Here is a 144,179-nt window from a genome sequence, read left to right on the forward strand (position 1 = left end):
TTGCCCCTTCCTATGTCCATAGTGCCCCCAGTGCGTCCTTCCTCACCTCACCCCCCTTCCGATGCCCGCCTGCCTCCCATTCCCCTTCCATTGAACACCCCTCCATGCCATCCTGCCTGCCTGCCTTCCATTAAACCCCCCCACACTATCCTCCGATGCCAGCCTGCCTGCCTCCCATCCCCCTTCCACTGAAACACCCCCCCCCCATGCCAGTCTGGGCCGCCCTGTCCTGACGGATCCACATTTTGCCTCTCTCCCCGCGGGGCTGTGCTTTGCCCAGCTATTTCCGGACTGACGTCTTTCCCTCCCCGATCCTCCTCCCAGGGTGAGAAAAAGAAAGGGAGAAGCCAAGTCGGCGCCCCATTGTGGCTGGAGCCGGTTCCGATCCCGAAGCGTAGAATTTCTCCTTATTATTGGTTCAGTGTTTTAGTGTTCACTGTTTTTAGAATAGTGTAATTTTAATTTTGCTAACAATTTGAATGTAGGCCCCTCTTGATTTGAGGCCCTAGGCTGAAGCCTAGTTAGCCTATAGGAAAATCCGGCCCTGGTTATAGTCATTCGTGCTTATTTATTTAATAATTAGGATTTTATTTGCCTCTTTTTTGAATAAAAGGCTGCGTAATTAAGAATAAGTCAAATATTGGCAAGAGGCAATTACAGCAGTAAAAATATCCAAATAACAGTACAAAAACATGACCTAGTATGCTACATTCCAATGTCAACACAATACATCATAAAACATAGGGTGTAAGTGAAGGTGGGGCACAGGTAGATAAAATAGAGGACAGCAATTTAAAGAAAGTTGCACCTGAAGTCAGAAAGGTGCATGAACATAATCTCAGGTGGGTAAAAGTGGATAAGCAAGTCCTACCCAGTATATTCAGCCAGTGTCACTCCTTTTGTGCATGTGTAATTAGGGTTACCAGATTTTCTGTTTGGAAAATCCGGACCCCCCTAGACCATGCAGAGGGTGGTGGATGCTTGGAATGCCCTCCCTACAGAGGTGATTGAGGCAAAAACACTGACGGAGTTCAAAAATGTGTGGAATAGACATAAAGGATCCCCAAATAGAAAGAGGGTAGTATCGACACAAAACTCAGATCATCAGATCAACAACTATAATTTCCTTTAAGAAACCCAGATAGTGTGACCGATGCTGAATGGACTTCTACAATCTTTGTCCTATATATGGCATGACGGATCAGGAGCAAATATGTGTATTTTATAGCACAATTATTTAGTCCACGTACAGGTCTGGCTTATTTTGGTGGGGATCGGAGGACAGTTTATAGAGGAACTTAGGGGGTCCTCTTATCAAGCTGCGTTAGCAGGGTTAGTGCGTCGGACATTTCATCATGCGCTAACCCCTGCGGCAAGCAAAAAAACTAATGCCTGGTCAATGGAGCCGTTAGCGACTAGCGCGGCAGGCGGTTTAACGCAGGGTATTCCAAGCGTTAAACCCCTACCACGCCTTGATAAAAGGACCCCTTAGTAAATGAAATGAATAATTACTAGATGATGAGTATCCCTCCCTCCTGCCTCCTTATATGGTGTTTAGGCCCTTCCTGGTGCATCCCAGGATGCACCAGGCAGAGGCAGGACACTGCCATTTTGAAGAAGCGGGCCCAGAGGCTGCTTCCTCCTGCCACTTCAGAAAAGGTACTAAAGGAGGGAAGGGAGTGCTTAGTTTGGGTCCTGGCCAGCCGGCCCACCCGTCTACCCACCATTGGGGGGAGGAGGAGTGGGACAGAAGCAGGAACAAGGAGGGCTGTTGAGCTGGGGGGGGGGGGTCTGGCCTGGTCCAGCCTGGCCACTGGACCACCAGTGATAATGTGTTTGGATTTGAGGTGGGGTCAGAGGGTCCACTGGACCACCAGAGATATTATTTTTATGGCTGGGGCAGTTGGGTTGGCTGGTGAGGTGGTCCACTGGAACACTGTTTGGTTTGTTTTTTTAGTCAGGGAAGAGCAGGAGCAAGGAGAGCTGTCAAGCTAGGGGACCCAGCCTGGAGGTTTCAGGAGGAGGGGCTTTTTAAGTAAGGTTGTTTTGGGAGGGGTCTGCTGGACCCCCAGGGATTTTTTTGCAAGTCAGGGTTATGTGATTCCTGACTTTCCTGTCAGTGCCTGAGCCAATCAACACTCAGGCACTGACAGGAGAATAAGGCTACAAGAGCTCAGGCTTGCTGGAAAATTTGAATACTAAAAGGAAGGCTTTCCTTGCAGTGTATTACACAGAGAGCTCATTTTAATACTAATGAGCTCCTTGTAATGCATTTGCATAGGCTTCTCGGTAGCTGATACCATGAATGTTAAAAGCCACCAGAACCTTTTAATGCATCGGAGGCTGAACTAACATGCAAGCTAGACTGCCTAAAACCAGTTTTGGACAGTAAGGGCTCCTTTTACGAAGCCGCGTTAGCGGCTTTATTGCACGCGCTAACCCCCGTGCTAGCCGAAAAACTACCTCCTGTTCAAGAGGAGGCGGTAGTGGCTAGAGCAGCCGGCAAATTAGCATGCGCTATTACGCGCGTTAAACTGCTAACGCGGCTTCGTAAAAGGAGCCCTAAGTTTTGAGCATCTGCCCCCTTGAATATTGAATGCAGTTATGGGTGCTCTGTCTCCCCCCCCCAAAAAAAAAAAAATATGGTGGAATTAGAAAAGGTTTGAAGAAGGGTGACCAAAGTGATAAAGGGGATGGAACTCTTCTCAAGGAAGGGGTAAAACACGGACCTTACGGACCTCGTGGATCTAAAACCGCACGTCCTTAAAAATCCGAGGTCCCTGCCACTTTTAGTCTTTGGCTCTGACAGAGCTCTATGGCAATTTAACTCTGACTGATCCTAGCATAGGGAGGGAAAAGCATTAGGATCCGTCAGAGTTAAATTGTCATAAAGTTCTGATAGATCCAGAGACTAAAAGTGGCAGGGACCTCTAAAGTGGCGCGGACCTCGGATTTTTAAGGACGTGCGGTTTTAGATCCGTAAGGTCCGTGAGGTCCACGTTTTACCCCTTCCCCTCTTCTCATATAAGGAAAGACTCGAGAGGTTAGGGCTCTTTAACCTGGAAATGAGACAGTTGAGGGGAAATGCGATGGAGGTCTACAAAATCCTGAGTGGTGTAAAATAGGTCAAAATTAATTGATTTTTCACTCTTTCAAAAAGAACAAAGAGGAGGGGGACACTCGGTGAAGTTACATGGAAATACTTTTAAAACCAATAGGAGGAAATATTTTTTTCACTGAACAAAAATTAGCATAGCTGAGTTTAAAAGAGGGTTGGACAAATTCCTGGAGAAAAAGTCCCTAGTGTGCTATTGAGACAGATGTGGGAGAAGCCACTGCTTGCCCTGGATCGATAGCATTGAATGACGCGACTATCTGGGTTTCTGCCAGGTACTGCGACCAGGATTGGCCACTGTCAGAAGCGGGATTCCATATTTATAGTTATGCTGACAAATCTCACTGTCATGATACTGATTATTTCATCTTTAGCACAAATAACTAGTCTTAGTCAGGTTTCTTTAAAAACGATAGAAGTATGGCTGATTGAATATAAATTAAAACCCAATACAGATAAGACCAAATTTCCTTTATTAGGTAGCAAGCCAGACACACTGTTAATTGGACAAACTAATTACATGTTGTCGCCAGTTTTTAAAATCCTGGGTCTGTACATTGATCAAACTTTGTCACTGGAACCACAACTAAATACATTATTTAAAAGTTCTTTCCTTTTTAGGGGGGAATTTGAGCAGAAATGTTTCGAATTAGATCAAATGCAAATGCAAGCAGTGTCTCACTTCCGGTTCACCACACAATTGTTTCCCACGTACTCACCTTTATAGGACCCCCAGGGACCCCTGAAGAAGACTTTTTGTCGAAACGTGGACCGTGTTGGGTCCTGTATCCCTAGCGGACTAGGTCCTTTAAGGCTCTTATGTGGATGATTTATTTTTATGTGGATGGAATTATTTTTTTTTTTTTTTTTTTTGAAATAATGTTTATTAACAGATGCAACACAGAAAGTACAGAAATCCAACAGTACTAGGACACACAGTCCAAATAGAGAAAATACAACTCAAACTGTAAACCGAGACTGCAAGCACAGAAAAGAAAGTCGAGCCGGACAAGCTCTGCACCCTCCAGTCGCCATCTGCGAAAATTTTTTTTATGAAAAGAGAAAACAAACTCAACCCCCCCAATCATACCACATATGCACTAACACCATACGTACCATACTATCCACAACAACCACACCACATACACCCCTCCCATTCACACCAGCCCACACCTTTCAAGGCAGTCTACACCAAAGCCCCATACAAGAAGGAAGAGAGAAAATAGAACAGAACGAGGAGAGAAAGAGAAAAAGAAAAGAAAAGAAAAGAAAAGAAGACAGAAGGAATAGTGGCCCTAGGACTGGGTAACCAGCTGCGCCACCGATTCTCCAGGACAGAGCATCAAGGCCGCCTTCCAGAACCCCACATAGCATCGAAGCTCAATCCCCCCCCCCCCTTGGAAGAACGATGAATTTCAAAGTGGGCCACCAGAGCAAGCCGATGTAGCCAATGAGTAAAGGAAGCCACCTGCTCAGACACCCAATACTGCAAAAGAAGTTTTTTCACCAAGAGGATGGCTATATAAAGGAATTTCCGCTGAGGAAACGAGAAACCAGCCTCCTCCAACACTCTCTGATCTCCCAATAAGAGCATGCCATAGTCACGTGGAATGGGACGGTGCACAATCTGCTCCAAAAAAGGGAGTACCCTCGACCACAAATCAGTGGATGGGCACTCTAAAAAATGATGAACCAAGGTTCCAGCCGAGCGGTTGCACCTGATACATACAGCCCCCTCCCAGAGGCCCATAAGAGCCCCGCGGTGCCTAGAAATATATGCCCTGTGCATTATCTTAAACTGCATTTCCTGGAGATCGGATGAGCCCCCCAACAGTCTGAGATGGCCAAACAGAGCAAGAAACTCGCTCCGATCTCCCAGAAACCCCAGCTCCCTCCTCCACACAGAGGCTACTCCATCAAGGGCCTCCTCAGACAGATTCGCCCGTAGCAGACGTCCCCAAGTAGAGAGTTTATTCTGGGCTGCAGGAAGCAAGAAGAAGAGTGCATCCAGAGGACCACAGAGCCAAGCATCCCCCCATTTCCGAGCCAGCGTAGTATAGTAGTGGCGGATCTGAAGATACACCCAGAAATGATTCCCGGGCACATCCCAGCGCCGCTGAATCTGGGCAAAGGAAGGGAATGCATCCCCACTACCCCCATCCCACACATCCCTCAAGGTCCTACACCCCCGCTGCTCCCACACCCGAAGTCGAGAAGGTCCCATCCCCGGAACAAAAGCAAGGTTACCACACAGAGGCAGTAGTGCCGAAGCAGCAGGCGTTTTCTGTTGATGGCGCCTCCACCACCGCCACGCCATCCTAAGTGGCTGAAGAAAATTCATGGTCGAGGAACCCCCGGGAACCACGGAAGGCGCCACATGGAGAAGGGCCAGGAAAGAATGCGGCGCGCACCAGGAGGATAGCCATTCCCCAGAAGCATATTTGTACTGTCCAGTCCATCCCTCATGAATGAAGCGAAGCAACGCTGCTACGTTATAATGTCTTACGTCCGGAAGATTCAAGCCCCCCTGAGATCGGTCCAGCATCAATTTAGCATAGCTAATGCGTGCCCTTTTGCGTCTCCAAATAAAAGAAGAAATGGTAGACCGAAAAGCCCGTACATCCCGGGCGGCGAGCCACACAGGGATAGTCTGAATAGGATACAAGATCTTTGGCAGGAGAACCATTTTTGTGAGAGCCACTCTCCCCCACAATCCCAACGGCAACTCCCTCCAGCGATCACACTGGGCCGCGATTTGCTCGAGGGGGCGACGAATGTTATGCTGGTACAAGAGGGATAAATCGGGTGTCAGATACACACCTAGGTAACGCAACGGCCCATCTACTGGCGGTATAGAAAGAGCGGAGTGCCAGGGCTCCTTGTGAGTAGAATCCAAAGGCAACAGCTCAGACTTGGCACAATTAACCCTCAGCCCAGAAAAATTTCCATAAGTGCGAACCACCCCAAGTGCTTTCTCCAGATCTTCTGTGGGATTATCGAGATAGAGGAGGATGTCATCCGCGAAAAGGTTAATCCTACTCTCCCTATCTCCTATCCGAATTCCCCGAATGGAAGGATCTGTGCGCAGCTTTACCGCCAAGGGTTCTAGGGCTAACACGAAGAGAAGGGGGGAAAGAGGACATCCCTGCCGGGTACCCCTGCCCAAAAGAAAAGGAGCAGTAAGACCCCCGTTCACCATCAAGCGCGCCTGCGGACAAAGGTACAAACTACGAATCCATTCGGGAAAACGGCCAACCAGGCCGTATTGCTGCAGAACCCAGAATAAAAAATGCCATGAAATGCTGTCAAAGGCCTTTTCCATGTCTAACCCCACGATAGCCGATTTACTCCCTGTCCCTCTTCTCGAATGCAAGGCCATTAACGCCCGAAACAGATTCATGGAGGCGTACCGGCCCGGAACGAAGCCCACCTGGTCTTCATGAATCAACAAAGGGAGAACAGCATTCAGGCGGCGGGCCAATATCGCCGCCAACAACTTTACGTCTTGATTAAGCAGCGAGATCGGGCGGTATGACCCCACTTGGGCAAGATCCTTCCCTGGTTTGGGTAACAAGACCACATGGGCCATATTGCGCGGTCCTAGACCCTTTCCTGCATGCAACTCATTAAACGCATCCCCCAAAGCTGAAGGAATCAAATCAGCCATGATCTTATAGTATTCGGGCCCAAACCCATCTGGGCCTGGCGCTTTCGTGAGTTTCAATGCTTTGATACCCAGCTGGATCTCCGCCGCCGTGACCGGAGCATTCAGAAGGTCAAGCTGGGCAGCAGTCACCTGAGGCAAAACCAGACCCCGGAAAAATTCCGTGCGGTCAGGTTCGGAAGAGTCGCGGTGGGAGTATAGAGTCTCATAGAATTGCACAAACTGAGACTGAATGTCATCCGCCCCGGTATAAAGGCGACCCGCACCATCTTTAATAGACAGGATGACCTGTTGTTTGCGAGGAGGGCGCACCAAATTGGCCAGAAGCCGTCCGGCCTTCCCCCCCCATCTATGCAAACGATAACGTTGGAAATAGATATCCCTATTGGCCCGCTGCGTCAGAAGGACCTCCAACTGTGATCGTTCCTCCCCCAGCCGGCTTTTGTCCTCCACGGAAAGCGAAGCGACATGGCGCCGTCTCAAAGCCTGCAGTTCTCCAGATAGCCGCAAAAGATCAGCCTCCTGGCGCCGCCGTGCCCTAGATACATAAGCAATAATATATCCCCGGAGGACAACCTTAGATGCCTCCCAAAATGTCACCGGATCAACATCCGGGGAAGCGTTATGGTGACAATACTCCTGCCATTGTTCCCGGAGATATCTATGAAACTCCAGATCTTTATACAGATAGCTTGGAAACCGCCACCCCCTGCGCGGAGTATCATTCGTAAGCCTGACCGACAATATTAGCGGGGAATGGTCCGATAAGGGAACCTCCTCAATAGAGACATGGTCTACCTGCGGGAGCAGCGAGGGCGACGCCAGAAAGTAGTCCAGACGAGCATAAACATCATGAGGGTGCGAGTAAAAAGTATATGTAAGCTCAGTAGGATGCAAAGTCCGCCACAGATCCATTAAATGCAACTGGTCCATCAAAAAATTTACCCCCTTGGCTCCATGGTCCCCCGAACACGCCCTTGCCGGCCTACAGTCCATGGAGGGATCAGCCGTGATATTAAAGTCCCCTCCCACCAGAAGTTGATAATCGGAATACTGAGCTATCTGGGCCAAAAGCCCAGAAAAAAATCGGTGACTATACACATTAGGGGCATAGAGATTACAAAACATCCATTTCTGGCCCCACAATTCCCCCAAAACTATTACATATCGCCCCTCCTTATCCTGCAGAGTTTTATGGATATGTATAGGTAATTGTTTGTGAAACAAAATCGCAACCCCCCGCTGTCTGGAATTAAAAGAAGAGGAGCATACCTCCCCCACCCACTCCCGACGCAACTTGGCATGCTCAGCCCCCGATAGGTGGGTCTCCTGCAGGTAAGCAATATCTATGTGATTTTTCTTGAACCAATTCAGCAGCTTTTTTCTCTTTACAGGAGAATGGATACCATCTACATTATATGTGGAAATGCGAAGGTTAACCATTATCAAATAGAAACCTAAAGAACAAGACAGGAAATACTAATAGTAGTGTCAAGAGGAGAGGGCCCTCCCAGCTAAGACCCTCCCCTCGCTGCCGGCAGGGCATGAAAACAACCGCCCCCACGTGCTTCCGGCCCCGTCCGGAAGCCGCGGGCCCCAAGATAGTATAGAAAGGTGTCAGTCCCACACACACACCCCTAACCCGCCCCGAACCACACTGCCATTCAGCCTTCCAAACATCCCACAAACCACTACCAAACATCCCAACAAGCACACACCCCCACCCCCCCTCCCCAATCCCAAAGAATTTGCCCCCAGGACTCTCCCCAAATCCCCCACAGACCCAACAAAACCAGTACAGGAAAACAAAATCCCATAAGGGAAATCTAAGAATAGGGGTTAGTGAGCTGGGCAACCCACGAACCAGTACTAGCTAGAAGTGACAGCTTCTAGAGCAATATACCCTGTTAACAGAAAACAAGAACATAATCACCAGCTCCGGACAGAAACAGTCTCCGGACGGAGACAAGGCATCCAATTCCCCAACAGGGTGGCCCTGCACACCAGCCGCACCTGCCACGGTAAAGGCAGGGGCCAGCCGCGTCCTCCCCTGCGGAGCCACCACAAGTCCCCTCGCAATCTCCAGGAAGGTCCAGGTCAAAGATACACAGGACAGAACAGAACCAAACGGCATCAAATCAGAAGATCATGCAGTCCCAGAAGAGGACCACCGGGACCAACAGGGGATTCTCGTCTACGCCGAACAGGCCACCCCGTCAGATCTTCAGCTGCCCGGGACTCCTCCGCCCTCTCCAGAAGGATCAGCGGCGTTGATGGTATCCAAGAAGCGCTGCGCCTCCCCCTTGGTCAGCAGAGTATGCACCTTGCCTTCTCTCCAGATCCGCAAGCTTGCAGGGTATACCAGAGCAAAGCGTACCCCCTTGCGATGCAGGGTGGTACAGATGGGCGCCATTTCCCTCCGCCGAGAGGACACACCCGCAGAATAGTCATTAAAGAGGAGCAACCGCTGTCCCTCATACTGCAGACCACCAGCCAGACGATACGCCTTCAAGATTTGTTCCTTCTCCTTCCAGTTCACATACCGGGCAATAGCCGCTCTGGGCTTCGAGTTAGCTCCTGACGTGGTTCCCAGCCTGTGTGCTCTTTCACACACAAAAGACATGGCCGAGGTCTCCAAGCCAAGATGTTCTGGCAGCCAGGAATGGAAAAACTGGTACAGTGCATCCGCGCCCTGCAGCTCCGGAAGCCCCACAACCCTCAGGTTATTTCTTCTCTGGCGGTTCTCCGTGTCCTCAAGTTTTTCCGTGAGGGCAGCCACCTGTGATTGCAGGCTATCCACCCGCCGCTGTGTCTGAAGGGCCTCATCCTCCCCAGCTGAAACACGGTTCTCCACCTCTGTGAGCCGTTGAGCCTGGGTCTCAAATTTTTCATTGATCCCATCCACCGCCGATTGCAATTTATTTAGGCGGTCCTCCAGGGCAGTGGTCACCAGGCGAGAGATCTCGAGAGCCCAGTCGCCCAGCTCCAGCGGCGGCGAGGCGGGAGCCGACGCCATTTTTGGCTCCAGCGTGCTGTTTTTACTCTTCGGGGTTTTTGCTGTTTTTATGGGCATACCGGGGCTTCTTCCGCACGGAAAAACACACCGCCGAACCTCCCGGTCCCGACGCTCCGTGCCTGCCGGTCCAGCGCACCCCCCGCAGCTGCCAAGTAGGATATTTATCAGGGTTTTTGGTGATCGGTTCGCGGAGCCCAGCAACGCACGTCCGTTTACTTCGTGCGCATCACGTGACCCCCGATGGAATTATTTTATGTGGATGATTTTAGTGTACTTTTGGAACTTTGATACTTTCAAATAAAGTCCATTTGGGAACATCGTCACTCCACAGAGTTTTTTTGGTTTTCTCTCGAATTAGATCAATTCAGATTATTGGTGCAATGGTAAAGATTATTGCAATCTGTGCTACATCGGTCTTTCTAACCAATCTCTACAAAAGTTACAGACAAACCAAATACTGCTGTACAACTGATCTTCTCCCTACACGAATGTGATAGGATAGCATGATATTATATTGATTTACGTTGGCTGCCTATTGAAGCGAGAATTCTGTTTGGTTTTGTATATTGTTTAAAATATTAAATGGTGATTGTCCAGGCTACATGTATTCACATTTTGAATTTTTTTTTAATCCCAAAAGAATAAAAGGATATGTAATTGTCCATTTGGAAAAATGCTTGAGTACCTGAGCAAATTCATGTAAACCGTTCTCAGCTCCCCTGAGAGAATGGTATAGAATATTGAATACATAAAGAATTGCCATACTGGGACGGACCGAAAGGCCCAGTATCCTGCTTCCAACAGTGACCAACCCAGGTCCCAAGCACCTAGCTAGATCCCAAGAAGTAAAATAGATTTTATGCTGCTTATCCCAGGAATAAACAGTGGATTTCTCCAATGGTCTATGGACTTCTCTTTTAGGAAATTATCCAAACCCTTTTTAAACCTTGCTAAACTAGCTGATTAGAGAATTGGAGGCTTTAAGTATGAATGTCAATTAGAGCTCCTAAAATGTGGCAGGCCTTGGATTTAAGTCTGAATAGTTCCGATTCTTACTTTGGTTTTAGGAAACATTCATTTAGAAAAACACTTTAATGAGTGTGATATTTTATATGTAAACTGTTATTGTAATTTCCAAGGGAATGTCTTGGCGCTTTTTTTTTTTTTTTAATTATTGTAAACCTTGTGGTAATGGCAGTATGTATCATATCATATTTTATCATTGGTCTGAGCTAGTGTGGCTATTCTTATGTTCTCTCATTTATATAAGACTGTACTGAGCCGGATTTGTGCTCATTGTAATGCAAGCCCTGGTGCCCCTGCTCTGCCCACAGCCCCATAGCCAAGAAGAGGACAAAATGGACAGGGAACAATTTGGTCCCTCTCCATCCCATGTGCACAGCTCCGAGTATGATCTTGAATTTATAGAAACATGATGGTAGATAAAGGCCAAATGGCCCATCTTGTCTGCCCATCCACAGTACCATTATCTCTTCTTCTCCCTATTGGCTAAGGCTCTTAACATTTGCATCTCTTCCTATAGACTAAGGGGCTCATAATCGAAAGAGAAAAATGTCCAAAACCGGCCTAAGTCAGCATTTGGACGAACATTTCTCAAAAAGTGCTGATAATAAAAATGGGTTTTGGACGTATTTCTAAATGACCTAGGACTTCATAGTGCCGCTGAATGACCAAACCTAAACGGGGCATTTCAGGAGGCGTGTCAAGGGTGGGAGCTGGGCGGGAGGTGGGCTGGCTTAGATTTAGTCGTACAGCATGAAAGTTTTAGAACAGAGCCTAGATGGAACTTGGACGTTGTGACTTAGACCATGTAAAACATGTCCTAAGTCACAAAAAAAACACCTAAAATCACCAGATAAGCACTGCAAACACATAAAACAGACCCCCACACACTACACCAGTGACCCCCCCCTAAAAATTTTAATCCTAACTTTAAAATTCAGCCTCCAGACCATCATCACCTGGCCGCCTGGCATAGGAAAGCCTAGTCATCCAGCCCAGAGGCAGCTTAAGTCATTTTGGGGGTGGGTTAAGGACTTATGGAAAGGAGGACCAGTGGCGTACCTAGCATATGTGACACCCGGGGCCCATCATTTTTTGACACCCTCCCCATCTATATGAAAAATATGATTTTTAGTAACAATCTACATATCTCACAAGAGTGTACCTAGGAAAAGGCAGCATCTTAAACACTGCAGTGAGCACTAGAACACCAACAAATACATTGTAAAACTAAACAAACCAGGTCCTGCACAGTCAATTGATCCTGTACAGTCGATGCTATCAGAAAGCCATGTCCCTTTCATACACACAGACAGATACACCCTCGCCCAATATGGAATAATCACAAACTAAAAATAGAAATATGTAGACAAAAGTTAAACTGAACTGCCAAGAAACCAGACTCTGCATACAATGCAACACCACAACACCACAAAAACAGTAATACATATCCTCTAATACTGTGCAAAATATAAAGACAGTAGATGTAAATTTGACAAAACTGATACATAACAATCACAACTTTACAAATTAACAAATAAAAATAAAACAAATAATGAGAAATAAGAAAATACCATTTTATTGGACTAATCCCCGTAAACTCGGCCCTCAACCCCACAAACCACCTGATTCCATCCACACAAGCCTTGAATTGTTTTATATTGATCTTATTATATTAAAGTATAAAAAGAAACAATATTGGCCCATCCAGTCTGGCCATCCGCAGTAACCATTATCACTTCCTCTCCCTAAGACATCCTACGTGCCTATCCTAGGCTTTTTTTTAATTCAATCACAGTCTCTGTCTCCACCACCTCTACCGGAGGGGGGGGGGGGGTCTGTTCCATGCATCTACCACCTCCCGCCTTTCTTTCAAAGTACTGTACATGTATTGGACCCAATATTTAGCTAATGGCGATCAGCGTTTTGCCCTCTGCTTCCAGCATTAAACATAAAAATACTAAAAGGTTTCGACAAAATAGAGCAAGAAACTTCATTATTCACATTGTCAAAAGTGACTAGAACAAGAGGTCATGGACTAAAACTAAAGGGCGGCAGACTCAGGACTAATGTCAGGAAGTTCTGTTTCACACAGCGAGTGGTGGACGTTTGGAATGCTCTCCCGGAGGAGGTGGTGACAGAGACCACCATTCTGGGATTCAAGGGCAAGTTGAATGCACACCTTCTCGCAAATCACGTTGAGGAATACGGGTGATCAAGATGTCCATTTGGGAACACCTGGCTTGGCCTCCGCATGTGCGGGTCGCCGGACCGGATGGACCTTGGGTCTGATCCGGTGAAGGCATTTCTTATGTTCTTATGTTCAATGCCAGGCTATGTCTGGGCACCAGCATTGAATTTCCAGTTGTCTGGAGCTGACTAACAGCTGGTAAAGAGTGATAGAAACATAGAAACATAGAAAGATGACGGCAGAAAAGGGCCACAGCCCATCAAGTCTGCCCACTCTATTGACCCACCCCATTAAGTCTGAATGCTAATGACCTAGTTCCTTAACTCGACCCTCGTAGGGATCCCACGTGGATATCCCATTTATTCCCACGTGGATATCCCATTTATTCATCACTTCACCGGCTGTGAGTTACTGCATAAAGAAAGGATTTTATGCAATCCTATATCAGCATTAAATGGTCAAGTGATGACTCTGCCCCCACAACACTCCCAAAATACCTGGTTTTTCAGTTCGACACTAACTGGTTCTTTTCAGCGGTACTAACTAGTTAAAGTGCCTCTTAAAATTGGCAGTTAGCCTCAAAGAGGATATTTTAAAGTTCATGTGGAAGGAAGGCCTTTGTGTTCAGGTAATCAGACATTACTTAAGAACATAAGAACATAAGCAATGCCTCTGCTGGGTCAGACCTGAGGTCCATCGTGCCCAGCAGTCCGCTTACACGGCGGCACAACAGGTCTAGGTCTTGTGCAGTAATCCTCTATCTATACCCTTTATCCCCTTTTCCAGCAGGAAATTGTCCAATCCTTTCTTGAACCCCAGTACCGTACTCTGCCCTATAACGTCCTCTGGAAGCGCATTCCAGGTGTCCACCACACTTTGGGTAAAGAAGAACTTCCTAGCATTCGTTTTGAATCTGTCCCCTTTCAACTTTTCTGAATGCCCTCTTGTTCTTTTATTTTTTGAAAGTTTGAAGAATCTGTGTTTCTCTACTCTCTCTATGCCCTTCATGATCTTGTAAGTCTCTATCATATCCTCTCTAAGTCTCCTCTTCTCCAGGGAAAAGAGTCCCAGTTTCTCCAATCTCTCAGCATATGAAAGGTTTTCCATACCTTTTATCAGACGTGTCACTCTCCTCTGAACCCTCTCGAGTAACGCCATATCCTTTTTAAGGTACGGCGACCAATATTGGATGCAGTACTCCGGATGCGGATGCACCATCGCCCGATACAACGGCAGGATAATTTCTTTTGTTCTGGTAGTAATACCCTTCTTGATTATACCTAGCATTCTATTCGCTCTCTTAGCGGCCGCTGCACAATGTGCTGTTGGCTTCATTGTCGTGTCCACCATTACCCCCAAGTTCCTTTCTTGGGTACTCTCCTTCAGTAACACCCCTCCCCCCATTTCCCTTTGTGTCCCTGTCTCTATGCTCCCATCCATCTCCCTTCTTTTCATATATCTCTCTTGACATTCCAGATTCCAAGCAAATAAGACTTGAGATGTATAGAGATTCAATTTTATGGTACTAGGATCTCAGTTATGGAACACACTTTAAAGAACTTAAGATTGACTGAGTCTTTGAATGATTTTAGAAAATCTTTAAAAACATATTTATTTTCCCTGGTGTTTCAATGATATTAAATTGTTCCAGAAGATTGATGTGAATCACTGACTTTGTATTTATATGTTTTAAGAAATGTGATGTATTAGTGTCAACATAGAATTTTAACTCCCCTGCCTAAGGCCTATAGATTGCAAAGAAATATTAATGTACAGTGGTGCCTCGCATAACGGACGCCTCGCACAGCGAACGCTGCGCATAACGAACTTTTTGTCTTGCTCCCTATAACGAACTTCGTTTCACACAACGAAGTCGCCCGAGGGGCCCGGGGGGGGGGGGCGGAACTACTCTCGCCGCTTCCTAATGTGAGCCGGGAACAGCAGCACCCTCCTGTCTGAATGCAGTGTTCCATCATCTCCCTCCACCTTACCTTAGATGCCGAGTTTTCCGGCTTTCTTTTTCGGCCAGCCACACACTTTCAAAGAGCAGCACATGCGCGCATGCTCTGTTGTTCAATCTTCTCCTCTGACGCAACCGGAAACCGGAAGTTGCAGGAGAGGAGAACATTGATCAACTCCAGCAGCTGCGCGTGCACAGCTTTTTGAAAGCGTGCGGCTGGGTGAAAAAGAAAGCTGGCAAACTCTGCATATAAGGTGAGGTGGAGGGAGGGAAATGTAGGGCTGCAGAACGAATTATTTTGTTTTACATGTATTCTTATGGGAAAACAGGGCTGCAGAACGAATTATTTTGTTTTACATGTATTCTTATGGGAAAACGCGTTTCACACAACGAACTTTTCGCATAACAAACTTGCTCCTGGAACGAATTAAGTTCGTTGTGTGAGGCACTACTGTATATCGATATGTGTCACATTAGGATAAAAGCTTATACTGATAAATCTTTCTATGTAACTATGTCAAATGTATCCTGTAAACTGCATATTATGGGGCTCAAAATTGAAACAGAAATACGTCTAAAAACCCGCCCAAGTCAAAAACAGGTCATCCAAGTGCTGATAATCGAAATGGGTTTTTAGACTTATCCAGGGATTTTTTTAGGCCTCTGAATTCTGCTGTGTGCCCAGAGCTGAAAGGGGCATTTTTGAAGGAGTGGTTAGGGCGGGATGTGGGCCGACCTAGACTTAGTCGTATTGCAGGGATAATCGAAAGTTTTACGAGGCTGCCTGGGCAGAACTTATACATTATGACTTAGGCGATTTAAAACCAGGTATAAGTGCCCAGAAGGTATCCAAAGTGACCAGATAACCACTGCAGGGACAAAGTATAGACCCACACACACTCCCCCAGTGATGACTGACCCCCTCACACCGCCATAAAAATTGAAATTACATACCTGCATCCAGAACATCAGCACCTGGTATAGGAAAGCCTGGTAGAGCTGCACAGAGGTGGCTTAAGTAGTCTGGGGGTGAGTTAGTGAACTATAGCAAGGAGGACCCAGGCCCATAAGCCACTCTAACCACTACATTTATGGTGGAAAATGTGAGGCCCCCAAAATTCTACTGTACTGATATATAGGTGCTCCCCGCAGCCATAAGGGCTATTGGGGTTGTAGACTGGTGGGTATAGCGGGTTTTGGGGGAGAGAGATGTTTATGTGGCACCCTTTTTCTTAAGTTCATAGCAGTGACCTGTAAGGTGCCCCATTGCTGTGTCTGGATGGCCAGTCCATCACTTTGCTGGCCTCTCCCACATCCCAAAGATCTTGTTCTAGTTGTTTGGGATTTGGACAGTTTTTTGGATGAGAATGTGGTATAAACAGCCGCTTAGATGTAACTTGATTAGCGGAATATCAAATAATAATAAACTTGATGTACTAGCGGTCTTGGCAATCAGACGGCTGGATGTAGAAGTAGACAATTTCCTAAAAAAAATATTTTGGATGTACTTTTCAAGAATGGAGATTCTTCCGCTGCCGACTTTGGGCGACTAGCACCCTATGTCTAAATCAGACTTAGACATTTCTTTTGATTATGGCCCTCCAAATATATTGATATTAGATCCCTAGAATATGTCAAATTAGGATAAAAAAAACTTGTACTGTAACTATGGCAAATTGTAATTTGTTAACTGTACATTATGTATGTCAACCTGTAACCCATCCTGAGCTCTTTGGGGAGAACAGGATTGAAAATGAATTAAATAAATACCTTCTTTAAATTAAATTTAAATTAACCACTCGGATTGAATATCAACCCCATTGAGATCTGTTAATCTTTCCCCATACGCTTTATGATGAAGATCACTGACCATTTTAATAGCTACCATCGGAATCAAATCCATCCTGTTTATACAGGTATATCTTTGAACATAGTAACATAGTAGATGACAGCAGATAAAGACCCGAATGGTCCATCCAGTCTGCCCAACCTGATTCAATTTAAATTTTTTAATTTTTTTCTTAGCTATTTCTGGGCAAGAATCCAAAGCTCTACTCGGTAAGATGCGGTCTCCAGAATTGTACACCACTGGTAACACCACTATCCTTATTTGTCCAATAACCAGTTCCTAGTAAACCAGTTGAATGAGATTTTCAGAGTAGTTTGCTAAGGTGATAAAGTGAATAGTCAGGCTTCTTCGGTTGGGGTGGAGCACATGACCCATTCCTACTTCCTCTGAGTAGAGATAATGATTAGTGTCTGTAAGGGAATTATACAGCTCTTCAGCAGGAACCTGAGTCATGTATTGGCAAATCTAAAGACCCAGAGCTATAATAGAAACATAGAAACATAGAAGATGACGGCAGAAAAGAGCTACAGCCCATCAAGTCTGCCCACTCTGCTTACCCACCCCCTGCTATGCCCTAATGATCACCTGCACTGGAAGCTTGTTCCAATGATCAACCACTCTCTCTGTGAAGAAATACTTTCTGGTGTCGCCATGAAATTTTGCACCCCTGAGTTTGAGCGGGTGCCCTCTTGTGGCCGAGGGTCCCTTGAGAAAGAAAATATCATCTTCCACTTCGACACGTCCCGTGAGGTACTTAAATGTTTCGATCATGTCTCTCCTCTCCCTACGTTCCTCAAGAGTGTAGAGCTGCAATTTATTCAGTCTCTCTTCGTACGAGAGACCCTTGAGCCCCGAGATCATCCTGGTGGCCGTCCGCTGAACCGATTCAATTCTACGCACATCTTTACTGTAATGTGGCCTCCAGAATTGCGCACAGTACTCCAGATGAGGTCTCACCATGGCCCTGTACAACGGCATTATGACTTCAGGCTTTCGGCTGACGAAACTTCTATTGATACAGCCTTAGATGAAGCCTTCTCCAGTTGATTGGCAGTTTTCATGTCTGCACTGATGATTACTCCTAAATCTCGTTCTGCTGAAGTCCTACTTAAAGTTTCTCCGTTCAATAGGAGTCCATAATCGGAGCCAGCAGTAGGGAAAATGCTACCCTTGCTCTTCATGGTACATTCCTCATGATGAAAGAAGTAGGGATGTGTCAACAGGGAGGGGGGACACATTGCTGCCTGGTGTTTTTCATTGGCATGCTCTTGGGGCAGGTTGGGTCGTCCTGTTTCACATAGATGCTCAGGATCCCACTGGCACCCTAAAGTTGATCCTCTCTCTCAAGTACAGCAAAGGTCCCTTACCTGAAAAGAAGTCAAACTTGATTCACAGAAATCTCCTCTTTCAACTTTTCTTCAGTTAGTAGGGATTGCTGTTTCTCATCCCTGCAGAAAAAAGTTCTACTAAACCAGAGACTCTTCCTGCTAATATTTCTATCATATGTATCATCTGAGAAATTTCCTATATTTGAATGAGACAAAGAATAGCTACAAATGCTCAGGGATCCTCAGACTACCACCGCGTAATTTAACTTCAAGTGGTCTAAATCCTCATCAATCCTGGCGAGATTGTTCTTAGCTTTATTTATTTTTCATTACTTTTTTATATATTTCTTTTCATTCTTTATAGTGGTACTTAACTTTAATATGCATTCTTCCCTCCTGCTGACACATTTCACATGCCTTTTTCAAGGAGGGGAGGTACGCAAAAGAGATAAACTAGGTGTTCACTGCTGCAAAAGGCTTGTGAAATGCATCGGCAGGAGGAAAAATACATATTAAAGCTAAGTACTATTATAAACAATGAAAAGAAACATAAAAAAAAGTAATGAAAAATAAGTAAAGCTAAGAACAATCTCGCCGGGATCGATGAAGATTTAAACCACTTGAAGTTATATATATATATATACACTTAGAACCTAATGGATGTAGCGGTATATAAGAAATAAATTACATTACATTACATTACATATTACGCAGTGGTGGTCTGATGATCCCTGTTCAATATGCAAGATTGTAATTCCTGAATTGAACAGTGTTTGACCTGAGAAATACCATGAAAGAAGAAAGGGAGAGTTTTGGAATATCTAAGGCCATGTTTGTACTGTCAGGTCATACACCTGGACTGAGGCAGAAAGGAAGTGAAGGGAACAGGCTGAACCCAGGAGGTGCTACAAGTATGAAGCCATTCCTGGTATTCTGAGATAATAATAATAATAATAATAATAATAACTTTATTCTTCTATACCGCCATAGTCAGATGACTTCTAGGCAGTTCACACTGAAGAGAGCTGGACAATCAGCGAATTACAAAATGCAAATAGTGAAAGTACAACATATTACACAAGAAATAGACAGAAGGAAAATATAAATTTAGTGTGGTTTCTGTTTACAAGAAAAATCTGTCAATCAGTACGGTTTTAATTTCTTTCCGAAAGGCGCCGTAAGTCAGTCTAGCTCCATTGATGTAGTTACCTATCCAAGACCTATCCAAAAAGGACTTATATTTACAGCCAGTGATCCTTGGGTATGCAAATAAGTTACAGTTTCTGGTTGTCCGTATGGGGCTGTATAGTGCGAAATGAGGTAGGAGCTAGGAAGGAACTAGTCCCCAGGCCTGCGTAAACATTATTCGTGCTTCCATTGGAACCAGTGCAACAGTGAGACTAATATGGGACTAATATGGTCGCTTTTCTTCAATCCAAATATCAAGCGAATAGCCGTGTTCTGTACCATTCTTAATTTTCTCACTGTTTTCTGGTGAGAGGGACTTTCAGCAGGTCTACGGAAATAGTGATGCAGAATATTTCCTCTCACCAGCTCAGCACTATGGGAGCAATTCTATAAGCGGGCATGTACTTTTTAGCAAGCGTCTAGAGAGCGTAGAGAACAAGAGGGCACTTGCTAAAGTTAGAAGGGAAAAGATTCCGTACAAACGTAAGGAAGTTCTTCTTCACCCAGAAAGTGCTGGAGGTCTGGAACGCTCTCCCGGAAGCTGTTATAGGGGAAAGTACCCTTCAGGGATTCAAGACAAGGTTGGATAAGTTCATACTGGAACAGAACATACACAAGTAAGGCTAGACTCAAATAGAGCACTGGTCTTTGACCAATGGGCCGCCACATGAGCACGATGGACCACTGGTCTGACCCAGCAGCGGCAAATCTTATGTTCTTATGTATTCTATTATGATATGTTATTCTCTTTTTGTCAAGGTTTCTTTGAGTTTAACCCACCCAGAATCTTGTGGAACAAGGTGCAGAATATAAGAAATTGAATATCCCACGATCCCTTTATCCCTCAGGAATCCGTCCAATCCCTGTTTGAATCCCTGCAGAGTACGGTACAGGGATTCAAACAGGGATTGGACGGATTCTTGAGGGATAAAGGGATCGTGGGATACTGAGGGAGGAGCTGGGATGTAACACAAGTATAGAAAGCTAACCAGGTAATAAGTATAGAAACCCAACCAGGGCGTGCATGTGCAAGACCGGAGGGTTAGGACTTTGATGGGAAGATAGGACTTCAATGAGAAACCAAGGTGGCAAGAGAGCCCCTTCTGGTGATTCAGACAGGTCGTGACCTGTTTGGGCCGCCGCGGGAGCGGACTGCCAGGCAGGATGGACCTATGGTCTGACCCGGCAGAGGCACTGCTTATGTTCTTATGAATAGAATTACCAGGCTTTTAGAAGATTGTTAAAAACTTATCTGTTTGATAAAGATGTATAATCTAGATAAGTTAATAATTTCTTGTTATATTTTATATATAATGTACTGTGCTTTGTGGTGTAAATTCGCTGTGTTTTTACAGTTCTTACCTCTTATTGTAAACCGCACTGAACCGTGAGGTGTTGCAGTATATAAATAAATGTATTATTATTATTATTATAAGTATATCCAGTATTGGCTTGACTTACATGTACATGCCCCAGTTATATCAGCTATAGATTTGGTGTAACTGCAGATTAGAGAATGACACGGGGACACATTTTCCCCGTCCCCGCAAGAACTCATTTTCCTGTCCCGTCCCAGCGAGTTCTTTTCCTGTCCCTACCCTGTTCCTACAAGCTCTGTCCTCATCTGCACAAGCCTCAAACCCTTTAAAATCATAAGTGTTTGAGGCTTGTGTGGTTAAGGCAGAGCTTACTGGAATGGGGCCGGGATGGGGAAATTAAATTCCTGCAGGGAGGGGGGAAAAATTTGTCCCCGTATCATTCTCTACTGCAAGTAAGTGGTAGCCCTGCCCAGGCCCCTCTATTGCTCCACCTACGCATCTGCCACTTTCAGAATAACGCTCAGTTGCTTCAGCGCTACTTGCGCAGGGTAAGCGCCAGTTTTCTGTACGTTGACACATGGAGTCGGGTGTAACTGTGAGCTCCTTGTTATCCATGGCATTCGGTGGTTGGAGCTTGGATAAAGCCAGAGGATATCTGAAAGCAGCAGTATTCAGCAAAGAGAATGTGCTTAGTGCGATGGGATAGTCTATCTGAATGTGGCCATTATCCACACAGTGCTGCCACATTGCCACTTTATCTGGATATTCATTGGCAGCCACATTTAAAAAAAAAAAAAAATGATGATAAGAGGGGATACAGTATGAAACCTAAAATCATACAACCCAGCGGTATATGTCACAATCACAAAAATACTGTAAAATACCACTTATATAGAACAATACACATCAGTATTGTTAATCCCTAACACTGTAGGGCTTACTAAGCGGCCTCAGAGATGGAGCCTACGCACAGCCATACAATCACAAGCTGAGATGATCCGCGTAGATGTAATACTCCTGCTCCAATCATTGGCCAATAAATACTTATTTTAACTTTTTTTGTGCTATTTTTTAAAGCTAATATAAACCCTTCACCAATCACTACTGAAGATATAGTGCGTTTTCAAAAAATCTTCAGCAAATACTGTGCATATTGTCCAAATTTGAAAAACTAGGCCACACAACTTATCTTTTTGTTGAATAGTCTGGATTCCAGGCTATTTTCTCCCCACAGTGTGCGTGTGATTGTTAATGTCCCGGTGGCCCTGACGCAGCGGATGTATGTATTTCCCGCGAAACGCTGGCCGCGTCGGCAAACGGACATGAACTAACTGAGGTTTTAAAAAAAGACTCCCACAGCGAAGACTATTCAACAAAAAGATAAGTTGTGTGGTCTAGTTTTTCAAATTTGGACAATATGCACAGTATTTGCTGAAGATTTTTTGAAAACGCACTATATCTTCAGTAGTGATTGGTGAAGGGTTTATATTAGCTTTAAAAAATAGCACAAAAAAAAGTTAAAATAAGTATTTATTGGCCAATGATTGGAGCAGGAGTATTACATCTACGCGGATCATCTCAGCTTGTGATTGTATGGCTGTGCGTAGGCTCCATCTCTGAGGCCGCTTAGTAAGCCCTACAGTGTTAGGGATTAACAATACTGATGTGTATTGTTCTATATAAGTGGTATTTTACAGTATTTTTGGGAAGGGGGGATACAGACCATAAATACTGACTTTATATGAGGACAAATAGATTGCTGATGCATTTATTTACATTATATGTGAGTACAGAGATTACACAGAGCCCAAGAGACCACCCTAGAGTTAGTTATTCACAGGGAAAAAAAATTCAGATTTTGAATGCTATATGACTCAGATGACAGAGGATGGTTTAATGTCGATGAAAGCTACCATCACCCTTTCCACACGTACAGCTATTGTAGGCAGCACACTAGTGCATTTGAATCACTTATCTCAAAGTTCAGATCTGTGAAAATAATTCTCCTTTGCCCTCCCCTGTTGGAGTCCATTTTAAAATATTCAGACCAGGCCAGTTATGTTCAACTCATCTGTCCTGAAGTGCAGAACTAATTACCGGGTATTGTACTTTACAGTGGCATCACATTTAAATGGAGATGCTTAATCGTATAGCTTCATGAAGCTTCTGAAACCTTCAGATGTGTTTCTCAACTGAGACTGTTACCATTTAATAAAGAAGCAGAGAGATCACTACTGCTGTGATCATGCAATCATTTCAAGAGATATTGCTGTTGCTTTGCAATTATAACATCATGACAGTATTCTCTACATCACCTGGAGGCATTGGAATTATTACCCCCTTCCACTATTTCCTCGTAACACTGGGCCAAAGCATAAGAGAAGCTGAATTTCATGAACCACAAACATTTAAGCAATGCACAACAAAGTTAAAAAGACTTTCAGTTCGCGCCACATCGTTATGAGCGCGATTTACGTCATCGCTTTATGTTTGCCATGGCCATCGAAAGTGTTTGGTTGGCTGTTTTTCTGGCTGCTGTTGCTGCTGAGATGGATTTTCTTTAGGGGCTGCATGGGATGGAGGTGTTTCCTGCCTCTGATCAGGTTGAGCTGGATCCTGTTTCTTCAGCTGCCCTTGTCCCTGTGCCTGGCTCCATGAATGTTGGGGAGTCTCTACAGATACAGATGAAGATTCATATTGTGATGGGAACATCGATTCTGCTTGTTGTGCAGCTGAGTGTTGAGGGTGCTGCTCACTTGACCAGGCTAGCTGTTCCCTGACTGTGTCATGTTTCTGGGATGGATCTTGTTGTTGAGAAAATGGAAATAGGTGTTTCCATCCCCATGACTGTGATTGTTGTTTCCGCGGAAAGATCTGTCGCCATATTCCAGTTTGTGATTGTGATTGGGAATCATGCTTTTGCCCTGGGTCCTGGGGTTTTTGGCACGTGTCTTGCTCTGAAAATCGCTCATGTATCACTTGATCTTTCTTCAGTGGATCATCTGGTTTCAAAACTAGGTCATCCTTCATAGATTGATCTTGTTTTGGGGAAAGAGATTGTGCCTGACCTAAATCTTGATTCTTAGACAAATCTTTAAGGGAAGAAGATTGGGAATGCAATGGATCTTGTGTCTGAGAAGAAGATTGTAATGGGGATGTATCTTGTTTTGGGGGTGTAGAATCTAGAAACAGTGATTTTTCTATCAGGGATGACTCTTCTACCTTTGATGGCTCTTTCTTAGCATCTTGTTGATGGGAAGGAAATTGATGTTGAGTTGGATCTTGTTTTGTGGAAGGAGATTGTGGTTGATAAGGATCTTGTTTTTTAGATGGATGTTGATGCTGGAAAGGATCTTCAGTTTCGGAAGGGGAATGTGGCTGTGATAGATCTTCTTTCTTTGATGTATCCTGTATTTCAGAAGAAGACAATGTTAGTATTGAGTCTTCTTTCTTAGAAGAGTCCTTTTGCTGGAGAGGATCATGTTGTTCAGGAAGGGATTGTGATTTTAATGGATCTTGTGTCTTTGATGTGTCCTCTTTTTGTGAAGGAGACTGTGGCTGTGATATATCTTGTATCTTGGAAATATCCTGTTCTTGAGTGGACAATGTATGTTTTGGATCTTGTTTCTTAGATGAGTCCTGCGGATGTAAAGGATCTTTGGATGGGGATTGTGGCTGAGATGTATCTTGTTTCTTAAAAGCCTCTTCTTTCAGGGCTGTAGACTCTAGAAGTGGTGATTTTTGCATAATAGATGGTTCTATTACCTTTGATGGTTCTTTCTTAGGATCATGTTGATGGGAAGGAAATTGAATTTGGGTTGGATCTTGCTTTTTAGAAGGAGATTGTGGTTGATATGGATCTTGTTTTTTAGATGGATGTTGATGCTGGAAAAGATCTTCAGTTTTGGAAGGGGAATGTGGCTGTGATAGATCTTGTTTCTTTGATGTATCCTGTTTTTCAGAAGAAGACAATGTTAGTGTTGAGTCTTTTTTCTTAGATGTGGCCTTTTGCTGGAGAGGATCATGTTGTTTAGAAAGGGATTGTGATTTTAATGGATCTTGTTTCTTTGATGTGTCCTCTTTTTGTGAAGGAGACTGTGGCTGTGATGTAAATTGTTTCTTACAGGAATCCAGTTTATGAGAAGAAGACAATATTTGCTTTGGATCTTGTTTCTTAGATGAGTCCTGTGGATGTAAAGGATCTTTGTATGGGGATTGTGGCTGAGATATATCTTGTTTCTTAAAAGCTTCTTCTTTCGGGGCTGTAGACTCTAGAAGTGATGATTTTTGCATAATGGATGTTTTTTTTACCTTTGATAGTTCTTTCTTAGGATCATGTTGATGGGAAGGAAATTGAATTTGGGTTGGATCTTGCTTTTTAGAAGGAGATTGTGGTTGATATGGATCTTGTTTTTTAGATGGATGTTGATGCTGGAGGGGATCTTCAGTTTCGGAAGGGGAATGTGGCTGTGATAGATCTTGTTTCTCTGATGTTTCCTGTTTTTCAAAAGAAGACAATGTTAGTATTGAGTCTTCTTTCTTAGAAGAGTCCTTTTGCTGGAGAGGATCATGTTGTTCAGGAAGGGATTGTGATTTTAATGGATCTTGTTTCTTTGATGTGTCCTCTTTTTGTGAAGGAGACTGTGGCTGTGATATATCTTGTATCTTGGAAATATCCTGTTCTTGAGTGGACAATGTATGTTTTGGATCTTGTTTCTTAGATGAGTCCTGTGGATCTAAAGGATATTTGGATGGGGATTGTGGCTGAGATGTATCTTGTTTCTTAAAAGCCTCTTCTTTCGGGGCTGTAGACTCTAGAAGTGATGATTTTTGCATAATGGATGGTTTTTTTACCTTTGATAGTTCTTTCTTAGGATCATGTTGATGGGAAGGAAATTGAATTTGGGTTGGATCTTGCTTTTTAGAAGGAGATTGTGGTTGATATGGATCTTGTTTTTTAGATGGATGTTGATGCTGGAGGGGATCTTCAGTTTCGGAAGGGGAATGTGGCTGTGATAGATCTTGTTTCTCTGATGTTTCCTGTTTTTCAAAAGAAGACAATGTTAGTATTGAGTCTTCTTTCTTAGAAGAGTCCTTTTGCTGGAGAGGATCATGTTGTTCAGGAAGGGATTGTGATTTTAATGGATCTTGTTTCTTTGATGTGTCCTCTTTTTGTGAAGGAGACTGTGGCTGTGATATATCTTGTATCTTGGAAATATCCAGTTCTTGAGTGGACAATGTATGTTTTGGATCTTGTTTCTTAGATGAGTCCTGCGGATGTAAAGGATCTTTGGATGGGGATTGTGGCTGAGATGTATCTTGTTTCTTAAAAGCCTCTTCTTTCAGGGCTGTAGACTCTAGAAGTGGTGATTTTTGCATAATAGATGGTTCTATTATTTTTGATGGTTCTTTCTTAGGATCTTGTTGATGAGAAGGAAATTGAATTTGTGTTGGATCTTGCATTTTGGAAGGAGATTGTGATTGATATGGATCTTGTTTTTTAGATGGATGTTGATGCTGGAGGGGATCTTCAGTTTCGGAAGGGGAATGTGGCTGTGATAGATCTTGTTTCTCTGATGTTTCCTGTTTTTCAAAAGAAGACAATGTTAGTATTGAGTCTTCTTTCTTAGAAGAGTCCTTTTGCTGGAGAGGATCATGTTGTTCAGGAAGGGATTGTGATTTTAATGGATCTTGTGTCTTTGATGTGTCCTCTTTTTGTGAAGGAGACTGTGGCTGTGATATATCTTGTATCTTGGAAATATCCAGTTCTTGAGTGGACAATGTATGTTTTGGATCTTGTTTCTTAGATGAGTCCTGCGGATGTAAAGGATCTTTGGATGGGGATTGTGGCTGAGATGTATCTTGTTTCTTAAAAGCCTCTTCTTTCAGGGCTGTAGACTCTAGAAGTGGTGATTTTTGCATAATAGATGGTTCTATTACCTTTGATGGTTCTTTCTTAGGATCATGTTGATGGGAAGGAAATTGAATTTGGGTTGGATCTTGTTTTTTAGAAGGAGATTGTGGTTGATATGGATCTTGTTTTTTAGATGGATGTTGATGCTGGAAAAGATCTTCAGTTTTGGAAAGGGAATGTCGCTGTGATAGATCTTGTTTCTTTGATGTATCCTGTTTTTCAGAAGAAGACAATGTTAGTGTTGAGTCTTTTTTCTTAGATGTGGCCTTTTGCTGGAGAGGATCATGTTGTTTAGAAAGGGATTGTGATTTTAATGGATCTTGTTTCTTTGATGTGTCCTCTTTTTGTGAAGGAGACTGTGGCTGTGATGTAACTTGTTTCTTACAGGAATCCAGTTTATGAGAAGAAGACAATATTTGCTTTGGATCTTGTTTCTTAGATGAGTCCTGTAGATGTAAAGGATCTTTGGATGGGGATTGTGGTTGAGATGTATCTTGTTTCTTAAAATCCTCTTCTTTCAGGCCTGTAGACTCTAGAAGTGGTGATTTTTGCATAATGGATGGTTCTTTTACCTTTGACGGTTCTTTCGTAGGATCACTTTGATGGGAAGGAAATTGAATTTTGTTGGATCTTGCTTTTTAGAAGGAGATTGTGGTTGATATGGATCTTGTTTTTTAGATGGATGTTGATGCTGGAAAGGATCTTCAGTTTTGGAAGGGGAATGTGGCTGTGATAGATCTTTCTTTGATGTATCCTGTTTTTCAGAAGAAGACAATGTTAGTGTTGAGTCTTCTTTCTTAGATGTGTGCTTTTGCTGAAGAGGATCATGTTGTTTAGAATGGGATTGTGATTTTAATGGATCTTGTTTCTTTGATGTGTCCTCTTTATGTGAAGGAGACTGTGGCTATGATGTAACTTTCCTTGCAGTGTATTACACAGAGAGCTCATTTTAATACTAATGAGCTCCTTGTAATGCATTTGCATAGGCTTCTCGGTAGCTGATACCATGAATGTTAAAAGCCACCAGAACCTTTTAGTGCATCGGAGGCTGAACTAACATGCAAGCTAGACTGCCTAAAACCAGTTTTGGACAGTAAGGGCTCCTTTTACGAAGCCACGTTAGTGGCTTTATCGCACGCGCTAACCCCCGTGCTAGCCAAAAAACTACATCCTGTTCAAGAGGAGGCGGTAGCGGCTAGAGCGGCCGGAAAATTAGCACGCGCTATTACGCGCGTTAAACTGGTAACGCGGCTTCGTAAAAGGAGCCCTAAGTTTTGAGCATCTGCCCCCTTGAATATTGAATGTAGTTATGAGTGCTCTGTCTCCCCCCCTCCCAAAAAAATATTATGGTGGAATTAGAAAAGGTTTGAAGAAGGGTGACCAAAATGATAAAGGGGATGGAACTCTTCTCAGGGTAGGGGTAAAACGCGGACCTCACGGACCTTACGGACCTCGTGAATCTAAAACCGCACGTCCTTAAAAATCCGAGGTCCCTGCCACTTTTATGCCCTGATTCTGTATAGGACGCCCAGGCGAAGTGTCCTATACAGAATCGGTCCTACACTAAACCCCGTTTCTGTAACCGGCGTCCATGGTACAGACGCCGATTAGAGAATCGTGTTAAATTAGATGTGGCCGCTATACTTATGGCATCAAGGGATCTCCCTGGTGCAATATGTATAGCGGCCGCGGTTGCGGCCGCCTGTCCCATCGCCGACAGGAGGATGCCCAATCCTCCTGCCGGAACCCCCCTGGAACCCCCCTCCCCCCCAAACTGGTAATCGCTGACAGGAGCCCAATTCTCCTGCCGGAAACCCCCTGGAACCCCCCTCTCCTCCAAACTGGTAATCGCGAGCAGGAGGATGCCCAATCCTCCTGCCGGAAAGCCCGACGACCCCCCCAAAAACTAACCTCCCTCCCCCAACTAACCTTTACATGTTGGTCGGCTGGACGGGTCTTGCTGCCGTCCAGCCGACGGGCCCGCCTCGTGAAAATGAGACGGGCCCGCCCCTTCCTGGCCCATCCCCGCTAAATCTAAGGCCTGATTGGCCCAGGCTCTAGAAGCCTGGACCAATCAGGCCTTAGGCATAGCGGGTCCGCCCTTCCCCACTAATCCTAAGGCCTGATTGGCCCAGGTGCCTAGCCTGGCGCCTTGCCTGGGCCATGGGACAGGCGGCGATGGGACGATGGGCGATGGCCGGCGATTGCCTCGGCGATGGGACAGGCGGCTGCGACCGCGGCCGCTATACTTATTGCAGCAGGGAGATCCCTTGCTGCCATAAGTATAGCGGCCGCGTCTACTTACAATGTAGACCAGTATTTTGCTGGCCTACATTTTAAGCGTCTCTTCCTTTACTAGGGAGACGCGTAGGGCCGCCTAGGTTCGCCTAAGGCCCTTAGGCGAGCTTAGGCGTCTTGCAGGTCTCCCTAGGCTCCCGGAGGCGCCTTAAATATAGGCGGCCTTCCTGGGGAGCATTATTTTAAATAACGTGCATCCCGAAAGGCTGATTAGACAGCTGTAGGATGCCTACAGCTGCCTAAAATCGGGACGCACTTTGGAGAATCAGGCCCTTAGCCTTTGGCTCTGACAGAGCTCTATGGCAATTTAACTCTGACAGATCCTAGCATAGGGAGGGAAAAGCATTAGGATTCGTCAGAGTTAAATTGTCATAGAGCTCTGTCAGAGCCAAAGACTAAAAGTGGCAGGGACCTCAGATTTTTAAGGACGTGCGGTTTTAGATCCGCGAGGTCCGTAAGGTCCGTGAGGTCCACGTTTTACCCCTTCCCCTCTTCTCATATAAGGAAAGGCTGGAGAGGTTAGGGCTCTGTAACCTGGAAATGAGACAGTTGAGGGGAAATGCGATGGAGGTCTACAAAATCCTGAGTGGTGTAAAATAGGTCAAAATTAATTGATTTTTCACTCTTTCAAAAAGAACAAAGAGTAGGGGGACACTCGGTGAAGTTACATGGAAATACTTTTAAAACCAATAGGAGGAAATATTTTTTTTCACTGAACAAAAATTAGCATAGCTGAGTTTAAAAGAGGGTTGGACAAATTCCTGGAGAAAAAGTCCCTAGTGTGCTATTGAGACAGATGTGGGAAAAGCCACTGCTTGTCCTGGATCGATAGAATTGAATGGCGCGACTATCTGGGTTTCTGCCAGGTACTGCGACCAGGATTGGCCACTGTCAGAAGCGGGATTCCATATTTATAGTTATGCTGACAAATCTCACTGTCATGATACTGATTATTTCATCTTTAGCACAAAAAAAACCAGTCTTATTCAGGTTTCTCTAAAAACGATAGAAGTATGGCTGATTGAATATAAATTAAAACCCAATACAGATAAGACCAAATTTCCTTTACTAGGTAGCAAGCCAGACACACTGTTAATTGGACAAACTAATTACATGTTGTTGCCAGTTTTTTAAAGCCTGGGTCTGTACATTGATCAAACTTTGTCACTGGAACCACAACTAAATACATTATTTAAAAGTTCTTTCCTTTTTAGGGGGGAATTTGAGCAGAAATGTTTCGAATTAGATCAAATGCAAATGCAAGCAGTGTCTCACTTCCGGTTCACCACACAATTGTTTCCCACGTACTCACCTTTATAGGACCCCCAGGGACCCCTGAAGAAGACTTTTTGTCGAAACGTGGACCGTGTTGGGTCCTGTATCCCTAGCGGACTAGGTCCTTTAAGGCTCTTATGTGGATGATTTATTTTTATGTGGATGGAATTATTTTATGTGGATGATTTTAGTGTACTTTTGGAACTTTGATACTTTCAAATAAAGTCCATTTGGGAACATCGTCACTCCACAGAGTTTTTTTGGTTTTCTCTCGAATTAGATCAATTCAGATTATTGGTGCAATGGTTAAGATTATTGCAATCTGTGCTACATCGGTCTTTCTAACCAATCTCTACAAAAGTTACAGACAAACCAAATACTGCTGTACAACTGATCTTCTCCCTACACGAATGTGATAGGATAGCATGATATTATATTGATTTACGTTGGCTGCCTATTGAAGCGAGAATTCTGTTTGGTTTTGTATATTGTTTAAAATATTAAATGGTGATTGTCCAGGCTACATGTATTCACATTTTGAATTTATTTTTAATCCCCCAAAAATAAAAGGTTATGTAATTGTCCTTTTGGAAAAATGCTTGAGTACCTGAGCAAATTCATGTAAACCGTTCTCAGCTCCCCTGAGAGAATGGTATAGAATATTGAATACATAAAGAATTGCCATACTGGGACGGACCGAAAGGCCCAGTGTCCTGCTTCCAACAGTGACCAACCCAGGTCCAAGCACCTAGCTAGATCCCAAGAAGTAAAATAGATTTTATGCTGCTTATCCCAGGAATAAACAGTGGATTTCTCCAATGGTCTATGGACTTCTCTTTTAGGAAATTATCCAAACCCTTTTTAAACCTTGCTAAACTAGCTGATTAGAGAATTGGAGGCTTTAAGTATGAATGTCAATTAGAGCTCCTAAAATGTGGCAGGCCTTGGATTTAAGTCTGAATAGTTCCGATTCTTACTTTGGTTTTAGGAAACATTCATTTAGAAAAACACTTTAATGAGTGTGATATTTTATATGTAAACTGTTATTGTAATTTCCAAGGGAATGTCTTGGCGCTTTTTTTTTTTTTTAATTATTGTAAACCTTGTGGTAATGGCAGTATGTATCATATCATATTTTATCATTGGTCTGAGCTAGTGTGGCTATTCTTATGTTCTCTCATTTATATAAGACTGTACTGAGCCGGATTTGTGCTCATTGTAATGCAAGCCCTGGTGCCCCTGCTCTGCCCACAGCCCCATAGCCAAGAAGAGGACAAAATGGACAGGGAACAATTTGGTCCCTCTCCATCCCATGTGCACAGCTCCGATTATGATCTTGAATTTATAGAAACATGATGGTAGATAAAGGCCAAATGGCCCATCTTGTCTGCCCATCCACAGTACCATTATCTCTTCTTCTCCCTATTGGCTAAGGCTCTTAACATTTGCATCTCTTCCTATAGACTAAGGGGCTCATAATCGAAAGAGAAAAACGTCCAAAACCGGCCTAAGTCAGCATTTGGACGAACATTTCTCAAAAAGTGCTGATAATAAAAATGGGTTTTGGACGTATTTCTAAATGACCTAGGACTTCATAGTGCCGCTGAATGACCAAACCTAAACGGGGCATTTCAGGAGGCGTGTCAAGGGTGGGAGCTGGGCGGGAGGTGGGCTGGCTTAGATTTAGTCGTACAGCATGAAAGTTTTAGAACAGAGCCTAGACGGAACTTGGACGTTGTGACTTAGACCATGTAAAACATGTCCTAAGTCACAAAAAAAACACCTAAAATCACCAGATAAGCACTGCAAACACATAAAACAGACCCCCACACACTACACCAGTGACCCCCCCCTAAAAATTTTAATCCTAACTTTAAAATTCAGCCTCCAGACCATCATCACCTGGCCGCCTGGCATAGGAAAGCCTAGTCATCCAGCCCAGAGGCAGCTTAAGTCATTTTGGGGGTGGGTTAAGGACTTATGGAAAGGAGGACCAGTGGCGTACCTAGCATATTTGACACCTGGGGTCCATCATTTTTTGACACCCTCCCCCCATCTATATGAAAAATATGATTTTTAATAACAATCTACATAACTCACAAGAGTGTACCTAGGAAAAGGCAGCATCTTAAACACTGCAGTGAGCACTAGAACACCAACAAATACATTGTAAAACTAAACAAACCAGGTCCTGCACAGTCAATTGATACTGTACAGTCGATGCTATCAGAAAGCCATGTCCCTTTCATACACACAGACAGATACACCCTCGCCCAATATGGAATAATCACAAACTAAAAATAGAAATATGTAGACAAAAGTTAAACTGAACTGCCAAGAAACCAGACTCTGCATACAATGCAACACCACAACACCACAAAAACAGTAATACATATCCTCTAATACTGTGCAAAATATAAAGACAGTAGATGTAAATTTGACAAAACTGATACATAACAATCACCACTTTACAAATTAACAAATAAAAATAAAACAAATAATGAGAAATAAGAAAATACCATTTTATTGGACTAATCCCGTAAGCTCGGTCCTCATCCCCACAAACCACCTGATTTCATCCACACAAGCCTTGAATTGTTTTATATTGAACTTATTATATTAAAATATAAAAAGAAACAATATTGGCCCATCCAGTCTGGCCATCCGCAGTAACCATTATCACTTCCTCTCCCTAAGAGATCCTACGTGCCTATCCTAGGCTTTTTTTGAATTCAATCACAGTCTCTGTCTCCACCACCTCTACCGGGGGGGGAGGGAGGGGGTCTGTTCCATGCATCTACCACCTTCTCCCGCCTTTCTTTCAAAGTACTGTACATGTATTGGACCCAATATTTAGCTAATGGCGATCAGCGTTTTGCCCTCTGCTTCCAGCATTAAACATAAAAATACTAAAAGGTTTCGACAAAATAGAGCAAGAAACTTCATTATTCACATTGTCAAAAGTGACTAGAACAAGAGGTCATGGACTAAAACTAAAGGGCAGCAGACTCAGGACTAATGTCAGGAAGTTCTGTTTCACACAGCGAGTGGTGGATGTTTGGAATGCTCTCCCGGAGGAGGTGGTGACAGAGACCACCATTCTGGGATTCAAGGGCAAGTTGAATGCACACCTTCTTGCAAATCACGTTGAGGGATACGGGTGATCAAGATGTCCATTTGGGAACACCTGGCTTGGCCTCCGCATGTGCGGGTCGCCGGACAGGATGGACCTTGGGTCTGATCCGGTGAAGGCATTTCTTATGTTCTTATGTTCAATGCCAGGCTATGTCTGGGCACCAGCATTGAGTTTCCAGTTGTCTGGAGCTGACTAACAGCTGGTAAAGAGTGATATTCATCACTTCACCGGCTGTGAGTTACTGCATAAAGAAAGGATTTTATGCAATCCTATATCAGCATTAAATGGTCAAGTGATGACTCTGCCCCCACAACACCCCCAAAATACCTGGTTTTTCAGTTCGACACTAACTGGTTCTTTTCAGCGGTACTAACTAGTTAAAGTGCCTCTTAAAATTGGCAGTTAGCCTCAAAGAGGATATTTTAAAGTTCTTGTGGAAGGAAGGCCTTTGTGTTCAGGTAATCAGACATTACTTGACATTCCAGATTCCAAGCAAATAAGACTTGAGATGTATAGAGATTCAATTTTATGGTACTAGGATCTCAGTTATGGAACACACTTCAAAGAACTTAAGATTGACTGAGTCCTTGAATGATTTTAGAAAATCTTTAAAAACATATTTATTTTCCCTGGTGTTTCAATGATATTAAATTGTTCCAGAAGATTGATGTGAATCACTGACTTTGTATTTATATGTTTTAAGAAATGTGATGTATTAGTGTCAACATAGAATTGTAACTCCCCTGCCTAAGGCCTATAGATTGCAAAGAAATATTAATGTATATCGATATGTGTCACATTAGGATAAAAGCTTATACTGATAAATCTTTCTATGTAACTATGTCAAATGTATCCTGTAAACTGCATATTATGGGGCTCAAAATTGAAACAGAAATACGTCTAAAAACCCGCCCAAGTCAAAAACAGGTCATCCAAGTGCTGATAATCGAAATGGGTTTTTAGACTTATCCAGGGATTTTTTTAGGCCTCTGAATTCTGCTGTGCGCCCAGAGCTGAAAGGGGCATTTTTGAAGGAGTGGTTAGGGCGGGATGTGGGCCGACCTAGACTTAGTCGTATTGCAGGGATAATCGAAAGTTTTACGAGGCTGCCTGGGCAGAACTTATACATTATGACTTAGGCGATTTAAAACCAGGTATAAGTGCCCAGAAGGTATCCAAAGTGACCAGATAACCACTGCAGGGACAAAGTATAGACCTACACACACTCCCCCAGTGATGACTGACCCCCCTCACACCGCCATAAAAATTGAAATTACATACCTGCATCCAGAACATCAGCACCTGGTATAGGAAAGCCTGGTAGAGCTGCACAGAGGTGGCTTAAGTAGTCTGGGGGTGAGTTAGTGAACTATAGCAAGGAGGACCCAGGCCCATAAGCCACTCTAACCACTACATTTATGGTGGAAAATGTGAGGCCCCCAAAATTCTACTGTACTGATATATAGGTGCTACCCGCAGCCATAAGGGCTATTGGGGTTGTAGACTGGCAGGTATAGCGGGTTTTGGGGGAGAGAGATGTTTATGTGGCACCCTTTTTGTTAAGTTCATAGCAGTGACCTGTAAGGTGCCCCATTGCTGTGTCTGGATGGCCAGTCCATCACTTTGCTGGCCTCTCCCACATCCCAAAGATCTTGTTCTAGGTGTTTGGGATTTGGACAGTTTTTTGGATGAGAATGTGGTATAAACAGCCGCTTAGATGTAACTTGATTAGCGGAATATCAAATAATAATAAACTTGATGTACTAGCGGTCTTGGCAATCAGACGGCTGGATGTAGAAGTAGACAATTTCCTAAAAAAAATATTTTGGATGTACTTTTCAAGAATGGAGATTCTTCCGCTGCCGACTTTGGGCGACTAGCACCCTATGTCTAAATCAGACTTAGACATTTCTTTTGATTATGGCCCTCCAAATATATTGATATTAGATCCCTAGAATATGTCAAATTAGGATAAAAAAAACTTGTATCAAAAAAACTTGTACTGTAACTATGGCAAATTGTAATTTGTTAACTGTACATTATGTATGTAAACCTGTAACCCGTCCTGAGCTCTTTGGGGAGAACAGGATTGAAAATGAATTAAATAAATACCTTCTTTAAATTAAATTTAAATTAACCACTCGGATTGAATATCAACCCCATTGAGATCTGTTAATCTTTCCCCATACGCTTTATGATGAAGATCACTGACCATTTTAATAGCTACCATTGGAATCAAATCCATCCTGTTTATACAGGTATATCTTTGAACATAGTAACATAGTAGATGACAGCAGATAAAGACCCGAATGGTCCATCCAGTCTGCCCAACCTGATTCAATTTAAATTTTATAATTTTTTTCTTAGCTATTTCTGGGCAAGAATCCAAAGCTCTACTCGGTAAGATGCGGTCTCCAGAATTGTACACCACTGGTAACACCACTATCCTTATTTGTCCAATAACCAGTTCCTAGTAAACCAATTGAATGAGATTTTCAGAGTAGTTTGCTAAGGTGATAAAGTGAATAGCCAGGCTTCTTCGGTTGGGGTGGAGCACATGACTCATTCCTACTTCCTCTGAGTAGAGATAATGATTAGTGTCTGTAAGGGAATTATACAGCTCTTCAGCAGGAACCTGAGTCATGTATTGGCAAATCTAAAGACCCAGAGCTATAATAGAAACATAGAAACATAGAAGATGACGGCAGAAAAGAGCTACAGCCCATCAAGTCTGCCCACTCTGCTTACCCACCCCCTGCTATGCCCTAATGATCACCTGCACTGGAAGCTTGTTCCAATGATCAACCACTCTCTCTGTGAAGAAATACTTTCTGGTGTCGCCATGAAATTTTGCACCCCTGAGTTTGAGCGGGTGCCCTCTTGTGGCCGAGGGTCCCTTGAGAAAGAAAATATCATCTTCCACTTCGACACGTCCCGTGAGGTACTTAAATGTTTCGATCATGTCTCTCCTCTCCCTACGTTCCTCAAGAGTGTAGAGCTGCAATTTATTCAGTCTCTCTTCGTACGAGAGACCCTTGAGCCCCGAGATCATCCTGGTGGCCGTCCGCTGAACCGATTCAATTCTACGCACATCTTTACTGTAATGTGGCCTCCAGAATTGCGCACAGTACTCCAGATGAGGTCTCACCATGGCCCTGTACAACGGCATTATGACTTCAGGCTTTCGGCTGACGAAACTTCTATTGATACAGCCTTAGATGAAGCCTTCTCCAGTTGATTGGCAGTTTTCATGTCTGCACTGATGATTACTCCTAAATCTCGTTCTGCTGAAGTCCTACTTAAAGTTTCTCCGTTCAATAGGAGTCCATAATCGGAGCCAGCAGTAGGGAAAATGCTACCCTTGCTCTTCATGGTACATTCCTCATGATGAAAGAAGTAGGGATGTGTCAACAGGGAGGGGGGACACATTGCTGCCTGGTGTTTTTCATTGGCATGCTCTTGGGGCAGGTTGGGTCGTCCTGTTTCACATAGATGCTCAGGATCCCACTGGCACCCTAAAGTTGATCCTCTCTCTCAAGTACAGCAAAGGTCCCTTACCTGAAAAGAAGTCAAACTTGATTCACAGAAATCTCCTCTTTCAACTTTTCTTCAGTTAGTAGGGATTGCTGTTTCTCATCCCTGCAGAAAAAAGTTCTACTAAACCAGAGACTCTTCCTGCTAATATTTCTATCATATGTATCATCTGAGAAATTTCCTATATTTGAATGAGACAAAGAATAGCTACAAATGCTCAGGGATCCTCAGACTACCACCGCGTAATTTAACTTCAAGTGGTCTAAATCCTCATCAATCCTGGCGAGATTGTTCTTAGCTTTATTTATTTTTCATTACTTTTTTATATATTTCTTTTCATTCTTTATAGTGGTACTTAACTTTAATATGCATTCTTCCCTCCTGCTGACACATTTCACATGCCTTTTTCAAGGAGGGGAGGTACGCAAAAGAGATAAACTAGGTGTTCACTGCTGCAAAAGGCTTGTGAAATGCATCGGCAGGAGGAAAAATACATATTAAAGCTAAGTACTATTATAAACAATGAAAAGAAACATATAAAAAAGTAATGAAAAATAAGTAAAGCTAAGAACAATCTCGCCGGGATCGATGAAGATTTAAACCACTTGAAGTTATATATATATATATATATATATACACTTAGAACCTAACGGATGTAGCGGTATATAAGAAATAAATTACATTACATTACATTACATATTACGCAGTGGTGGTCTGATGATCCCTGTTCAATATGCAAGATTGTAATTCCTGAATTGAACAGTGTTTGATCTGAGAAATACCATGAAAGAAGAAAGGGAGAGTTTTGGAATATCTAAGGCCATGTTTGTACTGTCAGGTCATACACCTGGACTGAGGCAGAAAGGAAGTGAAGGGAACAGGACATATAGTGAGTGGCTGAACCCAGGAGGTGCTACAAGTATGAAGCCATTCCTGGTATTCTGAGATAATAATAATAATAATAACTTTATTCTTCTATACCGCCATAGTCAGATGACTTCTAGGCAGTTCACACTGAAGAGAGCTGGACAATCAGCGAATTACAAAATGCAAATAGTGAAAGTACAACATATTACACAAGAAATAGACAGAAGGAAAATATAAATTTAGTGTGGTTTCTGTTTACAAGAGAAATCTGTCAATCAGTACGGTTTTAATTTCTTTCCAAAAGGCGCCGTAAGTCAGTCTAGCTCCATTGATGTAGTTACCTATCCAAGACCTATCCAAAAAGGACTTATATTTACAGCCAGTGATCCTTGGGTATGCAAATAAGTTACAGTTTCTGGTTGTCCGTATGGGGCTGTATAGTGCGAAATGAGGTAGGAGCTAGGAAGGAACTAGTCCCCAGGCCTGCGTAAACATTATTCGTGCTTCCATTGGAACCAGTGCAACAGTGAGACTAATATGGGACTAATATGGTCGCTTTTCTTCAATCCAAATATCAAGCGAATAGCCGTGTTCTATACCATTCTTAATTTTCTCACTGTTTTCTGGTGAGAGGGACTTTCAGCAGGTCTACGGAAATAGTGATGCAGAATATTTCCTCTCACCAGCTCAGCACTATGGGAGCAATTCTATAAGCGGGCATGTACTTTTTAGCAAGCGTCTAGAGAGCGTAGAGAACAAGAGGGCACTTGCTAAAGTTAGAAGGGAAAAGATTCCGTACAAACGTAAGGAAGTTCTTCTTCACCCAGAGAGTGCTGGAGGTCTGGAACGCTCTCCCGGAAGCTGTTATAGGGGAAAGTACCCTTCAGGGATTCAAGACAAGGTTGGATAAGTTCATACTGGAACAGAACATACACAAGTAAGGCTAGACTCAAATAGGGCACTGGTCTTTGACCAATGGGCCGCCACATGAGCACGATGGACCACTGGTCTGACCCAGCAGCGGCAAATCTTATGTTCTTATGTATTCTATTATGATATGTTATTCTCTTTTTGTCAAGGTTTCTTTGAGTTTAACCCACCCAGAATCTTGTGGAACAAGGTGCAGAATATAAGAAATTGAATATCCCACGATCCCTTTATCCCTCAGGAATCCGTCCAATCCCTGTTTGAATCCCTGCAGAGTACGGTACAGGGATTCAAACAGGGATTGGACGGATTCCTGAGGGATAAAGGGATCGTGGGATACTGAGGGAGGAGCTGGGATGTAACACAAGTATAGAAAGCTAACCAGGTAATAAGTATAGAAACCCAACAGGTCGTGCATGTGCAAGACCGGAGGGTTAGGACTTCGATGGGAAGATAGGACTTAAATGAGAAACCAAGGTGGCAAGAGAGCCCCTTCTGGTGATTCAGACAGGACGTGACCTGTTTGGGCCGCCGCGGGAGCGGACTGCTGGGCAGGATGGACCTATGGTCTGACCCGGCGGAGGCACTGCTTATGTTCTTATGTTCTTATGAATAGAATTACCAGGCTTTTAGAAGATTGTTAAAAACTTATCTGTTTGATAAAGATGTATAATCTAGATAAGTTAATAATTTCTTGTTATATTTTATATATAATGTACTGTGCTTTGTGGTGTAAATTCGCTGTGTTTTTACAGTTCTTACCTCTTATTGTAAACCGCACTGAACCGTGAGGTGTTGCGGTATATAAATAAATGTATTATTATTATTATTATTATTATAAGTATATCCAGTATTGGCTTGACTTACATGTACATGCCCCAGTTATATCAGCTATAGATTTGGTGTAACTGCAGATTAGAGAATGACACGGGGACACATTTTCCCCGTCCCCGCAAGAACTCATTTTCCTGTCCCGTCCCAGCGAGTTCTTTTCCTGTCCCTACCCTGTTCCTACAAGCTCTGTCCTCATCTGCACAAGCCTCAAACCCTTTAAAATCCTAAGTAGCCACATTCTAGAGCTCAGACTGTGATGTCATAATGCCTCATTCCACCAATGCCTAAGCTCCGTCTTCATCTCCACAAGCCTCAAACACTTTAAAATCATAAGTGTTTGAGGCTTGTGTGGTTAAGGCAGAGCTTACTGGAATGGGGCCGGGATGGGGAAATTGAATTCCTGCGGGGAGGGGGGAAAAATTTGTCCCCGTATCATTCTCTACTGCAGATATCTGCATTGCGGTAAAGGCATTCATAATTAACTGTATGCTGTGAGCTGCAAGTAAGTGGTAGCCTTGCCCAGGCCCCCCCTATTGCTCCACCTACGGTTCTGCCACTTTCAGAATAACGCTCAGTTGCTTCAGCGCTACTTGCGCAGGGTAAGCGCCAGTTTTCTGTACGTTGACACATGGAGTCGGGTGTAACTGTGAGCTTCTTGTTAACCATGGCATTCGGTGGTTGGAGCTTGGATAAAGCCAGAGGATATCTGAAAGCAGCAGTATTCAGCAAAGAGAATGTGCTTAGTGCGATGGGATAGTCTATCTGAATGTGGCCATTATCCACACAGTGCTGCCACATTGCCACTTTATCTGGATATTCATTGGCAGCCACTGACCAGACACTATTGCTGAAATATCCACATTAAAAATAAAAAATAAAAAAATGATGATAAGGGGGGATACAGACCATAAATACTGACTTTATATGAGGACAAATAGATTGCTGATGCATTTATTTACATTATATGTGAGTACAGAGATTACACAGAGCCCAAGAGACCACCCTAGAGTTAGTTATTCACAGGGAAAAAAAATTCAGATTTTGAATGATATATGTATGAAAAGACTCAGATGACAGAGGATGGTTTAATGTCGATGAAAGCTACCATCACCCTTTCCACACGTACAGCTATTGTAGGCAGCACACTAGTGCATTTGAATCACTTATCTCAAAGTTCAGATCTGTGAAAATAATTCTCCTTTGCCCTCCCCTGTTGGAGTCCATTTTAAAATATTCAGACCAGGCCAGTTATGTTCTACTCATCTGTCCTGAAGTGCAGAACCAATTACCGGGTATTGTACTTTACAGTGGCATCACATTTAAATGGAGATGCTTAATCGTATAGCTTCATGAAGCTTCTGAAACCTTCAGATGTGTTTCTCAACTGAGACTGTTACCATTTAATAAAGAAGCAGAGAGATCACTACTGCTGTGATCATGCAATCATTTCAAGAGATATTGCTGTTGCTTTGCAATTATAACATCATGACAGTATTCTCTACATCACCTGGAGGCATTGGAATTATTACCCCCTTCCACTATTTCCTCGTAACACTGGGCCAAAGCATAAGAGAAGCTGAATTTCATGAACCACAAACACTTAAGCAATGCACAACAAAGTTAAGAAGACTTTCAGTTCGCGCCACATCGTTATGAGCGCGATTTACTTCATCGCTTTATGTTTGCCATGGCCATCGAAAGTGTTTGGTTGGCTGTTTTTCTGGCTGCTGTTGCTGCTGAGATGGATTTTCTTTAGGGGCTGCATGGGATGGAGGTGTTTCCTGCCTCTGATCAGGTTGAGCTGGATCCTGTTTCTTCAGCTGCCCTTGTCCCTGTGCCTGGCTCCATGAATGTTGAGGAGTCCCTACAGATGCAGATGGAGATTCATATTGTGATGGGAACATTGATTCTGCTTGTTGTGCAGCTGAGTGTTGAGGGTGCTGCTCACTTGACCAGGCTAGCTGTTCCCTGACTGTGTCATGTTTCTGGGATGGGTCTTGTTGTTGAGAAAATGGAAAGATGTGTTTCCATCCCCATGACTGTGATTGTTGTTTCTGCTCAAATTCTTTGAGGTATGAATAAAAAACTGACTGTCCTGCCTGCTCAGAACTATGCTTTTCTTGGTGGGTAGATGGAAAGACCTGTCGCCATATTCCAGTTTGTGATTGTGATTGGGAATCATGCTTTTGCCCTGGGTCCTGGGGTTTTTGGCACGTGTCTTGCTCTGAAAATCGCTCATGTATTACTTGATCTTTCTTCAGTGGATCATCTGGTTTCAAAACTAGGTCATCCTTCATAGATTGATCTTGTTTTGGGGAAAGAGATTGTGCCTGACCTAAATCTTGATTCTTAGACAAATCTTTAAGAGAAGAAGATTGGGAATGCAATGAATCTTGTTTCTGAGAAGAAGATTGTAATGGGAAGGTATCTTGTTTTGAGGGTGTAGAATCTAGAAACAGTGATTTTTGTATCAGGGATGACTCTTCTACCTTTGATGGCTCTTTCTTAGTATCTTGTTGATGGGAAGGAAATTGAATTTGGGTTGAATCTTGCTTTTTTGAAGGAGATTGTGGTTGATATGGATCTTGTTTTTTAGATGGATGTTGATGCTGGAAAGGATCTTCAGTTTTGGAAGGGGAATGTGGCTGTGATAGATCTTGTTTCTTTGATGTTTCCTGTTTTTCAGAAGAAGACAATGTTAGTGTTGAGCCTTCTTTCTTAGATGTGTCCTTTTGCTGGAGAGGATCATGTTGTTTAGAAAGGGATTGTGATTTTAATGGATCTTGTTTCTTTGATGTGTCCTCTTTATGTGAAGGAGACCGTGGCTGTGATGTAACTTCTTTCTTACAGGAATCCAGTTTATGAGAAGAAGACAATATTTGCTTTGGATCTTGTTTCTTAGATGAGTCCTGTGGATGTAAAGGATCTTTGGATGGGGATTGTGGCTGAGATATATCTTGTTTCTTAAAAGCCTCTTCTTTCAGGGCTGTAGACTCTAGAAGTGGTGATTTTTGCATAATAGATGGTTGTATTACTTTTGATGGTTCTTTCTTAGGATCTTGTTGATGGGAAGGAAATTGAATTTGTGTTGGATCTTGCTTTTTGGAAGGAGATTGTGGTTGATATGGATCTTGTTTTTTAGATGGATGTTGATGCTGGAAAGGATCTTCAGTTTTGGAAGGGGAATGTGGCTGTGATTGATCTTGTTTCTTTGATGTTTCCTGTTTTTCAGAAGAAGACAATGTTAGTGTTGAGCCTTCTTTCTTAGATGTGTCCTTTTGCTGGAGAGGATCATGTGCTTTAGATAGGGATTGTGATTTTAATGGATCTTGTTTCTTTGATGTGTCCTCTTTTTGTGAAGGAGACTGTGGCTGTGATGTAACTTGTTTCTTACAGGAATCCAGTTTATAAGAAGAAGACAATATTTGCTTTGGATCTTGTTTCTTAGATGAGTCCTGTGGATGTAAAGGATCTTTGGATGGGGATTGTGGCTGAGATGTATCTTGTTTCTTGAAAGCCTCTTCTTTCAGAGCTGTAGACTCTAGAAGTGGTGATTTTTGCATAATAGATGGTTCTATTACTTTTGATGGTTCTTTCTTAGGATCTTGTTGATGGGAAGGAAATTGAATTTGGGTTGAATCTTGCTTTTTTGAAGGAGATTGTGGTTCATATGGATCTTGTTTTTTAGAAGGATGTTGATGCTGGAAAGGATCTTCAGTTTTGGAAGGGGAATGTGGCTGTGATAGATCTTGTTTCTTTGATGTTTCCTGTTTTTCAGAAGAAGACAATGTTAGTATTGAGCCTTCTTTCTTAGATGTGTCCTTTTGCTGGAGCGGATCATGTGGTTTAGAAAGGGATTGTGATTTTAATGGATCTTGTTTCTTTGATGTGTCCTCTTTTTGTGAAGGAGACTGTGGCTGTGATGTAACTTGTTTCTTACAGGAATCCAGTTTATGAGAAGAAGACAATATTTGCTTTGGATCTTGTTTCTTAGATGAGTCCTGTGGATGTAAAGGATCTTTGGATGGGGATTGTGGCTGAGATATATCTTGTTTCTTAAAAGCCTCTTCTTTCAGAGCTGTAGACTCTAGAAGTGGTGATTTTTGCATAATAGATGGTTCTATTACTTTTGATGGTTCTTTCTTAGGATCTTGTTGATGGGAAGGCAATTGATGTTGAGTTGGATCTTGCTTTTTAGAAGGAGATTGTGGTTCATATTGATCTTGTTTTTTAGATGGATGTTGATGCTGGAATGGATCTTCAGTTTTGGAAGGGGAATGTGGCTGTGATAGATCTTGTTTCTTTGATGTTTCCTGTTTTTCAGAAGAAGACAATGTTAGTATTGAGCCTTCTTTCTTAGATGTGTCCTTTTGCTGGAGCGGATCATGTGGTTTAGAAAGGGATTGTGATTTTAATGGATCTTGTTTCTTTGATGTGTCCTCTTTTTGTGAAGGAGACTGTGGCTGTGATGTAACTTGTTTCTTACAGGTATCCAGTTTATGAGAAGAAGACAATATTTGCTTTGGATCTTGTTTCTTAGATGAGTCCTGTGGATGTAAAGGATCTTTGGATGGGGATTGTGGCTGAGATGTATCTTGTTTCTTGAAAGCCTCTTCTTTCAGAGCTGTAGACTCTAGAAGTGGTGATTTTTGCATAATAGATGGTTCTATTACTTTTGATGGTTCTTTCTTAGGATCTTGTTGATGGGAAGGAAATTGAATTTGGGTTGAATCTTGCTTTTTTGAAGGAGATTGTGGTTCATATGGATCTTGTTTTCTAGAAGGATGTTGATGCTGGAAAGGATCTTCAGTTTTGGAAGGGGAATGTGGCTGTGATAGATCTTGTTTCTTTGATGTTTCCTGTTTTTCAGAAGAAGACAATGTTAGTATTGAGCCTTCTTTCTTAGATGTGTCCTTTTGCTGGAGCGGATCATGTGGTTTAGAAAGGGATTGTGATTTTAATGGATCTTGTTTCTTTGATGTGTCCTCTTTTTGTGAAGGAGACTGTGGCTGTGATGTAACTTGTTTCTTACAGGAATCCAGTTTATGAGAAGAAGACAATATTTGCTTTGGATCTTGTTTCTTAGATGAGTCCTGTGGATGTAAAGGATCTTTGGATGGGGATTGTGGCTGAGATATATCTTGTTTCTTAAAAGCCTCTTCTTTCAGAGCTGTAGACTCTAGAGGTGGTGATTTTTGCATAATAGATGGTTCTATTACTTTTGATGGTTCTTTCTTAGGATCTTGTTGATGGGAAGGCAATTGATGTTGAGTTGGATCTTGCTTTTTAGAAGGAGATTGTGGTTCATATTGATCTTGTTTTTTAGATGGATGTTGATGCTGGAATGGATCTTCAGTTTTGGAAGGGGAATGTGGCTGTGATAGATCTTGTTTCTTTGATGTTTCCTGTTTTTCAGAAGAAGACAATGTTAGTATTGAGCCTTCTTTCTTAGATGTGTCCTTTTGCTGGAGCGGATCATGTGGTTTAGAAAGGGATTGTGATTTTAATGGATCTTGTTTCTTTGATGTGTCCTCTTTTTGTGAAGGAGACTGTGGCTGTGATGTAACTTGTTTCTTACAGGTATCCAGTTTATGAGAAGAAGACAATATTTGCTTTGGATCTTGTTTCTTAGATGAGTCCTGTGGATGTAAAGGATCTTTGGATGGGGATTGTGGCTGAGATATATCTTGTTTCTTAAAAGCCTCTTCTTTCAGGGCTGTAGACTCTAAAAGTGGTGATTTTTGCATAATAGATGGTTCTATTACTTTTGATGGTTCTTTCTTAGGATCTTGTTGATGGGAAGGAAATTGAATTTGTGTTGGATCTTGCTTTTTGGAAGGAGATTGTGGTTGATATGGATCTTGTTTTTTAGATGGATGTTGATGCTGGAAAGGATCTTCAGTTTTGGAAGGGGAATGTGGCTGTGATAGATCTTGTTTCTTTGATGTTTCCTGTTTTTCAGAAGAAGACAATGTTGAGCCTTCTTTCTTAGATGTGTCCTTTTGCTGGAGCGGATCATGTGGTTTAGAAAGGGATTGTGATTTTAATGGATCTTGTTTCTTTGATGTGTCCTCTTTTTGTGAAGGAGACTGTGGCTGTGATGTAACTTGTTTCTTACAGGAATCCAGTTTATGAGAAGAAGACAATATTTGCTTTGGATCTTGTTTCTTAGATGAGTCCTGTGGATGTAAAGAATCTTTAGATGGGGATTTTGGCTGAGATGTATCTTGTTTCTTAAAAGCCTCTTCTTTCAGAGCTGTAGACTCTAGAAGTGGTGATTTTTGCAAAATAGATGGTTCTATTACTTTTGATGGTTCTTTCTTAGGATCTTGTTGATGGGAAGGAAATTGAATTTGGGTTGAATCTTGCTTTTTTGAAGGAGATTGTGGTTCATATGGATCTTGTTTTTTCGATGGATGTTGATGCTGGAATGGATCTTCAATTTTGGAAGGGGAATGTGGCTGTGATAGATCTTGTTTCTTTGATGTTTCCTGTTTTTCAGAAGAAGATAATGTTAGTATTGAGCCTTCTTTCTTAGATGTGTCCTTTTGCTGGAGAGGATCATGTTGTTTAGAAAGAGATTGTGATTTTAATGGCTCTTGTTTCTTTGATGTGTCCTCTTTTTGTGAAGGAGACTGTGGCTGTGATGTAACTTGTTTCTTACAGGAATCCAGTTTATGAGAAGGAGACAATATTTGCTTTGGATCTTGTTTCTTAGATGAGTCCTGTGGATGTAAAGGATCTTTGGATGGGGATTGTGGCAGAGATGTATCTTGTTTCTTAAAATCCTCTTCTTTCAGGGCTGTAGACTCTAGAAGTGGTGATTTTTTCATACTGGATGGTTCTTTTATATTTGATGGTTCTTTCTTAGGATCTTGTTGATGGGAAGGCAATTGATGTTGAGTTGGATCTTGCTTTTTTGAAGGAGATTGTGGTTGATATGGATCTTGTTTTTTAGATGGATGTTGATGCTGGAAAGGATCTTCAGTTTTGGAAGGGGAATGTGGCTGTGATAGATCTTGTTTCTTTGATGTTTCCTGTTTTTCAGAAGAAGACAATGTTAGCGTTGAGCCTTCTTTCTTAGATGTGTCCTTTTGCTGGAGAGGATCATGTTGTTTAGAAAGGGATTGTGATTTTAATGGATCTTGTTTCTTTGATGTGTCCTCTTTATGTGAAGGAGACTGTGGCTGTGATGTAACTTGTTTCTTACAGGAATCCAGTTCATGAGAAGAAGACAATATTTGCTTTGGATCTTGTTTCTTAGATGAGTCCTGTGGATGTAAAGGATCTTTGGATGGGGATTGTGGCTGAGATATATCTTGTTTCTTAAAAGCCTCTTCTTTCAGAGCTGTAGACTCCAGAAGTGGTGATTTTTGCATAATAGATGGTTCTATTACTTTTGATGGTTCTTTCTTAGGATCTTGTTGATGGGAAGGAAATTGAATTTGTGTTGGATCTTGCTTTTTGGAAGGAGATTGTGGTTGATATGGATCTTGTTTTTTAGATGGATGTTGATGCTGGAAAGGATCTTCAGTTTTGGAAGGGGAATGTGGCTGTGATTGATCTTGTTTCTTTAATTTGTCCTGTTGTTCAGAAGAAGACAATGTTAGTGATGAGTCTTCTTTCTTAGATGTGTCCTTTTGCTGGAGAGGATCGTGTTGTTTAGAGAGGGATTGTGATTTTAATGGATCTTGTTTTTTTGATGTGTCCTCTTTTTGTGAAGGAGACTGTGGCTGTGATGTAACTTGTTTCTTACAGGAATCCAGTTTATGAGAAGAAGACAATATTTGCTTTGGATCTTGTTTCTTAGATGAGTCCTGTGGATGTAAAGGATCTTTGGATGGGGATTGTGGCTGAGATGTATCTTGTTTCTTAAAATCCTCTTCTTTCAGGGCTGTAGACTCTAGAAGTGGTGATTTTTGCATAATAGATGGTTCTATTACTTTTGATGGTTCTTTCTTAGGATCTTGTTGATGGGAAGGCAATTGATGTTGAGTTGGATCTTGCTTTTTAGAAGGAGATTGTGGTTCATATTGATCTTGTTTTTTAGATGGATGTTGATGCTGGAATGGATCTTCAATTTTGGAAGGGGAATGTGGCTGTGATAGATCTTGTTTCTTTGATGTTTCCTGTTTTTCAGAAGAAGATAATGTTAGTGTTGAGCCTTCTTTCTTAGATGTGTCCTTTTGCTGGAGAGGATCATGTTGTTTAGAAAGAGATTGTGATTTTAATGGATCTTGTTTCTTTGATGTGTCCTCTTTTTGTGAAGGAGACTGTGGCTGTGATGTAATTTGTTTCTTACAGGAATCCAGTTTATGAGAAGGAGACAATATTTGCTTTGGATCTTGTTTCTTAGATGAGTCCTGTGGATGTAAAGGATCTTTGGATGGGGATTGTGGCTGAGATATATCTTGTTTCTTAAAAGCTTCTTCTTTTAGAGCTGTAGACTCTAGAAGTGGTGATTTTTGCATAATAGATGGTTCTATTACTTTTGATGGTTCTTTCTTAGGATCTTGTTGATGGGAAGGCAATTGATGTTGAGTTGGATCTTGCTTTTTCGAAGGAGATTGTGGTACATATGGATCTTGTTTTTTAGATGGATGTTGATGCTTAAATGGATCTTCAGTTTTTGAAGGGGAATGTGGCTGTGATAGATCTTGTTTCTTTGATGTGTCCTGTTTTTCAGAAGAAGATAATGTTAGTGTTGAGCCTTCTTTCTTAGATGTGTCCTTTTGCTGGAGAGGATCATGTTGTTTAGAAAGAGATTGTGATTTTAATGGATCTTGTTTCTTTGATGTGTCCTCTTTTTGTGAAGGAGACTGTGGCTGTGATGTAACTTGTTTCTTACAGGAATCCAGTTCATGAGAAGAAGACAATATTTGCTTTGGATCTTGTTTCTTGGATGAGTCCTGTGGATGTAAAGGATCTTTGGATGGGGATTGTGGCTGAGATATATCTTGTTTCTTAAAAGCTTCTTCTTTTAGAGCTGTAGACTCTAGAAGTGGTGATTTTTGCATAATAGATGGTTCTATTACTTTTGATGGTTCTTTCTTAGGATCTTGTTGATGGGAAGGAAATTGAATTTGTGTTGGATCTTGCTTTTTGGAAGGAGATTGTGGTTGATATGGATCTTGTTTTTTAGATGGATGTTGATGCTGGAAAGGATCTTCAGTTTTGGAAGGGGAATGTGGCTGTGATTGATCTTGTTTCTTTGATTTGTCCTGTTGTTCAGAAGAAGACAATGTTAGTGATGAGTCTTCTTTCTTAGATGTGTCCTTTTGCTGGAGAGGATCGTGTTGTTTAGAGAGGGATTGTGATTTTAATGGATCTTGTTTCTTTGATGTGTCCTCTTTTTGTGAAGGAGACTGTGGCTGTGATGTAACTTGTTTCTTACAGGAATCCAGTTTATGAGAAGAAGACAATATTTGCTTTGGATCTTGTTTTTTAGATGAGTCCTGTGGATGTAAAGGATCTTTGGATGGGGATTGTGGCTGAGATGTATCTTGTTTCTTAAAATCCTCTTCTTTCAGGGCTGTAGACTCTAGAAGTGGTGATTTTTGCATAATAGATGGTTCTATTACTTTTGATGGTTCTTTCTTAGGATCTTGTTGATGGGAAGGCAATTGATGTTGAGTTGGATCTTGCTTTTTAGAAGGAGATTGTGGTACATATTGATCTTGTTTTTTAGATGGATGTTGATGCTTAAATGGATCTTCAGTTTTTGAAGGGGAATGTGGCTGTGATAGATCTTGTTTCTTTGATGTTTCCTGTTTTTCAGAAGAAGATAATGTTAGTGTTGAGCCTTCTTTCTTAGATGTGTCCTTTTGCTGGAGAGGATCATGTTGTTTAGAAAGAGATTGTGATTTTAATGGATCTTGTTTCTTTGATGTGTCCTCTTTTTGTGAAGGAGACTGTGGCTGTGATGTAACTTGTTTCTTACAAGAATCCAGTTTATGAGAAGAAGACAATATTTGCTTTGGATCTTGTTTCTTAGATGAGTCCTGTGGATGTAAAGGATCTTTGGATGGGGATTGTGGCTGAGATGTATCTTGTTTCTTAAAATCCTCTTCTTTCAGGGCTGTAGACTCTAGAAGTGGTGATTTTTGCATACTGGATGGTTCTTTTACATTTGATGGTTCTTTCTTAGGATCTTGTTGATGGGAAGGCAATTGATGTTGAGTTGGATCTTGCTTTTTTGAAGGAGATTGTGGTTGATATGGATCTTGTTTTTTAGATGGATGTTGATGCTGGAAAGGATCTTCAGTTTTGGAAGGGGAATGTGGCTGTGATAGATCTTCTTTCTTTGATGTTTCCTGTTTTTCAGAAGAAGACAATGTTAGCGTTGAGCCTTCTTTCTTTTGCTGGAGAGGATCATGTTGTTTAGAAAGCGATTGTGATTTTAATGGATCTTGTTTCTTTGATGTGTCCTCTTTATGTGAAGGAGACTGTGGCTGTGATGTAACTTGTTTCTTACAGGAATCCAGTTCATGAGAAGAAGACAATATTTGCTTTGGATCTTGTTTCTTAGATGAGTCCTGTGGATGTAAAGGATCTTTGGATGGGGATTGCGGCTGAGATATATCTTGTTTCTTAAAAGCCTCTTTTTTCAGAGCTGTAGACTCTAGAAGTGGTGATTTTTGCATAATAGATGGTTCTATTACTTTTGATGGTTCTTTCTTAGGATCTTGTTGATGGGAAGGAAATTGAATTTGTGTTGGATCTTGCTTTTTAGAAGGAGATTGTGGTTGATATGGATCTTGTTTTTTAGATGGATGTTGATGCTGGAAAGGATCTTCAGTTTTGGAAGGGGAATGTGGCTGTGATTGATCTTGTTTCTTTGATTTGTCCTGTTGTTCAGAAGAAGACAATGTTAGTGATGAGCCTTCTTTCTTAGATGTGTCCTTTTGCTGGAGAGGATCGTGTTGTTTAGAGAGGGATTGTGATTTTAATGGATCTTGTTTCTTTGATGTGTCCTCTTTTTGTGAAGGAGACTGTGGTTGTGATGTAACTTGTTTCTTACAGGAATCCAGTTTATGAGAAGAAGACAATATTTGCTTTGGATCTTGTTTCTTAGATGAGTCCTGTGGATGTAAAGGATCTTTGGATGGGGATTGTGGCTGAGATATATCTTGTTTCTTAAAAGCCTCTTCTTTCAGGGCTGTAGACTCTAGAAGTGGTGATTTTTGTAAAATAGATGGTTCTATTACTTTTGATGGTTCTTTCTTAGGATCTTGTTGATGGGAAGGCAATTGATGTTGAGTTGGATCTTGCTTTTTAGAAGGAGATTGTGGTTCATATTGATCTTGTTTTTTAGATGGATGTTGATGCCTGAAAGCATCTTCAGTTTTGGAAGGGGAATGTGGCTGTGATTGATCTTGTTTCTTTGATTTGTCCTGTTGTTCAGAAGAAGACAATGTTAGTGTTGAGCCTTCTTTCTTAGATGTGTCCTTTTGCTGGAGAAGATCATGTTGTTTAGAAAGGGATTGTGATTTTAATGGATCTTGTTTCTTTGATGTGTCCTCTTTATGTGAAGGAGACTGTAGCTGTGATGTAACTTGTTTCTTACAGGAATCCAGTTTATGAGAAGAAGACAATATTTGCTTTGGATCTTGTTTCTTAGATGAGTCCTGTGGATGTAAAGGATCTTTGGATGGGGATTGCGGCTGAGATATATCTTGTTTCTTAAAAGCCTCTTCTTTCAGAGCTGTAGACTCTAGAAGTGGTGATTTTTGCATAATAGATGGTTCTATTACTTTTGATGGTTCTTTCTTAGGATCTTGTTGATGGGAAGGAAATTGAATTTGTGTTGGATCTTGCTTTTTAGAAGGAGATTGTGGTTGATATGGATCTTGTTTTTTAGATGGATGTTGATGCTGGAAAGGATCTTCAGTTTTGGAAGGGGAATGTGGCTGTGATTGATCTTGTTTCTTTGATTTGTCCTGTTGTTCAGAAGAAGACAATGTTAGTGATGAGCCTTCTTTCTTAGATGTGTCCTTTTGCTGGAGAGGATCGTGTTGTTTAGAGAGGGATTGTGATTTTAATGGATCTTGTTTCTTTGATGTGTCCTCTTTTTGTGAAGGAGACTGTGGTTGTGATGTAACTTGTTTCTTACAGGAATCCAGTTTATGAGAAGAAGACAATATTTGCTTTGGATCTTGTTTCTTAGATGAGTCCTGTGGATGTAAAGGATCTTTGGATGGGGATTGTGGCTGAGATATATCTTGTTTCTTAAAAGCCTCTTCTTTCAGGGCTGTAGACTCTAGAAGTGGTGATTTTTGTAAAATAGATGGTTCTATTACTTTTGATGGTTCTTTCTTAGGATCTTGTTGATGGGAAGGCAATTGATGTTGAGTTGGATCTTGCTTTTTAGAAGGAGATTGTGGTTCATATTGATCTTGTTTTTTAGATGGATGTTGATGCCTGAAAGCATCTTCAGTTTTGGAAGGGGAATGTGGCTGTGATTGATCTTGTTTCTTTGATTTGTCCTGTTGTTCAGAAGAAGACAATGTTAGTGTTGAGCCTTCTTTCTTAGATGTGTCCTTTTGCTGGAGAGGATCATGTTGTTTAGAAAGGGATTGTGATTTTAATGGATCTTGTTTCTTTGATGTGTCCTCTTTATGTGAAGGAGACTGTGGCTGTGATGTAACTTGTTTCTTACAGGAATCCACTTCATGAGAAGAAGACAATATTTGCTTTGGATCTTGTTTCTTAGATGAGTCCTGTGGATGTAAAGGATCTTTGGATGGGGATTGCGGCTGAGATATATCTTGTTTCTTAAAAGCCTCTTCTTTCAGAGCTGTAGACTCTAGAAGTGGTGATTTTTGCATAATAGATGGTTCTATTACTTTTGATGGTTCTTTCTTAGGATCTTGTTGATGGGAAGGAAATTGAATTTGTGTTGGATCTTGCTTTTTAGAAGGAGATTGTGGTTGATATGGATCTTGTTTTTTAGATGGATGTTGATGCTGGAAAGGATCTTCAGTTTTGGAAGGGGAATGTGGCTGTGATTGATCTTGTTTCTTTGATTTGTCCTGTTGTTCAGAAGAAGACAATGTTAGTGATGAGCCTTCTTTCTTAGATGTGTCCTTTTGCTGGAGAGGATCGTGTTGTTTAGAGAGGGATTGTGATTTTAATGGATCTTGTTTCTTTGATGTGTCCTCTTTTTGTGAAGGAGACTGTGGTTGTGATGTAACTTGTTTCTTACAGGAATCCAGTTTATGAGAAGAAGACAATATTTGCTTTGGATCTTGTTTCTTAGATGAGTCCTGTGGATGTAAAGGATCTTTGGATGGGGATTGTGGCTGAGATATATCTTGTTTCTTAAAAGCCTCTTCTTTCAGGGCTGTAGACTCTAGAAGTGGTGATTTTTGTAAAATAGATGGTTCTATTACTTTTGATGGTTCTTTCTTAGGATCTTGTTGATGGGAAGGCAATTGATGTTGAGTTGGATCTTGCTTTTTAGAAGGAGATTGTGGTTCATATTGATCTTGTTTTTTAGATGGATGTTGATGCTGGAAAGGATCTTCAGTTTTGGAAGGGGAATGTGGCTGTGATAGATTTTGTTTCTTTGATGTTTCCTGTTTTTCAGAAGAAGATAATGTTAGTGTTGAGCCTTCTTTCTTAGATGTGTCCTTTTGCTGGAGAGGATCATGTTGTTTAGAAAGAGATTGTGATTTTAATGGATCTTGTTTCTTTGATGTGTCCTCTTTTTGTGAAGGAGACTGTGGCTGTGATGTAACTTGTTTCTTACAAGAATCCAGTTTATGAGAAGAAGACAATATTTGCTTTGGATCTTGTTTCTTAGATGAGTCCTGTGGATTTAAAGGATCTTTGGATGGGGATTGCGGCTGAGATATATCTTGTTTCTTAAAAGCCTCTTCTTTCAGAGCTGTAGACTCTAGAAGTGGTGATTTTTGCAAAATAGATGGTTCTATTACTTTTGATGGTTCTTTCTTAGGATCTTGTTGATGGGAAGGAAATTGATGTTGAGTTGGATCTTGCTTTTTTGAAGGAGATTGTGGTTGATATGGATCTTGTTTTTTAGATGGATGTTGATGCTGGAAAGTATCTTCGGTTTTGGAAGGGGAATGTGGCTGTGATAGATCTTGTTTCTTTGATGTTTCCTGTTTTTCAGAAGAAGACAATGTTAGCGTTGAGCCTTCTTTCTTAGATGTGTCCTTTTGCTGGAGAGGATCATGTTGTTTAGAAAGGGATTGTGATTTTAATGGATCTTGTTTCTTTGATGTGTCCTCTTTATGTGAAGGAGACTGTGGCTGTGATGTAACTTGTTTCTTACAGGAATCCAGTTCATGAGAAGAAGACAATATTTGCTTTGGATCTTGTTTCTTAGATGAGTCCTGTGGATGTAAAGGATCTTTGGATGGGGATTGTGGTTGAGATATATCTTGTTTCTTAAAAGCCTCTTCTTTCAGGGCTGTAGACTCTAGAAGTGGTGATTTTTGCATAATAGATGGTTCTATTACTTTTGATGGTTCTTTCTTAGGATCTTGTTGATGGGAAAGAGATTGAATTTGTGTTGGATCTTGCTTTTTAGAAGGAGATTGTGGTTGATATGGATCTTGTTTTTCAGATGGATGTTGATGCTGGAAAGGATCTTCAGTTTTGGAAGGGGAATGTGGCTGTGATTGATCTTGTTTCTTTGATTTGTCCTGTTGTTCAGAAGAAGACAATGTTAGTGATGAGCCTTCTTTCTTAGATGTGTCCTTTTGCTGGAGAGGATCGTGTTGTTTAGAGAGGGATTGTGATTTTAATGGATCTTGTTTCTTTGATGTGTCCTCTTTTTGTGAAGGAGACTGTGGCTGTGATGTAACTTGTTTCTTACAGGAATCCAGTTTATGAGAAGAAGACAATATTTGCTTTGGATCTTGTTTCTTAGATGAGTCCTGTGGATGTAAAGGATCTTTGGATGGGGATTGTGGCTGAGATATATCTTGTTTCTTAAAAGCCTCTTCTTTCAGGGCTGTAGACTCTAGAAGTGGTGATTTTTGTAAAATAGATGGTTCTATTACTTTTGATGGTTCTTTCTTAGGATCTTGTTGATGGGAAGGCAATTGATGTTGAGTTGGATCTTGCTTTTTAGAAGGAGATTGTGGTTCATATTGATCTTGTTTTTTAGATGGATGTTGATGCTTGAAAGGATCTTCAGTTTTGGAAGGGGAATGTGGCTGTGATTGATCTTGTTTCTTTGATTTGTCCTGTTGTTCAGAAGAAGACAATGTTAGTGTTGAGCCTTCTTTCTTAGATGTATCCTTTTGCTGGAGAGGATCATGTTGTTTAGAAAGGGATTGTGATTTTAATGGATCTTGTTTCTTTGATGTGTCCTCTTTTTGTGAAGGAGACTGTGGCTGTGATGTAACTTGTTTCTTACAGGAATCCAGTTTATGAGAAGAAGACAATATTTGCTTTGGATCTTGTTTCTTAGATGAGTCCTGTGGATGTAAAGGATCTTTGGATGGGGATTGTGGCTGAGATATATCTTGTTTCTTAAAAGCCTCTTCTTTCAGGGCTGTAGACTCTAGAAGTGGTGATTTTTGTAAAATAGATGGTTCTATTACTTTTGATGGTTCTTTCTTAGGATCTTGTTGATGGGAAGGCAATTGATGTTGAGTTTGATCTTGCTTTTTAGAAGGAGATTGTGGTTCATATTGATCTTGTTTTTTAGATGGATGTTGATGCTTGATAGGATCTTCAGTTTTGGAAGGGGAATGTGGCTGTGATTGATCTTGTTTCTTTGATTTGTCCTGTTGTTCAGAAGAAGACAATGTTAGTGTTGAGCCTTCTTTCTTAGATGTGTCCTTTTGCTGGAGAGGATCATGTTGTTTAGAAAGGGATTGTGATTTTAATGGATCTTGTTTCTTTGATGTGTCCTCTTTTTGTGAAGGAGACTGTGGCTGTGATGTAACTTGTTTCTTACAGGAATCCAGTTTATGAGAAGAAGACAATATTTGCTTTGGATCTTGTTTCTTAGATGAGTCCTGTGGATGTAAAGGATCTTTGGATGGGGATTGTGGCTGAGATATATCTTGTTTCTTAAAAGCTTCTTCTTTCAGGGCTGTAGACTCTAGAAGTGGTGATTTTTGTATAATGGATGGTTCTTTTACCTTTGACGGTTCTTTCTTAGGATCATGTTGATGGGAAGGAAATTGAATTTGAGTTGGATCTTGCTTTTTAGAAGGAGATTGTGGTTGATGTTGATCTTGTTTTTTAGATGGATTTTGATGCTGGAAAGGGTCTTGAGTTTTGGAGGAGTAATGTGGCTGTGATAGATCTTGTTTCTTTGATACATCTTGCTTCTTTGAGGTATCCTTTTTTTCATGAGATTGTGGCTGTGATAGAGTTTGTGACTGTGATGAGTCTGGTTTTTCAGATGACTCTTTTTTCGGGAATAGATTTTGTTTCTGTGAAAGAGATTGTGAGTGTGACTGAGAACATTCTTGCTTCTTTGATAGGTCTTGGTTTGGGGAAGGAGTTTGTGATTGAACTGAGTCTTGTTTCTGTGAAGGAGATTGAGGCTGGGATAGATCTTTTTTCTGGAAGGCTTCTGATTTCTGGGATGGAGACTGAGGCTGGAATGGACCTGGTTTCTGAGATAGGGATTTTGGCTGAGATGGATCTTGTTTCTGTGAAGAAAGTAATGGATCTTCCTTCTTAGAATGGTCTTTTTTCTGGGATGCAGTAGTAGGAGTTTGAAGTAGAGCTGATTCTTGTTTCTGGGAAGGGGATTTTGGCTGTAGAATGTCTGCTTTCATACATGGCTCTTGTTTTAGAATGGAAGTTTGTGGCTGTGGAGTTTCTTGTTTTTTGGATGAATCTCGTTGAGGTGTTTTTTCTTGTTTTGAATCTGAATCTGATGGTTGTTGATGCTTTTTCTGTTTATATGCTTGCAAGGCATCATAATACGCTACAATCACTTTGAAAAAGAGGTCAAGAAACTCTCTGAAATCAACTTCTCCGTCATCATTTTCATCCAGAACCTGCATTATTGCCTCAATTGTCTTGGGATTCTCTGAATCCTGAAACAGAATAATAGCAATATATTCAAATATCTTATAAATTACTCATAAGATAAAGATATAACAGTTAAAAAATAATTCACAGAGGATCTAGGAGTACTGTACTTTGCAAACATACATTACTATCTTTTAAAGTGCTTAATATCTTAGACGAATTACTGAGGAAAGAGTCGACTTCTCTCTATTTAAGGAAACTTATATCATGCTTTGAAAGGCTTTTGAAAAGGGAGTGTGTTACTGGCATCTACAAATGTCTGTGCCTGAGTTCAATTCACAGACTCAAAAGGTATGAGTTACATTTTATATATCCAAAGCACAGACTTACTAAGACTTTCACATGATATGCAAAGTTTCTTCAATGTACAGTAGCAGCAGGGCTGAAGCTGTGACTTCTCTCACGGATTTCAAGCTTATGCTGCTTCAACCTCTTCTCTTCTTAGTTATTGTGTGCAGCTGTTAGGCAGGTTTTGCATATATTCTGAGAATAATCTATACTTATCCCAGACAGTAGATCCCCTCTGAATATACTTTTTAGGAAGCTGAATGGGTTTAATGCTTCAAACCCAATTAAACAAGCTGTGGAAGTTACTGTATATACTAAGAGGATGAACTGAGACAGTGATTATATTGCATCCTGGAGATGAATGCATGGCTACGTGAATGGTGTTGTTGAGAGCGTATTGGCTTCTGGGACAATGGGATGATTTTACAAGGGCTGCTGAGCAGGGATGGTATGCATTTTTCAAAGAAGGGAAGAAGTGTCTTCAGTAGCAGGCTGACTAATCTACTGAAGAAGGCTTTAAACTAGAAAAGCGATGGGGCAGGATGATAAAAGCTCCTAGGTGAGTACAAGACCTCAGGTAAGTAAATCACTAAATACCTCTACCTGGATGGGAAAAGGAGCAATGTCTAGAAAGCAAAATATACCAATACTCGAAGTATGGGAAACAAGATTCTGGATCTAGAAGCTGTGATAGAAGAAGATGAGTAGGATATAGTAGAGATCATGGAGACATGGTTCATGGAGAACCATGACTGGGATATAGTTATTCCAGGCTATAATCTGTTCAGGAAAGACAGGGAAGGAAGAAAAGGAGTAGTGTTATATGTTAAAGATCATATTAAAGCCACACAATTGCAGGATCTGCAGGCAAGGAAGAGGCACTGTGGATCAATTTGGAAAGAGGGAATGGTGAATATATTTACATTGGTGTGATATACAGGTCTCCTTCACAAATGGAAGAAGTGGACAGAGATTTAATAGTAGACATTCAGAATATATCTAAAAAAAGGAAAGTCTTACCAATAGGTGATTTTAACATGCCAGATGTTGATTGGGGTATCCCTATTGCAGGGTCTTCTAGAAGTAGGGAGATCCTGGATTCTCTACAAGGAGAACTGTTCCAGCAGTTGATAATGGAACCCACAAGGGATGGAGTCATACTGGACTTAGTGCTTACAAACAGGGAAAATGTTTCTGATGTTACAGTGGGTGATCAACTGGCATCCAGTGATCACTGAATGGTATGGTTTAACATTAAGACAGATATAGAGAGGGCTCATACAAAAGTAAAGGTTCTAGACTTTCAAAAAAACTGAAATTTGTTTGGATGAGGGATTATATCAAGGAATTGTCTGGATGGGAACGTCTGGAAGGAGTAGAAATTCAGTAGGCAAAACTGAAAGGAGTTATTGTAAGGGCGACAAACCTTTTTGTGAGGCAAGTAAGTAAAAGTAAGAGGAAAAGAAGGCCACTTTGGTTCTCAAAAGTAGTAGCTGAAAAGGTAAAGAATAAGAGGTTAGCTTTCATACACTATAAAAGATCGCAGAAGGAGGAAGACAGGAAAAATATCTGGAAAAGTTAAGAGAGGCTGGTCGAGTAGTCAGGAAAGTGAAGATACAAATGGAAGAAAAAATAACTAATATGGTAAAATGAGGAGACAAGACATTTTTTAGATATCAGTGATAGGAAGAAGTGCAAAAGTGACATTGTGAAACTCAAAGATGAATGGGAGAAATATATAGAAGCTGATAAAGAAAAGGCTGAATTGCATAACAAATAGTTCTGATCTGTATTCATGGCTGAAGTGCCAGGACCAGGACTGCAGAAGACAAACACAAATAGGATGGAGGAATAGTAGACCCTGATTAATTTTTAGAGGGTTGTGTTCATGAGGACCTAGCTAAATTAAAGGTAGACAAAACGATGGGGCTAGATGGTGTACATCCGAGAGTGCTGAAGGAACTTAGAGAAGTTCTGGTGGTTCCATTGACTGACCTTTCCAGTGCTTCTCTAGAGTCAGGAGTGGTACCGGAGGACTAGTGAGGGGCTGGTGTGGTCCCTCTACACAAAAGTAGAAGTAAAGAAATAAGTAGGGAATTACAAGCTGGTAAGTCTGACTTCTGTGGTAAGCAAATTAATGAAAACACTTTAAAACAGAGAATGGTGAAGTTTCTGGAATCAAGTGGATTACAGGACCGGGGAGGCAATATGGATTTACTAGAGGTAGGTTTTGGCAGACAAATCTGATCAATTTCTCTGACTGGGTGACCAGATAATTGGATAGAGGGAGTGAGCTAGATGTGATGTACAGTACTTAGATTTTAGCAAAGCCTTTGACAGTGTTCCACACAGACATCTAAAAAAAATAATCCGAGTGCCCTCAAGATGTGCCCCAAAGTGACAGACTGGGTCAGGAACTGGTTGAGTGGAAGGCAACAGTAGGTAGTTGTCAATGGAGATCACACTGAGGAATGGGATATTACTAATGGTGTGCCTCAAGGTTCTGTTCTTGGGCCTGTTCTTTTTAACATTTTTATAAGCTATATTGCTGAAGGGTTGTCGGGTAAGAATTGCCGCTTGAAACAAGTGCAAAATGATACATGTGAGAAAAAGGATCCCAAACTATAGCTACGTGATGGAGGGTTCCACATTAGGAGTCACTGCCTAGGAAAAGATCTACCGTAAGTGACTCCTAACTCGGGTTCTGCATCCCCAATCCTATATGTCATGACTGTCTAAGTTAGATTGTATACTCTTCTGAGAAGGTACCGTCTATAAATGTACAGTACATGCCTTATTTACTTATTCAATTATATATACCGTTCTCCCAAGGGAGCTCAGAACTGTTTACATTAAATTTATTCAGGTACTCAAGCATTTTTCCCAGTGGGCTCACAATCTTTCTAATGTACCTGGGGCAATGGGGGATTAAGTGACTTGCCCAGGGTCACAAGGAGCAGTGTGGGTTTGAACCTACAACCTCAGGGTAGCTTTAACCACTGCGCCACACTCTCCCCTTATATAGCCTTTCAGCGCCATATAAGTGATAAATAATAATAATAACTTTATTCTTCTATACCGCCATAGTCGTGAGACTTCTAGGCGGTTCACACTGAAGAGAGCTGGACAATCAGCGAGTTACAATATGTTGAAGTCCGGGATACAGTACAGTGGTGCCTCACACAACGAACTTAATTGGTTCCAGGAGCAAGTTTGTTATGCGAAACGTTCGTTATGTGAAACGCGTTTTCCCATAAGAATACATGTAAAAAAAAATAATTCGTTCTGCAGCATAAAATATGCTAAGATGACATAAAAAAAGATAAATTTTTGGTTATTATTTTTATTTAGATACATCTAAAAACATAATTGTTTTTTAAAACAACACACATTTTTTAAATTTAAAGACAGACTAAGTAGAGTCTAATTTTACAGTGAGAGAGGGCAGAGTCTCAGCGGCAAAAACTGGGACTTAACTGTTCATTTTTTTTTTTTTCTACCGTGTTTCCCCGATGATAAGGCAGGGCCATCAAATAAGACAGCCCCCCCCTTTTTAGAAAAAAATGTAAAATAAGGCACCCCCCCGCAAATAAGCCACCCACCGATACCTGCGCTTACCCGAATCGGGTGGTACGGTGGGTGACTCCGTGTGGTCCCTGGCACCCCCGACACGATCAGGGCAAGAGGGAGCTCAAGCCCTCTTGCCCCCCCGACTCCCCGACACGATCGGGGCAAGAGGGAGCCCAAGCCCTCTTGCCCCCCCGACTCCCCGACACGATCGGGGCAAGAGGGAGCTCAAGCCCTCTTGCCCCCCCGACTCCCCGACACGATCGGGGCAAGAGGGAGCTCAAGCCCTCTTGCCCCCCCGACTCCCCGACACGATCGGGGCAAGAGGGAGCTCAAGCCCTCTTGCCCCCCCGACTCCCCGACACGATCGGGGCAAGAGGGAGCCCAAGCCCTCTTGCCCCCCCCGACTCCCCGACACGCTCGGGGCAAAAGGGAGCCCAAGCCCTCTTGCCCCGCCGATTCCCCAACTCCCCGACAATATCGGGCCAGGAGGGAGCCCAAGTCCTCCTGGCCACGGCGACCCCCTAACCCCACCCTGCACTACATTACGGGCAGGAGGGATCCCAGGCCCTCCTGCCCTCGACGCAAACCCCCCCTCCCCCCAACTCCCCTGGCCGACCCCCACGACACCCCCAACCCCCTTCCCCGTACCTTTCTGTAGTTGGCCGGACAGACGGGAGCCAAACCCGCCTGTCCGGCAGGCAGCCAACGACTGAATGAGGCCGGATTGGCCCATCCGTCCCAAAGCTCCGCCTACTGGTGGGGCCTAAGGCGCCTGGGCCAATCAGAATAGGCCCGGGAGCCTTAGGTCCCTCCTGGGGGCAGGGCCTGAGGCACATGGTCGGGTTGGGCCCATGTGCCTCAGGCCCCGCCCCCAGGAGGGACCTAAGGCTCCCGGGCCTATTCTGATTGGCCCAGGCGCCTTAGGCCCCACCAGTAGGCGGAGCTTTGGGACGGATGGGCCAATCCGGCCTCATTCCGTCGTTGGCTGCCTGCCGGACAGGCGGGTTTGGCTCCCGTCTGTCCGGCCAACTACAGAAAGGTACGGGGAAGGGGGTTGGGGGTGTCGTGGGGGTCGGCCAGGGGGTCGCGGGTCGGCTGGGGGGCGGTCGGAGGTTCTTGGGGGGGGCGGTCGTTGGGGGGAGGGGGGGTTTGCGTCGAGGGCAGGAGGGCCTGGGATCCCTCCTGCCCGTAATGTAGTGCAGGGTGGGGTTAGGGGGTCGCCGTGGCCAGGAGGACTTGGGCTCCCTCCTGGCCCGATCGTGTCGGGGAGTCGGGGGGGCAAGAGGGCTTGGGCTCCCTCTTGCCCCGATCGTGTCGGGGAGTCGGGGGGGGCAAGAGGGCTTGAGCTCCCTCTTGCCCCGATCGTGTCGGGGAGTCGGGGGGGCAAGAGGGCTTGAGCTCCCTCTTGCCCCGATCGTGTCGGGGAGTCGGGGGGGCAAGAGGGCTTGGGCTCCCTCTTGCCCCGATCGTGTCGGGGAGTCGGGGGGGGGGGGCAAGAGGGAGCCAGGCGGAGAGAGGGCAGTTAAGCGCAGTGCCTGCGCGGAAGGATGCAGCTCGGGCGACTTCGTTGTGTGAAACGAAGTTCGTTGTACGAATCAAGACATAAAGTTCGTTGTGCGCAGCGTTCGCTGTGCGAGGCGTCCGTTATGCGAGGCACCACTGTATATAGAAACTTACAAAAAGCATATAGAATCTTACAAAAGGTCTGAGATACAGCACATAGAATCTTACAAAGAGCATTTAGAGTCTTACAGAAAGGTAGAGAGATACAGCATATAGAATCTTACAAAAGGCAGTGAAATACAGCAAACAGAATCTTAAAAAGGCAGCAAAATATAATGTTAGATATTTCAGACTTAAAAGCAGGAGTGGACATATGTAGTGTTAAGTGTAGATACTTTTTTAGGTGATGATTTTGTTGAATAAGGCAGTTTTTATGGCTTTTCTAAAGGCATTATATGTCAGTCTTGCTCCTTTTATGTAGCTGTCCAACCAGTGTTGTTGTTTGTTTGCTTGGTACTTAAAAGTTCTATCCAGGAAGGTTTTGTATTTGCAGCCGGTAATGCTTGGGTATGCAAATAGGTTGCTGTTTCTGGTTTGTCTCGTAGGGCTGTATAGAATGAAGTGAGGTAGCAGGTATGTAGGAGCTAGTCCCCAAACCAGCTTGAAACATATGCAAGAGAACTTGAAAATTATTCGTGCCTCCATTGGTAGCCAGTGAAGCAGTTTGTAGTAGGGACTAACATGGTCGCTCTTTTTTAATCCAAATATCAAACGGACTGCTGTGTTTTGGACAATCCTAAGTTTCCTTACAGTTTTATTGTGTATACCCATATAAACAATATTGCAGTAGTCCAGTGTTGAAAGCACTAGTGATTGCACTAGTAGTCTAAATGATAGGGGGTCGAAATATTTTTTAATGGACCTTAATTTCCACAGTGTCAGGAAACATTTTTTTACTACTATGTTCATGTGTTCCACCATTGTCAAGTGTGTGTCTAGTGTGACTCCCAATATTTTTATTGTTTTAGTAATCGGGTATGAATGATCTTTTATATGTAACGTTGTATTGGTAATTTTGTCTGTTGGGCTTGCAAGGAAGACTTTTGTTTTTTCTGTGTTTAGTTTCAGCTTGAAGTTTATTGTCCAGTGTTCTATTTCGGTCATAATATGAGAAATGTATTCTGAGGTCTCGTTCGTTATGCTGTTTATTGGGATTAAATTGGAAATGTCATCTGCATATATGTAGTGGATTAGGTTTAGCTTTTTTAGGAAGTGTCCTAGGTATGATATGTAGATGTTGAATAGAGTAGGTGACAGCGGTGAACCTTGTGGTACTCCCAAGGGGTTTTTCCAGGTGTTTGAGTACGTCCCTCCACTAATCACCCGGTAAGATCTCTTTGTTAGGAAACCCTTTAGCCAGTTTCTTATTCTTCCTGTGATTCCTATTCCGTCTAGGCAGTGTAGCATTATTTCGTGATCAACCAGATCGAAAGCGCTGCTGAAGTCTAGTTGTAAAATCAGAGCACTTGTTCCTTTGCTGAATAAGCCGTATAGGTGATTAAGGATCGAGGTTAGGACTGTCTCAGTGCTAAATCCTTTTCTGAATCCCGATTGGTGTTCACTGAGGATGTTAAATTTGTCTAGATAGCCTACTAGCTCCAAATTGACCAGTACTTCGAGCAGCTTGGTGAATAAGGGGATGCTTGCTATCGGTCTGTAGTTGGTTTTATGGGCTAGTGAGTTTTTTTGGTCTTTTGGAATGGGTGTGATTAGTATGTGTCCCATTTCCTCATGGAATGTTCCTTCAGTGAGAGTGGTTGCTGTCCAGGTAAAAAGATCCTTTTTAAAATCTAGAGTAGCTGCTGTCATGGTCTTGGAAGGACATACGTCCAGTAGGCAGTTTGATTTGGTATATTTGTTGTATAGGGTTAGGAATTGGTGCCAGTTTGGAGGTTCAAAATGGTTCCAGAGCATGTCTACTCTTGTTTCTTGTTCGTGAGGTTCTGATTGGAAATCGAAGTTGATGATACATTGAAACCGTCTGCTCAGTGTGCAACAGTGGCTAAGAAAGCAAATACTGTAGAATGTTAGGAATTCTCAGGAAAAGAATGGAAAACAAAGATGAAAATGTTATAATTGCTCCATGGTGCAACCGCACCTCGAATACTGTATGCAATTCTGGTTGCTGCATCTGAAAAAAGATATAGTGGAATTAAAAAAGGTAGAGAGAAGAGCAATTAAAATGGTAAAGGGGATGGATGACTTCCCTATGAGGAAAAGCTAAAGTGGCTAGGGATCTTCAGCCTGGAGAAGACATGGTAGAGGTCTATAAAGTACTAAGTGAAGTGGAATGAGCAGATGTGAATCACTTGTTTAGTCTTTCCAAAAATACTAGGAATAGGGGGCATGTGATGAAACTTCTAAGTAGTAGATTTGAAACAAATCGGATAAAATATTTCTTCACTCAACGGTTAATTAAACTCTAGAATTCGTTATCAGAGAATGTAGTGAAAACAGTTAGCTTCGCAAGATTTAAAAAAGGTTTGGATAGCTTCCTAAAAGAAATGTCCATAAACCATTAAGATGAAACTTGGAGAAATCCACTGCTTATTCCTAGGATAAGCAGCATAAAATATTTTACTGCTTGGGATCTTGTCAGGTACTTGTGACCTGAATTTGGCCACTATTGGAAACAGGATACTGAGCTTGATGGACCTTCAGTCTGTACTAGTATGTCAACTCTTAACTTGTTCTGGCTTCAAGCCCATCAGAGTCAGCAGAGATGGAAGACTTCCTAGAAGTTCATTGGCACCACCCAACCCCTCCTAAGTGTGTCAGTGCACTGTAGTGACACTCAGCTAGGGCTCAGCCCTGCATTCTGGTGTAGTAGAGTAAGATCTAGTATCTATAGTGCAATCACAGGTACTGGCAGGGCTTCATCAAATTGGTATCACTTGCATGGTGGAGAAAGGCCAGCTAAAAACAAAAGGAATTGACCCCAAAATATCCATAAAGAAGGAAATCCAGAGAAAACCAAAAAAACTCTGGAGTGACGATGTTCCTAAATGGACTTTATTTGAAAGTGTCAAAGTTCCAAAGGTACACTGAAATCATCCACATAAAATAATTCCATCCACATAAAAATAAATCATCCACATAAGAGCCTTAAAGGACCTAGTCCGCTAGGGATACAGGACCCAACACGGTCTGCATTTCGACAAAAAGTCTTCTTCAGGGGTCCCTGGGGGTCCTATAAAGGTGAGTACGTGGGAAACAATTGTGTGGTGAGCCAGAAGTGAGACACTGCTTGCATTTGAAAACATTCTATAGGGTAATTGTAAAAGCCATATCTGCATAAGTAGGCTTATCAGATTTTTCCGTTTGGAAAATCCGGACCCCTAGACCTCCCCCCCAGGCCTGCTCAGTTCCACCCGGATATCAGTGGTATTCAGCCCTGGTACCTAGATAACTAACTGTCCATAGAAATTAGGACAGCAGCTTTATAAAAAAAGGGACATTATATGCAGAAATATTTTAAGAACATAAGAATAGCCTTATTGGGTCAGACCAATGTTCCATCAAGCCCAGTAGCCTGTTCTCACAGCCAATCCAGGTCCCTAGTACCTGGCCAAAACCCAAGAAGTAGCAACATTCCAGAACCCCAAAGAGTATCAAGATTCCGGAATACCAAAGAGTAGTAACATTCCATGCTACCCATCCAGGGCAAGCAGAAGCTTCCCCCATGTCTTAATAACTATGCTATCTGTTTTTACCACAACCTCTGGCAACGCATTCCAGAACTTAACTATTCTCTGAGTGAAAAAAAATGTCCTCCTATTGGTTTTTAAATTATTTTCTAGCAGTTTCATCGAGTGTCCCCTAGTCTTTGTAAATTTTGACGGAGTGAAATATCGATCCACTTATACCCGTTCTACTCCTCTCAGGATTTTGTAGACTTCAATCATATCTCCCCTCAGCCGTCTCTTTTCCAATAACCTTTTTAGTCTTTCCTCATACGAGGAGTTCCATTCCCTTTATCATCTTCGTCGCTTTTCTTTGAATCTTTTCTAGCGCCACTATATCTTTCTTGAGATAAGGAGACCAGAATTGAACGCAATATTCCAGATGAGGTCACACCATAGAGCAATACAGGGGCATTATAACATTCATAGTCTTGTTAACCATCCCTTTTTAAATAATTCTTAGCATGTTGTTTGCTTTTTTGGCCTCCGCTGCACATTAGGCAGAAGGTTTCATCGTATTGTCTATAATGACACTCAGATCTTTTTCTTGGGCGCTAAATCTCAAGGTGGACTCTAGCATCTGGTAACTATGATTTGGGTTATTCTTCCCAATGTGCATCACTTTGCATTTGTCCACATTAAATTTCATCTGCCACTTGGACGCCCAGTCTTCCAATTTCCTAAAGTCTGCCTGCAATTTTTCCACAATCCGCATGCGTTTTAACAAATTTGAACAGTTTAGTGTCATTAATAAAATGACCCTCTTAAAAGTATGTTTGTTCAGCTGTTCTCCTTAAACACGCGGAGAAGCATTTTTGATAGTATGTCTAAGTCTGAGTTTGGACGTTTTGGGAAAGAAGTCCAGAAATCCAGTAGAGAAAATCTCCATTCGCTAAAACAGCAAGACGTCTATATTTTCTTTTTTTAAATGACCTATGTAGACATCCCTGAAAAAGTCTTGACACCACGAATACCTTTCTCTTCCCGACTCACCGATACTACCTGATCTACTTCTTACGCCGACTTCAGAAAATCACTGAAGACCCGTCTCTTTAACAAATTCTAATTCCTAATTCTTGCCCAATCCCCCTCAGCTATCCTCATCCCAATCCCCAATTCTCTTGATTTTAGATTAACTCATCCTTCTTCCCATTTGTAAAGGTATTTCACCCAAATTGTTTTCCCCTGTATTCCAATCTCTGACTAGATGCTTCCTTTTGATTCAAACCATCTTGGTTCTCTTCCATTTGCAATTTGTATCCCAGAAAGTACTTTTTCTGTTCCCCTTACATCTCATACACTCATTGTATGTATCTCGTTGTAAACATCTCTTACTTCTTGTTGTAAACATCTCTTATTCTCATTGTATGTAACTTGTTGTAAACCGCTTTGAACTTATGGTATAGCGGTATATAAGAAATAAAATTATTATTACCAGAAATGACCAATAATCTTCTTTTATAACCCAGCTTTTATAACTCTTTTGTAATCCGCCTTGAATCGCAAGGTAATGGCGGAATAGAAATCTCTAATGTAATGTAATGTAATTTTGGTTTATCTCGAATATAAAGGCTATAAATGGTATATAAATACTAAATCCCCATGAAAAACACACAAAAGCAAGTTTTTTGGACATTCAAGCTGCCAGCATTCTTAGCAAACTGGCCACAGACGGCTGAGCACAGCAAGCAGAGCAGAGGAGCACTTTAAGAGCTACTGCAGTGAACGTCAAATAAAAAGCCCCAGGTACCCATGTCACTAATACCTGCTTATATTGTATGGTGAGCCCTCCAAAACCCATCCAAAACTTACTGTACCCACCTGTACACCACAACAATAGCCCTTATGTTTCAAGTTTCAAGTTTATTTAAGTTCTTTGATTTACTCGCATACTCCAAATCCAATGCGATTTACATAAGTTAAAAGTTGGGTTAAAATAAAAGACAAACATAACAATTAATACTAATTAAACTAAACTAAACCTTAAGTTTGTATACCGCATCATCTCCACAGAAGTGGAGCTCGGCACGGTTTACAGGAATTGATGTAGAAAGGAACTCCAAAGAAAAGTAGAAGAACTTGGTACAGAGAAGTTTAGAGAGACTTAGTATTTAGGGAAAGGAGGCCGATAACAATTAGCTTAAGTACAAGTTTAGAGAGACTTAGTATTTAGGGAAAGGAGGCCGATAACAATTAGCTTAAGTACAAGTTTAGAGAGACTTAGTATTTAGGGAAATGAGGCCGATAACAATTGGCTTAAGTACAATTCTAAAAAGAAAAAAATAATAATAATAAAAAAGGAAGGTCTAGTGACACAAAAGGTAGGGGAACAAATACCTGCTTAATTTTTACTAGATCATCTTCCTAGTCTATTGTAACTTAGAATGAATCCATTAAAAAGTGTCCTTAAATAACCACCAACTCTTTAGGAGACTTTTAAACTTGCTCAGTAATTTTTCTTCTCTTACATTGAGTGGAAGTGAGTTCCAAATTTGCGGGGCTGTGACAGAAAAGATCATATCTCTCCTAGAATATATAAGTTTTAGTGAAGGAACTACTAGTAAAGATTTATCTTCAGATCTTAAAGATTTCATGGGGGGCGTACGGTATTAGATATCTTTCTAAGAATGCTGGTGTCATCTTTATGTAGGTACAGTAGGTTTTGGAGGGCTCACCATACAATATAAAGAAGTTATAGTGACATGTGTACCTGGGACTTTTAATGTGACATTGTCCCGTAGTGTGCCCCGCTGCTCTACTTGCTGTGCACAGCTGTCTGTGTAGCTAACTGATCTGTAATACAGACTGGAATGTATTTGGGGGGGGAGGTTTCACATCTCTGGGTGATGGGAGGGGGTAAGTAAGGGATAGGATCGTGACTTAGTCCGTTCAGTGGTCATCTGGGCACCTTTTTGATCCTTATTCATTTTTAAAACAGGTCTAGCTCCAAATCTCTAAATGATGCCCTGGATGTTTTGTTAAAAGTTTAATTATCCCTGCGGAACATCCAAGACCTAAGCCTGCCCAAAATATACCTCTAACATGCCCCTTTAAGATTTAGATGCACTGAAGACAAAAAAAAAAACCCAGAAAGATGTCTGGAAAGTCAGTTTCGAAGATGCCCAGTTGGACATTTTGACTAGTAAAACGTCCAAGTGCCAGTTTATGCTGTCTTTCGGACGTCTTATCTTTTTTTTTTTTAATGAATATACATAGACCTTTAATATTAGCAATTCTACTGTGTAACTGTGGAGAAGAGGTTCAACTACTGGTGTTTATTGCTTTTAAACCCTGACTGGATTACAAAAAAGGTTTTTCCTCTCACCCCAAGACAACTGAGCAGGCCAATCCAGTCCTGAATTTGCTCATCACATGCAGGGATTTGTAGTTCTTATTGTCTTAGGGAAAATAAGGGGACAGTCAGAATTCCAAATCCCTGCATCTAATTGAATCATTCTGCCCAGTTGTCCCCCAATTACACACCTCCACTGCGGGAGCCCTTTTGCTGTTTCAGCTGTGACGTTCCGGCTTGCCAAATCAGAAGCAGGCACTCAGTGGGGAAAGGCTGCACAGACACACAGTGTAGAATCAAAATAAGGAATCTCATTTGGCCTTTCCTCTTTTTTCATTAACCCCCAGCCGTGGAATCACTGGGATTCTGTCCCAGATCAAAAAGAAAGCCTTATCACTACCGCATGAAAGACAGAACTCTCCTCAGATTCATGTTACTGTGAACTTTGATACAAGACCGTCCATCAAGGCACCATTCGTGGACATGGACTTCTTCCTAGAGCTGAGGTGTCAAAGTCCCTCCTCGAGGGCCACAATCCAGTCGGGTTTTCAGGATTTCCCCAATGAATATGCATGAGACCTATTAGCATACAATGAAAGCAGTGCATGCAAATAGATCTCATGCATATTCACTGGGGAAATCCTGAAAACCCGACTGGATTGCAGCCCTCGAAGAGGGACTTTGACACCCCTGCCCTAGAATGTGCTCCTTGGGTTAAGCAGAAAACACACAACAAAGGTGACAGCGGCATACACTTTTGACTGCAGATGCGAATGTCTAAGATTGCACTAGAGCATCTGAAATAGAAGACTGTATCTTTACATTCATTTCATCAATTAGTACTCAGACTCCTGAGGCAGGCTCTTAGGGGCCGAAACACGATCATGTCAAGTCATTTTATTTAATAAAAGAAATTGAACATCAATTACCAGTAGTCACCTTCGTTGTGTGTTTTCTGCTTTCACGTTTTTTGTGACTCCTTAGGTTAAGCCTCATAAGTTATCAGTTCTTCACATTGAACTATCTTGAATTAGTTGGAGGTGACATGGTCTACGAATGAGTGTGAAGGCCAGAAAACATTCAGAAATAGCAAAGAGCTTGAGTGACTGTTATCAGCACTAAGAAATTTACCTCAATGACATCGGCAAATTCACTTTGGATGAGCCGATTGAAGGCCGCCTTGTTGAGTTTGCCATAACCTTGTTCTTTACTGCAGTAATTCTCAAAGGTGTCGATCACACTTTTGATCGCATTGAGCAGCTGAGGCATCTTCTCGGGATTCGGTCAGGTCTAGAAAACAAAAAGGAAAGAGGCAGGATGACCATCATCACCAGCACCTTTGGAAGGACACGTTGCCTAGAGAGGTGCACCACAGATTACACAAGAACTTCCAAAGAATAACATCATAACCACCCAGGCACCATGGAATAAATGGATAAAGAGAGTCACGCAGGGACTGGCACTAGAGCACAGGGAGAGTAAGGGGTAAATTTCAAAAGCGTAGTCAGGATGTACATGCACGATAAAGTAGGGTTACCAGGAAAATCCGGACCCATGGCCAAGCCCACAGGCCTGCCTGGTTCCTTCTTGTTCCGCCTATATCACGCACTGCCCCCTCCCAACTCGGGTTTTGAAATGCTGTCCGGACCCCCAGACATGTCCTCGAAAAGGAGGACATCTGGTAATCCTACAATAAAGATACCTGCAGATGTGTTAAAGTGAATTTTCTATCCCTTAAAAACTAGATGCTTAAATTCACAATTGCACATATGAGCATATCCAGGGCATGTCTTGGATTTTGCATAATTCCATAATATGTTTGCTATGTGGGATTAACAGACTTAAGCACACTGCTAAATACTTTATAGCCATGTATTGGTTATCTATGGAGTTTCATGTCAAGTATAAATTGTTATTGATGGTTTATTTGAGCCTCAATCGAATGTCACCCAAGACTGTGTGATGCCTTATGTACCTTCAAGAACCCTGCGCTCCTCAGCTCCTTGTTCCTACTCAGAAATGTTTGCACTATGAATCTATAAGGAAAAATGTGTTTTCATGTGCTGGACCATCAAAGTGGAAAAGCCTGCTGGTGTATTTGCGGCAACGGAAAGATTTGTATCAGTTTAAAACTAGACATAATTTATTAATAACCTTCTTATTCCCTATAGTTCTTCTAAGACTTTAAGATCTTCTTCTAAAAATATTTTATCTGACCCATCTCTGAAGTTTATCAATACAATGAGGTCTACTACTTTCTCTGTCAGTGCTCCATCTTTTTGGAATAATATTCCAGTCCACTTAGGGGAAGAATCAACTCTTCACCATTTTAAGACAAATTTAAGAACATTTCTTTTTCTTGATGCTTTCGAGACCTAAATACCCTTTTTAGGGCTACATAGTTTTATTCTACTTTTAGACACCCTCCCTTTTGTTTTGTCCCTATATGTTCTCTCTTTTTACTTGATAAATTGTAGTTCTACCCTTTTTCCCTTTTTTGCTTTTGTTTGTTTTTGTTTTGTTTTTAAATGTTTTTAATAATGATTATTGTTTTAAAGGATGTATTGTTATTTCATAGATGTTTTTAAGACAATGTTCACCGCCTAGAAGGCCAATTGGGTGGTATATAAAATTTTTAAATACACTTGAATAAACTTGAAAAAACATCTTTTTTGTCCAATGAAGTACAGTATGCTACTCAGTAATAGCTTTGATTGAAGTATTGATAAAGATCTACAGCACCATGATGAGAAGTCTTTGATAGGTTTCGGATGAGACTTGTGACTTGTTAAGTTTTTTAATGTGTGTGTAATATCTACTTTGGACAAAATCGGAATAGAAGTAATAAACTATAAACTAAACAAGTCTAAAAATGGCAATCAAACATCAAAAGATCGGCGCAAAGTGCTATTTTATAAAGGGTGCACAGAAGCCCAATAGTGAAAGCTTTTGGAGTGCCTGTGATCAGCCCAAGCTCCCTTCCATGGCCATGCCCCCTTTTGGGTTACACACTATGGGATGTAGGCGCAGCCAGATGCATGTACAAATCCTCATTCCGTTACATCTACCTAGGAGTTTGTACGTTAAGTGATCAATTCATTCCCGTGAACTGGGTTTTGTGTTACCCAAAATTTTCAGCACCTACCACATTGCCAGTGGAGTGGAGTGCCCCTTCAGGTTGGTTCACTATCACTGTTGATAATTGTTCTTTTTTTTTTTTTTTTTTTTACTAATTTGCAGAACAGAATTGTATGATGTCTCTGGGGAAGTTCAATGTACCCTTCCTTCTTTATATTTTATTCCAACGCAGGTCGATTGCTTTGGAATGTACTGAAGGAGGAAATCCACTCCATTGGCAATGTGGGAAGTGCTGAAAGGTGTGAATAACGCCCTTCTGCAAAACCCAGTTCACGGGAATAGATTGATCACCTAACGCATGGACTCCTGAGAAGATTAACAGAAAGAAGATTATTACATTACATTACATTACATTACTGGCTTATATTCCGCCTGTACCTTTCAGTTCTAAGCGGATTACATCAGAACGATAACTGGACATTTCCAGGAAGAGAAATACAAATTACAATTAAGGCGTAAGGTCTAAAGAAATTTTGATGAGTAGATTCTAAGAGGGGGAGAGAGGGGAAAAGGAAGGGATTAGGACGTTTGGGTGAATTTCTTGAATAGTAGGGTCTTGATTTCTTTGCGGAAAGCCTTGAGGTCAGTTGATGCTGTCAGTAGGTTGGTGATGGAGGGGTCCAATTTAGCTGCATGTGTTGCAAGTAAGTTGTCATACATCTTTTTGCGTTTAGTTCCTTTAAAAGGGGGGAAGGAGAAAGGGGATTATCCAGGTAATAACCTAATCTTTCATTGATGTTAATTAACATCACTAACTGGTTGTTAGTATCCAATGATTGATGGTTTAACAGCTCATTAGCCAATTAAGTTGCACATGCATATCATAAGCATGTCCCCAAGATTCCATATTTGATCGGTTTGTTGATGATGTATTGCAGTGGTTCTTAAGCCTGTCCTGGAGGACTCCCAGCCAGTCGGGTTTTCAAAATATCCCTAATGAATATGCATGATAGATTTGCATAACTGTCACCTCTTATATGTAAATCTGCCTCATGCATATTCATTTGGGATATCTTGAAAACCCAACTGGCTGAGGGTCCCCCAGGACAGATTTAAGAATCGCTGATATATTGTATTGATGCCTATCAGTAAGGGAAGCGGTCTGTGAAAAAATGAAGCAATGCCGCGAGGAGATCAAGAAACAAGTTGTGGCTAGTTCTGTCCACAAAGCTGTGTTGTTCTACACAGATATGACGACCGATGATGTCAACAAGAATTCTTACAGTAATTTCACTGTGTTTTGAGTGATTAACTGGGTCCTGCATCATGCAAAGTGCCGGGTTTTGAAAAGCTATCTGGATCCCCAGACATGTCCTCAAAAGGAAGACATGTCTGGGGAAATCTAGAAGTCTAGTAACCCTAAGTGACAGGAGCTGAGTATCCAGGTACACACTGGAACAGAGAGTCAACAATGAAATGAGAGATTGCGAGAGAGAAGCGTACCCACCTCACTTTGACCCGCTGCAGTGATGGGGGTCTCCATTGCAAGACGTTTCCATTGTTATCAGCCATCGCTAGATGACTCTATGTAATTCCATCGTCTTCAGTTAAATGTGGGAGACCCTTTAGCGCATTCAGTGCTCAACACATAATTATGTCACAACGCACTAGCACGTATCCTGAAACCGCTGAGGCTATTTGGATTGTGCTTGTCGTCATTAGGTGCCACAAGAAAAAAATCCGACCAAATCTGCAGTGAAGCCACCAACAGGAAAACCAAACAAACCTGCAGACTATGTACAAGATACAGGCAAATTTTATTGTACCAAAATTAAAATGCAGTAATATAAAACCTTTTTACCAACCAAGGGACCCGACACGGTCCATGTTTCGGACAACATGCCTTTGTCAGGGGTCCTAATAAATGCAAACATAATACAAAACTGATATAAACAATATTTAAAAAATCCTATGTGAGATAACGTAGTGGTGTTGTCATGCCATGCCAACAGAAATGTGACAATATGACGTAAGTGAATAAGTAGTGTGAATAAACACACGTATAAAGTTAAAAAATAATAATAATGACTCACGAATTTAAGACAGGACAGAAACATGCAGAGAAAGAATAAAAGATGTCTAGATGAACCTAAATATTGTCACATTTCTGTTGGCATGGCATGACAACACCACTACGTTATCTCACATAGGATTTTTAAATATTGTTTATATCAGTTTTGTATTTTGTTTGCATTCATTAGGACCCCTGACAAAGGCGTGTTGTCCGAAACATGGACTGTGTTGGAATTGTATTCTATATAAAATCAATAAAACTCTTTGAACTAAAAAAAGGTTTTATATTACTGCATTTTAATTTTGGTACAATAAAATTTGCCTGTATCTTGTACATAGTCTGCAGTTTTTGTTTGGTTTTCCTGTCGTTGTTAGGTGCCATCAACTCATACTCGAGTAGTCCCAATGACTTCATGAATTGCGGCTCTAAAAAGAAATCAGTTTTGTGCTAGTCCGGAAAGGTCCTCCAGCGTCATCCCCACGCTTGATTTCAACGTGTGCTTGAGGGGTACAAAAATAAGCTGATCAAGTGATTTTGGAACAACGACCGGCTCAGGCTGACAGGGTGTGTAATAGTTCTTGTTATTACAGTTGCAATCACACGACACACGACTCGCACGTAGTGGTACTGTGGCCGTTTTGTGCCGTTTATGAATGCTTAAGGAATTCGGCTTGCAGCCAGGTAGATGGAAAGTGGTGTGTGAGTTTAAGTAGTTGATGGGATTAAAGCAGCTACCTCAGAATCCACTGACTTCACCTCCAGCTTTAAGATAGCTGTTTTGTCGGTTCCCTGACGCAGCAAGGAAACGTGGCACGTCGGAACCAGTCACATTTTTTCCAAAGTTAAGTTCATATTTGAAGATATTTATACATTTTACGATGTCAGCATAGCAATTTTTTGGGCTAGCACTTAAGTTATTGAATGTTCACAGAGTCAGTTTTTCTTGAACACTGCAATGATTGGGTGGTGAGGCGGAGTAATCAGCCTTCATGTCTCTGAGCAGAGTTCAAAAAAGAAAAATTGCTAATAAGTTTACCTTTGAATATATTTTGTTCTGATGGTACTGAAGTGACTTTTTCAAGTATTACTACATCTCTTTGGTCACTCTGCAATTTACAACGTTGTAGTTTGAAGTATTTACCCCGATTTTTTGGTTTATGAATGAATGGAAATTGTACACAGTAATCATAAAAAAATAAAATAATAGTAAAAATAAAACAAGAAGAGAACTTGCACAATTGCTGCCACAATTAGAATTAATTTGGCAGGTAACAATGCAGTGCCAGCAAGAGGCCTATATTCGTCATTTGTAGCATTATCTGCTGACACTGCTTCTGGAGCCGAGAAAATGTACTGCAGGTCATGGGTCAAAGGTGTGATGGGTCATACGGGTCACAAAAGATGCTCACAAATATGACCACCTCACTCCTCTTCTGGTTAAAGCTCACTGGCTGCCCACTGAATACCGAATTACCTACAAGATTATGTTGCTGACTTTTAAAATTAAGATTGCAGGTCAGCCAGAATTTCTTCTCAACGTTCCGTCCGTTCTGCTAACCAAAATTTTCTTGCTGTCCCTTCACTTAAGCACATCGATACTTTGAGAACCAGCATCTTTTCTGTCACGGCCCCCTCGCTTTGAAATCATGGTCCTCGACAAGTATAAATCCAGTTTAAAAACATTTCTCTTTAAAGATGCGTTTGAATCATAATCGTCCTTTTAGAGATGTTTTAAGTCTATGGTAGTCCAGCCTTTTTGGTTGAGCACTTTATTTTACCCTCCTTTTGTTTTTTACCTTTCATTGTTCTTTTCTTTCCAAATATTGTAGTTCCTCACCGTCTCCTTTTGTTCCAGTTTGTCACTGTCTGTCTGTTGGTATGCTGTCTTTTGCATTTGTGTTGTTTTGTTGTTCCCTTCTTTTTTTTAATTAACTGTGTAAAACCACTTGAATAAACATGAAACCTGCTGTCAGCTGTGAAGGGAAGGGCTATGGAAGGAACACTTTGGGGGGAACAAAACTGTCAGTGGTGTAAACAGCAAAAGGAAGGTTAGTTCTCCTGCAAGGAGCTTTGTGCCGTCACAAACCCCAAAAAGCCAGAGCTGACCTTTCATGTGAAAACTGGCTTTTATTATATAGGCTTAAAGCTATGAAGATACTTGTGCAGTTCGATGCAATGCAGAACCTTTATCCCAAAATTATTGTCTAGGCTCACACAGAGAGCCAGTATCAGAGCTGGGATTAGTACGAAGACACAGGAAGATTTTGATTTTGATTTTGATTTTGAATCGTGGCCTGTCAAAGAGTGTGAAATGCATGCCAAAATGCTGGAACGCAGCCAAGGCAGGTGACTTGGTATCGTCATATTCTTTATGATGGAAAAGATTTGAATTACATAGAAAAGATCAAATACAACCTTTTTAATGGTTTTCGTATCTTTTTGACACATTTCGTATACCTTTCTCTTGGCATTGGTTTATTTTTTTGTTTTGATTTACATACTAAACGAAACGAAACCTTAGGTTTGTATACCGCATCATCTCAACATTCGCAGAGCTCGACACGGTTAACAAGAATTAGGGTGGAAAGGAACTCCAGAGGAGGGAAGGATGAAGAGGAAATTTAGAGGACTAGAAAAATCAGAGAGGGAGGAAGAGTTACATTTTTGAGAATAATCAGGTTTTCAGATGTTTACGGAAGAGTTGGAGGGAGCTCAGATTCCTAAGTGGGGAGGTAAGGTTGTTCCAGAGCTCAGTGATTCTAAAAGGGAGGGAGGAACCTAGTTTTCCTACAAGGGAGACGCCTTTTAGAGAGGGAAAGGAAAGTTTCAGTTTTTGGGTGGATCTGGTGGAATTGGGGTGAAAGGAGTTCCAAGAAAGAGGAATAAAGGGGGGGGGAGGATTGTTTGTTTGTCTTAGGGGGCTGTGGTTTTGATTTTTCAGGTTCCAAACTTATTGTGCCTGGCTCTTAGCTTGAGGAGGAGGCTGAAATTATTTTTTATTTTTTTAAAATATCTTTATTCTTTTTTAACATTTCATTAAGTGAATACAAGATAAAATGCAATTTACACTCTAGACATCACTTAATATCCTTACAATATACAAACATATCAATACCTCTCCCTCTATCCTACCCATCTAAAATTAATATAATTCGTATTCATATTTTTCAAAAAAGTGCACATAACATATGTTACATAATCATAAGGAAAAATTAAGCACTTGTATACATATTTAATAACCAGGATTTAACCATCTCTCCCCATCAAATCAAAAGAAAAATCAAAGATTCATTTAAAAGAAAAGACCACCCTCCCTCTGGATGTGCATTTGATACAATAGTAAAAAAATCTACAAAAGACATCAGGCCGAAATTATTGAAAGAATATATGTATTTCCATATATATTAGAAACATGATGGTAGATAAAGGCCAAATGGCCCATCTAGTCTGCCCACATAAACACTGTTATATGTGGTGTCAGGTTAAAAGCGCGCCGGGACAAAGGCGCGAGCAGACAATTGAGCGCAGCGCAGAGGCACGTGCCAAAGAAAATTACTGTTTTTAGGGCTCCGACGGGGGGGGCGCCCCCACTTTACTTAATACAGATCGCGCCGCGTTGGGGGGGTTTGGGGGGTTGTAACCCCCCAAATTTTACTGAAAACTTCACTTTTTCCCTGTTTTTAGGGAAAAAGTTAAGTTTACAGTAAAATGTGGGGGGTTACAACCCCCCAAACCCCCCACAACGCCGGCGCAATTTGTATTAAGTAAACTGGGGGTGCTCCCCAACAAAACCCCCCGTTAGAGCCCCTAAAAACTGTAATTTTCTTCGGCGCGCGCCTCCGTCTTGCGCTCAGTTGTCGGCGCGCGCCTTTGTCTTCCGCGTTGTTGTCTATGAACCGTTATATGTTATTTATTTATCTTTTTTTTATTTTGTGACATGGAGCAGTGAGGGATTTGATCCAACAATGGATTTCAGGGTGCTAAGGCTGTAGCTCTAACCACTGATGAAAGTCTGACTAGTACCGAGCCATGCCCTTCTGCCACCTTGAATCTGCCCTAGAAAGTGAGAGGCTTCTCTGGGAATGGAACCCAAGATCTCTCGCACCCAAAATGAGAATCATACCCCTAGAGACCAACGAGCCACTATACATTTTATACCATTCTCCTTTTTTGGGGCACTATGGGCCAGATTCTGAAAACGGTGCCTGCGCCTTGAGAAAAGGTGCCGGCCACTTGTCAGTCATGCTTAGGCGCCATGTACAGAATATTTTTAATGTACATGTACAGAATATTTTTAATATTGTTATCTCTGTCTCCACCCCCAAACACGCCCATTTAGGCATTAGGCGTCGCTAAGTGCCATGTGATAGGTGCATACCTTGTATAGAATCGGATAGGCGCCTATCAGCCAATTCATATTTTTTTTTCCCAAATATGAGCTTGTTAAAGCTTGTTTAGCTTGTTAATATGGGCTCTGATTTAGGGCCCCTTGAGGCAGTGCTGTAGCGAGTGTGAGAAACGCCTGGGGCGAGTGTGAGAAATGCCCACCCGCTTCTCCGCCCCCCCCTCCCCTCACTCCTTCCCTGCTGCACACCCCTTCCCTACCCCGTACTTCTTTTAACTTCCCCGGTGCGAGCAGCATCACCAACTCACTGCCCAACGTTGGCTTTCCCTCTGATGTCACTTCCTAGGTGCGGGACCTGGAAGTGACATTGGAGGGAGAGCCGACGGTGGAGCAGATTGGAGTTGCTGCTTGCGCCAGCGAAGAGATAGAAGTACGGCAGAGGAGAAGTGATGGCGTGTGCGGCGAGGAGAGGAGTGGGAAGGAGCGGGGGCAAAGAGAGGAGGATGGGCACCGGCACCCAGGACAGACCGCCCTCCCCCCCACTCTCTCCTTACTACGCCACTGCCTAGAGGCGCCTGACAGAGGCATCTTTTATAGAATCTGGCCCTTTGAGAGCTAGTCTTCCTGTGCTTGGCATGATATTAAGCTAGGCAGGAACCCGGCCTTGTTATTACTGGGATTATAATTAGGGCTGTACTGAACATAGAAACATGACGGCAGATAAAGGTCAAATGGCCCATCTAAGTCTGCCCATCCACAGTAACCATTATCTCCTCCTCTCCCTATTGGCTAAGGCTCTTAACATTTGCATCTCCTCTTCCTATAGGCTAAGGCTCTGTGCACCTGCATTGTGAGGTCAGAGAGCTGCCAATCTGCAGTAACCATTATCTCTTTTTCTCTCTCTCTGAGAGATTCCACGTGCCTATCCCAGGCCGTCTTGAATTCAGACACAGTCTCTGTTTCCACCACCTCTTCCGGTAAACTATTCCACGCATCTACCACCCTTTCCGTAAAAAAGTATTTCCTCAGATTACTCCGGAGCCTATCACCTCTTAACTTCATCCTATGCCCTCTCATTGCAGAGTTTCCTTTCAAATGAAAGAAACTCAACTCGTGTATTTACATTACGTAGGTATTTAAATGTCTCTATCATATCTCCCCTCTCTCGCCTTTCCTCCAAAGTATACCAATTGAGATCTTTAAATCTGTCCCCTTACGCCTTATCACGAAGACCACACACCATTTTAGTAGCCTTCTTCTGGACCGACTCCATCCTTTTTATATCTTTTTGAAGGTGCAGCCTCCAGAATTGTACACAATATTCTAAATGAGGTTTCATCAGAGTCTTATACAGAGGCATCAATACCTCCTTTTCCCTACTGGACATACATCTCCCTATGCAGCCTAGCATCCTTCTAGCTTTCGCCATCACCTTTTCAACCTGTTTGGCCACCTTAAGATCATCACATACAATCACACCTGAGTCCCGCTCTTCCTTCGTGCACATAAGTTCTTCACTCCCTAAATTGTACTGTTCCCTCTAGTTTTTGCAGCCCAAATACATGACCTTGCATTTCTTAGCATTAAATTTTAGCTGCCAAATTTCAGACCATTCTTCAATCTTTGCCAGGTCATTCTTCATGTTATTCACACTATCCAGTGTGTCTACTCTATTGCAGATTTTGGTATCATCTGCAAAGAGGCAAATCTTACCTGACAACCCTTCAGCAATATCATTTATAAAAATGTTTAAAAGAACAGGCCCAAGAACAGAACCTTGAGGCACACCACTGGTAATATCCCTTTCCTCAGAGCGATCTCCATTGATCACTACCCTCTGTTGCCTTCCACTCAACCAGTTCCTGACCCAGCACGCCACTCTGGGAGACTGGGACCCATCTCAAGGGCCCTCAGTTTATTTATCAGATGTCTGTGTAGAACACTGTCAAAGGCTTTGCTAAAATCTAAATACACCACATCTAGCGCCAATCTCTGGTCATCCAGTCAAAGAAATTGATCAGATTTGTCTGACAAGACCTATCTCTAGTGAATCCATGTTGCCTCCGGTTCTGTAACCCACAGGATTCCATAAACTTGATCATTCTCTGTTTTAAAAGCGTTTCCATTAATTTGCTTATCACATTATCTGTATCAGGCTGAATAGTGATTTAAATTGTTACACCGACAAATGCGCGCAGAACAATTGCGCCCCATGAAATGCGTTCCCCCATAAATACAGTATACATATGAATCTTCCCTGGACGACAACATGACGGACCTAATGCCCTGAATGGCTGAGGCGCCTCAGGCCCATCCCAACGGACGGGGCATGAGGAGTCTGAGCAAATCAGGACCTTCCAGATAGGGTTCCCATGATCATTTTGTAAACCTTACCCTAACACTAGATAGGAAGTGAATATTTTCAGTGTAGTGGGGGGGGGAAGTCCCCCCCACCTCCCTCAAAAAGGCAAAATAGTATCCACATTGGGCCGCATTTGATGGGTCACCATTCAATGCGCATGCTCCTATTTATCATCCATGCAATTGTCAGGGCGCATTTGTCCTGCGCGCATTTGACGGGTCACCATTTAAATTTCAATGCAAATAATCCGGGGCTCTGCTGTGCTAAATCCACCTGAACTAAACACTTCATCTCTGATTTCATGTTGCTTCTTCTATTATTTTTTATGTGAAAGCTCAGATAGCAGAAACAAAAGGGATCCAACAGGTCTGCAGTGACAGTCATAAGAACAAAAGAATTGCCGCTGCTGAGTCAGACCAGTGGTCCATTATGCCCAGCAGTCCGCTCACACGGCGGCCCTCTGGTCTAAGTCCAGCACCCTAACTGAGACTAGCCCTACCACCGCACGTTCCTGTTCAGCAGAAACTTGTCTAACTTTGTCTTGAATCCCTGAAGGGTAGTTCCCCCTATAACAGCCTCCGGAAGAGCGTTCCAGTTTTCTACCACTCTGGATGAAGAAGAACTTCCTTATGTTTGTACGGAATCTATCCCCTTTCAACTTTAGAGAATGCCCTTTCGTTCTCCCTACCTTGGAGAGGGTGAACAACCTGTCCTTATCTACTAAGTCTATCCCCTTCAGTACCTTGAATGTTTCGATAATGTCCCCTCTCAATCTCCTCTGTTCGAGGGAGAAGAGGCCCAGTTTCTCTAATCTTTCGCTGTACAGCAGCTCCTCCAGCCCCTTAACCATCTTAGTCGCTCTTCTCTGGACCCTTTCGAGTAGTACCGTGTCCTTCTTCAATCGACAGGAGCAAAAAAAATGAACTACAGCATGGACGTACAAAGCACAGGAACTTTATTGGAACAGATAAATTGTAGTAAACCAGCAGGTGGTTTTCATTTGTGAGAGGACGGGACCCAACACACTCCGCATTTCGAAGAACACTCCTTCCTCTGGGGTCCCTATTGGCAGAAATAATAAATTGGGATGTGCAATGTGAGTGGCAAATGGTGAGGAAACTCATGTCGGGTCCCGTCTTCTCACAAATGAGAACCACCTGTTGGATTACTATAATCTATTCATTCCAATAAAGTTCCTGTGGCCCCACCTGGAATACTGTGTGCAATTCTGGAGGCCGCATTACCGTAAGGATGTGCTGAGACTGGAGTCGGTCCAGAGAATGGCCACCCGGATGGTCTCGGGACTCAAGGATCTCCCGTACGAGGAACGGCTGGATAAGTTGCAGCTGTACTCACTCGAAGAACGCAGAGAGAGGGGTGACATGATCGAGACATTCAAGTATCTCACGGGCCGCATCGAGGTGGAAGAAGATATCTTCTTTTTCAAGGGTCCCTCAGCAACAAGGGGGCATCCGTGGAAAATCAGGGGCGGGAAACTGCACGGGGACACCAGGAAATTCTTTTTCACTGAAAGGGTGGTTGATCGCTGGAATCGTCTTCCATGTCAGGTGATTGAGGCCAGCAGCGTGCCTGATTTTAAGGCCAAATGGGATAGACACGTGGGATCTATTCACAGAGAAAGGTAGGGGAGGGTCATTGGGGTGGGCAGACTAGATGGGCCGTGGCCCTTATCTGCCGTCTATTTCTATGTTTCTATGTTTCTATACATCCATTCTGCAGTTGTTGGGTTTTTTTTTTGGGGGGGTTGCTTCTGTTAAAGCCCATCATTATTTATATTTGGCTGAATAATAAAATATGCTCTTCGGTGCAGCCCTATTTCTAATTGTATCTTTTTTTATGTCATAGACTCGGTTGGGATGAGCTTTGGATTGAATTAGGTAAGTAATGTTTTGACAGCTCCTTCTTAAATTTCCTTGTACTGTTTTTGATTCATTTCAATGGCTTTATACAGTATATTTGGGGAGTTTTTCTGTCTGGAAATGGGCTGGACATAAGTTCATTATTAATCTTTAGTTGGGTTATATTTTCTTCCGCGCTATTTATTGTGTTTTTTTTAAGTATTCTTTAGCGATTTATGTGTAGATTTTGTCAGCGCTTTTCTTTTTCCAGGGTTCTCAGTCTCTGCTATCCTATTTTTGAATGTGCCTTGTGTGTATGAGGGTTCTTCAAAACGTTTCCGCACTTTCACATTTTCGCGGGAAATGGTTGGGGTGGGAAAAGTGGTAAAAGGGCCGAGTCATAGAATGTCATGTGACTAGTCAGGCAAATTGGTTCGCCCTGTGGAAAAATTATGTAATAAGATATTTAATAAATAGTGTTGGAAAAAAAATAAAAGTGCAGAAACGTTTTGAAGATCCCTTGTATAATAAAGCAATGCGCCTAACTTTATCGCCACCCTGACATCCTATTTGTCTGTCATGACTGTTTAGATTGTAAGGGACTGTCTTTTTGACTCTGTACAGCGCTGCTTACATCTGGTAGCGCTATAGAAATCATTAATAGTAGCAGAGATAATCACTATGCTCTTCCATTGTAATTCTTCATAATATCGTAAGGGTCCCTTCACTTGTAAATCGCCTTGAACCTGTACTGGAAAAAAAATTATATAGAAATTCAGATTAGATTTGATATTTTCAGTGTTTTTATGGCTGTGGAAGTTATGGTGTGTTTTATTATGCCTCACCTAGGTAATAGGCAGGTTAGAAATGTTTTAAATAAATGAATGCGGGGGTTTTTTCCCATCTGCCTCTTTCTTTACAGTAGTGGGAGCTGAATCGAAACTCCTTTCCCAGGAGTTATCCTGGTTTTCTGCTCTGACAGCCACACCTTCCTCCCAAAGGGCTGGGTCCCTCTCCCTGAAGTTTACCTCTCTGCTCTGCCGACTTGCAGACAGCCTGATGCATAGAGTGTCTCAAATTTTCCACAACTTTTTAACTGTCCTATCACATAAAGTCTTTCCTCGGAACACCAGACTTGCAGGACCAGCTTTCACAGTTTTAACACTTCAAGGCACTTCAACATGTCAGACTTTTTGAAATGTCTGTGCAGACAAGATACGCCTTGCATATGTATATTTTATAAGCAATAAAATCTTCCTTATCGGTGCTTTACGTATGCAAGATACTGTATTTAAAAGTCTCATTAGGCTCCAAGTTTGGGGGATAGGAAGGGGGAGATCAGATAGTTAAAATAATGCGATACTTCCGGTACATTCCTATTTGATCTTTGCAGAATCAGGGAGATTTAAGACAGAAGATGTATGAAGAGTTGAAGTGTTTGAAGACATAGCCCCTGCAGGTACCTGGCTGGCTTATGCCTCCCCACCCCCAGCTGACTTGTGGGAGTTGAAGTTTGGTTCAGGTGGCCTTCCTTTGCTCCCCCCTCCCCAGCTCTTTAATAGACGTAAGGGGAGGCTCCAGATAAACTCATAACTTTTGAAAGCTCTCCCTTGAACTTTTAAATACTAATTTACTGCAACTGAAATGCAGGATACTATGTTGCTGACCCTTCATTGCATTTAATTCTTTTTTTAACCAGATAGTTTGGGCTGTGCCCACTCTTTCTTCTCTTTTGGAACAGTCGCTGATTTCAGGGCTTCCCAGAGCTCGGAAAGGGAGTCTCCCTGCTCAGTGCTGATATGCTTGGGAAAAACTTGCAATGTTCAGATATGTTCTAGAGATACAAGTACAGACAAGAGAAAGCCTTAGAATTCATTTTTTATCCTCCTGAGCAGGGGGCAGAAGCCATGAGGTGGACATGCAATGTCCAGAAGAGCCAGTGCAGCAGCCTTCCTCGGAGATAGAGGGAGGAGCAGCAGAGACTGCACCAGAGGACAGTGAGTGAGGATGTGATCTACCCACACAGCTTACTGCACTGGTCACTGGGTTTCAGCATAATTCAGGGCAATGCAACTGTCCTTGGGAAAAGCCTTGAACTAAATGGGAAAAAAAAATAATAAGTGCATCATAAAATGCCCAGAAGAGCCCTCACAGCAGCCTCCCCTGGAAGGGGAGGAAGGAGCAGAAACATAAGAGACCTGCACCAGAGGATAGAAGGGATCTATCATCCCAAAGCTTCCTGCACCCACCACTAGATTCCAGCAAAAACAAACCAGTGCATGCCCATTGCACCAAATATACTTGTACCAAAACAGGTGATCATTTCCTGGTGCTTTTTGGGTCCTGTTTTTGGTTATTATGCCATACAATTTAACAGAGACAAAGCCTGCTGTCACTTACCCTAACCGCAGCAGAGAGGTTTGAATCTGGTGTCTGCAAGAAAGGGGTGAGAAAGCCCTTTATACTCTGAGTTCTCAGGCTATAACAGGAGACACCCTTCAAGTATTTAGACCCTTCTGTATCCCAACCCAAACCAGTTCCATCCCTGCCCCATTGGTTTATCCTGGGCTCGGGCTCCTAGAGCCTCCCTTTTTGGCTCAGCTGTTGTTTGCAAAGCAGCCCGTCCCTTCTGGCACCTGCCACACCTGAGGCCAGGGCTTCCACCCAGAAAGCTCCCAGAGATAAAATCCTGAGTTGTGGAAATGAGGAGATGATATAGAACGAGGGGATGGTCGGAGGCAAAGATACTCCGCTCACAAGCACACACACCCCTCTTCTACTCTTTGTATTTAAACTCCAGGATTAAATATATTAAGACATGAAACCTTCTGAATTAAGGTGGAACTCACTGACTAATGTCTCTGTAGTATGAAGATAAAAAGCAGTGAGTGTGGCATAGAGTGTGTTCACTAAAGAATGAGAATGATCTGGGAAAAATACCACCCTGGAATGTGTCCAGCTAAGAGCACGAATCCATTTTTTCTCATTGAGGGCAGCTAATTAATTGTGGGTTCTGGGACATAGTGATAGTGGTACTGCAGGGAACACACACTCCTTTGGTACCTGTGATTATAGATCCTGCCAATGTCTTTAAAAGTTTGCTAATATCAATGAAAACATGCCTCAGCTCATCATTTATAAACCTTGAGGACCGAATTGAATGATGGTATCATATCTCACACTGTTATAACTGCACTCTGTACTGTGCAATGTTCTCTAATGCTGCAGGAATGCGACTGGACCCTGTATCAGAGCAAGTTATAAACTCTCTTCCCAACTGTGAACTGCGAGGTCTGTAATGCCCTCAGTGAGGAGGAGACGCTCAATAGTGTGCCCTGGAAGCAAGACCATTGTAGCCAGTCTTACATGTAAGGCAGCTCAGCCTCTGTTCAAAAGGGTTCTCAGGGGCTTTTACCAATCACGGTAGCAGCCACCAAGAATCCTATGCAAACGCATTACAAGGAGCTCATTAGTATTAAAATGAGCACTCCTTGTAATGCGCAGAAATGAATGTCTGCCTCTTACCATGCAAAGTTTTGCTACAGGTTAGAACTGCCAGTAGCTGTTTGTGCGTGTTATTAGACAGAAAACAGAGGGTAGGGTTAAATGGCCATGGAGGAGGGTAACTAGTGGAGTGCCACAGGGATCTGTATTGGGACCGATACTATTTAACTCATTGATAAATGATCTGGAAATTATTTTCATTATGTCAGAGTTAGGCTTTTTTTTAATGTTATGTCATCTTCGCTCTATAAAAAAAAAGTTCCTGGATTTTCAGTCGCTTCATACATTCATTCATTCATTTATTATTTCACGCCTGGATTGTTACTGTTATTTATTGTGGTATCCCCAACTATCAACTTCAACAATTGCAAACATTACAAAATTCTGCAGCCAGGTTATTGTGCAGTACTAAACAGTTTGATCATGTGCAGGGCAGGATTAATTCTTCAAGGGCCCCTGGGCACACAAATACACTGGGCCCCCCTGGCCCTGCTCTGTCCCCATTTATCTGTTTTCTTATTTACTTCTTTATTTCCACTTGTATTTCTTTTTTTTTTATATATTCAAAACAAACAAAGATTAGCATACCAAGAACATAAGAACATAAAAAGTTGCCTTCGCTGAGTCAGACCAGAGGTCCATCGCACCCAGCAGTCCGCTCCCGCGGCGGCCCATCATCTGCCATTTATTAGCCCATTTCTCCAGTTGGGCGAATAAATGGTAGATGAACTTCAATGTAGAGAAATGCAAGGTCATGCATATAGGGAAAAAGAACCCGATGTTCATCTACAAAATGGGGGGATTAGTACTAGGGGAAAGTAACCTTGAAAAAGACTTGGGTGTGCTGGTGGACACAACAATGAAGTCAACGGCACAATGCGCAGCGACCTCCAAGAAAGCAAACAGAATGTTGGGTATTATTAAGAAGGGTATTACAACCAGAACGAAGGAAGTCATCATGCCGCTGTATCGCGCGATGGTGCGCCCGCATCTGGAGTACTGTGTCCAATATTGGTCACCAGTACACAGGTTTTCTTCTATGCAACCCCCAAACATCTCTGAACAAATCCCCTTTCCTTCTCTTCCCACCTACATACCCAGGACTTTAACTCTGAACCCTTTCCAAACATATATAAAAGTGTTCAATTATATTGTAAAGCAGTAATACTATCCGAAATATAAGTCTATATTAATAACCAAGTTTACAACACCTTTCAACTGCCTCACTCTACCCAAACGGCCCTAAAGCACCGCACCAGCGGGTCTCCCGGGCCATTTCAGGCCCTAGGCCCGTGCCTACTGGGCCTACCCTTTAATCCAGCCCTGATCATGTGTCACCATTGTTGGTTAAATTTCATTTGGTTAGCAATAAAATTTAGAGCCTGGTTTAAGATTATCGTCATCACTCATAAGGTACTTTATGTGGGTGATCCATCTTTTTTTACTTCTGTCACTATTCTATACACTCCTCATCGCTCTTGACGTTCATTAGATGCTCATCGGCTGGTTCTGCCCCCACCCCCTCCCCTACAGCAGCATTGTACGAGACAACTAGGAGCTCTGCTTATTTCATTTTTGCCCCTAGATTATGGAATGACCTCCCTCCACCACCACTATCTGTGGCCAGTTCGCAACTTTCTCTGCTTAATTTCAAAGTTCTACCGAAAACCCCCTTATTTTAGGCTGGCATTCGGTGTGGAGCAAGGTTGACACACTGGTGAATTATTACCATTTTATCATGTCTTTTACTAAGCTGCGCTAGCCGATGAAGCGCGTGATAAATTCTAAAGCATCCATAGAATATAATGGGCAAGTTAGCATTTAGCGCACGCTAAATCGGCTAATGCGGCTTAGTAAAAGACCCCCTTACTGTTGTTGATGACTGTGATATGATCTTCTTGTGTGAATTTTGACTTTCCTATCTTCATTTGGAGTTCCTTTTCCTGCGGTGTTTTTTTGTTGGGGTTTTTTTTGTATTCTTTTCTTTTATTGTTTGTAAAGTTTGGCTTCTTATGGTATACTCATTTTTATAGATACACTGAAATCATCCACATAAAATGATTCCATCCACATAAAAAGAAATCATCCACATAAGAGCTTTAAAGGACCTAGTCCGCTAGGGATACAGGACCCAACACGGTCCGCGTTTCGACAAAAAGTCTTCTTCAGGGGTCCCTGGGGTCCTTGTTCTACTTGACTGTATTGTTTGGTTGCTTTTGTTGTGTTTTCTTATGGTTATAATAAAAATGAGTATAAAACGAAAAGGAATTGACCCTGAAATATCCATAAAGAAGAAAATCTAGAGAAAACCAAAAAAACTCTGGAGTGACGATGTTCCTAAATGGACTTTATTTGAAAGTGTCAAAGTTCCAAAGGTACACTGAAATCATCCACATAAAATAATTCCATCCACATAAAAAGAAATCATCCACATAAGAGCCTTAAAGGACCTAGTCCGCTAGGGATACAGGACCCAACACGGTCCGTGTTTCGACAAAAAGTCTTCTTCAGGGGTCCCTGGGGATCCTATAAAGGTGGGTATGTGGGAAACAATTGTGTGGTCAGCCGGAAGTGAGACACTGCTTACACCCTTTCTATTGCAAACACAAGCAGTGTCTCACTTCCGGCTGACCACACAATTGTTTCCCACATACCCACCTTTATAGGATCCCCAGGGACCCCTGAAGAAGACTTTTTGTCGAAACACGGACCGTGTTGGGTCCTGTATCCCTAGCGGACTAGGTCCTTTAAGGCTCTTATGTGGATGATTTCTTTTTATGTGGATGGAATTATTTTATGTGGATGATTTCAGTGTACCTTTGGAACTTTGACACTTTCAAATAAAGTCCATTTAGGAACATCGTCACTCCAGAGTTTTTTTGGTTTTCTCTAGATTTTCTTCTTTATGGATATTTCAGGGTCAATTCCTTTTCGTTTTATACTCATTTTTATTATAACCATAAGAAAACACAACAAAAGCAACCAAACAATACAGTCAAGTAGAACAATACGCACCTTCCTCCCCCCACCCCATTTGCCTAATTGGCCTTTTATTAAACATAGAAACATAGAAACATAGAAAGGTGACGGCAGAAAAGGGCTACAGCCCATCAAGTCTGCCCACTCTACTGACCCACCCCATTAAGTCTGAGTGCTGCTCGACCCACGTAGGGATCCCACGTGGATGTCCCATTTATTCTTAAAGTCGAGCACGCTTGTGGCCTTGATTACCTGCGTCGGAAGTTTGTTCCAGTGATCTACCACTCTTTCTGTGAAGAAATATTTCCTGATGTCACCTCTAAATTTCCCTCCCCTGAGTTTGAGCGGGTGCCCCCTTGTGACCGAGGGTCCCTTGGGAAGGAATATATCGTTTTCTACCTCGACACGACCTGTGACGTACTTAAAAGTCTCAATCATGTCACCCCTTTCCCTGCGCTCCTCTAGAGAGTACAGCTGCAATTTGCCCAGTCTTTCCTCGTATGAGAGACCCTTGAGTCCAGAGACCTTCCTAGTGGCCATTCGCTGGACCGACTCAGCTCGAAGCACATCTTTACGGTAATGTGGCCTCCAGAATTGCACACAGTACTCTAGATGAGGTCTCACCATGGTTCTATACAGTGGCATTATGACTTCAGGTTTGCGGCTGACGAAGCTTCTATTGATACATCCCATCATTTGCCTCGCCTTGGATGAGGCCTTCTCCACTTGTTTGGCAGCCTTCATGTCTGCACTGATGATCACTCCCAAGTCCCGTTCCTCTGAAGTCCTAGCTAGTGTTTCTCCATTCAAGGTGTATGTTCTGCATGGATTTCTGCTGCCGAGATGCATGACCTTACACTTCTTAGCGTTGAAGCCCAGCTGCCATGTCGTGGACCATTTTTCCAACTTGATCAGATCCTGCGTCATACCATCCGTGGGATTGCTTCCACCCACTATATTACACAGTTTGGCGTCGTCGGCGAACAGTGCTACTTTACCCTGAAGCCCTCGGGTCAAGTCCCTTATGAATATGTTAAAAAGGGATGGTCCCAGGAATGAGCCCTGAGGCACACCGCTAGTCACCTCCGTAGCGGTATATCAAGTTTTATTAATAAAGATAAAGATAAACATAGCGCCTGAAGTATTGGAGAGGGGCAGTGCAGTCTGCAAGTGGATGGTCGAAAGAGCATTTTAGTGTACTCCTCTATATGCTTTGAGAAGAAGGTTCTTGATACTGTGAACTTTTTTTTGACGCATCATTTTACCTAACGTGGTGGCAGATTTTGATGCTTCAAATTTGGTGGGTTTTGCTTTCACGAAGTGACTAAAGAACTAGTTACCGAAACCATTTGAAATGTCCATAATTCACTTTGTAGAATGAATGCTTGTCCAACAGCTGAGAGGAGGTTTCTCCGCCTTGAAATTGCCAAGCCCATTGTTTCCACTGTAAATAAATCTTTTAAAGAAGGTAAATTTCTTACCACATTGAAAAGACCTAGGGCTCCTTTTACTAAGCTGCGGTAGAGTTTTTAGTGCATGCGAACCCCCACGCTACATGAAAAAACTAACATTAAAAGGCATATCCCATGCAGGAATCCTGGCTTTTCTCTAACATATAATAATCTCTTCTCCTGATTACATCCCCTCTTTTTATGCTTTGTAAACTCTTCCTCTTCTCTCTTCCCATATTTTTTAAACTCTGTAAACCGTGTCGAGCTCCACTTCAGTGGAGAAGATGCGGTATATAAACCTAAGGCTTAGTTTAGTTTAGTTTAGTTTAGGAAAACTAGGGACATCCCTCTCCTTCAGAATCACAGAGCTCTGGAATAACCTTTCTACCCCACTTCGGAATCTGGGCGCCCTCCAACTTTTCCGAAAACATCTGAAAACTTGGCTATTCTCAAAAATGTAATACTTCCTCCTCTTTGTTATACTAAGTCCCTCTAAACCAGTGGTTCCCAAACCTGTCCTGGGGGACCCCCAGCCAGTCAGGTTTTCAAGATATCCCTAATGAATATGCATGAGAGAGATTTGCATATAATGGAAGTGACAGGTATGCAAATCTCTCTCATGCATATTCATTAGGGATATCTTGAAAACCTGACTGGCTGGGGGTCCCCCAGGACAGATTTGGGAACCACTGCTCTAAACATTCTCTATACTGTCCATAACCCTCATTGGAGTTCCTTCTCTATACCAATTCCTGTAAACCGTGCCGAGCTCTACGATTGTGGAGATGATGCGGTATACAAACGTAAGGTTTAGTTTAGTTTAGCGCGCGTGTTAAAACCGCTAGCACAGCCCCTAGTGTTAAGCCTTTGGTTTAAAAAAAAAAGAATAAATTAGATCAACTTGTAACTGATTATTATAGACCCATTGTTACCCTTCGTAGCAAAAGTTTTTGAAAAAAATGGTGCTGACACGATTGCAAAACTTTGTAGAAGGAAAGAATGTGTTAGATAAGTGGCAATTTGGTTTTCACTACAAGCGTAACTGACACATTATTAATCTCAGTCTTGGACACTAGTCATAGTGGCTTTGATTGAGGCACCAAAAATTTGATGGTGACCCTTGATAGAACAGCCACATTCAATACTGTTAATCGTTTTTTGTTTCTGACTTGATTGGAATGTTTAAGATCGGGAGAGCAGTTTTAGACTGGTTCACCTCATTTTAAAATCATTTTTTAATCATTTTATTAAACCATAGAGATCTTCTAAGCTTCTTCAAAGTTTTGCTAAATATTCTACTAGAAACTCTTTCCAATTCAAATCTCCAATGTTTAAGAATCTGAGATTGATTACAAGTAATTGGAAGAATCATGATAGAATAAATTATACTTTCTGGTGGGTGAATGTGTGTACTATATACAAATATGAACAAATTAATGCAGAGTGTAGGGGACTTAGTGGAATATTCAACAAAATTTGGTGCCCATTGACTACATTTGTACAAATATAATACTGTATTTTGTCTTACTTTTTTCTTGGTTTATTTATCTTTACACATCCAGGGAGGGTGGGGGGGGGTCGGGTGGTTGGGAGGAAATATTGATAATGATATTTTAGGTAACTTGGTTTCATATTATATTATTTACTTGGTTCTTATGTTATTACTATATGCAAAATAATGTAATTATTGAATGATAGTTCTGTTATCTATATAGATATTAGTGTTATGACTGAATGCAATAATATGCTGTTCTTTTATTTATATAACACTGTTCTTGTTTAAAATCAATAAAGAATTATAAACAAAAAAAAAGAATCTGAGATTGACTCAATATCTATCTTTGTTTAATACAAACTTGCAAATTTATGGAATCATCTCCCACTGAGCTCACACTTGTGTGGTCAGTCTCTTTAATTTAGAAAATTGCTAAAATCTTCTTTGCTTCAAGATACTGAATCAATTATGGATTAATCTGTACTGTTTTGGAGTAATTTACTCTATTATTTTGGAGTAATCCGCTCCATTTATTGCAATTCCCGGGTTAATTAGCCTGGTTATTGATTTTGCAATCCATCCTTGAACAGGTAAAGGCGGAATAGAATTTGTGTAACATAACATAACATAACAGTTATAGCTGTAATAGCCAATGGCAAGAAGAACTCCATAATAATAAACTCATCTATCTCACAGGTGTTTGATAGTGTTTATCTGTAATGTCTCTGTGAAAAAACAAACTTTTCCCCATTCTCCTTTCCCTCCCCTCCCTTCTTTGACATCACAGTAAACAAAATGCAAAGTCATACAAATCACAGTCATCAGCCTGCCTTTTGGGGGATTCCTCCAGGTAATGTACATTTCCCAAACTTTATAAAATGTTCTTATTCTTCCATTCTTCAAGCTTGAAGAGTGCTACATCCATGGTTGGTGTGTTTTCTAGTTTCCAACTGCTGAAAAGTGAATGGTCAGTTTTATAAACATCTCTGTTTATAGCTGGTGCTCGAAAACGTAATTAGCAACATTCAACAGTCGGGAGGAGGGGGAGGGATTTGTGTAACTTCTTTCCATTTATCTAGTAGTTTTAGCCAAAAAGGATTTCACTTTACAACATGTCCACCACATAGGACGAAAGTCTCCTCGTTCCCCACAATCCCACTGCATAGATCATTGCCAGTACAAGTTCATAAATCCAGACTGCTCGAGCATTGGATCAGTCTGCATTTTCAGATTTTCCAAAATCTCAGGCAGTTCTTTTAAAATTACCTTGACTAGTGGACTAACATGGCCACCACACCACTTCACTCAAGGAGTATCGAAGCAATTAACAAGCCAATTTTGTTGATTTATTCACTAGCAAATATAGAATGCTTCATTTATCAAAATGGGTATATATGCCCGAAAGCATACAAAGAATTTTAAATGCCTCATTGAGGTAGACCATTTTACAAAAAAACTTAGGATTTTTGCTGTAAATTTTGGTTTTGACTGTTCATTTTTCCCCCTGTTTTTAGCATTTTCTGTACAAGCTCCAGCATCACTGTCTCTCTCTCTCTCTCTCTTTCATATATTTAGGGTGAATTTTTGGATATTTAGGAGTAGGATATTGTCTATATGCTGATGATTTACAAATGTTTTCCCATTGAAAAAATCTCACTCAAGAGTTTTGCTTTTGTGGCATTATATTTAACTACAGTTAAAACTTGGTGGGCAGCGAATGAGTTGTTCTTCAATGTAGCTAAAACCCAGATTCTTTTTTCATCGAATTTGAAGGATATCAGCTGCCCTACTATTGTCATTTTGAGGGATTGGTATTAAATGAATTTATGTATTTGGACTTTGTTATTGGCATCTTCATATTTATCTTTCAAGTCACTTAAGAGTTTTATGTGGAAGCCTAGCCAGTGGGTGGGCCACTTGAATAAATTGTAGGCCTTTGTTTTCCCTCTTTTTGGTTACTGTCATTTGTTGTTGCTAGGGTTACCATTTTCATCTCTATGTGCGTTGTAAATTGCGCAAAATACTACAGCAAGGGTTTGTTTGTAATGTTTCCCGATTTGATCACATTTGCCAGGAAGTTCTTCTTTACCCAACGTGTGGTGGACACCTGGAATGCGCTTCCAGAGGACGTAATAGGGCAGAGAACGTTACTGGGGTTTAAGAAAGGATTGGACAACTTCCTGCTGGAAAAGGGGATAGAGGGGTATCCCCTGGACCTGTTGGGCCGCCGCGTGAGCGGATTGCTGGGCACGATGGACCTCGGGTCTGACCCAGTGGAGGCATTGCTTATCTTCTTATGTTCTCCATCTTTGATTACATTACATTGGCTTCCAATTATATAGAAAATCCAATTTAAAGTACCGTCATTAATCTTTAAGGTATTATACAATGAGATACCTACATGGATTACAGCTGCTTTAAACATTTACACCCCTATGTGTAATTTACGGTCATCGAATAAAGGGTTGCTGGATGTACCATCGTTTAAACAAGTTTGGTTAGGTATATATTGGGAAGCATCATTTATGACAGGGCCACAATCCAGTCGGGTTTTCAGGATTTCCCCAATGAATATGCATGAGATCTAGGTGCATGCACTGCTTTCAATGCATATTCATTGGGGAAATCCTGAAAACCCGACTGGATTGCGGCCCTCAAGGAGGGACTTTGAGATCCCTGGCCTAGACCAGACATGGGCAACTCCGGTCCTTGAGGGCCGCAATCCAGTCGGGTTTTCAGGATTTCCCCAATGAATATGCATGAGATCTAGGTGCATGCACTGCTTTCAATGCATATTCATTGGGGAAATCCTGAAAACCCGACTGGATTGCGGCCCTCAAGGAGGGACTTTGAGATCCCTGGCCTAGACCAGACATGGGCAACTCCGGTCCTTGAGGGCCGCAATCCAGTCGGGTTTTCAGGATTTCCCCAATGAATATGCATGAGATCTATGTGCACGCACTGCTTTCAATGCATATTCATTGGGGAAATCCTGAAAACCCGACTGGATTGCGGCCCTCAAGGAGGGACTTTGAGATCCCTGGTTTATGGTATGTGGACAAACCTTTATGAGATATAACCAGTTACATTCATTCTACTTTTTTCCCTGTTGACTTTTTGAAAACATCTGAAAGAACATCTTTTACAAGTTGCATTTTCTGATTAATACGTAGAGATGATTAGTACTTTTTTTGGTTACAGTATGTTTCTCTTTTAGTATTTTTTAAGGGTATGATATTATTTGATGTTTGTATAATTATTATGGGTGTATCTTGCAAACCACCCAGATTGGTAGATAGAGTGGCATCTAAGAATTCTTAAATTAATAAATAAATAAAATATTGACGAGAAGGAGAGGAACAATTTCTGCAGCATTGTGGAGGAGGAGAGCAGTAGTGCCTGCAGTATTGGACAGAAAGAAAGGAGAAGAGTTTGCAATATTGAGGAGGAGGAGAGCTACAGTATCTGTTGGATTGGAGAAGAGGAGAGGTGCAGTATCTGCAGTGTTAGAGAGAAGCAGAGGTGCAGTGTTGGAGAAGAGGAAAGCTGCAGTGCCTGTAGTGTTGGAGAAGAGGAGAGGTGCAGTATCTGCAGTGTTGGAGAAAAGGAGAGGTGCAGTGTTGGAGAGGCGGAATGCTGTAATGCCTGTAGTGTTGGAGAAGAGGAGAGGTGCAGTGTCTACAGTGGTGGAGAGGAGGAAAGCTGCAATGCCTGTAGTGTTGGAGAAGAGGAGAGGTGCAGTATCTGCAGTGTTGGAGAGAAGGAGAGGTGCAGTGTTGGAGAGGCGGAATGCTGTAGTGCCTGTAGTGTTGGAGAAGAGGAGAGGTGCAGTGTCTACAGTGTTGGAGAGGAGGAAAGCTGCAATGCCTGTAGTGTTGGAGAAGAGGAGAGGTGCAGTATCTGCAGTGTTGGAGAAGAGGAGAAGTACAGTGTCTGCAGTGTTGGAGAGCAGGAGTGGTGCAGTGCTTGCAGTGTTGGAGAGGGGGGGAGGAGAGGAGAAGTGCCTGCAGTGTTGGAGAGGTTGAATTAGAAGTGGTGTGATGCCTGATTAGAGGCAGAGGCACAGGAACAGTTACCCAGTTTTGAAGGATGGGAAAGATGTGGGATGTGAGAAGAAACATACAAGAGAAACAACGCAGCACTTTCATTGCCTTTGCCAAACCCATTTGGCCACATGGGAACAGCAATTACCAAGCTGACATCTATTAATGTGATGCAAAGCAAAGATTAATGGCTGGACTGCTTTCTCATGTTAGCTAAGTTTTGGCTGCTTGCTAACTCTCTATGATGTGGGAGGTGTCATATCAAAGGTGAACCCTATCCAGCTTGTGGGCTTTCCGCATGCTATGGAAGGAGGAAGAGACACGGGGGAGGGGGGAGGAGGCAGGTTTGAAGTAGAGAATGACCCGGGGACAAATTTGTCCCCATCCCCACAGAAACTCAATTTCCCCATACCGTCCCCACAAGTTTTGTTGCTGCCCCTGTCCCTCCCCCATTCCTGCCTCAACCGCACAAGCCAACATCTCACTCTCTCTCCCGCCAGATCTTCCAGTAGGGGGTGGGATGCATCACTTTTTACCATCGTTGAACCCTCATAACATCAGAGCACTGAGCTTCTCATCCCACATGACCTGCTTAGAACACTAAGATCCACTATCCAACATCTTCTTCACGTGCCCTCTTTAAACATCATCAGTACTTGGGCCACATCATTTGCCATTACTGCTCCCACAATCTGGAACTCTTTACCAACTCATATAAGGGCAGAAATAATCTACATACATTCAAAGGAAGTTTAAAATGCATCCTCTTCAAAGATGTTTACAAAAGCTGACCCTGTCAAATAATCGCATTGATCTATTAGTATTTTCTGATCTCTCCTCAACCCCCTTTTGTTTTTACCTTTTTCATATGCTTTTCTTTTAAATTTTGTAGTTCTCCCCACTCTCCTCTTGCTTTATCGTATGGTATGTCTGTAATGTGTAATGTTTACAACTGATGCAAAATGCAGCAGTCAGGCTGATCTTTGGGCTGAGGAAGTTTGACCACGTGACACCCTACTACCGGCAGCTGCATTGGCTGCCAATTGCGGCACGCGTAAAGTTTAAATTTGCCTGCTTCTGCTTTAAAGCACTACATGGACTTGCCCCTAAATACATAACTGACCTTTTCTTCTTCTCAGCCAACAGACACAAGAGAAGCTCACATTCCAATTTCGTTTCCCCCCCAGTTCGAGGTTGTAAACTGAAAAAACACCATGAACATCTTGTCTCGCACCAAGCAGCATCATGGGGTAAAGACCTAGAGCAATTGCTTTCGCCCACTACTTATGAGGAATTTAGGAAACGTCTGAAAACATACCTGTTCCTAAAGTATCTAGACAACTGATCCTCTCTTCTCTCTCCCCTCTATATTAACTTGTCCTTTTGATCACTCTCTCCTCAACAATGAATTTCCTGTCCTATTAATTCTCTTTCTTCCTCCCCTCTTAAAGTCAATTCAATTTGTTACCTTTGCTTAATCTTCTGTAAACCGCATAGAACTTCATGGTATTGCGGTATATAAGCTGTTATTATTATTATTATTATTAATGTTTTTAACTGGACTCTTGATTGTTTCCCCCATATTTTTATTGTAAAATGCTTAGAATTTATGATTGGCGTTTTATCAAAATTTTAATAAACTTGGAAACTTCACCAGGTGGGGGCTCAGGGTTATGCCCTACACTTACTTCAAAAGTTTCCATACCACCCTCCAAGAGAGTCTCTTTTCAACTCCCTCCAAAAGAGCCGTCTTTACTCAGAACTCTCAGCCCTCCTCCAATTCAATGCAATAGAATAAGTTCCTCTGCAGGAGAGGGGCTGAAGGTTCTACTTCAAGTATTTTCTGATACCAAATACAGCCAGAGGTCTCTGCCCAATTCTGAACCACTGTGCTCTCAACAAATACACCACAGACCCTATATGGAGAGGAGGAGAGGTACAGTGGTTAAAGCTACAGCCTCAGCACCCTGAGGTTCGGGGTTCAAATCCACGCTGCTCCTTGTGACCCTGGGTAAATCACTTAATCCCCCCATTGCCCCAGGTACATTAGATAGATTGTGAGCCCACCAGGACAGACAGGGAAAATGCTTGAGTACCTGAATAAATTCATGTCAACCGTTCTGAGCTCCCTTGGGAGAACGGTATAGAAAATTGAACAAATAAATAAAGATATATATAGCACAGCTCAATTTGCTATTATTTATTATTCTTTGGACCCCCATATAATGCAAATTCACTTACAATATGGTCAAATATCTTGGACCCCAACATCAGTGTCGTTTACTTTCTCTCCAAAAATACTAGGACTAGGGAGCGTGCGATGAAGATACTTAATAGTAGATTTAAAACAGAGCAGAGAAATTATTTCTCACACAACGTGTCATTAAATTCTGGAATTCATTACCAGAGAATGTGGTGAAATCAGTTAACTTGGCAGGGTTTAAAAAAGGTTTGGATACTTTCCTAAAAGAGAAGTCCATAGGTCATTATTGAGGTGGCTTGGGGAACTCACTGCTTATTCCTAGGATAGGCAGAATAAAATCTTTTTTACTACAACAAACGTCCACTTTTCTGCTCCAGACTCTACACTCCCAATCATTTGGAGTCGGACACTTTTCTCCTCGGCTGGTGAGATAAGTTCCTCTATGTTCGGGCTAGACTGACGCTTGAAGGCCACGTCAGTGCTCATAAAGGTCAAGCCATGGCAACCTTGGTAGCCCATCTTTGCTCCACACCTATCAAGGACATCTGTAAAGCAGCCACTTGGGCCTCAATCCATACCTTCACTTCCCACTACTGTTTGGAGAATCATTCCAGATGAGATAGTCGGTTTGGGAAAGTAATTCTGAAAATTGTATTCTCTTCCTAAATGCCAACTTACCTTCCAACCCCAGGCTCCGTGCTTGTTAACTATAACCCTCTTCCTAGAGGCATGATCCTAATAGCTTAAGAATCACATATGTGAGAATATATAACTGATTGTCCTTGGAGAAAGCAAGATTACTCACCTGTAGCAGGTGTTCTCTGAGGACAGCAGGTATACATTCTCACAACCCACCCACCTCCCCTAGTTGGCTTCTTAGCTTTCTTAATGAACTGCAGGTCCCATGAGCCAGCATCAGCATGTGCGCAGTATGGGCGGTCCTAAAAGATTTAAAGTGACAGTACACATTTGACTGTCCATGCCAGGTTCTGTGGATGACATCACCCATGTGTGAGAATACATGCCTGCTGTCCTCGGAGAACACCTGCTACAGGTGAGTAACCTTGCCACCCTGAATATGTATACTCTAGAGGAGAGGAGGGACAGGGGAGATACAGAACAGATGTTTAAATACTTGAAAGGTATTAATGTAGAAATAAATCTTTTCCAGAGAAGAGAAAATGGTAAAACTAGAGGACATGAATTGAGGTTGTGGGGTGGTAGACTTAGGAGTAATGTCAAGAAATTATTTTTCACAAAGAGGGTGATGGATGCCTGGAATGCCCTCCTGTGGGAGATGGAGGAGATGAAAACAGAGATGGAATTCAAAAAAAGCATGGGACGAATTCAGATGATCTCTAATTAGAAAATGAATGGAATAAAACAAAACTTAAATGGTTGCATGTGTGTTTGATGTGTCGAATGGCGCTTAGATGGTGTCTCCGGCAGTGAAGAACTAAGGCTGGTACTGGGCAGACTTGCATGGTCTGTGCCCCATACTGTAAATGACAGTTCGGTTTACGATGAACTGGGAAGGGCTTCGACGGAAACTCCAGTAATCGGAACATGAGGACGGTGCTGGGCAGACTTTTACAGCCTGTGTCCCGCAAATAACAAGATGGTTTGGATAGACTGGAGTGTGCTTCGACAGCATCTGTGACCCAGTCTATGACCCAGAAAAGCCAAAGAAAAACAATTTAATCTTGAATTAATGAGTGCAACTATTGGACAGACTAGGTGGACGGTTCGGATCTTTATCTGCTACATTATTAACCACACAGACATTACTGTGGCATACAAAGTCGCAACTTTATTCAGTGTACAAAGTACACTGAGGGGAGAGTGTGGTGAAGTGGTTAAAGCTACATTACATAGATTGTGAGTCCACTGGGACAGACAAGGAAAAATGCTTGAGTACCTGAATAAACTCATGTAAACCGTTCTGAACTCTCCTGGGAGAATGGTATAGAAAATTGACCATGACCATGTGGAATCCCAGCCCTCAGCCTGCTGTCCTGCGTCAGCCAGGCCAGTCAGGTTTCAAGTTTATTTAGGATTCGATTAAATCGCTTTTTTCATAGATTACAAAGGGTTCATAGACAACCCCGTGAAAGACAAAGGCACGCGCCGACAACTGAGCGCAAGACGGATGCGCATGCCGAAGAAAATTACAGTTTTTAGGGGATCCGACGGGGGGGTTTTGTTGGGGAGCCCCCCCCCCCAGTTTATTTAATAGAGATCGCGCCGGCGTTATGGGGGGTTTGGGGGGTTGTAACCGTCCACATTTTACTGTAAACTTAACTTTTTCCCTAAAAACAGGGAAAAAGTGAAGTTTTCAGTAAAATGTGGGGGGTTACAACCCTCCAAACCCCCCACAACGCCCCCACAAAGCGGCGCGATCTCTATTAAATAAAGTGGGGGGGTTCCCCCCACACACACCCCCCTCCGTCAGAGCCCTAAAAACAGTAATTTTCTGTGGCGTGCACCCCCGCGCTGCGCTCAATTGTCTGGGCGCGCTTTTGACCTGACACCATTACAAAGCAATAAAAAAAAATGGGGGAGACAAACAATTGGGGGGGGGGGGAATCACAGACATACTTTCGACGAGAGGGAAATGGAGGGAGGAACTACAAATGATACAAAATGCTGCTGCAAGGTTAATTTGTGTTATTAGAATGTTTGAACACTTATAACACCTTGGTTGAGGAAACTCCACTGGCTACCGGTACTTGTGTTCAAAGTCATCTATCATGGGATTCCCTGGTATTTGTCGCAGGTTATGGCAATTTACCAACCACTTAGAACTTTGAGGTCTGAGGGTGCAAGGCGACTGTCAGTGATGGACTTCTCAAAAGTGCACTATAAGAATACGAGAGCTTCTGCTTCTTCCATCATGGGAGTAACTCTGTGGAACAACTGGACCACCAAGAGCTCTCACTGATATTCATAGGTTCAAGAAAATGCTTTAAGACCACACTCTTTGTAGAAGCATTGTAATGAACGATGATTCTTGTTTACTTTGGTTCTGGATTGCTATATATTAGAGCACTGTGGATAAATTGTTGTTACTGAATGATTTGAAATGTTTATTGATTGTATACATTTTGATTTTTTGTATGTTTTTAGTTATTTTATGATTGTTGCTATTTGTAAGCTGTCTAGTAATAGGCTTCATCCCTCTTGTTCACCTCCTGGCTATCGGGTTCCCCCTTGACTTTTCCCACTGGCCAGTTGCCCAGTGGTGAAGGGAAGCCACCTTATCTCCCGATAAACCAGAAAAGGAAAAGAGGGGAGGACAACCCCAAATCCTCCACCAGGGGAGGGGCAGAGGCAGCAGCACTAAGGCACCATCTGGCAAAGGGGCTTCTTTTATAGATAGTTCAGAATCTGACCTTGGGAAGGAAGTATGCGTAGTACAAGTCCATTTCCTAGAGACATTTCTAGACCATGGATAATTCTGTTTGGATTAGACTGTTCAATTGAATTAAAGGATTTGTACAGTACTTGTTTACCCATGGAGAAGTCCCTTTGAAAACTCTCTCCACCTCCCTAAGTAGGGAAAACAAAGCTGTTGGGTTTTGTAATCTGACATGCCGCCTCTTTATTCATAAACACTCTGGCAGTTCACAATGAAAAATAATGCAACAAAACAACCAAAGACCAAAAAACAGACAAGCACCACTTTTAAAGGTAGGACACATAGTAACATAGTAGATGACGGCAGATAAAGACCCGAATGGTCCATCCAGTCTGCCCAACCTGATTCAATTTAAATTTTTTTTTTTTTTTTTAAATTTTTAATTTTTTCTTCTTAGCTATTTCTGGGCAAGAATCCAAAGCTTTACCCGGTACTGTGCTTGGGTTCCAACTGCCGAAATCTCTGTTAAGACTTACTCCAGCCCATCTACACCCTCCCAGCCATTGAAGCCCTCCCCTGCCCATCCTCCACCAAACGGCCATACACAGACGCAGACCGTGCAAGTCTGCCCAGTACTGGCCTAGTTCAATATTTAATATTATATTCCGATTCTAAATCTTCTGTGTTCATCCCACGCTTCTTTGAACTCAGTCACAGTTTTACTCTCCACCACCTCTCTCGGGAGCGCATTCCAGGCATCCTCCACCCTCTCCGTAAAGTAGAATTTCCTAACATTGCCCCTGAATCTACCACCCCTCAACCTCAAATTATAGTGAAATGAATGCAAAGTTTAAAGCCTTCCGAAACAACTGCAGGAGGAAAGCACACAAGAGAAAGACTGTTTTCAACATGAGAGGCCCAGGAGAAGCACAGGCAGGGACTGCATTTGAAAATGTCCATGCCTGCTTTCCCAGAGATAATTTGCACCCATTACATGAGTGCACATAGTTCTCTGGGCACTTTCGGAGAATTCATCCCCCTCTTATAAATTAATTACAAGTGCTGCACCGCCCAAAACTTAATAGAGGGAGCGGTATAAAATGTAAATTATAATGAAATACATTTAGGCCTCTTGGGACATGCTGACATGGGGAGAGGCTGTACGTATTTTGCTGGCCAGGAAGAAACCAATGGGGAAGGAGATGAGTGATCCTTATAAATCAGCTTTTAGGAATCTTGCATAGTGAGAGTTGGGGGGAGGGAGAGCATAAGAATAGCCTTACTGGGTCAGGCCAATGGTCCATCAAGCCCAGTAGCCCATTCACATGGTGGCCAATCCAGGTCACTAGTATCTGGCCAAAATCTAAGGCATAGCAACATTCCACAACCTCAAAGAGTATCAAGATTCCATGCAGAATCTCAAAAAATAGCAAGATTCCGGAATCCCAAAGAGTAGCAACATTCCATGCTACCAATACAGGGCAAGCAGAGGCTTCCCCCTTGTCTTAATAACAGACTATGGACTTTTGCTCCAGGAAATTGTCCAAACCTTTCTTAAAACCAGCTACGCTATCCACTGGTTCTGGTATATATTATTATGTACCAAATATTTTATATTTAATATTGAGGTTGATTAGTTATATCTAGATTTTCAGGGGCATATAGCCACGAGTAGGCCTGGGCCCACCCAGCAGAAGTGCAACTTGACAGCGCTGGTGTGCAGGGAGCAGGCTGTTTCCCATAAGCCTGCATCTCCATCCCTAAAGTGTTACTTCAGTGGCTCCCTGGCAGCGGCAGTGATTCCCACACACAGCTTACCACTAACCCAGAGCCTCTCTTCTGCCGTGTCCCACCTTCTCTGTTGAAACTTCCTGTTTCTACGTGGGCAGGATGCAGCAGAGGGGAGGCTTCCTGGTTAGCAGTAGGCAATGTGTGGGAATTGCCACTGCTGCCAGGGACCCATGGAAGCAAGAGGTGGAGTGGGGTGGGAGAGGGAAGGGAAGGAAGAAAAGATACTGCATGGGGAGGGAGAGAAGTGTGCCAGAGGGAGAATTGTTGGACATGAGGTGGAAGGGAGGAAGGGAGAGAAGCAGCAAAGGGGTGGAGAGCGGTAATAAAGGGAGAAATCTTGCAAATGGGGTGAAGGGAAGTGAGCGATTCTAAATGGAGAGGGACGAGAGAGGGAGAAGAAATGTTGGACCTAGGGGTGGAGGAGATGATAAGATTGTGCATGTGGAAAGATGGAGAAATGTTGGACATGATGATTGGGAAAGAGGATAAAGATGATGGACAGTGGGAGAGAGGCAGAAATGTTGGACATGGCAGTGGAAGTGAGGAAGGGAAAGAATGCTGTATAGGGGGAAAGGAAAGAGAGATGTTGGACCTAGGGAGGGGGAGAGAGAGAGAGAGTGCTTGGACACTGGGAAGGATGAAGGAGAGATATACAGATGAAGGTGGAGAGGGGAGATGGTGGAGAGATATACAGAAGGTGGAGAGGTGAGAAAGAGGGTGATGTTGGATCCAGGAGCAGAAGGGAGTGAGGAAAGAGAGAAGAAGAAATGCTAGACCATGGGGGAAAGGCAGGAAGGAAGAGAAAAGAGACAGGGAGACTGTCGGCTATGAAAACGGGGAAGGGAGAAAGAAGGAGCAATGCTGGGTTAGAAAGATGGAAGGAGGAAGATGCTAGGAATGGTGGAACCCTGTGGGAGAGGTCAAGAAGGGGAAGAGGGGGTGGCAAAGAAATGAATGAGAGGATAGTGATTACAGAAGGTAGAAATATGGTAATGGGATATATTGGGTTTTGGAAATGTGCATGACTTATGTCTTTGCACTGTGTTCAGTAAAAGAGGAAAGGGAGTAGGCTGGATAGTTTCAGTAATGCTGGGAAGCGTCCTTGAAAAAGCATTAAGGAAACACATTGGTTATAACTTCCCAGACTACAAAATTGCTAAGCTAAGTAATTTACCCCCTCCTTTACCTTCAATATTTATATATAAGATAGATAGATAGATAGATATATAATAAATACAATATAATACAATGCAAAAGGTATGTTTAACCTCCTCCTTTACTAACGTGTAGCGCAGGTTTTAGCTCCGGCAGCAGCGGTAACTACTCCAACGCTCATAGAATTTCTATGAGTGTCAGAGCAGTTGCTGCCGGCACTAAAACTCGTGCTATGCATTAGTAAAGAAGGGGGTTAAACATATTTTTTATATTGTATTATATTGTATATATTATGTAGAAAATGTAAAGATAAAGAACCAGTGACAATTTGACACGTGAAGCTTAGTTTGAGCCTAGAGTGGTGTTACTGAGGTTCTATTGCTTGAAACACGTACACTTGAGACTATTAAATGCAGTAAAGAGGAAATGCATTTCTGTTTTGATGTTTCCAGTGTTACAGTATATGCTAAGTTTAATATATTGGGGTTCCCAGTTCAATTTTTGTCTAAATACTTTTATTTCTAATTTGTAATCCCTTGTTCTGTATTTGGTTAGAGTCTTTTGGTATGATAGTAATGGCAGGTGGGGAAATCAGAGGGCAGGCAGGAAGGAGAAGGGATTAAGGAGTGATGTCCACCTTTATTCTCTGCCCTGGGCCCTAGCAACTCTTGCCGTATAGCATCCCCAGCTGGGGACCTCCTCCAAAGATGGCCCAGATCTCCCCAATCAACAACAACATCCTTGAGCCACTTGCAACTAAATGTGTATGAAGTGCCAGCATCAGTGGCCTGTGGGCTTAGGCTGCTGCCATGCCAAGTTTAGTAAAAGGGAGTTCTAGCCACTTTCAGAGAAAGTATTCAGCTGACAAGAGCTTGGGGATCCTTATTAGTTAAAGTATTTATATTTTGAGGTAGGGGCAAAGAAAATTGTATGGCCTCCCAAAATTGGCTGTGTAAATCTCAATAAATACATAATTACATCTCCTCAGTGGTCAGAATATTTATTTATTTAGCCTGTCCTCCCATAAGAGAACGGGTTACAGGAATACATACACAATATGGTCAAAGACAATACAAACAAGATGTATTCGGAAAGCAAGAGGTACAATAACCGAGTTATAGTAGATAGAAACATCTGAGCTATACTAATACATGCTTTGGTGTGGAACTTAGACATATGGCCTAGTTTGGTGAATTTATTTGAGTTCTTTAAGGCTTGGTCTTTTCATGGAGCTGGATATGTGAAGAGGAAGGTTTTCATGGCCTTCCTAAAGTTCCAAAGCCAGTTCTCTAATAGATGGGAGCATGAAATGCGAGTAGGTGTGCCTGTGGGCTGATTCTGTTCTGAGGCCATGTCCAGGGGGTAGGAACAATTGTCTTTCTTTTTGGGACCTTAACAGTCAGGGCTATAGATTGTTAGCTTGGGAATCATAGCACTTCTTGATAGACAGCCAATGAACCAATGCCAGCGCTGGGGTGACATGGTCATAGATGCTCACGTTTATCAATAGGCGGACTGCAGCATTTTGCATACACTGGAGGCGGGATAGGTTTTTGGCATATTGACCTTCTAGTAATACATTACAATAGTCCATGCGAGACAAGACAAAAGTGTACAGTAGCTGGGCAAATACTGGTTCTGAGAAGTATGCACGGTTGTTCCTCAGCTGGCGGAGGTAGTAAAAAGAAGTTGACACTATTTGGGAGACGTGGTTTGTGAGTGATAGACTTGAGTCCAGTAGTACTCCTAGGCTGTGGATACTGTCTTTGGCTGTGAAGGTGTCATTTCCTCAAGAAAGGCAGATGTACAGTTTTCTTTGTGTACCCAGAGGAGTTCTGTTTTTGATGCGTTTAGCTGTAGTTAATTTATGGTCATCCAGTCTTTTATTTCAGATAAACAGCACTGTAGTTTCTTCATTTGCTCATTTCGATTTGGACCCAGGGAGAGATAGAGTTGGATATCATCGGCAAATGAATGGTTTCAAATTTGGTGTTTCTCCTAGGACAAGCAGGATGAGTCAGCCACATATGGGTGTTGTCCCAACAGCTCCCAATTTGCGGATAAGCTCTCCAATAGCTCAAAGAGATTTTTTATTTTTCTCTGAGCACGTGCAGTGTCCGGGCCCCACTGGGCATGCCCGAGCCCTATCCATTTCCCCCTAATCCCCAGTCTTTAGTTTCCGCCCGTTCCCATCGGTCGGATTTTCTACAGCTCTCCATTACAACTTTTCTACTCATCACCTTGAAGATGCCTGAATCATCTAAAGAAACGACTGGGATGCAGGAGAAGGATGAATGCACTGGTTTGACATATATGTTGAAAAGTAGCGGAGATAGTAAGGCACCCTGTGGTACTCCATAGCTAATTGGTTTTGGATTAGATATGGTCTGTCCTAGTAGTACTCTCTGAGACCTTTCATTTAGGAAGGAAGAAAACCACCCTAATACAGCATAACAGATTCCAATGTGATTCAGCCTGGACAAGAGAAGAGAGTAGTCTAGATCAGTGGTTCCCAACCCTGTCCTGGAGGACCACCAGCCAGCCAGGTTTTCAGGATAGTCCTAATGAATATGCATGGACAGATTTGCATGCCTGTCACCTCCATTATATGCAAATCTCTCTCATGCATATTCATTAGGGCTCTCCTTCAAATCTGGCTGGCTGGTAGTCCTCCAGGACAGGGTAGGGAACCACATCAAAGGCAGCACATAGGTCCAAAAGAATCCGCAATACGTCATTCCCTGTATCTAGAAATTTTCAGCAGTCATCTATGATGTCTAATATGACTGTTTCTGTGCTATGATATTTCCTAAAACCTGATTGTTAGGTAGGTGTCTTCCACCAAAACAGAAATAAGTTTCTTGGCAGGCAAACTTATGGGTGGGGAAAGCGTGAAATATCTCTCAGGCAATTGTACCAACATGCCAACTTTGTCCTTTAATCTGCTTGGGCTGTGCCCAGTAAAGGTCGGTGGCTGGGGAATCCCCTGAGTCACTTGACTAAAGTATAGAGGCAGGCAGTGAGAAGGCCCTGAGGTTTCCCTCTAATGTCCCCCAGGTGAATGAGTGTTGAACACAAGAGTGCCTGGTGAGGGCTGAATGGCATGCTTGGCACCTTGTACCCCTCTCTTCCCTTTCCTTGTCCCCAGAGCTACAGGGTCCTGAAATAGAGCGGAGTGGGGTATATCGGATCCTTGTAAGGATGGCACATGCTGGTTAAACTTTAAAATCAGTCTGAATACTGCCATACTTCTACGAAAAGAATTTCAGCAGGGTCAGCCTCTCAAAGCGATAGGAGAAGCAGTTTTAGACTAGAGGTCTGCACAGGAACGGGGATCGCGGGAATCCCGCGGGTCCCGTGAGAATCCCCCCTAACCCACAGGACTCCCATGGGGACCCCCCTCTAGCCAACGGGACTCCCATGGGGATGGAAGGCTTTGGAAGCAGGGTTCGTCCATATAATATAATGGACACTTCAGCCTTAGTAAAAAAAGGGGGTTATAAGTTAATTACCTGAACAGAAACAAAAAAAGGGTTCCACCAAAGAGATTCCACAAGGAAAACAGCAGCGCAAACACAAAAGAAACTGGAATTGATGATTCTTCTGTGGAAGGTGGGAGTGGAGGAAGAGTGTCAAATCGAGAAATACAGCAAGACTCCGAGAGAGGCATGGAGGGGGAGGTAGGGAAGGGCAAAAGGCACAGAGCCCTTAAAGGGGGCTGAGAAGACATCAAATTCAGAGAAATCATACTGGACAAAGCATCAGAGAGCAGAAGGTGCAGACAAGCCCTGGACATAATGTGGGGAGGAGGGAGTTAAGAGGCACAGAAAGACCTTCATGGTGGAACTGGGGAAGCGAGAGTGGATCCACTAACATCAGATAGATTCCCCAACCCTGAAACACCCTGCACTCCTCTCTTAAAATATCTCTTTCTGCCACTCAGCTACTTCAATAAAGAGAAGGAGAGGGTGCTGTGTGGGACAGGGCGTTAGCAGCTTTTCTGCAGATAAAGGTGGGGCCCTGGAATCATCCTCAGCTAGATCCAGCAGGTGAAGCCACTAGAAATACGAGAAATTCCAGCACTGCCTGCTCCAGAGCTCTTGAAAGTACAGTAAATGGTTTTCAGAGATCCAGGCCCTGCCCCTGAATGGAAAGGAATGTGGCATTGTGACAGTGCGGGACTCCATTTGTACATCATCTGTGCTGTTTATTTCTCAGCCACTTGTTTTTCTGACTATAATGTGTGTCTGATTATACTGCATACTATTGCACACAAACACGGGTACAAGACTAACGTGTTTTTTTTATTTTAAAAAATGAAAGAAATAAAAAGTAAGTAAGATAAATGGTGAAAGGAATAGAAGGAATAAAATATATTTTAAAAGTAGTTAAGAATTTTTTTCTGCCTATGACTGAAAAGTGAGTTGGGTGAATTCATCACCTCTTGTGACCTGTAGGGGTTAATGGCTCAAAACTCTGAGGCTCTTTTCCCCTAAATAGTATTAGACCAGGGAAGGAAAATAGAATAATAGAAGGTGATCACTACAGATATAAAATACCTGCTAAGTAAATAGATTATTACAGCAGATTGTATCATTGTGATTATTATATGATTTGGACCACTAAGGGCTCCTTTTACTAAGCCCTCGTTAGGGCTTTAACGCGTGGAATAGCACACGCTAGACCTTAATGCCAGCATTGAGCTGGCGTTAGTTCTAGCCGCTTAGAACGGGTTTAGTAACTTAGCTTAGTAAAAGGAGCCCTAAGTCTTACATATATTGCATTGAGGACGTAGTTTGGCTGTTAAGATCTAAAGCACGTGGGGAGTCCCACCAGCCATTCCCTGACCTGCAGCTGTGCTTCCAAAATTGCACCTTTTTTTCACCTTATCAATAGGCGTCCTAGGCAAAAATTGGGGAAGAGGCCCTAAAGCCCCCTGACAGTCCTTCTCCTACTTTAGGCAAACTTAGGACCCCCTATGGAATGGAGGTTCAGGGCAACAGCAGCCCTGGGAAATGGAAAGCAGGTTGCTCCTTGGTCCTATCGCTCTCCGTCTGGGGAGAAATTGCCCAACTGCCCCACATGCTCTGTGCTGTTGAACATTTCTACTTCCCTTTTGGTGTGGAATAGGATCTGTGCATGGTACTGAATGTCTCAACCCTGAAAGACAGCAATTTTCAGATGTTCAATTAATTTACCCACATGAATAGCTTTGAACATAATCTCCCTTCCTGCCAGAATCATTCTTGGATTCTGTAGTGATTTCACCTGTCATTAAATTTGGTGGTGATTCCCGGCATCTGTCGTGCTCTCAACTTTCCTCCCTGCACTGTTCCATCATCTGATTCTGTCCTTCAATTTTCTACTCTGTGGAAAATGTCACCTTCCTATATTTCACCGGTCAGCCCAGGATTGCAATGTTTCTGTCTCGCAGGTTTTAGCTCTTCTTTTCTCCAGCAAGCGATTGAGTGGGTCATGTCTGCTGTCACTGGTCATTGGACATTCATATTGCAACTGGTCAATGGAGGCGCCAACTGTGATTGGTCATTAGAGGCTCATATTATAGATGGATCACAGGAGGCTCATACGGTAGATGGATGACTGGAGGCTCAAACTGAGCCTGATATTCAGGGACGCATATTAAATATGAGATCGGGATATCTCCTGCTAATTCCACTTAAGTACAGTGATGAATGAGAGCCGCTTTTAAGAAGCGACACCCCCTCCTTTGGTTTCCCCCTGATACCTTCCTTTTGAAATGTATTTTTATTTCGATGTATTTTTATTTCACACTGCCCAGAACCTCTCGTACCTAAATTGTCTATGATTCATCAGTCACTTATGTTATACCTATGAAAAGTTCCCCTTTCTTTTAAAATTGTAAATCAACCAGGAACTCGCTGATGGTCAGTATATCAAGTAGAGAATAAACTTGGAAACTTGGTAGACTTATCACCAAAGGCTCATACCCTGGCATAGCAGCCAGATTCAGATCAATTTTGGTCCCCTTTTCATGAAAGATAATAGTACTAGAGTCCTTCTTGTATAATCATTAATACATGTTTAAGTGAGGGGATTTTACCTAACCCGCTGAAATTAGCAAGTGTGAAGCTGGTTTTGAAAAAAGTCATGTCTTGATCGTGATTTGGGAATTTATAAGCCTGTTACCATCTCTATCAAAAATCATAGAGAGGGCAGTGGAGGTGGTGGAGACAGAGACTGTGTCTGAATTCAAGAGGGCCTGGGATAGGCACGTGGGATCTCGCAGAGCGAGAAAGAGATAATGGTTACTGCGACTGGGCAGACTAGATAGGCCATTTGGCCTTTATCTGCCATCATGTTTCTATGTTTCTATAACCATAAAGCTCTATGACCTCACAATGCAGGTGTAAAGAGCCTTAGCCTATAGCAGGGGTAAGAAACTCCAGTCCTCGAGAGCCGTATTCCAGTCGGTTTTTTAAGATTTCCCCAATGAATATGCATTGAAAGCAGTGCATGCAAATAGATCGCATGCATATTCATTGGGGAAATCCTGAAAACTCGACTGGAATATGGCTCTCAAGGACCAGAGTTCCCTACCCCTGGCCTTTAGGAAGAGAAGATGCAAATGTTAAAAGCCTTAGCCAATAGGGAGAAGAAGAGATAATGGTAACTGAGAATGGGCAGACTAGATGAGCCATTTGGTCTTTATCTTCCATCATATTTCTATGTTTCTATCTGCATTTCTTGTCAGTGAATGATCTTTTGGATTCCAATCAATTTGGATTTAGACAGATGCACGATACTGAGCACTGCTTGTTATCATTATTTGATTAATTATTAGAGCTGGTTTTGATAGGGGTAGGAGATTTTTTTTTTTGGTGGTACTAGACATCTCAGCCGTATTTGATACAATTGATCATAAAATTATTTTGAATCGTTTGCATGGAATAGGTGTAAGGGGGGTAGTAAGAGTATTTAAACGGGTTTAGCTCTTTTCTGATAGAAAATATCTGCTGAATGATGTGATGCAGGAGGAGTATGTGGTGCAGTGGTTGGATCTACAGCCTGGGGTTGTGGGTTCAAACCCCGCGCTGCTCTTTGTGACCCTGGGCAAGTCACTCAGTCCTCCGTAGCCCCAGGTACATTAGATAGATTGTGAGCCCACTGGGACAGATAGGGAAAATGCTTGAGTACCTGATTGTAAAAACTGCTTAAATAACCTTGATAGGCGGTATATAAAATCCTAATAAACTTGATGCATAGTAACGTGAGTGAATGACGGCAAATAAAGACCCGAGTGGTCCGTCCAGTCTGCCCAACCATACATGCTCCATAAATTGATTTAGTTTAAATGGTCCTTTTTCTTAGATATTTCTGGGCCAGAAACCCAGAGCCCTGCCCGGTAGTGTGCTTAGGTTCCATCTACTGGAGTCTCCGTCAAAGCTCACTCCAACCCATCTTAACCATCCCAGCCCGTCCTCAACTGAATGTCCATATATGGGTCACATGCCGTGCAAGCCTGCCCAGTACTGGCCTTAATTCCTTCAATGTATATCCCATTATTTTCTGATTGGAGATCCTCTGTGTTCATCCCACGCTAGGTTTTTTTTTTCTTCTTCTTCTCTTTAGCTATTTCTGGGCAAGGATCTAAAGCTCTGCCCGGTACTGTTCTTAGGATTCAACTACCGAAGTCTCCGTCAAAGCTTACTCCAGTCCATCTACACCCTCCCAGCTATTGAAGCCCTCCCCAGCCCATCCACCCCCAAACAGTCATATATAGACACAGACTGTGCAAGTCTGCCCAGTACTGGCCTAAGTTCTTCAATATTTACTATTATTTTCTGATTCTAGATCCTCTGTGTTCATCCCATACTCTTTTTTAACTCCATCAAGTTTCAAGTTTATTAGGATTTTATATACCGCCTATCAAGGTTATCTAAGCGGTTTTACAATCAGGTACTCAAGCATTTTCCCTCTCTGTCCCGGTGGGCTCACAATCTAGCTAACATACCTGGGGCTATGGAGGATTAAGTGACTTGCTCAGGGTCACAAGGAGCAGTGCGGGGTTTGAACCCACAACCCCAGGGTGCTGAGGCTGTAGATCCAACCACTGCGCCACACACTCCATCACCATTTTCTTCTCCACCACCTCCCTTGGGAGCACATTCCATGCATCAACCACCCTCTCCATAAAGAAGAATTTCCTAACATTACTCTTGAATCTATCACCCCTCAACCTCAAATTATGACCTCTGGTTTTACCATTATCCTTTCTCTGAAATAGATTTTGTTCTACGTTAATACCTTTGAAGTATTTGAATTCTGGAATCATATCTCCTCTGTCCCTTCTTTCCTCAAGGGTATACATATTCAGGGCTTCCAGTCTCTTCTCATACGTCTTCTGGCACATACCTACTACCATTTTCATCATCTTCCTCTGAACCGCTTCAAGTCTTTTTATGTCCTTCGCCAAATATTCCATGTGTACAGGGGTATCAACACCTACTTTCTTCTACTGGTCTCTATACAGCCTAGCATCCTTCTGGCAACAGCCACTGCCTTCTCACACTGTTTCTTCACCTTTGGATCTTCAGCCACTATCACCCCAAGGTCCCTCTCCCCATATGTGCATATCAGCCTCTCACCTCCCAGCACATACGGCTCCTTCCAATTTCTAATCCCCAGATGCATTACTCTGCACTTCTTTGCATTGAATTTTAGTTGCCAGATATTAGACCATTCTTCTAACTTTTGCAGATCCTTTTTCATGTTTTCCACTCCCTCCTCGGAGTCTACTCTGTTACAAATCTTGGTATCATCCACAGAAAGGCAAACTTTTCTTTCTAACCCTTTGGCAATGTCGCTCACAAACATATTGAACAGGATCGGCCCCAGCACCGATTCCTGAGGGACTCCACTACTCATCTTTCCCTCCTCCAAGCGAATTCCATTAACCACCCTCTCTGACGTCTGTCCAACAGCCAGTTTCTAATCCAGTTCACCACTTTGGGTCCTAACTTCAGCTCTTCAAGTTTGTTCAAGAGCCTTCTATGAGGAACCGTGTCAAGGGCTTTGCTGAAATCTAAGTGAATTACGTCTAGCATATGCCCTTGATCCAATTCTCTAGTCACCCAATCAAAGAATTCAATCAAATTCATCTGGCATGATTTACCTTTTGTAAAACCATGTTGCCTGGGTTCCTGTAACCTATTTGATTCTAGGAATTTCACTATCCTTTCTTTCAGCAACGCTTCCATTATTTTTCCAAAACCCGAAGTAAAGCTTACTGGCCTGTAGTTTCCCACTTCATCTTTGTGAATAGGGACCACATCCGCTGTTCTCCATTCCACAGGAACCACTCCCATCTCCAAAGATTTGTTGAACAAATCTTTAATAGGACCCGCCAGAACCTCTCTGAGCTCCCTCAATATCCTGGGATGGATCCCGTCCGGTCCCATCACTTTGTCCACCTTCAATTTTTCAAGTTGTTCATAAAAAACTTTCTTCCGTGAACGACATGGTTTCTACTCCATTCTCATGTGTAACTTTGTCAGACAATCTTGGTCCTTCTCCAGGATCTTCTTCCGTAAACACAGAACAGAAGTCAGGAGCCTTACTGGATCAGACCAATGGTCCATCTAACCCAGTATTCTGTCTTCACGGAGGCCAATCCAAGTCACAAGTACCTGGCAAAAACCCAAATAGTAGCAGCATCCATGCTACTGATCGAGGGCAAGCTTTGCCTTCTCCTATGTCTACAGCAGACTATGGACTTTTCCTCCAGGAACTTGTCCAAACCTTTTTTTTAAATCAGTTACATTAACCGCTCTTACCACATCCTCTGGCAACGCATTCCAGAGCTTATCTATTCTCTGAGTGAAAAGATATTTCCTCTTATTGGTTTTAAAAGTATTACTGTGTAACTTCATCGAGTGTCAACCTTAGTCTTTGTAAGACAAATCTTGATACAATACAAAATTGAACAGATAGTTACATTTAAGATCTTACTTGAGATATAAGATTCTTTACAATTTGGTTACTGTTGCATAGAGAAAGGTTTCACCTCCAACACACCCTGAAATAGGGGCAGGTTCAACTCCAACGTATTCTGGAATAGGGGTCAGTTTCATTAACCTATATAGAGACTTTGTTCCAAGAAAAAAAATTAAAAAGTGGAGTCTTTGGAAATCGAGTTCTAATGTTACATAAGATTACAGGAGAGACAACTTGGGCAGGGCCAGGGCGGCACGAAAAGAGAACAGAGAACCCATTTCAGCAAACACTGGGAGAGGCAGAGAGAGGGGGAGGGCACTTTGGCATTTGTTGTGTTATGGGCTGTTTTCGCCTTTGTTTGTAATCACTTTGGGGGTAAGATTCCAATTGCCCAGAAAATATTTTGCACCCGTGACGGGGCTGAAACAAGAAAAGAAAGAGCAGATACGATCTGCAAGGTGTGAAAAAGTCTTGTCTTTATTGGAGAAAACGTAGCATTCCAAAGAAATGGTTCTCTTGTGTGAGTACACAGGACCCAACCCGGTCCGTGTTTTGGAAAATACTCCTTCCTCAGGGGTTCTATGATAAAATTGCGATTATGAGATGTGACATGGGTGTGAATAGTGTGTGCAGTGCACTCGACATAGTGAACTATGGAGATAAGTGAATGACTGAAAATAATAGGGTAAAGACGTGAAGATCTAAAAGTAATGGTGTATAAAAATGTAATAAACTGGTGTTCGCCCTGTGTATCAAATGAATTAATGTGAGGATCAGAGATCAAAGTGTGGGTAAGACAACAGCCGTGCTGACGTGACAGGGTAGGAAAAAGGAAAGAGGAGAAGAAATTCTATTTTGAATACATACCGGTATGTAAACAGTACAAAAACGCAGAGAACTTTATTTTTTTTAAAAAACACAAGTAAACCTAAAAATTGGAAAAAAAAAAAATTAAAAATATATAATATCAAGGGACGTATCATGAGAGACATTGCGGATAAAAAAAAATCGTGAAGACCGAGCAATGCATCATACCCAGAGAGGGTATAAGACAATTTGTATATAAATATAAAAATGCTGGGGATACCAAGTGCAAAATCAACCCCGACTAAAATATTAAAATTAGATTCTACCTCAAAATAGAGCCGACACAAGATCGTGCCTTAGAAGCACCCGTGGGCTGCACAATCATAAGAGTTGCTCCCCGTGGCATTTCCCTTTAAAAGTCCAGCCTGCAAATCCCCCCCCCCCCCCCCTTTTACTAAGCCGTAGTAGAAGTTTCTACCGTGGACCGGAGCATTTAGCGCCCTAGGTCGCGGTAGAAGCCTTTACCACGGCTTAGTAAAAGAGGGCCAAGTAACTCTGTGACTTTGCATGGAAAAGTAAACCTTCACACACACTTTCACTCCCTCAATTTCCAGCCCTCCTCTGCCCCCCCCCCCCAAACCACTCCTCAGAAAGTACTATAGCAGGTGTTTAATTACCGGGGCTTCTGGGCATGTGTAAAGTGGCTCCCATATTGAAACAATGACACAGGTTGCCGGTGACTAGTATTGACCCTTATTCAGCCGGTGACTTATGAGACATTTCCATGGTATTTTTGACAGCTCTGAAGGCATATCGACCAGCGCGTGCACGGCAATCTGTGGGTTTGAAATGTCTGGAAGTTGTGTCTCTAGGGAAGATACAGTTACATTTATCTGATATACCGCAATTAATTGACAAAACAAGTTAAACCAAAGCGGTGTACGGTTAATAAAGAAAAACCAGGGGAAAAGGGAAATCCAAAATAAAAACCACAAAAAACTGACATAATGAATATGCCATATCTAGGAAAACATACAGGACACAATATGGTTGAGAATTACAATGTAATGTTGGGAAAAACATAAAGGGAAACAACAAGAGGTAAAGGGTAAAATATAAAATAACCTTGTTATTAAAAAAAAAAAAATTAAGATCTACAAAGTAGATACAGTACATCAAATACATTATACACTTTTTCAATTGCTTGTGCCCCACTGCTCTGCTGGCATGTCCGTGGGGCAAGTTCATTAAAAAGGCAAGCCCCTCCTACATGCAAATGACTTGCTTTGGACACGTTTCATCTGGACGTCCTATTTTTCGAAAATGGCCAAAAAAATATAGCAAGTTATTTTTGAGGGGGGAAAAAAAGTTATATGTCTTGCAGGTTTGAAAATGGCCATTAAATGTCCTATCAAAAATTGCCCCTCCAAAGAAATAATTTTTAGTTAGGTCAAAGAGGGGGGGGCGATGCAGAAAAGTACCAGGACAGGTTACTCAGGTTGGGAAGAGAGAAGTGATGCCAGTAGACTCTCAACTGACCCTTCTAGGCTGTCCCAGCCCTGGAGTAATTTTTTTTTGCCATGGTAGCCATGTGGCCAAACTTTTAATTGTGCCTGCTACAGAACAGCTAAACACCAGATCTGAATTCATTTTTGGGCAGTATGCAGTCAGGGATTCCACACAAGTTAACACTTGTGTTGAAACTCTTTATGCATTGTTTGTCCCGCAGTAAAACACTTTTCACCCACAGTAACCAGAATGAGCTACATTAAGGTGCAAAAGGTATTTTCCTGTGTAGCAGCAGGTTTTAAACCTTGGATTCCCTGCAGAGGCTCTCTTTTGCTGTCTTAGAGATATGCACACAAGCAGGAGTCTGTCCACAGAGGAGGCAGAGAGATGCGAGCAGGGGCATGTGAGGACAGTATGAGTAATCTCCAGTCCTAAACTTGCCCCCTCTTCCCACGGCCTCCACACTGGTAAAATATATGTCAGTGTGAGTCTAGAGAAGGTAGGCTTAAACTGCTTGAATCAAATAAGCTTAAAAATTGTCTTTAGTGAGTTATTAACTGATGCCAGCTTTAGCAAAGCATGAAAAAAAATAAAATAAAATGCTACGGGGTGGGAAATACACAGCCAGCACCCTAATACCCCAGGGGCTCTTACTTGGGGCACCCTCAGCCTGTGCTAAAGCCTCTGAAAAAATTGACAAGGCGAGCTGGCTTCCAAGGGAACAAACCCTGAGCACCGAAGTGGCACACAGCAGGCTGGTCCCACAGGTCCACCCGAAGGCTTGCCCACTGCAGTCCAGCTCCATGGAACCTGCATCCTTCTCCAGGCAGAGATCCCCGGAATAAGGAGTCTAAGCACCGAAGCCACTGATAAGGACAAACTTTTGATGGAAAAATAAAGCAAAGCAGATCCCACACCTCTGCACAGTTCGCTTGTAGAAGGGAAAAACTAAAGGGGACACTATACTCCGGGCAATGTTGGAGGTGCTGAAAGCTGTGTCACTTCTGCAAGACCTCGGGATGGTCTCAGGACTCAAGGATCTCCCGTATGAGGAACAACTGAGTAAGTTGCAGCTGTACTCACTCGAGGAACGCAGAGAGAGGGGAGACATGATCGAGACATTCAAATATGTCACGGGCCGTATCGAGGTGGAAGAGGATCTCTCTTTCCTTAAAGGACCCACGGCAACAAGAGGACATCTGTTGAAAATCAGGGATGGGAAAATTTCATGGCGACACCAGAAAATATTTCTTCACCGAAAGGGTGGTTGACCGCTGGAATAATCTTCCACAACCAGGTAATTGAGGCCAGCAGCGTGCCAGATTTTAAGAAAAGATGGGATTGGCATGTGGGATCTCTTCATGGAGGTCGTTAGGGTATGGGCCATTAGTGTGGGCAGACTAGATGGGCCCTGGCCCTTTTCTGCCGTCATGTTCTATGTTTCTATGTTTCTATGACCTGGTGTGCAGGTTGGGATTGAACACCATTCGTACAGAATCCGGAGTAGATGTAACAAAATATGCAGTGCTTAGAGGAAAATGGGCCCCCTGGAATAAGGATGAAAAAAGAAAGATGAGGAAAGCCTGTTCAGGGGGCCAACAGAAGCCGAAGGTTGCATTAATCAACTATCCTTGTAGAATGTGGAAAATTTTGTGTTAACTGAATTTGAAATTATAACTATCAGTCTTTGTTTGAAAGATAATAATAATAATACATTTATTTTTATGTACCGCCATACCCGAGAGTTCTAAGCGGTTCACAACAATTGAATAAGATACAAACAGTACAAGTTTTATAAAACAGCAATTAAAAACCAGTAAACAGAGAAATACATAAAATTATAAAATGCATAAAAAGAATGCGGAAAATTTTACATAGCAAGTAAATAATTGAGTTTTTATCTGTTTTCTAAAATCCAAATAAGAAGAGGCCTCTAACACACACCGGACAAGCCAAATATTTAGTTTGGCTGCCTGAAAGGCAAAGATTCTTTCACAAAACCTTTTATATGGTAAAATTTAACTGAGGGCTAGGCGAACAGATGCAATGTTTGAGAACTCTTGTTTGTATAACTTAGATTGAAGTGAGAGTTTAGGTAACTCGGAAGCATACCGAATGTTATTTTATAACAGAAACAGGAGAACTTAAACAGAACTCTGGATTCAAATGGCAGCCAATGGAGTTTTTGATAGAAAGGGGTGATGTGTTCCCTTTTTTTTAGGCCGTAAATAAGGCGAACAGCCGTGTTCTGGAATACCCTTAATTTTCTGGTAATTTTCTTGGGAGCGCCTACATATATAATATTGCAGTAATCGAGAATACTAAGGATAGAGGATTGGACTAGTAGGCGAAAAGAAACTTCGTCAAAATATATTTTAATAGTACGGAGTTTCCAGAGCACTGCAAAGCTTTTATAAACACTAAATCAGAATGCTTTTCTAGTGTGAGATGTTTATCTAAAGTTACTCCTAGTATTTTTAGAGATTGTTCAATATTATAATTCATCCCATTTACCTGTATCATAGTAGCCTTGATTTTATCCTTAGGGGCTGCTAGAAAAAATTTGGTCTTTTCTTTATTTAGTTTTAATCTATAAGCAGACATCCAGAGTTCCACCTGGTATGATCAGGTGTTAATTTAATATAAATTTTTATTTACATATCACATAAGCCTTTCAGTTCTATGGGGTTTACAAAAGAGGTACAATTGACCAAAATCAGTGAGCTACCACATATCTTGGCAAAAGAGGTTAGCAGTGAAATTACAAAAGAGAATGGCAGTATAGATTTACAAAGAGGTAGAGCCAATCGATGCCACAGAGCTACCACATAACTTGACTAAAGTGGTTAACAGTAAGATTTATAAAGGTCAGTGGTTGAAACTAACAAAGAGGTAACTAACAGACTAACACTTCTGTTTCCAAAAGATTGGTTACTTACTCCATTGATTTGGTGGATTGATTGATTACTCCACATGGGTCACTCTGTGCCTATCTGCCGCTTAACAGGATATTCACATATGGAATCTGAAACTTTTGTCAGTCTACATCTGAATGTCCCAATTGCTAGCAATTATATCTGTTTTAAGAAAAACTCAAACTGAATACTCGTTAGAGTGTTTCATGTAAGCAGTCTACATTCCTCAAGTAATCTCATGGAATAAAATCTCTGGGTAGCAAGTTTGGAAATATTCTCAGTTGCAGCTTTCCGTTTCCACTGGTATTACAACATTGGGCTGCCCTCTGGTGGTAAAATGAAAGACAGCAGCTCCTGCCCAGCTCTAGGAGACTCGTGCTAAGTTACATTACATTACATCAAGAACATAAGAATAGCCTCATTGGGTCAGATCAATGTCCATCAAGCCCAGTAGCCCATTCCCACAGTGGCCAATCCAGGTCACCAGTACCTGGCCAAAACCCAAGGTGTAGCAATATTCCATGCTACCGATACAGGTCTATGAACTTTTCTTCCAGGAACTTGTCCAAACCTTTCTTAAAACCAGCTACGCTATCCGCTCTTAGTACATCCTCTGGCAACGTATTCCAGAGCTTAACTATTCTCTGAGTGAAAAAAAATCTCCTCCAATTAGTTTTAAAAGTATTGCCCTGTAACTTCATCGAGTGTCCCCTAGTCTTTGTAATTTTTGACAGAGTGAAAAATCGATCCACTTGTACCCGTTCTACTCCACTCAGGGTTTTGTAGATTTCAATCATATCTCCCCTCAGCCATCTTCTTTCCAAGCTGAAGAGCCCTAACCACTTTAGTCTTTCCTCATATGAAAGGAGTTCCATCCCCTTTACCGTCTTGGTCGCTCTTCTTTGAACCTTTTCTAGTGCCACTATATCTTTCTTGAGATAAGGAGACCAGAACTGAACGCAATGCTCCAGATGAGGTCACACCAGGAATCGATACAGGGGCATTATAACATTCTTAGTCTTGTTAACCATCACTTTTTTAATAATTCCTAGCGATCCTATTTGCTTTTTTGTCCACTGCCGCACATTGGGCGGAAGATTTCATCGTATTGTCTATGATGACACCCTTTTCTTGGGCGCTAATCCCCAAGGTGGACCCTAGCATCTGGTAATTGTGATTCAGGTTATTCTTCCCAATGTGCATCACTTTGCATTTGTCCACATTAAATTTCATCTGCCAGTCTTCCAATTTCCTAAGGTCCGCCTGCAATTTTTCAAAATCTGCATGCGTTTTAACAACTTTAAACAGCTCAATGTCATCTGCAAATTTAATCACCTCACTCGTCGTTCCAATTTCCAGATCATTTATAAATAAGTTAAATAGCACCGTTCCAGTACAGACCCCTGTGGCACTCCACTGAGAAAAATGACCATTTAACCCTACCCTCTTTTTTTCTATCCGATAACCAATTCCTAATGCACAACTGAACTTTGCCACCTATCCCATGACACTAATTTTCTCAGGAGCCTCTCATGAGGAACTTTATCAAAAGCTTTTTGAAAATCTAGATACACTATATCAACCAGCTCACCTTTATCCACATGTTTATTCACACCTTCAAAGAAGTCAAGCAAATTTATTCCACCATTACCTTGCGGTTCAAGGTAGATTACATAAGAGGTTATCTGGACATTTCCAGGAGAGTTACAAAGTTGAGCCGGTTACTTCGGGGGAGATTTAGATATTGTATTGGGTTCATTACAAGATAGATAATTTGGTTCAAGGCAGAATACATAAGAGATTATATGGACATTTCCAGGGGAGCTACAAAGTAGAGTGGGTTGCTTCAGGGGAGGTTGTTATTTGTAGACTTACATCCCACCAAATCCTTCTACGTAGAGTTTGGGGAGGGTTACAGCAATTAATCAATGCAATATAATCCTTAATATAACAGCAGTCAATGCAATAACTGTAATCAGTGTAATGGTTACAGTAAATCACCAGTGTAACAACAATAGTGATCAGTGATGTAGTAAGGAGGGTGGGGAGCGGTCCGCCTCCAGGTGCGGTCTTCCTAAGAGCGTAGCACCTCTCCTGGCCTCTCTGCCCCCCGCTCCTCTTCTTGCGCAGGCCCTTTGCCTTCCCTGTACCTTTTTTACTTCCCCAGCGCAAGGTCACTGCCCGCGTCGGCATCGACGCTCTCTCTCTCTGATGTCACTTCCGGGATCCATGCCTAGGAAGCGACATCAAAGGGCGAGCCAACACTGGCGTGGGCATGCCACTCACGCCGGAGAAGTTGAAAAGGGATGGGAAAAGGGACGGGGGCATGAGCGCGGCAGGAGGGGCGGGGAAGAGGGCGGGGAGGGGCACCACTCACCCGTACTACTAATAATAATTATTTATTTTTTGTATACCGCTATACCAAAAGTTCAAAGCGGTTCACAACAAAGGATACATACAGCCAATATTTCAAATACAGAATAACCAATTGGAGTCTAATACAGAATAAAAACAATCAGTAAAAAGAGTGCATCAGATAAAATCAGTAAAAGTTAAGACAATAGCTCAATTGGTAAGTAAAAAGCTGTTAAAATTCATAATAGACTAAGAAGAGAACATGTCAAACAGGCGTGTTTTTAGTGATTTTCTAAAATCAAAGTAGGAAGTGGCCTCAAGTATTAATCTTCCAAGCCATGTATTCAGTTTAGCGGCCTGGAATGATAAAATTATATCAAAGAACTTCTTGCATTGGCATAATTTAAAAGAAGGATAATTAAATAGCTTTATTCTACAAGTACTCCTGTTGGAACTATTCATGGAACTATTCATGGAGGCAAGATAATCAGGTAGCATCCCAAAAACTGCTTTGTAACTAATGCAGAAAAACTTGAACAGGACTCTAGACTCTAGACTCCACTGGTCTAAACTCTAGATTCCACTGGTCTAGACTCTAGACTCCACTGGTCTAGACTCTAGACTCCACTGGTCTAGACTCTAGACTCCACTGGTCTAGACTCTAGACTCCACTGGTCTAGACTCTAGATTCCAGTGGTCAATGCAACATGAGTTGTACTGTATTCATTTTTACCTTCCAGGTGTAAGTATACTGTACATTGTGGGTATCAGATTTACTCTTAGCATAGATTTCCAGTGTAGCAGGTTGGTGTGTGGTATGTTCACCTCGTACTTAGGAGTATGTAGTTCAGACATGGGTCAGGCTAGGCTCCTTGCCAAGATTTTTGGAAGAGCCATGTTTTTAGAGATTTGCAGAACAGAGCATATGTGGTTGTAGCGCGGATCTCTGCAGGTAACGTGTTCCATGTTTTTGCAACTTGTCTCTTATACTTTATTCCTTTCAGAGATGGAAAGGATAATATCAAGCAGTTAGTGTCGCGTTGTTCAATCAGTCTTCCCAGTAGTTCTGTATATCTGGGGAAGCTTTCAGTGGACTCTCCATGTAGGATCTTGAATACTAGGCGGCATGTCTTGAATTCATTTTGTTTGTCAACAGGGAGCCAATGTGGTTCAATTAGTAGTGGTGTGATGATCAAATCTCAATTTGTAGAATATCAGTCTTGCTGCTGGGGGAGGGGTTTTAAACTTTAGTTTTATTGAACAGTTTTACAAAACATTGCAAACAATCAAATGGCATCTTACAAACTAGAACAGTTACAATCAGTCCATTATAATCATCCATAAAGTAATACCTTATGTATGTGTGTTGGGTGCCACCCTTGAGTTCAGCAAGACAAAGAACCATATCTCAAGCATATTTGTTAGAAAATTTAATTGGAACATATAAATGAAAAAAAAACAACCCCAGATTAGTGTATCAGGATATTAAGAAATTGCGGCAGAAATTCCGACCTCAATTGGGGATGCATAAAGATGCAATGGAATGATATTGAATGATCCAAGAAGCATTAAACAGAGATGGAAAGAATATACGGAAAATATATACAAAAAAGGCAATGAAAATAGAATTGGGGAAAATGAACAGGAAACTGACACTGAAGAAGAACCAGATATTTTAAAAGAAGAAGTCATAGCAGCAATTAAAGTTTTATCGAAAAACAAGTCACCTGGTATCGACAGTATTCCAATTAAATTAATCAAAGGCTCAGAAGGTACTATCATGGCCCACACTCGACTGTTTCATCAGATTTGGAAGGAAAAACATGGCCAACCAATTGGAGAAGATCACTGCTCAGACCTATACTGAAGAAAGGCGACACCAAAGACTGTAACAACTACAGAACGATTGCATTAATTCCACACGCCAGCAAAATATTGCTGAAAATAATATAATGAAGGCTACAATCATACGTTGAACAAGAACTACCCAAAGTTCAGGCTGGTTCAGTAAAGAATGAGGAACAAGACACATTATTGCCAATGTTAGATGGAGAAGAGCAAAAAATACCAAAAGCCCCTATACTTTTGCTTCTTGACTACAGCAAAGCTTTTGACTGTGTGGGTCACGATAAATTATGGAGAACTCAAACGCAAATGGGACTACCCAAACACATAACTCAGCTGATAAAGAGCCTCTACGAAAATCAAGAAGCTGCAGTGCAAACTGAACACTGATTGGTTTCCAATAAAACGTGATGTCAAGCAAGGATGCATCTTGTTACTTTACCTGTTCAACCTCTATGGCAAAAGCCATCTTCAGAAAAGCAAATTTGGAAAAAGAGAGTGTTTGTTTCCAAGCTGGTGGTTGAAATATAAACAGCCTGCGTTATGCAGATGATACAACACTCATCAAAGAAGATACGCTGTATCTACTGAGAAAAGTCAAAGCCAGACGTCATAACATGGGATTAGAACTGAACATAAACAAGGCAAAGATCGTGAACATGAAAAATGATGATTCTGAGCGTGAAGGCAATAAAATAGAAGTTGTATAGGATTTCAGTCTCCTGAGCTCTTTTGTAAACAAAGAAGCAACTAGCAAGGAAGAAACACTCTGCAAAATATAACTTGGTCGCTCTTCAAAGAAGGCTCTCAACAAAGTATTCAAAGGCAAGGAAATAACACTCCAAATGAAGATCAAACGTGTCCACTCACTCATTTTCTCAGTGTTCAATTACAGATGTGAAAGCTAGACACTACGGAAACAAGACAGAAAGAAGACTGACTCATTTGAGCTTTGGTGTTGGAGAAGGTTTTATGCATGCCGTGGACCACTAGAGGAACTAACAAATGAATGATGGAAGAGATCAAACCAGCTATGCCCAAACGATAAAGTTATGACTGTCTTATTTTGGTCACACCATCAGATCACTGGAGAAGGACACCATATTTGGCAAGATCAAAGGAACCAGGCAAAGAGGAAAACCTGCAATCATATGGCTGGACATGCTCAAAACAACTAAGGGACCTTAGTGGACTAGTACAAAACCAATCTATTTTTAGATCTGTATTGTAATTGATCAAGTCACTAGGACTCAAAAACAAGTCGATGGCATCTAACGCATTCCATCTCATTTAGGCTTCTGATTCACTCTGAACCAAGGCTGGAATTTACAGCGTAAACACCCCTGAAATGATTCCTCTATTTTATAGCCTTTTTCAGCTCTTTTAACACAAAATAATAAGAGGTCCTTTATGGAGAGCCACACACCACAGCTCTTTCAAGAACCCTGCAAAAATGGTCCACTGTGTGTCAGTATTGCACTTTGATTGACTTCCTCTTGCTATAGTGTCCGATCCCATCGAAATACCACAAATATTTCTCTTTGGGTATGTAAATCTTGATTCTGCAGCATCCTAAGGTCTGACCACCCTTTCCAGCCCAGCCTGAATTATTAAATGGAGCAAGAGAGACAGCTCTGTGTGACGCTGGTTTTAGAAAATGAATCATTAGTTGGAAAAAGGAGAGACAGCTCACTGAATCATAGGCTGGAGTAGCCAAAGACAGCTTTGTATTTTTCAAGGTCTGAATCATTAACTGGAGTGGGAGAGACTGCTCTGTATGTTGGTTTCAGAACATGAATCATTAGCTGGAGAAAGGAGAAACAGCTGTTTGTCCCTGGGTTCAGATTCTGAATCATTAACAAGAGCGGGAGAGACAGTTCTGTGTGTCACTGGTTTCAGAATACAAATCATTAGCTAGAGCACTCTCTTGCTTCATTTAAGCAACACCTTAAGGCACATTTCTCTGTTGAACTGTAATAGACTGCTGTGGATTGGGGATTTCTTTTTAGCTCTATCATGGTCAGACTGTCTGGGAACTACAGTAGGCATACTTTCCTGCTTTCTATAGATAATGGAGTTCTTTTTACTTTCTTGATATTTTAAATCTTGTACTCCATCTTGACAGATTTATTTTTGTAGGCGGATATAGTAAACCTCAGAATAGGGAGAGCTAGCCTGAGTTCAGGGTCTGAAACATCAGCAGGAGTAGGAGAGAGCACTGTGTGTTGCTGGGTTCAGGGTCTGAATCATTAATTGGAGTGGGAGAGACAGCTTTGTATGTACCTTGTTTCGTATAATAAATTAATAGATCTGTAGAGATGAGAGAAGTTCTACACAGGATTGGAGATGAGCAGAAATGGGCCCTCATCACAAAAGTGGAGACAGGGAAGAAGTGAGCAACCAGAGGCTGCAGTGCAAAGCCTCACATTGGCGGTAGGAAAAATAATGGAGTCACGGCGGAAGGAAAAGATCGTTAACTTTCTAGAAATCATCAGGTTGCAGAATTGGAGCAAGAGAGTTTTACCAAAGGAAAATCCTGCCAAAAGAATCCAATCGAATTCTTTGACTGGGTAATCAAAGAACTTGATAAAGGACATATGCTAGATTTAATCAACTTGGATTTCAGCAGAGCTTTTCATGGTTCCTCAAAGCAGAAACTGGTTGACCAACCGATGACAGAGGATGATGGTAAATGAAATTAGAGGAGCATCTCAGGGTCGATACCAGGGCCGATTCTGTTTAATATACTTGTGAGAGACAATGCTGAAGGATGATAAGGAAAAGGTTGCCTTTTTTGCAGATGACATGAAGGTAGCCTCTCTCTCACCAGTTAGCTTCCATACCGTTACTAATGACTGGGAAGTCAATCCAGAGCACCTACTCCTTAGCAAATTAGAAAATGTTCCTATATAATCTTATGTATTAAGATCATAACAATTTTTATGTAATCCGCCTTGAACTGCAAGTTAAAGGCGGAATAGAAGTCACTAATGTAATGTAATGTAATATGTATATGTTCATACCAAATCAATTGTCCTACCTGTCTTCACATCTAATACTAGGTTTACTATTGCAGCTAAGTACACAATATTTACATACCTCGTAAGGAGTTTGGCCTATTCAACTAAATATACCGTATTTTCGCGGATATAACGCGCGCGTTATACGTGATTTTACGTACCGCGCATACCCCTCGCGCGTTATATGCCTGAGCGCGGTATAGAAAAGTTTTTAAACATAGTTCCCACCCCGCCCGACGCCCGATTCACCCCCCCAGCAGGACCGCTCGCACCCCCACCCCGAACGACCGCTCGCACGCGCTCCCACCCGCACCCGCATCCACGATCGGAGCAAGAGGGAGCCCAAGCCCTCTTGCCCGGCCGACTCCCCGACGTCCGATACATCCCCCCCCGGCAGGACCACTCGCACCCCCACCCCGAAGGACCGCCGACTTCCCGACAATATCGGGCCAGGAGGGAGCCCAAACCCTCCTGGCCACGGCGACCCCCTACCCCCACCCCGCACTACATTATGGGCAGGAGGGATCCCAGGCCCTCCTGCCCTCGACGCAAACCCCCCTCCCTCCAACGACCGCCCCCCCCAAGAACCTCCGCCCGTCCCCCAGCCGACCCGCGACCCCCCTGGCCGACCCCCACGACACCCCCACCCGCCTTCCCCGTACCTTTGTGTAGTTGGGCCAGAAGGGAGCCCAAACCCTCCTGGCCACGGCGACCCCCTAACCCCACCCCGCACTACATTACCGGCAGGAGGGATCCCAGGCCCCCCTGCCCTCGACGCAAACCCCCCCCCCCCCCCCACGACCGCCCCCCCCCAAGCACCTCCGACCGCCCCCCCAGCCGACCCGCGACCCCCCTGGCCGACCCCCACGACCCCCCCACCCCCCTTCCCCGTACCTTTGGAAGTTGGCCGGACAGACGGGAGCCAAACCCGCCTGTCCGGCAGGCAGCCAACGAAGGAATGAGGCCGGATTGGCCCATCCGTCCTAAAGCTCCGCCTACTGGTGGGGCCTAAGGCGCGTGGGCCAATCAGAATAGGCCCTGGAGCCTTAGGTCCCACCTGGGGGCGCGGCCTGAGACACATGGTCGGGTTTGGCCCAAGTGCCTCAGGCCGCGCCCCCAGGTGGGACCTAAGGCTCCAGGGCCTATTCTGATTGGCCCACGCGCCTTAGGGCCCGCCAGTAGGCGGAGCTTTAGGACGGATGGGCCAATCCGGCCTCATTCCTTCGTTGGCTGCCTGCCGGACAGGCGGGTTTGGCTCCCGTCTGTCCGGCCAACTTCCAAAGGTACGGGGAAGGGGGGTGGGGGGGTCGTGGGGGTCGGCCAGGGGGGTCGCGGGTCGGCTGGGGGACGGGCGGAGGTTCTTGGGGGGGGGCGGTCGTTGGGGGGGGAGGGGGGTTTGCGTCGAGGGCAGGAGGGCCTGGGATCCCTCCTGCCCGTAATGTAGTGCGGGGTGGGGTTAGGGGGTCGCCGTGGCCAGGAGGGTTTGGGCTCCCTTCTGGCCCAACTACACAAAGGTACGGGGAAGGCGGGTGGGGGTGTCGTGGGGGTCGGCCAGGGGGGTCGCGGGTCGGCTGGGGGACGGGCGGAGGTTCTTGGGGGGGGCGGTCGTTGGGGGGAGGGGGTTTGCGTCGAGGGCAGGAGGGCCTGGGATCCCTCCTGCCCGTAATGTAGTGCGGGGTGGGGTTAGGTGGTCGCCGTGGCCAGGAGGGTTTGGGCTCCCTCCTGGCCCGATATTGTTGGGGAGTCGGCGGTCCTTCGGGGTGAGGGTGCGAGTGGTCCTGCCGGGGGGGGGGGGATGTATCGGACGTCGGGGGGGGCATCAGGCTTTCAGGATGGGGACAGACCTTCAAGGGGGGACAGGACTTCAAGGGGGGACAGTGCACGGAAAGTCAGGGGGGGGGAACGGAGAGTCGGGACAGCGCACGGAAAGTCAGGGCAGTGCACGGAAGTCAGGGGGGGTGAACGGAGAGTCGGGACAGCGCACGGAAAGTCAGGGCGGGCGAAAGGAGCGTCGGGCATCATGCGCGTTATATGCCTGAGCGCGGTATAGAAAAGTTTTGGTACATATCATCGTGATTTCTGCGCGCTATACCCCTGTGCGCGTTTTACACAGGTGCGCGTTATATCCGCGAAAATACGGTAGTCTATATACATGTATCTGTATTGTGTTTTATTTTATCTTTGAAGTATTATCTTCCTCAGTCTAGTTTTATGGGCTTCAGCCCTTGGTCTATTTATATCCTATTATGTGCTTCCTATTGAGTTCCTGATTTATTTTTTTGGGGGGGGCTAGCCAACTGTCTCCTCTATGTTGTTTTATTGGCTACAGTAGTCTATGAAGAGGATGGTCTTTATCCCTTTCTTGAACTTTCTGGTATCCTTTTCTAGTTTTGGTTCCTTTGGGAGAGCATTCCACCAGCTTGGAGCCATCACTGATAACATTCTTTTCCTGATGCTTTTGTACTTGATGTCTCTGAAGAAGGGAATTTCCAGCAGGTGATTTTGGCTCAAGCGTAGTGCACGTGTTGTTCTGGCCGCTAGATATTGTGGTTCAGAAAAATGAATGATTTTGTGCATCAGCAGTAGGATCTTGGATTTCACCCTGCTTTCAATCGGGAGCCAATGTAGTTCTTTCAGTAGCAAGGTGGCACTCATATGCCTCGATTTTCCCAGCAGAAATCATGCTGCTGCATTGTGTACCATTTGAATCTGTTTTATCATGTATTTTGGAACGCCCAGTAGGATTGCATTGCAGTAGTCAAAAATCAACATGCCAGGATTATTATTACATTGGGCATTGTTTGGAGGGTAAGGTAGGGTTTGAGTCCTCTGACCCAGTAGAGTTTGCCATATGCATTTTTCACGATGCATTTGGTCTGTGTTGGCATGTCTAGGTTTGGGTTCAACCACACCCCTAGGTTTCTTCCATGGAAGATTTTATGGTATTGCCATTCAATGTTAGTTGGTATCTTGAGCTATTTCCTCCCCATTTGTTAATTAGTAATAGTTCCGTTTTCTCCTTGTTGGCTACTAGTCCATTTGTTTGGAGCTATTCAAAGATTTTCCCCAGGCATATTTTGATCTTTTGTTTAGTTTTCATGTTTTGCTTACCCCCTTCAATTTTGCTTATTGGTCTCTGTCCTCCTATCTGACACATCTCCTTTGGATTTCTGCCGAAAGACTAATAATCTCGATCAGTGCAGACCTTGTGAGGATTAATCTGAAACCTGGAGCATATCATCAGTTTTAAACCTTTTCCTTTACTTACCCCCTCCTTTACAAAGCCGCACTAGCGTTTTTAGTGCCGTCCACTGCAGTAACAGCTCCAACGCTCATAGAGCTGTTACCGCGGTGGCCAGTGCCAGAAACACTAGCGCGGCTTTGTAAAGGAGGTGGTAAGTAAAGGAAAAGGTTTAAGATGATGTGCTCCTGGTTTCAGATTAATCCTTACAAGGTCTGCATTGATCGAGATTATTAGTCTGTTGGCAGAAATCCAAAGGAGATGTACCAGATAGAAGGACACAATTCAGGAGACAGGTCTTGGGGTGATGGTGTCTGGGGATCTCAAGGTGGTGAAACAATGTGACAAGGCAGTGACCATGGCCAGAAGGATGCTGGGCTGCATAGAGAAGAAGAGCGGAAGAAAGGAGGTATTGATGCCTTTTCACAAGTCATTGGCGAGTTGTGTTCATCTTTGAAGACTATATCTTTCTAAGGATGTAAAAAGATTTGAAGTGGTTCAGAGAAAAGCAACAAAAATGGTATGGTGGGGTTTGTACCACAAAACGTATGAGGAGAGATTTGATGACCCTGGAGAAAAGGAGACAGGGGTGATATGTTACAGAGATTCAAATACTTGAAAGGTATTAATATACAACCAAACATTTTCCAGAAATGGAAAGGTAGTAGAACTAGAGGACATGAATATAGGTTGCAGGGGGGCTGAGTCAAGAATAACTTTGGAAAATACATTTTCAGGGAGAGGGTGGTAGATACCAGGAATACCCTTCCATGGGAGCTGGTAGAGATGAAAACTGTAATGGAATTCAAAAATATATGAGATAAACACAAAGGAATCCTGTATGGATGGCATGGAACCAAACAAGTTTAGAAGTGATTAGATGACAACTCCAGTATTTGGGAATAAAATCCAATGTTGGGCCCTAGAGGATGGCTGGACAGATTCAGTTTCAGCAGTTGAAGAACAAGGCCAGACCCAGGCAGACTTCTATGGTCTGTGCCCTTAAAATGGCAAGGATAAATCAAGATCGATTATGCAAATGTAGCATCGCATCCACCCTTATGCTATAAGTTTATCTTGTTCGGCAGACTTGATGGAGTGTACAGGTCTTTATCTGCCGTCATCTACTACTTTACTATGGGTCTCATTTTCATAAAAGAAAAATGTGCAAAATGTGGCATAAAGGGGCATATGTTTCTCTTGTTAAACCTTTTGATTTGCTATTTTCGAAACAGATTTTGGAGACGGATTTCAAAGATGGCTGGCTGGAGTGTGTCTAAATCTGAAGGAGTGTTGTTGGGGTTGTGGTTTGGACAGTCTTATGACCTGAATATTTTTCTGCAGTAATCGAACATTTTAGAGAACGTCCAGGGAATAATTTGGACGTTTGGGGCTGGATCTATTTTAACAACAAATAAATGCCAAACTGACCAGCTGACCGCTAGAGGGATGAAAGCATGACCCCCTACACTCCCCCAGTGGTCACTGACCCCCTTCCACCCCCCACCCCCAAAGATGTAAATGAAACAGTACATACCTGCCTGTATGACAGCTGCAGATGTTATGGTCAGTCCTATGAGAGCAACAAGCAGGTCTCTGGAGTAGCCTGGTGGTCAGTGCAGTGGACTCCAGCGAAGGGAACCCAGGGCCATATACCACTCTAACTACTATGGTGAATTATGTTTGCCCACCAAAAGCCTACTGTACTATCATGTAGGTGACACCTGCTGGCATAAGGGCGATTATTATTATTATTATTATTATTATAAGGGCGATTGGGGGAGGCGTACAGTTGGGTCCCATAGGTTTTAGAGGGATAACCATGTACCATGAGGGGGTTATGGTGAGATGCATACCTGGGACTAGAGAATGGCACGGGGACAAATTTATCCCTGTCCCCATGGGATCTCAATTTTCCCGTCCCATCCCTGCAAGTTTTGTCACTGTCACTGTCCCTGTCCTTTCCCCATTCCTGTAAGCTCTGCCTCAAACACTTATGATTTTAAAGTGTTTGAGGCTTGTGCAGACGAGGACGGAGCTTAGGCACTGGTGGAATGAGGCATTATGACATCACAATCTGAGCTCTAGAATGTGGCTACTTATGATTTTAAAGGGTTTGAGGCTTGCGCAAATGAGGATGGAGCTTAGGCATTGGTGGAATGAGGCATTATGACATCACAATCTGAGCTCTAGAATGTGGCTACTTAGGATTTGAAAGTGACTGAGGCTTGTGCAGATGAGAACGGAACTTGCAGGAATGGGTCAGGGACAAGAAAAGAACTCGCGGGGACGGGACGGGAAAATTTGTCCCCGTGTCATTCTCTACCTGGGACCTTTGATGTGAAGTTCACTGCAGTGACCCCTGAGGTGCCCCACTCCTCTGTGTGGCCAGTCTACTAGGAATGCTGGCCCCTCCTACATCCCAGTGGTTTCTTTTGTCAATTTGTACCTCGCTTAATCTATTGTAAACCGCATAGAACTTAACGGTATTGCGGTATATAAACTGTTATTATTATTATTATTTTTCTTTTGGACATGTTTGGACTTGGGTTGTTTTTTTTTAATTGCTCAAAAGATAGATGCACTGATTACAAACACAAGAAAAAAAGGGGTAATAATTAACCAAATAACAAAAAAGATTTTTTTGTATATAAACGGCAAAAAAACCTTTGCTTCCTCAACAAAAGAATAATAATAATTGCTTCCTCCTTTATTATTATTATTCTTTTATTGAGGAAGCAAAAACTTTTTGCCGTTTATATACAAAAATATCATTTTTGTTATTTGGTTAATTATTACCCCTTTTTTCTTGTTTATTTAGCCCTTGTGGGTAATATTTTGTTTGAGACCTTTTTCGCTTTGAGTCTCATTACAAACACATTCATTTTCAAAAGAACAAGATAGATGTTTTGCAGTTTTGAAAAAATGGGCATGTTCGCTACTGGATTTTTGTGCAACTTCCGCAAAACATCCAAATTCGGATTGGAACTAAAACCCAGACCCGTGGCCCCGCCCTGTTCTACCCCACAGACTCGCCCCCCCCCCTCAACTTGTTCACTTGTTGAGAGGGCACCCGTGCAAGCGCTGGTGTGATGCGATGACATCATACGCAGGTGCATGACATCACTGCAGTGCATCTGTCCCGACGTCGCTCCTTGCTGGAAGCGTTTCAAAACCCGGACAAAGTGCCAGGTTTTGAAAAGCTGTCTGGATGCCCGGACATGGCCTGTAAAAAGAGAAGGTGTCCTGGGAAGTCTGGACCTCTGGTAACCCTATGTAAGTGCTGCTTACCCTCTGCATAGACCTGGTCCTATATTAGGACCCCTTTTTTAAAATTTTTACTGTAAAACGCTTAGAATTTATGATTAGCATTTTATCACATTTTTTTTTTTTTAATAATTTTTATTATTTTATTAAATTATAATAGTGTAATACAGTAAATTGACAACATGAAAATATTATAAGAAAACACTATTACAAGCAGAAAGTTTAGAATCATAACTTTAACCGCCCCCCCTTCCATCAATTATTGGTATCTAATATAATAAAATGCTAGGCCGCGCATGCGCACTCAAAAGTCGTGTTCCCCGATCCGTCGCGGAAACACGAGTGCACATGCGCGCGTTTTACGTCACCACCCTGCTCTACACAAGCCGGACCGCAGCCAGACGACGATCTCCGTTCCTCCTGCCGCCGCCGAAGTCTGTTCCTCCTTTGCCACCCACCCCCTTCTCTTCCCGCAGGCCCGAATGGCGATTCCAGCAGCGTGTGCATCAGTCTTCACACGCTGCTTCGGGCCCTTCTATTGCCCTGATTTGCTCTGCCGCGTCTCTGATGATGTCATCAGGGACGTGCCAGAGTAAATCAGGGCAGTAGAAGGACCCGAAGCAGCTTGTGGAGACTGATGCAACCGCTGCTGGAATCACCACGTTTGTAGTCCGGACCGCGGGAAGGGAAAGGGGGGGAGTAGAGGAAACGCTAATGCTGCTGCACAGAGAACTAGGGGGGGGGGAGGGAATGCTGCTTTGGACAGACAGACAGAGAGAGGAAGGGAAACACAAAGAAAATAAGAAAGACACAGGGGCAGGTGCACAGGGAACTGGTGTGGGGGGAGGGAAATGGAGGGGGATGGAATGCTGCTTTGGACAGACAGACAGAGGGAGGAAGGGAGACAGAAAGAAAAGAAGAAAGACACAGGGGTAGGGAGATTTTCCAAAATCTGGTAACCCCAGCCCAGGCTATGGATCACAGGCTCAGATCCCTCCCTTCTCTCTCCTACCTTCTCCTTCCTTGCAGTCTAGAAACAAATGCAACACGCATAATTGGAAAAAAAGAGAATCTTTTATTTAGATATAAACCCAGCTGAATGGATGGAAGGGAAGTGCAGCCGATCTGTCTCTTCCCTCACTTACATCCTTTCAATGCCATCAACACACAGGCTTGGAAAAGAACAAATTCCTTGAAATCGATCTCCTTATTACCATCCATGTCCATCTCCATGAACAATTTCTTCAACATGTCCTCTCCCTTGGGGTCTTTCTGTGACAGGAACAAACAAAAGAGCTAATGTCAGAAAGGAAATGTGCAAGGAAGCTTAGAGCTTTGAATTAGAGAATGACACGGTGACAAAATTCATCACCGTTCCCGTCCCTGCGGATAACTGCGGGAAACCATCTTCATGTCATTCTTTAAGAAGAGAGGGAAGAATCAGAGTATGAATGGCCACAACCACTGACCCGCAAGTTTTGCTTTGAATAATGCTGGTGTAGAAGGACTGAGATTGAAACAGACACTACCGAATGACAGTCTTTGGTATCCAGAGCAGATATTGTGATGTCATAATGCCTCATTCCACCAGTGCCTAAGAGCCAATCACATCAGTGATGTCACAATGGCTTCATTATCCTTGGCTCACATAAGAATCAGAGTATGAATGGCCACAACCACTGACCCTCGAGCTTTGCTTTGAAGAATGCTGGTGTAAAAGGACTGAGGTTGAAATAGACACTAGAAAATGACATGGGATTATTTCCCGCGATTATCCGCGGGGACGGGAACGGTGAAGAATTTTGTCACCGTGTCATTCTCTACTTTGAATCCAGCCCCCCTCGGCACACCAGGTGTTTCAGCCTCTCTTCCCCTTTTTTTCAGTGCATTTACATATTTCTGTTTTGTTTTTAAATTTTAGGGCTTGCACTTCTATAGACGGTACACCGTAAATAGTGCGTCTTGCCAATTCCGCTCCAACAAATGCATGCACCGACAAATGCACGCATGAAGGGAGCGGGATTTTTGGGGCGCAATTGTCAGTGTACTGGGGGGGTTTTGCAGCAATGTTAAAATTAAGACCGCGTCAGCATCTCCCGAAGGACAGCGTGAGTCTACTGGGGGGGGGGGTTTCCCCCGCACACACACCCTCAGAGCGGAAGAGCTAGGCTTCAGGAGGAGAGCAGGACTTTTAAGTGTACTGGGGGGGTCCCCCCCAGGCCCTCCCTGAACAGGAGCATGAGGACTTCTAAGTGTATTGGGGGGAAACCCCCCCCACCCCACCAACAGAGTGCAAACGGGAAGGGCAGAAAGCGGTGAGAGTGGCGGTGTGCATGTGGCTTACGCACAAATGTCAGGGCGTGATTGTTGGCGCACACCAATGTCTGGCACGCTTTTGACGGGTCACTGGTACACCGTAAATAGCACGCAGGACAATTGCACCCCACCCTCCTCAGAGCGCAAATGGAAAGGGCAGAGAGTAGTGAAAGCGGTGGCGCGCATGTTTCCTGCATGCAAATATTGGGGTGTGATTGTTGGCACGCCAGTGTCTGGCGCGCTTTTGACGAGTCACCCTATAGACAAAGACAGTGGAATTCCATGCTTGCCTTCCCTGTGCCACCTGTCCCTTACCCTCTGATTTTATCATTTATTAAACTTGATATATTGCCTTAGTTGCAGCCCAATTTATTTATTTAACAATGTATATACCGCATAAAACTATGCGGTTTACACATTACTTAAATACATATTATCCTGATCGCCCTTGAGTCGCTAAACATGTGACACAAACAATAGACAAATATAAATTTCCCATCCTCCCCAAGAAAAAAATAATACAATATCAAAGCAAGCATTATCAAATCACTATATTACTATATTAACTATATGGAACCCCCAGCAGACTACCTGGAGAGAAAGAATTGTTCCAGCTGCAGCACTGGCACTCCTGAACAGAGAAGCCAAAAGAAGGCAGAGGGCATCTCCTTTCACCTACAGCCTTTAAAAGCAAACACACAGCTGCGATAGATCATGTGGTGCTGGGACAAGTTACTTACGCAGAAGGTGGGATACTCCTTCCTGACCAAGGCACTTAGTTCTTTGGTGCTTAGGGTACTGGCATCGCCGTCAGTTCCAGCATACGTACAGAACTTCTGATGTATGAAGGCCAGACAAGATTCCAGGTTTTGGCAAGCCATGTTGTGGGGTCTTAGACCTGGCAGGCAGAGGAATGAGAAAGAGAGACACGTTTACTGAAAAATAGCACAGTTTAGGAGCAATACTTGTCTAGTGCCTTGAGCTCAGCCCTATGCAGTCCCAAGCCAGCCCCCCCCCCAGCAGCAGAGTGGAAGAGCAGCCTAGTGGTTAAATCAGCTGCCTCAGCTCCCTGAGGTTGAGTTCATTTCCTACTGCGGCTCCTTGCAACTCTGGGCAAGTGACTTAAATGTAGGAACATAAAAACATGATAGCAAATAAAGGCCAAATGGCCCATCCAGTCTGCCCATCCGCAGTAACCATTATCTCTTCCTCTCCCTATTGGCTAAGGCTCCTAACATTTGCATCTCTTCTTCCTATAGGCTAAGGCTAAGGTTCTTTACACCTGCATTGTGAGGTCATAGAGCTTTATGGTTATAGAAACATGATGGCAGATAAAGGCCAAATGGCCCATCCAGCCTGCCCATCCACAATAACCATTATCTCTTCTCTCTAAGAGATCCCACGTGCCTAGGGTTACCAGATTTTCCATTCAGAAAATCCGGACCCCTTAGACCCACCCAGTTCCACCCATCCCTGCCCCAGTCCCGCCCCCCAAATTCAGGTGTGTAAAGACCAATGAGAAAGCCATGGGGAACCTTTACCCAGTCTTTACATTTGGATCTGCCAAGCAGATATGTGGCACCACTTGTTGTAAAGGCCTTTCCTTGAATCCTTTTTTTTTTTCCCCCTCCTGTGACACTTTCTCCTCTTCCTGATGTTGCAGGAAATTAGGAACAATTGCACTGTTTCTAAACTCTAAACTTTTGGCCCTTTTGTCAGGGAAAAATAGCTCAGTGGGGAGATGATTTCTCTGGCTGCTTCTTTCTCTATATCCACGCAGGTGTTCTAAAATACCCCTCTGGTGCCTGGAGCAAAACCAAAGCCAAAGACAGCCAGCGCAGTCAGAGCCTGAAGCTGCTGCCTGGCTGTCTTATAGAAAGGCTGAAAGGAAAAGTATAAACACAAGAGGTGCAAACAACGGACAAGAATAAAACAAAGAAACATACAAGCGAAAACAAAATACAACACTGAGCTAAAGGCACCTGCTCTGTTAGGAGTGCATTTGCAAAAACACTAGCCTTGTCAGAGTCCTGCTATCTGTTCCAACATCTGAAAATCTGGCATGAATAGGATCCCAGATAAGAAGTTATCAGAAGGAAACAACAGATGAACTCGGCCTTCTCATACTTCTTCCTCTCCTTTGGACATTAAGATTTTTAAAAAAGCACAAAAAGGCAAGGCAGAAACAAAAAAACAAAGGGTAAAATAAACAGAAAGGTTGCAAAGACAAATACAGTGTTACCCTAGAACCTAAAACCTTTTGGCTCATACCCAAGTTCCGGAACTATTCTTCCTTGCGGTGGGGGTAAAAGGACTGGCTCAGTCTGTTCACAAACAATGCACCAAGTGGGATCAGCAGGGTAAGAAGGTCTCTGTCCCTAAGGAAAGGAGATCCCTTTGGCCTTCTCCTGCAAACTAGATGGGCCATTTGGCCTTTATCTGCCGTCATGTTTCTATGTTTTCTATGACTCAATCCACATTTAGAGAGACGTGAGAAAGAAAGTGTATGAGTGTAACCAGTAAACACCGATTACTCAGTGACTTCCTACCTGTTCTCACCTTGTAATTCGCTGATTGTACAGCTCTCTTTCACTGTAAACCGCCTAGAAGTCGCAAGATTATGGCGGTATTGAAAAAATAAAGTTATTATTATTATTCACGGTGTGCCTCGACCAAAGGAAAATTAGGATCCGTCAAACAGGGAAAGGAAGAGGGAAGAAGAACAGCTGGCATCTCTTGAGTTTGGCACAAAACAAGAAAGTTTCCGGGCTGACGTGTCCAGGCGACAACTAACCGGGCCTTGCTGCCCCTCCCAAGAACGGGAAGAATGGGCAGAGTCTTCACTACTCTCTTTCAAGTGCTGAACTGTGGACAGTGAGCAGTGACACCTGGGCAAGGGGAAGAGCAAGGGTGGGGGGAGGGTCAAGGTTGGCGGTAGACCAGCAGGTAGAGGTTAAAAGGCTCGACCTTTTTTTCCATCCCTATGGCGGATGTGCGCAGGGATCTAAGGCGAGGGGCCTTTGGGGGAGCCTGAGCCAGTAATCAAGAACCCAAAGAAAAGGGTTGAGGGAGAAAGAAATAGGTACCAAGGAAAAAGGCGGGAAGCTAGTGTTATCTGGGTGGAGTGCGAAGGGAAGAGCTGGCACCAGATTGGCTTGGAAAATAATGTCACAAATTGCTCTAACGTGTATATTTAATGCAGCTGCAACCTTGAATGCCAGAAATAAATATGCAGTTAAATTTATTACAGCAGGCTTGTGGAGGAAACCTATTCTTCAATATATCAGATGCAGACCAATGAAGAAAAGCCTGAGGACAGAAGAAATCCAGAAATGACTGAGCGTTTCCTGTGAGCCAAATAACATGGCACAGACTCAGTACCGTCCCTCCCTAAGCTGATAAGAGCTTACGAGTCCTATCTTTGGCACCGACTTCTCCCTCGCTGATTTCTTCATCAGTCACTAAACAGTTCTGTATCACTGAGTAGAGAATGGCACGGGGACAAATTTATTCCCGTCCCCACGGGAACTCATCTTCCCGTCCCATCCCGGCGAGTTCTTTTCCTGTCCCTGCCCCATTCCCGCAAGCTCTGTCCTCATCTGCATAAGCCTCAAACACTTTAAAATCATAAGGGTGTGAGGCTTGTGCAGTTGCAGAGCTTAAAGGAATGGGGTAGAGACAGGAACAGCAACAAAACTCATGGGGATGGGACGGAGAAATTGAGTTCCTGTGGGGACAGGGACAAATTTGGCCCCATGTCATTCTCTATCACTGAGTCTGAGAGGGAGCTGTTTTAGAAGCCAGCCAGGGGAAACGCCCTTATCTTCTGAGCCTCATCACACTCCAGTCTAACACTCCAGGGCTGTGCTGACTCAGAACTGGTCTCTTACCCCAGGACAGAGTTTCTGCAGCTGGAAGAAGGAAAATTACAGACTCCCTGCAACAGGAAACAAAAGAGAAGGCTCAAATCTTACCAGAGTAAGTGAGGAGAATCTGGCGCAGCAGCAAGGCAAAGATGGAGAGCGCCAAGGGCCGTTCTCCTTCATTTATAGCTTGGCCCAGACCAGCCCTCCCAGGAAACCTCCCACTCTCACTCCCAGCCCTCCAGCCTCAGCAGAAGCAGCACTCTGGCCCTACGCCAAGGCTGGATCATTGCTTCATGATTCCTTAGCAGCAAAGGGAAGAAGATGAAAGCAGAAATGCTATGAGAAAGACTGCATAAGATACAAGATGAAAGAGGGAAAGGTTTGAAGTCTCCTCCGTTCCCTCCTATATGGACCCTTCGAGAAAATGGTGCTGCTGGGTGTTTCAGTTAGTGGAGAAAGCTTGCAGGATAGGCAGCTTTGGGTTCACAGTTCCACACTGGGAATTTCTGGCTCATTTCTACATCTTTTGATATCCATGAGGATTCTTCGTTTCGACTTTCGATGTCATAAGTAACAGCCTTGTGGAGCAGCTGCTTCTAAGACTGATGAGGGAGGAACTCCTCAGTGGAAACAGGATCTGAGGTGATGGGTAACAGGGAGAGAGGGCCACTTGACAATAGTGATCATAGTATAATCCAACTTGACATAATCACTGCAGAAGCATTAAACTCTAAAAAGAAATACTCTGAGAAAATTAGAAAAAGGAGCAATTACAAAGGTTATGGGGCTCATAATTGAAAGAGAAAAATGTCCAAAAACTGGCCTATATCGGCACTTAGACGATCATCAGTCAAAAACGTCCAAGTACCGATAATAAAACCGGGATTTGGACGTATTTATAAACGACCTAGGCCTTCATAGTGCCGCTGAATGACCATAGCTAAACGTGGCGTGTCAGGAGGAGTGTTGAGGGCGGGATTTGTGCGGGATGTGGGTAGGCATAGACTTAGTCGTACTGCATGTATAACCAAAAGTTATATAGCACAGGATCGACGGAACTTGGACGTTGTGACTACTTAGACCATTTAAAACATGGTCTAAGTCACAAAAACCCACCTAAAGTAACAATATAAGCACTGCAAACACATAATACAGACCCCCACACACTACCCCAGTGATCCCCCCCCCCATAATAATATTAATCATAACTTGAAAATTGTGTCTCCAGAACATCATCACCTGGCAGCCTGGCATAGGAAAGCCTAGTCGTCCTGCACAGAGTCGGCTTAAGTCGTCTTGGGGGTGGGTTAGGGACCCATGGAGAGGAGGCCCATAAGCCCCTGTAATCACTGCATTGTTACTGAAACATGTGCACTCCTCTATACACCCCAAAACCCTTTTTTACTGGCATATAAGTGGCTCCTGCAGCCATAAGGGCTATTGCGGTGGTAGAAAAGTGGGTCTAGGGGATTCTGGAGGTGGTTTGGGGGGCTCACCATGACCTATAAGGGAGCTGTAGTGAGATGAAGACATGGCACCCTTTTTGTGAAGTTCACAGCAGTGCCCTGTAAGGTACAAGTACAAGGGGGCACTCGGAGAAATTGAGAGGGGAAAGGTTTAGAACAAATGCCAGGAAGTTCTTTTTCACCCAGAGGGTAGTGGATACATGGAACGCGCTACCGGAGGATGTGATAAGCAGAAGCACGCTACAGGGCTTCAAAGAAGGTCTGGACAGGTACCTGGAGGACAAAGGGATTGAGGGGTACAGATAAGAGTAGAGGTAAGGTTATAGGGATAGGATTAGAGGTAAATTGTAAAATTAGTCAGAGACCACTGTTCAGGCAGTGGGCCTGATGGGCCGCCACGAGAGCGGACCGCTGGGCAAGATGGACCTCTGGTCTGCCTCAGCGGAGGCAACTTCTTATGTTCTTATGTACCCCACTATTTAGGTGCCATGTCTGGGTGTTCAGTCCATCACTTTTCAGACCCCTCCCCACGTCCAACAGGGCTTGTTCTAGGCGTTTTTGACTTGGACGAAAAGTTGGACGAAAATGTGGTATAAAGATGGACGATTTAGCGACTTGGACGATCAGATCAGCAGGACACATACTTAAACGATTTTCAAATTGATAAAAAATTTGAACATATTTTTTTGAAAATGTGTCCTAAGCTGTTTTTTACTTTGGATGACTTTCAGTTTAGATGAAAACGAACTTAGACGTTCCTTTCGATTATGCCCCTCCACGAGTTTGCATGAGGCATGGAGCTAGTTTAAAAATACTGTCATGGAGTCCAGATAAAATGTAATCCACATGTTATAAAATGCCAAAGAAAGACAGAACAGTGATCAGTATGGGTGCGGTGGTGAGTTAAAGACACCATTAAAGTGCCTAACGCCAAAAAAGCATCCTACAAAAAGTGGATATCGAATCCAAACAAGGGAGTAAGGAAGTTGGCAAGCATTTTTCAAATTCTTTCCTGCCTTGTTACCGCTTTACAAAGAGGCAGAAATAAGTTAAATTAAACAATTAAAATTAAAAAAATTCAATAAAAAGACAGTTAAAAAAAGAAATAATAAAAATTATTTCAAGGACAATAGATACTGAAAGCCTGCAAAGGAGTCCATTGCCAGGGGGTGAAAAGACAAGGAACAAGGGAAAAAAAACAAGGAAAGAGAGAACAAGGAAAAATAAAAATGAAATGAGTCCACGCTGGAATAATTATTTGTAGGTCATAATTATGATGTGCTGAAACAGATCAGGATGCATTCGAACAAATGGATGGGCTTTAGAGCAGGAAATTGCCAAAGAAAAGGGGTGAGGGAGAAAGAAATAGCAGGTACCGAAAAAAAGGCAGTAGACTAGTATCACCCAGAGCTCTGAAATAGCTCAAATATGAAATTGCAGACCTGTTACTGGTAATGCGTAAGCTTTTATTAAAATCTATTATGGAACCCAAAGACAAGGGGTGTTCCAAACAGCTGCAGATTGGTGAGCTTGAAGTCAGTGGTGCGTACAAAGATAGAAGCTGTTCTTAACATCAGAATTACTGAGCATGTGGATAGATATGGCGTAAGGGAAGCGCTAATAGGGATTTACAGTAGAAAAGGGAGGCCATTCCTTCTGCTAGAAACTCCCCAACCCTGAGATGTCCTGTCTGTCTGTCCAAATTAGATTGTAAGCTCTTCTGAGCAGGGACCGTCTATTGAATGTTAAATGCACAGCACAGCATACTCCTTTCAGAGCTATAGAAATGATTAATAGTAGTAGTAGTAGTAGCCACCATATAGAGTCACATAAGAAATCTAAAGTAACAAGATAGACTATCAGGATGTCATGGATACAGTTAAGGGGAACGGTTAATCTGCTGCCTGGGTTGGAGGGCAGAGGGAAGTACAGGACAATCAAGCCATTGTGACATCACTGATAAGGTTGGCTCTTATTGGTGGAATGAGACATTATGGCATCACAATCTCGGCTCTGCTTCCCAAATACTGAAACTCTTCACACTACTACTACTACTATGAATTATTTCTATAGCACTGTCCAATGAATGCTGTGCTGTACAGAGTCACAAAGAAGACAGTCCCTGCTCAAAGATCTTACAATCTAAACAGGCAAGATAGACAATCAGGATGTCATGGATACAGTTAAGGAGAAGGGTTAATCAGCTGGCTGGGTTGGAGGGCAGAGGAGTAGAGTTATGGATTGAAGGCTATATCAAAAAGGTGGGTTTCAGTCTGCTTTTAAACAAGGGAAGGGAAGGGGCTTGACGGACAAACTCAGGTAATTTATTCCAGGCATAGGGGGCAGCTAGATGAAAGAGATGAAGTCTGGAATTGGCAGTGGAGGAGAAGGATAACGTTAAGAGTGACTTATCTGAGGAACAGTGTTCTCTGGGAGGTGTATAAGGAGAGAGAAGCGAGGAGAGATATTGAGGGGCAGTAGAATGAACACACTTGTAGGTCAGCAATAAGATCTTGAACTGTATGCAGTGGCAGATAGGGAGCCAGTGAAGTGACTTAAGGAGAGTGGAGACATGAGCGTAGCGAGGTTGGTAGAAGATGAGTCGCGCAGCAGAGGTTTGCACAGATTGCATGGAGGAGAGGCGACAATGCGGGAAACCAGTTAGGAGTAGATTGCAGTAATCTAAGCGTGAGGTTACAAGAGTATGGACAATGGTCCGGGAAGTGTGCTCAGAGAGGAAGGGGTGAATTTTGGTGATATTGAAGAGATAGAAGCGACAGGTCTTAGCAGCTTGTTGGATAGGTGTAGAAAATGAGAGGTCGGAATCGAAGACCACTCCAAGGCTGCGAGCAGAGGAGACTGGAACAATGACAGTATTATTTACCGAGATGGAGAAAGGAGGAGGAGGAGCAGAGGGTTTAGGCGGAAAAAGGAGCAGCTCAGTCTTAGATATATTTAGAGCTGAATTCCTTAAGATCTACTGCACACATTAATACAACTTTCTTTATGTATTAGGATTTATTTACTGCCCTTTTGAA

General features: G+C 42.8%; 2 protein-coding genes across 2 annotated transcripts; both read right to left on the minus strand.

Moving 5' to 3' along the window:
* Positions 1-23,137: 23,137 nt before the first annotated feature.
* LOC117349774 (serine/arginine repetitive matrix protein 5-like) lies at positions 23,138-27,121 on the minus strand. The gene has a single exon (XM_033923368.1). It carries the CDS (start codon positions 27,119-27,121, stop codon positions 23,138-23,140), a length of 3,984 nt encoding a protein of 1,327 aa, XP_033779259.1.
* Positions 27,122-40,361: 13,240 nt separating this feature from the next.
* Positions 40,362-85,098, minus strand: LOC117349928 (protein piccolo-like). The gene is made up of 4 exons (XM_033923665.1): positions 84,981-85,098; positions 69,994-70,152; positions 50,854-56,471; positions 40,362-45,411 (listed from the first exon to the last, which is right to left on the minus strand). Exons 2-4 carry the CDS (start codon positions 70,129-70,131, stop codon positions 41,115-41,117), a joined length of 10,053 nt encoding a protein of 3,350 aa, XP_033779556.1. The 5' UTR covers positions 70,132-70,152; positions 84,981-85,098; the 3' UTR covers positions 40,362-41,114.
* Between the last annotated feature and the right edge of the window lie 59,081 nt (positions 85,099-144,179).

This window comes from Geotrypetes seraphini, chromosome 16 (assembly GCF_902459505.1).
Source record: "Geotrypetes seraphini chromosome 16, aGeoSer1.1, whole genome shotgun sequence".
NCBI lineage: Eukaryota > Metazoa > Chordata > Amphibia > Gymnophiona > Dermophiidae > Geotrypetes > Geotrypetes seraphini.

Bases quoted from the DNA above. Each gene is read 5' to 3' on its own strand.
- LOC117349928 (XM_033923665.1), bottom strand. From the start codon at position 70,131: ATGCCTCAGCTGCTCAATGCGATCAAAAGTGTGATCGACACCTTTGAG. The intron at 56,472-69,993 runs GTAAATTTCTTA...ATTCTGTTTCAG, and splicing joins AATTTGCCGATGTCATTGAG to GATTCAGAGAATCCCAAGAC. The intron at 45,412-50,853 runs ATTGTCTTCTTC...AGAAGGCTCAAC, and splicing joins AAAGAAGGCTCAACACTAAC to ATTGTCTTCTTCTGAAAAAC.
- LOC117349774 (XM_033923368.1), bottom strand. From the start codon at position 27,121: ATGCAAAAATCACCACTTCTAGAGTCTACAGGCCTGAAAGAAGAGGAT.